The sequence below is a fragment of the Nomascus leucogenys genome, chromosome 6, assembly GCF_006542625.1.
Source record: "Nomascus leucogenys isolate Asia chromosome 6, Asia_NLE_v1, whole genome shotgun sequence".
Lineage (NCBI taxonomy): Eukaryota > Metazoa > Chordata > Mammalia > Primates > Hylobatidae > Nomascus > Nomascus leucogenys.
This window is the reverse complement of record NC_044386.1, coordinates 114,701,179-114,845,357: the sequence shown is the minus strand read 5'-3', so window position 1 is coordinate 114,845,357 and position 144,179 is coordinate 114,701,179.

The following is a 144,179-nucleotide window of genomic DNA, read 5'->3' as shown; positions in this document are numbered from 1 at the left end:
GGTGGGGCAGGTATTCATATCAAAATCAAGCAAGTTTCATTTTTCAGGATCCAAGATCTTCCTGCCTTCCTTTCCTGGTAGGACTCATGGGATTCTTCCTGGGCTCATAGACACTAGGTGTGAAACCATGTGTAAGGACAGGAAATGGGTGTCGCTGTTCCTTATTGGGGAGATTTTGGAATTATTTTTACCGGAGTTGATTGGAGAATAAAATATGGTAGTCAAGATCAGACCTCTCCTCTCAGGCTCTTTTCCTTCTAAGACAGGAGAATCTTCAGAGAGGTCCCCATAGAAGAGAACCCTCATGCTGCAAGTATCCAGGATACACATTCTGATTTGTGCTGAGTTCTAAGAAAATCTTTATTTTGGGACATTTGAGGCTTGTCATCAAAGATCTCTAACTTTCTATCTTCCATCTGTCTGTCTATCTATCTATCTATCTATCTACCTATCTATTTTCTATCTATTTTCTATATATATATTTCTATTCCATATATTTCTATTTTCTATATAATATATATGTGAGACATATATTACAGAGAAATATATTCTTTTCTTTATATATATATGTGGGAAAGTGTTTTGTAAATGATGAAGAACCACTGTTGTTATAATCCCATTTCTGTCCAATGGAGATGCTGATTTTTATCTTGCTTGATAATTGTTTTCAGGTGAGATTATATCATCTGATAAATACTTTTTAAACTTCTTTTTCTTCTGTTTCCTTTCTGTTTGTTTTCTTTTTGCTTTTGTTTCTTCAGTTTTCTGGTGAAAAATGATTCCATTGGAAATTTTATATCAGAACAAGTGTTTTCAGAAAAGAAAGGGATTCTCAGATTTAAAGGAAAAACTTTCCCTAAAAGTCAGAGCAGCTAGAGCTACTAGGAAACCCCTTTATCTAATCAATCAAGTCTTAACTATAACACACTCAACCGATGCTTGGGTAGAATATAAATTCCAAGTCACATGAGGTCTTATCAGTTATAATACTGAGAAAGAGTTAGCCACTCTGTTTTGGTAAGATGATAGCTGTGGGCTAATTCATTTTTTCTTGAAATATTTGGGGGATTTGAAAGCTTAAGAAGTAAACAGGTTGTTTTGTTCAGGGAACCTTCTCTGAAAGAGTTACCAGGGTTCATCTGATGACATTAGCTTTGCCAGTAATTTCCATGATGTCAAGGGCACACGGGAGATTAAAGAGGGATTAAGACCTGCTTGCACAGTCAAAGCATCACAGTAAATTGACTTGACTTGGCAGGCTGCACTTCAGGTTGGCACCTTTTCACCACCTAATCATATACAATCCAGGTTTGTGGTGTTAGCTAGGCTACTTTCACAGAGGCCAAGAAATGTGAAGCAGGCAAGGTAGGAGGTGAAAGTTGCCGGGAAGGGGTGGATGGACTTCCAGGAGAATGCTCAAGGCCAGGCTGCCACCAAGAGCTGCTCAGGAGGATTAAAACATTAAGGAAAATGTTTGTTGTTGTCGTTGTTATTTTTTCCTCAGAATCTTTCAAAAATGAATTTCATTTTCTATTTACCCTCCTTCCACTCGCTCCCAAGTTTTCCAGATATGCGTTCCTCTTAAAACCTTTTAAATCCCTCAGGTTATTATCGACTCTTCTGCAAAAGGAGTCAGGTTTGCCCAGGAACTTCACTGAATAAAGATGAGTTTATATCTTAAAAAGGAAACAGCTGGATGGCAAAAGCCAGGGAGGGAGGCAGCTCTTGTTTCATTAGCGAAGGGAAACTCGAGGGCCCGGAGAGAACAACTGGGCTGGCAGCCACGGCGGGGAGAAGAAAAGGAAACACATGATCATAAAGAACCAATCATGAAAAATGGAAAGTGAGAAAGAGCCAAGAACAACAAGCAATAAATAGATTTGGAAGGGGGAAAAAGATGAGGAGGAATGAAAAGCTATGCTCAGGAAAGAAGCAACAAGAGCATGTGCGTTTCATTTGAAAAAAATTAATAATGCTGAAAATCATTAAAAAGTCTTAAGGAAAATGTTTTAAGATAACTTTTCAGACCCAGGTTTTATTTCTGTGTGTTGTTTCAGAGTCTATTCCAGTGCATGAAAAAAAATCAGATGGAAGTAGCGAGAGAAACTTAACATAAAATGTGCCTGACCGATTGGTTTCCCTCTGCTTTTTTTTTTTTTTTTTTTAATAATTTCTGCCTGATGGTGGGGAATAGAAGCAATTAGTTTGGCTATGTAGGATCACTGATAAATCAGGGGATCTAAGATTAACTCGTACAATTCTAGCCATAATTAGAAATATCAAATACATTTTCACCTGTGCAGTAATCACATAATGTTCATTTGTTTGTCATGAGGGGGTGATAATTCAGCACTCACAAGTATATCTTTAAATATTTTCAGATGAAATGAGCATGGATTTAAGGAGGAACTAAGAGGAAAACCGGATCCTAGTCTGTCCTTCATCTTGAAAGAGGACTATTAGTCATGTTCGTATATTTTTATCATGTTGAATCTGTTCATCCAAACATAGCCAATAGTCCAGGCAAAACTAGAGAGAAGATATATATATATACACACTATGTGAAGTTTCACATCAGTTACAGATAATACTTTATAAATGAAATGTTGCCAGTCTTTTATTTGGTGGATGCCTTATTAGCTTTTAAAAAATTAGTTTTTAATAGCAGCATTTGTTTAAGACGGAAGAAAAAATGCTTGGTGGTACCTTCTGGAATGTACATTAATCTTGTTAATGACACTACAGTTCATGGTTGGCAAAACAGGACTTTTGAATCAACCTGTATTGTGTGTGTGTGTGAGTGTGTATGTGCTTGAGAAAGAAGGCCAGGGCACTAAAGATACATGAGAAGTACATGAAGACAGGATGCAGGATTTCCTATGATTTTATGTTGTTCTTAATTAGGAAGCATATTGGCAGCAAATGCTAACATGTGTTAGGATGTTTAGCTGAAGCCAAATAAATGTTTTCTATTACAACTCTGAATTCCATGCCTGGTCGGAACCCGTGCTGTTCTGCTGATGGCTTACAAAATCCCGTTAAAAGTCATCTCAAGGGCCAATTTTCTGTTGGCTCACAGAGCAAAACGACTTTCACCACATGTTTTCCTGAAGGGTTATCTACAACTCCGGGTGGAAGTCAAAGATTGGAAGAGGATGACCTCTGATCCTGGAACTGCATTGCTTGGTGGTCAGGAGGGGTTCTTAGTAAGCAAACTCAGTTTAATCCCAGAGTCGGAAGTGGGTTTCAACGAGCCAAAGCGGCATCCTTTCAGCTCTGCTACTTTTTTGTCTTGGTGGAGAAATAGCCAACGGAAGAAGGCGGAGAGTCTGGACAAAAAAAAGATGAGGTAAAGTAGCTACACTTGTGTACATAAGGAACCATGTAAAAGTATGCCATTTATTTATTTATTGTTTTGAGACAGGGTCCTGCTTTGCCCCCCCGGGCTGGAGTGCAGGGCCAGGATCTCGGCTCACTGCAACCTTCACCTCCCGGGTTCAGATGACCCTCTCACTTCAGCTTCCTAAGTAGCTGGGACTGCAGGATCGCCCCACCATGCCTGGCTAATTTTTGTATTTTTAGTGGAGACAGGTTGCCATGTTGCCCATGATGGTTTCGAACTTCTGAGTTCAAGTGATCCTTCCGCCTTGGCTGTCCAAAGTGCTGGGATTAGAGGTGGGAGCCACCGGGCCCGGCCATTTTTTTCTATCCATGTCTTTTTCACTGCTGTGTCTGAGAAATTTTACACGCCCTTATATATGTAGCTGAAATGATGCAGGAGTTCCCCGGGACCAGCCGCTTGGTACTCTCATTTATTAATATCAATAAATCAATGAAGCCAGGTTGCAAGGCATTCTTAGGTATTCATTCACCATGCTAGCACCGCATTGCCTGGAGCTCTTCAGCAGTTTTTCACCGCAAGGCCTTCACACAAGCTAGTCCCTCTTTCTGGAACATTCCTCTCCAGGTTTTGCACGGCCTATTCCCTCACCTGGTTCAGATCTCTTCCCAATTGTCCTCTCTCCTCCAGCTTTCCTTGATCCCTTCATCATTCTTTCCTCTATTTGCATTTATTTATTTTTGTTCATTGTTTGCTCCCCTCCTCTAGAATGCCCATTTCAAGAAGGAAGGGAATTTATTTTGTTTTCCCTGCTGTGCCTCAATGCCTAGGATAGTGTGAGGAACATAGAAGGTGCACAACTAATAATTTATTCTCTGAATTAACAGGTCCAGGGTGTTTTTGTTACTTGTTACAGATGTAACATTTTCAAAGCCTTGGAAGTTATTAAATCACTTTCCTGCATTTTATATGCAAGACTCCTATTATTCTTAATAAGAGTCAGCTGTACATCTAGACGGCATTAAAAAAACAAAACAAAACTACATTTTCCTTTGCCTTGTAAACAATCCCACATGGTATATGGGCCAAAAAAGGAAAATTAACAAAAAAGGGTGAATGTACCAAACCATATTCAGTTAGTAAAAGGGGATGCTTTTCCATATTCTTAAATGAAGATCTTTTACCCAATATATCCAGTCTTCCATAAACCACGAAATGAAGTGACTGGCTATCAGAACTAATTTTGAGAAGAAAAACTGTCATCTTTAAAGCAGTAAAATCTTCATAAAACTGTGTAAACTAATTACTGGGTTAAGTAAAATCACTGAAATATATCAGGACCTTCAAATGTCTCCAGGGCAGACATAATACAGTAATTCTCTAATAGTCACTCTGGGGAGATACTGTAATGGGCGGGATGAAGTCATTGTGATATTCTCATTTAGTTTTGTTCCTGAGACTTATAAAGAGAATACTGGTGGCAGATTGCACATACGGAAGAGACGCCTATTCATTTCACATGATAGTAGCTGGCCTTTCCAGGCTGTGGATCATGAGCTCAGGGGAGGCCAATGGAGATGGGCATACTCATTTATTCTGCAGAGAAGATATGCCTTTAAGTCTATTTGAATATTTCTTCTCATCCTTCCTCATCAAATAAAGTGGAAAATATTTTGTGTACAGTATTTTTTGCTTTAGGTTATTTAGATGCCCTCATGTATATTAGATTTTTGCATGTGAGCAAATAACTAAAAACAAGAGCAAGACCTACCAGAAGCTTCAACAGAACAGATGGACCCTAGAAGACCTCATGTTCTTTTGAATTAGTGAAAAGCTATATAGTTTAAGTAGGTATCTTGGTAATCTAGGATAAATCACAAGGATTGGGTAAACTCAATGGAATACTGAAGGTTTATTTTATTAGGTAATTTTATATACATTTAGGCCACATGCAGTGGCTCACACCTGTCATCCCAGCACTTTGGGAGGCCAAGGCGAGTGGATCACTTGAGGTCAGGAGTTTAAGACCAGCCTGGTCCAACATGGTGAAACGCCATCTCTATTAAAACTACAAAATTTAACTGGGCATGATGGCACGTGCCTGTAGTCCCAGCTACTCTGGAAGCTGAGGTAGGAGAATTGCTTGAACCCGGGAGGCGGAGGTTGCAGTGAGCCAAGATCACACTGCTTCCCTCCAGCCTGGGCTACTGAGCGAGACAGCATCTCTCTCTCTCTCTCTCTCTCTCTCTCTCTCTCTCTCTCTCTCTCTATATATATATATATATATATATATATATATATCTGTAACGTGACATTGTTTTCTCAAACCTCAGACTAATCTTATACTCAATATGGAAGATAATCATAACTCATCACTCTGGATTTTAACTGCTTACATATGTCTTTCTTATGAGATAATGCACCTTGAAGATAAGGACTTCACTTTATTTGCTTCATTCTCCAGTGTCCTGTTTGTGGAATGAATGAATAACCCTTAACAGAAACCTGACTGTGATTCCCTTCACTATTAACTTTTCCTAGAGTTTTGAATTCCACTTAGAAATTTGTTCAGAAAACCACTTGTCCTTAGGAATATAATTTCACAAGACACACAAGTTGATTTCCTCACAGTCTGTCATGGTGATTTCTACCCTGACTCAAGGCTGTGATTCATGAAGAAGAGTGATAGGAACCAGACTTCTTTTTTTTTTTTTTTTTCTTTTGAGACGGAGTCTCGCTGTGTCTCCCAGGCTGGAGTGCAGTGGCGCGATCTCGGCTCACTGCAAGCTCCGCCTCCTGGGTTCACGCCATTCTCCTGCCTCAGCCTCCCGAGTAGCTGGGACTACAGGCACCCGCCACCATGCCCGGCTAATTTTTTTGTATTTTTTTTAGTAGAGATGGGGTTTCACCATGTTAGCCAGGATGGTCTCGATCTCCTGACCTTGTGATCTGCCTGCCTTGGCCTCCCAGGAAACAGACTTCTTAAAAGTGGTGAGCATCAGGCCACAGTCTCAGAGGACAGTGTATGAGGAGTAAAAATGGGGAGACACATTCACATTTACCCACATGGCTTGCACATTAGAGGCTGTACACCCTCTCTGACTCCAATTAACTCAGAGGGAAATCTTTGTGCTGGTTCGGTTCTCTCCAATGTGTCTGAGCCTGCAGTTGCCTGGCTGGCCCCTGTGTCCCTTTGGAATTGATAATGAGGTTCGAGAGAGGAATAGTCCTCACTAAGCATGTCACCCCTATGTAGCACCTTTTCCAGGATGGCAGCCACTATTGTTTTATTATGTCTCTGATCAGCTCTCACTATTCATAAAGTAATCACTGCCATTAACACATCACGCCTGAAGCCATCTGCTGCAGCATGGCACACACAGAGCTGTTGGTTGCAAGCAAAGCAGGTGTCACCTAAAAATGACAGTACCACAGTAAAGGTGGGAGGTCATCATGGTGAAAGAGGATATGTCATGTCAGATAACTCTATTTTTTGATGTATTATTGTGCAATGAGCAATAGTATTTCTTGCTCAATTTGCAGAAGGCTAAAATTAAAACTTCTTATTTGAGATACTTTTTTCAATATTGGTAAGTTATGGAGACAAAAAATGTCATTGAAGTTCTTAAAACAATAGCATCTAGATTGTGAATGGACTCTTGCATTAAATTTGCAGTCAAGTTTAAAGCATTCTTGAAGAGATCTGATCCATCAAACCTTTATTTGACAAGTGTTTATTGAGCACATACTAAGTGACAATGACATGTGGCTGGCCCACTCGAAGTATACAGTTGCTACTTAAAAACAAAAATCACACGTAATGTGTACAGTGGAGATTCCTTATCCCAGCTGCATTTTTGACCCTTGTTCTGTCCCTAACACTTATCTTGATTTTGGATAATTTTTTGGATAGTTTTCAGTTTTAATAGGATCCATATTGATTGGATTTTATGTGGATGTATTGGAAAATAAGCTTGCATTGGAAAAATACAATGAGTTCATATAGTCTATTAAGAGGGACAATATCTTTATAGGACAATTAGTTCTCTTGACCACCTTCATTGTAAAGGGGCTTTATATTTACACAACTGAGAGAGGAGACAGGAATTTAACTGAAGATCTTAAATGTTGATAGAAAGTGAGACAAGGGATCACAATTGGGTTCAACTATCTTTCTGGCCCCTTCCCCTCCTGCATATACACTGGAATTGCATCCTGAGCTTAACTTCAGAAAATTCATGTATTTGCCCTTGGCAAATATACACACTAATACATCTATATGTATATGTAAAAAATTAACTAGGGTAGTTAATAATTCTACCCTCCATTTTATTGCATGAGTTGCTGCTCTTTTCCTGGGAGTGAGAAGTATTGGATGAGGGTTTGGATCTTCTAGCCCATGAGTTACTCTTAGCAGCATCGCCCATCCTTCCCTACTGGTGATGAGAGCATCTTGCTGCAGGGGTGGTGGTTCTCAGGTGGATACAACAAGTACTCTTCTCCATGATGCACATGTCCACACATCCTATATGCTACTGCTGGTTTAAGGGATTTTCAAGGGTCAATTCAATAGTACATTTAGAATTTAACTTCTGTGAAGCATGCTACTCAATCACAAACCAACTGAGGAATGCTACATGACCCCAAAGTCTATAGAAAGCAAAGATATCCATTTTCTATATCAGGATCTCTCAACTACTTTTGAATCCAATTTTCTTTTGAGAAACAAAAATCTCAAGCTCTCTCCCTATCCCTGAAGATTTGTAGAATCATCTGTTGTAACCAAAAAAATAAAATCAGCTTGAATTTTTGTGCATTCAGAAAAATTTTTTTTTTTTTTTTCAAATTATTTAATGATCTATATGCTTTTCAAAATGGGTCCCCTTTTTCCCTGGGGATTATGATATGCCCAAGCATAAGGGACATCTTAACTTTAAGGATGATATTTGTGAATCTGGGATGCACGCTTTTCAAGATACCAGTGAAGCATCAGAGAATGAGCAAGCACATGTCTCCTGATGACTGATGGCCCTTCCTTTTTTGAGATGGAGTCCCAGCTCTGTCACCCAGGCTGGAGTGCAGTTGTGCAATCTCAGCTAACTGCAACCTCTGCCTCCCAGGCTCAAGTGATTCTTCCACCTCAGCCTCCTGAGTAGCTGGGATTACAGGTGCCCACCATCACGCCCAGCTTATTTTTGTATTTTTAGTAGAGACGAGGTTTCACCATGTTGGCCAGACTGGTCTCGAACTCCTGACCTCAAGTGATCTGCCTGCCTCGGCCTCCCCAAGTGCTGGGATTACAGGCATGAGCCACCACACCCGGCCTGACCGATGGCCCTTTCTAAGGAGACTGAGGTGGTACATTTGTGATTACCAGATACGATAGAGTTGATATTGACCGTTGCACTAGTGACTTACAGTTTTTATAAAAAGCCCCAAAATTGTTTGGTATTTCATTTGCATCAAAATGTTGTAGCTCAAATGGTTTTATCAGATTGGCTCCTTAAAATATCATGTGCCCTTGTTCTAGGCTCAGAAGGGACACAGAGACAAAGACAAATGGTTCTTGGGTCCTGCCCTCAAGGCACTTACAGTCCAGTTTCAGTTTTAGAAGTTCAACCAAGAGCATGGCTAATGGCTGGTACAGATTGTGCTGACTATTATACCACTTCTCCTAAAAGATTATTTTGGTTGAAATAATAAAATGTAGATTCAAAACAAAATAAAGTAATATTTTCCTGCATTTTTCTGTGAAAAAAATGAGGGAATCTTGGGATTTCAAGATAATGCAACAAGCTGAGTAGGGCTGGCCATAGGTTTGGAACTCATGGAGATCACAGTGGAAACCCAGGAAAATGTTCTCCTGAGGCCTGCATCTCCATTAGTGTTTTCTGTCTAGGGAATGTGCTTGCTCTGGCTCTATGGGCAAACAGGAGGGTGAAGAGGAGGCTGACTGAGTTAAAGACATCAGCAGGTTGGGAACTATTAACACTGAGGATTATCTTTCTGTTTTTATTTTCCAGACAGGGTCTCACTCTGACTCCTAGGCTGGAGTGCATCATGGGGCTCTGCAGCCTCAACCTCCCAGGACCAAGCGGTTCTCCCACCTCACCCCTTTGAGTAGCTGGGACCACAAATATGCATCACCACGCCTGGCTAACTTTTTTATTTTTATTTTTTGTAGAGACGAGATCTCCTTATGTTGCCTAGGTGAGTCTTGAACTCTTAGGCTGCAGTGATCCTCTGGCCTTGGGCTCCCAAAGTGCTGAGATTACAGGTGTGAGCCACTGTACCTGGCAGTTGAAGATTATATGCAGATCACCTAGGTCAGGAGTTGGAGACCAGCCTGACCAATATGGTGAAACCCTGGGGGCTCTACTAAAAATACAAAAAAAAAAAAAAATAGCTGGGCGTGGTGGTGGGCACCTGTAATCCCCCCTTCTCAGGGGTCTGAGGCAGGAGAATCACTTGAACCTGGGAGGCGGAGGTTGCAGTGAGCCAAGATCACACCACTGCACTCAAGAGCGAGACTGTCTCAAAACAAAACAAAACAGAAAAAAAAAAAAAAAGACAGTGGTCCCATTAGGTTATAATGGGACCATATTTTTACCGTACCTTTTATATGTTTAGATACACAAATACCATGGTGTGACCATTGCCTACATCATTCAGTACAGAAATATTTGTGAAGATTTGTACACAAATCTGTACAAATATTAGCCTATACAGATTTGTAGCCTAGATGCAGTAAGCCATACCATGTAGCCTAGGTGTATTGTAGGCTATGCCATCTAGGTTTGTATAACTACAGTTTTTTTTTTTTTTTGAGACGGAGTTTTGCTCTTGTTGCCCAGGCTGGAGTGCAATGGCGCGATCTCGGCTCACCACAACCTTCGCCTCCCAGGTTCAAGCAATTCTCCTGCCTCAGCCTCCCGAGTAGCTGGGATGACAGGCATGCACCACCACGCCTGGCTAATTTTGTACTTTTAGTAGAGACGGGGTTTCTCCATGTTGAGGCTGGTCTTGAACTCCTGACCTCAGGTGATCCACCTGCCTTGGCCTCCCAAAGTGCTAGGATTACAGGCATGAGCCACCACGCCCGGCTGTGTAACTACACTTTTTGATGTTCACACAATGACAACAAAATCACTTAACATTGCATGTCTCGGAATGTTTCCCAATCATTAAGTGCCTCATGATTGCACTTAATCTCTCTCGTCTATAAAATAAAGACAACCAGAAGACCTACTCCAAAGGGTCGTTGGGTTGATAATCTAGTACTTAATACTATAAAATAACATAATACAAAATATTTATGATATTTATAAATACAGATGTAAAATTATAGTTTTACTTATGATAATACTTCTTTTTTTAGTTTTTTGAGACGGAGTCTTGCTCTGTTACCCTGGCTGGAGTGCAGAGGAGTGATCTCGGCTCACTGTAACCTCTGCCTCTTGGGCTCAAGCAATTCTCCTGCCTCAGCCTGCTGAGTAGCTGGGATTACAGGAGCCCACCACCATGCCCAGCTAATAGTTTTTGTATTTTTAGTAGAGATGGGTTTTCACCTTGTGGCCAGGCTGGTCTTGAACTCCTGACCTCAAGTGATCCTCCCACCTTGGCCTCCCCAAGTGCTGGTATTACCGGCATGAGCCACTGTGCCTGGTCTACTTATTATAATACTTCTAAGCGTGATAAAACACTTATATGTCTAGCACACGATAAATCCTCAATAAATGTAATGTACGAATGTGGCAGATTAAGAGAAAAAGCCAATGAAATAAAGCTGCAATATTTGCATTTAGAAAATACTATAAGAATAGGACAGAAGGCTTGGCTGACTGAAATGAGGAATATATTACAGGAAATGTCTTAAGAGTAGGTGACATTTGAATTGGCTAGTGAAAGAGAGAGAGAATAGCTTGTTAGGGGAAGAAGTATCAAGAGCAACGTTCTGGACCATGAAGGGGAAGGAACCAACTGCTTGCTTCCTTCATTCCTCCCACTGAAGTGTTTTTCTCGGTTTGCCTTAAATCTCATTTTATGGGTTCTTCAAACAATTTGCCCAGTTTTGTGTTTACCTGAGCATAAGATCTGTCATGTAGATTTTCTTTATGGAGACTCACACATTTAAGAAAGACTCTCATAAACATCATTGTTTATTAATTAGTATTAGTATAGTTGATAATTTTATACCTTAGGCTTACCAGATAATGATTTTAAGGTTTTACTCATCCAAAATCAACTTTTCCAGCCTCCCTTACTATTAACTCACTCTTTGTATTTAATTTATTATTGTTTCTATTTCTTTGGACTGAGTGGGCATGGGAAATAGAATGGGAGAGGAAGCACGTAATTATAAAATATCGTACAAAACTGCTGGCTATTTTATGTAGAAAATGAAACTTGAGACCTCAGGATGCAAAATTAATGTGTAAGAATTTCATCACTTTGTTAGAAGATGCAATCGGAGTCCATCCAGCTTGCTGTCAGAGACTTGGTGGATATTTGTCAATTTTTTTTTTATTCAGGAGGAATACCTGGATTTTCTCTGAGGAGTCATCCCTGCTTGGTCTCCGTCTATGTGGTTTATGTGGTGCTTTGCCAAGTCCACTCCCCATCCACCTCCCAGTCTGAAGCAGGGGAAATAGCTCAAGCTCAGCCACTCAGGCTTTCCCTTCTGGGAAGCTGAATTCCGAGTGGTGAGACACAAAAGTGGGAATATGCTTGGAACAGATTCTTCCTGTGAGCAGAACCTTGAAGAGGCTGTTTATTCATTCCTGCTACCTGGAGCCCTGAAGCTATCTGGTTCCCATCTTTGTTCTGTCATGATCTTTGTGTCCAGCTTTTGGTTTCTCTGAGCCGCTCCATATCCTTCCAATCATTTTCCTCTTTTCTTTTGGTTCATTTAGTCAGTTTAACTGATAGTCTAAGTGATAGAATAAAAATGTGAACACAGAAAAAAATATCACTAGATGACAGCTCTGATTACTAGACAGCATTTTCTCACTGGGCATGTATTTTAAAAGCACATACCAGCACCAGGCACTGTTCTAGGCACTTGAGTCAGTGACAAACAAAACAAAATATTGAGAATAGATGTGGCTGGGCACGGATTACAGGCTCATGCCTGTAATCGCAGCACGTTGGGAGGCCAAGGCAGGGGGATCACTTGAGCCCAGGAGTTTGAGAACAATAGATGTTCTAACAGATATTTGTTGTTGGGCTTTCAGGAGCTAAATGAATGGTCTAATGACATTTGTTCAACCTTAAGATAATTTTTATATGACCCTCTGTGAGAGGTTCTAATAATTTTTTTTTTACAAAAGAATAAGAATATTAACAACAATCTAGGTAAATATTTCAAAAGAGTTCTTCCTTTGGAAAAGCAAGCTGAGTGTTGATTTAAATTTCTCAATGATCAAAGTGTTAAAGTAATATGTTTTGAATAGAGCCATCTATAAAACATACCCGTATAAACAACAAAACTTGTAAATGTGTAATGGGCAAAAGTAATAAAACTATTGAAATAATGCATTTTCCTCATACCAACTCTATCCATTAATTTTTTACAGTTTTCTACCATGTAACATTACCCTTCATAAAAATGATATTTTAAAATGAGATGGGGTTGGTAAAAGAAACAAGGGGTAATAATGGAAGAAGGATTGCAAAGCTGTGCTCTGCTGGATGAGGGAGAAGGGAAAATAGAATTCATTTGGGTTTTCTGTGAGCCAGAGGCCATGGTCTGTAGCCTTTAAAGGGGTGAGCAATGCTCAGAGCCAAGGATTTTTATACCTTTATTTTGATTATTTGTTTCTTTTCTCTAAAGAAATCAAGCACAAGCTATTTAAAATAATGAAATTCCCTTCAATATAATACTTTATAAGCAAAGTTGTGAATCTCTCATGTATTAAACTTTTAAAAATTCTTCATGCATTCTTGGATGGGTTGTATAAAATCTAAATGTAGTATGATGGTATTCTTGCATGAGGCAACTTGGTGCAGTCAGAGGGACATAGATTTTGATTCAGATGGATCTGAGTTCTAATCCTGACTCTGCTATATTCAAGTTATTTGACCTCTATGTAACTATATTTCTTTACCTGAAAAGTAGAGATTATAACTCCTAGCAAGTAGTGGGTACTCAAGATAAGATGGTTTTCTGGCCAGGTGTGGTGGCTCACGCTTGTAATCCCAACACTTTGGGAGGCCGAGGTGGGTGGATCACCTGAGGTCAAGAGTTCAAGACCGGCCTGGCCAACATGGTGAAAGCCCATCTCTACTAGAAATACAAAATTAGCTAGGTATGGTGGCAGGCACCTGTAATCTCAGCTACTCGGGAGGCTGAGACAGGAGAATTGCTTGAACCCGGGACGTGGAGGTTGCAGTGAGCCAAGCTCATCACGCCATTGCACTCCAGTCTGGGTGACAGAGCAAGACTCCGTTAAAACAAAAAAAAAAGCTGGTTTTCTTCCACTGCCTTCATCCTTCGTTCTGATAATACTTCAAATTAGGAAAGATTAGCTTATTTGCAACTAGAGGCCATTACAGTATTATTAAGAGACCCGCTCAAAATGTTTAATATCCTTTGATATTATGTGTCACTAAGTAAAAATGTACATGCTTGCAATTCCTAAAAATAAAAGAAATAAAAGGTTGAAATTTTTACACTTATATGAAAATGAGAATCCATACTGTAGCATAATTTTGGAAAATGGAATTATCTGGGATATGAATTCTTTATTTCTCCATTTATTCAACAAACCTTGAGCACCTATTAAACACTTGGCCCCATGATAGGCATTTAGAATACAAAGATAAATAAAACGTGATTCTGAATTTCAAAGAGTTACTTCACCTTCTTCCATGGTGAAGATCACATGCAGAGAATTAAACGCAGAAATGTAGGATGGAGTGCCTTATGGGAACAATGGGGAGGGTCACCTCACTGGTGAGTGTGGGGTGTCAGGGGACATGGGAAGTTTTCCAGCAGAGGTGGTGGTGATGGTTTGTATGTCAAGCCTTAGGGAATGAGTTGAAGTTATCTAGGTGGATTAGGTGGGGGGACTAGAGTAAGAGGGCATTCCAGGCAGTGAGGCAGGAAAATCAGAGGGAGATGAACCTGCCGGGTGTGTGTACCTGTGTGGGGTGTGTGTGTGTGTGGGTGTGTGGGTGTGTGTGGGTGGGGGGTAAGAAAGTCCCAGCAATCAATGTTATGCTGCATAGAGCTAGAGGTAGAGGGTAATGAGAGTGACGCCGTTGCAGAGGCAGGCAGGGGCCAGGTCGTGGGTGTTTTCTTTCCCAGGACAAATTGCTTAAGCTGTATGCAGGACAAATGATGGCTTGGGCACAGCTGAAATACCTCTGCTCAAACCTGTGTGAAGAATAACAATTAGGGTGGTAAAGCCCGTTAGGAGATGGTTAATGTGGTCTGTGGTCCAGGACCAGGCTGTAAGGGCTTGAAGGAGGTCAGGTTCACTGGGACACAGAACAGTGGGAGGGCTGGGTGGTTGGTATCAGAGAGGGGTGAGCTCACGTGCAGAAGGAAGAGAGAGAATCCAGGCTGACTGTCAGCTCTGGAGTGTGGTACCTGACGTGATGCCACCATTCAAGATAGGGAATATATGGACATGAATGAGGATTATGGTCCAAGTTTAGGCATTCAGTGAGTATCTTAAGAACTGGGCTGACTGTGGGTTTTTGAATACCTTGGTGAAATTTTCTTAAAAGGAGCTGCATTGACCACTTCTCCTGGTGCATGCAGAAGGCCTACCATGAAGTGACCATGGAGATGATAAGACAAAAATAAGCTTTCACTCTGGAAAGTAGCTCTGGGATAGTGGGCAAGTCACTTTAGCACTCCAGATTTCCTGTCCCTCATTGAGAGAGTAAGTAGGTTTGACAAATAATCTCTAGTTAAACAACTAGTCTTATTTGAGTCACTAAAACCATGTAATGTGGTTCTCCTTCCCCATTTGTTGGTTAACAGTAAACACCCCCCACCCCCCGACATACTGTGCAAAAGTTTCCCTCTCCCAAATTTATGAGGCATTTGATATTTGATGTCATAAACGGGTTTTTCTTAACTCTTATGAATATTCTTAGCTCCCTCGTCAGGAATTGCTTGCAGCTCTTAGATGATGTGAATCACCTCCAAAGCATTTATTTTCCAACATTCAAATACATTTTTTGAAAACGAACATCAGCTGTTAACCAGAGCTTTCCCAGGTGCAGCTGAAACCCTCTTCCACAAGGCTTTACCTCCCTTCCCTACTCAGTAAACTGCCCAATCCAAACAGGGGGCCACTTCTAGGGCAGTAGCTTCGACATGAAAGAATGCATTCAAGTAAAACAATGTCGTTTTCAAATTAGAACACATACCAAAAAAATATGTATTTACTTAGTACACCTTAATGGCTTTCGAAGAGCCATTAGGCTCAACTGAGTGAATATTCTGTGTATTACCAAAATCCACACAATGTATCCCCAAACAGCCATTTGACTTGTAAATATAACAGGACAAGCTCATTTCTCTTTGAATTTTCCTTTGCTCCTAAGTGATTTTCTTAGTTCATGTGAGAGCAAAGGGAGACATTTTTTCAAGGTTTGGGTGTTTGCTTGCTTCATTCCAAAGTTCAGGGAATAACTGAGAAGTGTGCTCATCTACTGTTGAGAGGCCTAAACGAGGGAGCATTCTATCTGGTTAAGACCTGCTAAAGTTTCCCTATTAACAGAGACACCAGCAAAGAGTAAGTAGCCTAAGGAGATTAATGTAAAATGTCTGCAGGATAGAAAAATTGCTTTAGAAACAAAATAATATACCCTCTACCCCCATGAATTAGTACTTGAGGCACTTTAATTGGACAAACTCAGTGTTTAGATCAGGAGTCTGTCCAATTGCTATCTGTGACCAGAGGAAGCAGAAGCAAAGGGGTTAATAGTTGCTGACAATTTTTTTAACAAGCAGTTTTATTGCAGAAATGGGAGTTGAACCAGAACATTCACAATCAGAATGAAAGGGCAGGCAGGCAGGCAGATCTGGAAAACTCACCATTGTACGTGAAAAGGAAAGTTTTCATGGATTTTAGAAAGGCCAAAGAAAAGGGCTTATTTTATATTTGAGAACATATTTTAATTTAGATTTTAAGGACCAGTCACCCAACATTCGAAATCCATGTATAATTCTCTGGAGAAATGCAACAATGCCTCCATTTGATCATGGTAAGGAAAGCATTCATATCTGACAATACCTTATGCAATGCTTATAAGACATATGTCTCTAGGTGGTTTCACGAGAAGTATGTGCAATTTACTGTGTTGACTTTTATTTCTAAAGAATTGTGTTGTTTACCTGCTATCTTAGAGATTATTATTCCACCTTGAACAGTGAAGGTGAAAGGGTGCCAACCAGCCAGTGTGTGTCTTCTGACAATTTTCAGATTTTTATCTAGAGACAGCCAGCAGCAGAGAATTACTCATGGGTGGCATGTTATAGTAAAAAGAACACTGCACCTGGGAGTCAGAAGATAGAATTCAAAGTCTCAGCTGGTATCTGTAATCCCAGCTACTTGGGAGGCTGAGGCACGAGAATCACTTGAACTTGGGAGGTGGAGGTTGCAGTAAGCCGAGATCGCGTCACTGCACTCCAGCCTGGGAGACAGAGCAAGACTCTGTCTCAAAAAAACAAAAACAAACAAACAAACAAACAAAAATTACATGGCCACGGGGAAACAGTTTCTTCCAATAGTTCCCAAAAATTACTGTACAACAAAACCATCTGTTGAGCGTTATATATGCACATATACACCTGGACCATCCTCCTGAAATTCTAGCTCGGCAGGTCAGAGATCGGTCTCTATATTGCTTAAAAGCAGCGAGGGTCGATAACTGTTCATGAATCCAACACACTTGAGTGTCCTCATTTGTAAAATAGAAACAACATTTTCTATTCAGCTCAGAGGATTGTTGCGAAGACTAAATACAATGATACATTTAAGACACCAGTGCAATGCTTAGAAGAGGGTCACTTGTTTTTCTTCCAATGGGCCATGGTTGTTCTAGTTCAGAGCTCCTCAAAGTGAATTCTAAGGAGCAATAACCCCACGAGATGGTCTATGGAAAAACTGTGCACCATCAATCATATTTGGCAGCTGCACATTACACTCCCTTCCAGACTGTTAATGGGACCATTAGCACCTTAAAGTTTCTGAAAGAACCTGACAAAAAGGAACTGGCTAAGTTGGTTGAACTCAGTGTTTCTCAAAGTTATTTAACTACCCAATTCTTTCTTCAAGTGGCAATTATTTATTGATGTTCGATGGAACATGCTTTAGTGAACACTCCTCTTTACGGTCTCTAACTAATGTCCTACCTTTCTATAACCTCCCTCAAGGAATTTGCTGCTTGTTTTTGGTCTGACTGAGACCCAGCCTTTCTGATCATCTTGAAGGATATCTGCTCTTTTCTTGAACTGCTAGTTTAAATGGACTCTCATATTGAACATGATTCTATTTAAATACTGCAGTTTTTACTTTAACTGAGATAGTTATGAGGGTAGAACACAAATGATCTAGAAAAAATTAAACCATTAATTTAGCAATAAAATTAATACCTAAATAGTAGAAATTCACAAGTCCATGGCTGTTAAATAAAGGGAAGACAATTACATTTTGAGAGCTCCTACTTTACCCTTGAAACCAGCGGAATGGGATAAAATTTAGAAATGCAAATTATGCCTCGAGCTATATTAATCTAATAATCAAAAATAGGTGGTAGAAATGGATATAGATGCAGTAAAAAATTTGAGGAGTCTTGAGGACAGCACTATTTCTGTTAAGTCAACGATTTAAGAGCTTTTGGGAAGTTTGAATATAATCACGTAGACTTTTTGGTGACCTCATTTGCCTGGTCTGTACTCTTAAAGAAAGTAGAATAAATGGCTTCTAATGTGTCCTGGGAATGAAAAGCAAAACAGCAAAGTGTACCTCTCATTGAGGTGTATTTGTAAAAGAATCACCTAGTCATTCAAGCAGAAGAGGACACAGGCATGGACACATGGTCTTGGGATGGATGAATAGACATCATGGGTAGGGATGGAGAGATGTGATGTGGAAAAGTCAGGCTTGGCAGAGTTCACAGTAAGAATTTGCTTCAGATAACTACTCAGAGGAAAAAAATATATATATTTTTGCAAGTATCTTGCTTTTACAGGTTTCTGAGATAAAAATCTCAGAAGAACAGCTTTGCTCGTGAGCTTTCCGATATTTCCACTGTGGTACTGGCCAGAAACACTGTGAGAACACCCTTTCATTTGGTATTTGAGCCCTTCTGCCTCTGTTCCTGGCTGCAGACCAAAGGGAACAAACGCAACTGAACATTTCAGAACCTCAAAATAGTAAACCAAAAATGGTTTGCTCTGCTTTTGGTTCTAAATATGATCGACCCCAAAGCCTTGTTCCAAATGATCTGGTGGATCCATCTCTAATATGGATTACTGGATTTTAGAAACCTTTGGAGGATGGTGTTTTTAAAATAGATAAGTAAGAACAAAGAAAACAATCAATCCAAATGATTGTAGTACAGGTGTCTGACCACCAGAGCAGAGACTAGACTTAATAAACAAATTTTACGTTCTAGTCTAAAGTAATTAGAAGAAGGGGATTAGAGTTTGGAGTGGGATATCTGGGCTTGAATGTTGACTTGGTTCATGACTAGCTGAATGTCTAGGGCATATTTCTGAGTCTCAGTTGTTACCTGTGAGTAAAATTAATAATACAAATGAAAAATAATTATACCCATTTTAATTGGCTCATTATGAGGAGCAAAATTATAAAAATACTTCTAAAGTTGGAGTGTCCATGATAATATGAAAGTCAGTAAATCCCAGTGATTAGAAATTGGAACTTTACAATGCAACACACCCGGGTTCATATTTCTGCCCCTCTGCTTTCTAGCTCTGTGGCCCTATATGGGTCACTAAAAATCTTTGACAATCAATTTTATCATCTGTGAAATGGGGTTAGTGTTGTTGGGAGAATGAAATCAAATAATTTGTATAAAATATTTGGCACACAGTTAATGCTAGAAAAATTGCTGGCTATTAATACATGTATAAATGATGATCATGGTGATTTTATATACTCATAACTCTGGGTGCCAGTCCAAATACAGACATATGAGAATGTGGATAGATCCTCGAGTTCTCTCTGAACCTTCCTTCCATGAAGTTACATGCTCTATAGAATCAGTGGGTGAGTTGATTTAGGAGAGGTGCCAGTATGAGCCTGGAGTAGCTTACTTGGTCAGATACAAAATATGGGTTTGGCTTAATATAAGGATCTAGGGGAGAAGGTGGAAAACGCTTGCTGGGCCAATGCCAAGTATGAAGCAATGCTGACCTTGGCAATTTTTAGCATCCAATTTTCACCCGTTAAGAGAGGAAGGTTAAAAGGTATAAATAAATGCAAAGGCCATAATAAAATCATTGTGGAATTAAAACATTAAGCCCATGGGCTCTTAATTATAAAATAGCAATATATTGCTTACAAACATTCTTCTATTAGGGACTTAGGGATTTCACAGGATGCTTTGTTGCTTTTCTTTTCTTTTCAGGGACAGCATCACTTTTGCTCTGCTGCTCAGGCTGGAGTGCAGCAGCATGACCTTGGCTCACTGCAGCCTCCACCTCCTGGGCTCAAGCAATTATCCCACCTCAGCCTTCTGAATAGCTGGGACCACAGGCGTATACCATCACACCTGGCTAATTTTAATTTTTTTAAATAAAAACAGGGTCTCAATATGTTGCCCAGGCTGGTCTCAAACTCCCACCTTCACTGATCCTCCCACCTCAGCCTTCCAAAGTGTTGGGATTACAGGCACAAGCCCCTGTGTCTGGCCAGGATACTTGTCTTAAAACAAAGATTTACTACCAGCAACCTGGCTGGCCTGAAATGTGACTGGTAGCTTATTTTATATTCCCCATACACATTAAATGTAGAAAATTAGTAACTATTAGATTTGATTAAATATTAAAATGTCATATTGTTCAGCCAATGAAAAAATTGTTTTCAAGCTGCTCTGGGGGGAATGACTAGCTGCTACCTTTTTATGGTATTAGTCATATGGAATTTTCTCTTCCTCCCTTCATAGTAAAAATCCTTGAAGGCTTACTCTCCTTGAGAACACTTCCTCATGGGTTTTGAGTCTGCAGCTCTTTCCACTGCCAGGTACTGAAACCATATTTTTCACAGGCCCCTTTACCTGCCCAAGGGTCAACTTGATTCTTCTCCTTTGCCATTTTGCACCATTGACCATGTTGAAAATCCTTGCACTTGCTGTCTCCTGCACTCTTGTTGTATTTTGTTTTCTTCTGAATTCTGATGAATACTGTTCTGTTGCTTTATGGTGCATGCTCAGGGTTCTGTTCATTATCATCTTCTCTTTGCCTGATCCTTTATCTTTAAGCAAACCCATCCGTTCTTGCTACTCCAGTTATCTCCTCTATCCAACGAGCTGGGCCACCATGATTTTTCTCCTAAGCTTGTTATCTTCACCTGGATTTCCTCAAGCTCAGTATATAAGGCCAAAACTCTTCAATTGTCTCTGTAAACCAGCTTTCCTATCCCTTCCCCCTTTGTCTCAGCCATTTTGTTTGTATATGGAAATAAACCTCCTGGTGTTAAAACCTCGAAACTTCAGCATTATCTTTGTCTCTACACTCTTGTTTGACCTCTAGATCCAGGAAATACCCCAGTTTCATTGTAAGGCCTGTCAATTTTATCTCACAATGTTTTTCACACTTATAAGCTAGATAGACCGAAGCAAGGGTCTGTGTGCTCATTCTCTGTGATGCTCATTCTTATGTTCTCAAGATAGTTGCTGGAACTCTAGCTGCAGCTTCTGCATTTCAGGTAGAAAGGAAGAGGATGATCACAGAATCAAAGGGCATCTGCCAACTGAATCTGCCACCCTTTAAGGGGAGCATTCCTGAAAGCAACATGTAATAATCTTTGCTGACATTGAATTGAGCAGAGTAGTGTCGCATGACCACCCTGATCTACAAGGGAGGCAGAGAAATAGAGGTCAAAAGATCGGGACACAGTGCTGTTTCAATAAATGGGAGTTACATTGGAAAGGAAGAAAGTGCAAAATGTTTTGGGGTGGGCAATTGACAGTCTCTATACACCTTCTTTCTTAACTTTCTTATGTTTACTTGAAATAAATTTCCACTGACTTTGAATAAAACACTCCTTGTTTCCCACCATCATCATCTAACTTGACATCTTCACTGTCCTTTTGCTTAGATTTTTACAAAGCCAAGTGGACTCTGTGTGCCTCTACTTCACTGCTACTGAGAGGTGAAGCCAGCTGGGCTTCTGGGTGGGGTGGAGACTTGGAGAACTTTTCTGTCTCGCTGGAGGATTATAAACGCACCAATCAGCACTCTGTAGAAATGCACCAATCAGTGCTCTGTGTCTAGCTAAAGGTTTGTAAACGTATCAATCAGCACTCTGTAAAACAGACCAATCAGCACTCTGTAAAATGGACCAATCAGTGATCTGTAAAATGGACCAATCAGCAGGACATGGGCGGGGCCAAATAAGAGAATAAAAGCTGGCCACCCGAGCCAGCAGCAGCAACCGTCTCAGGTCTCCTTCTACCCTGCAGAGCTTTGTTCTTTCACTCTTCACAATAAATCTTGCTGCTGCTCACTCTTTGGGTCCACACTGCCTTTATGAGCTGTAACACTCACTGTGAGGGTCTGTGGCTTCATTCTGGAAGTCACAGAGACCATGAATCCACCGGAAGGAAGAAACAACTCCAGATGCCACACCTTTAAGAGCTGTAACACTCACTGCGAAGGTCTGCGGCTTCACTCCTGAAGTCAGCGAGACCACGAACCCACCGGAAGGAAGAAACTCTGGACACATCTGAAGAAACAAACTCCAGGCACACCATGTCTAAGAGCTGTAACACCGTGAAGGTCCGTGAGTTCGTTCTTGAAGGCAGTGAGACCAAGAACCCACTGGAAGGAATAAATTCCAGACCCACTACTACTGTCCCTGTTCACTAATCTATTTATGTGGCAAGAAAGTATTGCTAATGGGCACTGTCCTGTGTGCTGGAGATGGACAGAATCATGAGTTGGTTTCACAGCCTCACAGTTCAGTTGGAGAGAGCAACATGGCACCAGTTGATTCCAGGGCAACACAATTAGTGACATAACAGAGACAGATGAAAGGGATTGCAGAAGCAGAGAAAACATCCTGACTAATTCAATCTGCGAATGGTGAAGACGACGTTCCAGGGGTGATGCTGTGAGCTGAATTGTGTATTAGTAGGAATTTCTCTGTTCAACACACAGAGAAATAACAAGTTTTCTGTTGTTGTTAAACTATTCCTTACTAATTAAAAACAAAGTGGTTGTATTCTTGACCTCACTCTGAATTTAATTTTTTAAGAATGTAATCATAAGTGAAAGCAATTTTAAATATAGCATTACAGGGCACAGTATTCATAAATGAGAGGAAAACTTTTTCTTAAAGAGTGTACCACTCACATACCATGCCCTGAAATTAACTGAGAACTCATTTGTCAAGAGAGCACCTACCCTATAGAGAATTCTTCCAATTAACATCAAAAGCGATCATTCTTAACCTCTCATGCATTAAGAAAATCTTGTCTGCACCCAATGTTCTGTTATAGTCAATGAAGCCCCTTATGTATGTTATTCCAAATTTATCAACCTGTATATTACTAAAATGGATGAATTAATAAATGAATCTGCTGTAGGTCCAGAAGCCAGATGTATTTTTTGTCTCTTGGTTCTCATGGGATTTTCCTTTGGTCTCCAAGACACTTCACTCTGCACTTTCTCATAGTTTGAGATATTTATTGATAGTTACTGACAGCATGAGTTGGTACTCATAGACTCACCATGGCTATATCAGAAAAGTGGTTTTGAGGGGGATTAGTTAAATTCTAAAAATGTCAGCCAAGTCACTCTCAGGCTATGCTAAAAAGGCAGTGCAAGTGTTGTGCTATATCAGTTCTAACAGTATCATATTGCTATAAAAAGCTTACATCAAGATAATTAAATGATGCTTAACACTGGTGAGGTCATGGTAAGCTTGACACATTCATAAATATTAGTTAGAGAGTAAAATAGTGCAACATGCCTGGGGGCCAATCTCATGATATGAAATTAGAATAGATTAGGATATATTCTTAGGATCTGAGCCTTCCTTCCACCTGTAAGGATCTACCTGTGGAGATGACTACAGATGTAGAATTGTAGGCAAGGGTGGGTGTAGAAGGATGGCCGTTGAAGTATTAAATAAACTGCAGAACACCCATGAGCTAGAACACTATGTACTAATCAAAATTGGTGCTTTCTGATAATTTTGATTACATGAAAAAGTGCCCACTGTGTTCAACGAATAAGAAGAAAAACAGTTGTATCAAAGTCTGATCCACATGTAGGGATACATATATCATATATGCATACACATCTTTCAGATGATTTGCATCAGAATGCTAACAATAGTCTAAGTGATTTCTATTATCATCTTTAAAGTGCTCTAAATTTTATAAATTTCTAATCAAGATGCATGAGTTTCACAATTAGAAATAAATCACTTTTTTTTTTTTTTTTTGGAATGCAGTGGTGCGATTAGAGCTCACTGCAGCCTCTACCTCCTGGGCCCAAGTGATACTCCCGCCTCAGTCCCCTGAGTAGCTGGGACCACAGGTGATATGGTTTGGCTGTGTCCCCACTCAAAATCTCATCTTGAATTGTAGCTCATGTAATTCACACTTACTGTGGGAGGTACCTGGTAGGAGGTAGTTGAATCATAGGGGTGGGTATTTCCCATGGTGTTTTCATGATAGTGAATAAGTCTCATGAGATCTGATGGTTTTATAAAGGGGAGTTCCCATGCACATGCTCTCTCTTGTCTGCCACCATGTAAGATGTGACTTTGCTCCTCTTTTGCCTTCTGCCATGATTGTGAGGCCTCCCCAATCATGTGGAACTGTGAGCCAATTAAACCACTTTTCTTTATAAATTACCTAGCCTTGGGTATATCTTTGTTAGCAGCATGAGAACTAATACAACAAGTACGTGCCACCACACCTTGCTAATTTTTTATTTTTGTAGAGACGGAGTTTTGCCATGTTGGAGCCCAGGCTGATCTCGAACTCCTGGGCTCAAGCGATCCTCCCACCTTAGACCCCAAAAGTTCTGGGATCACAGGTGTGAGACACTTTGCCTGGCCAGAAATTAATCACTCTTAAAAGGAAAGCTAAAAAGGACCACGTAGTAGAAGATGAAGAGATTATTTATAGGTATTTTTTATATGTATGCATTCTACATGGCTAATTCTTAGACTCACATACAGTGTGAGGTCGATTTCACTAAGGGGCTCAGCACAGACTCTGGCCAGGGAGGGTGCTCCAGGCTTTGAGCCCAACTGCCTGCCATCACTCTCTCCCCTCCCATCCCATTCTCCAGGCTGCCATCAGATTTCTCTTTCCAAAGCATAACTATTGTCCTGTTATTCTCTCTCTGGAAACATTGTTAAAACCTGTTATCCTCTCTGGAAACACTGTTAAAACCTTCCCAGTTGTACACAGAATACATTCTCCCCCTCCCCTTGGCTCCAGTTCATGTCCTCAGTCTGATATCCCTCACATCTCTCAATCCTCCTGCACTCCAGCACAATAGAGCTACCTTCATGGCACTCTTCACCTCCCCCTGCCCACCACTTTACCCTCGTTTTTGCTTGTCCTACCCGTTCTTTCAAGCCCTGCTCAAATTCCCAGAGTGACCACTCTGAATTAATCTTTCCCTCCATTATTTCCTCTCCGCACTTTATTGATCTCTTTTATTGCATTAATCAGAATTTTACTTGTCTTATGGTTCCTTGTGTCTTTCTGTTCTTGTATTGATTTTTAGCCACCCAAATCATATCTTCATTCATAATCTTTATGGAGTGGTTCTCAAACATTAGCACATATCACAACCATCTGAGGGTTCATTAAAACAGATTGCTGGGCCCCATCCCTGGTGTTTCTAATTCACTACATCTGGGGTGGGGCATGAGAACTGGCATTTCTAATAAATCCCCAGGTGCTGCTGCTGCTGCCCCAGTATGGTGACCGCACTTCGAGCACCACTGCTTTTCAAAAATGGGAAACAATGAACTAACATAAATGAACTTGATATAGTACGTAGGGAATGGAAGTTCACAGGGCAGGATTTAGAATCAGAGGCTTGGGTTTGAATTCCAGTTCTGCCACTTAATGCTTCAACAAGTTATTTAATCCCTCTGAATCTTCATTTTCTTGCCGCAAAAACTGGGATATTATTACAGTAAGTCCTCAATGTCACCCATAGGTTCTTGGAAACTGTGAATTTAAGCAAAATGATGCATAAAAAAACCAATCTTACCATGGGCTAATTCACATACTCAAGAGTTAAGGGCCTAGGAAGTACTTCTGGCCACAAAAACATCACCAAACTTCTAAATAAAAACTAAAACACGGCCAGGTGTGGTGGCTCACACCTGTAATTCCAGCACTTTGGGAGGCCGAGGTGAGGAGATTGCCCGAGCTCAGTAGTTCGAGACCAGCCTAGGCAACACAGTGAAACCCTGTCTCTACTAAAATACAAAAAAAAAAAAAAATTAGCCAGGTGTGGTGGCGTGCACCTGTAGTCCCAGCTACTCGGGAGGCTGAGGCAGGAGAATCACTTGAACCCGGGAGGCAGAGGTTGCAGTGAGCCGAGATTGTGCCATTGCACTCCAGCCTGGGTGACAGAGCGAGACTCCAGCTCAAAAACAAAACAAAAAACAAAAAACAAAACCCTAAAACACTTCTAATATAAAACATTGAAATAAATGCGATCACACATATATTTAAGAAAGATTAATAAACACAAATAAGCTCATTATTTAAACACTTTTTCCAATTCAGGGTTAGGAGTGATCAGAGCCCATCCCAGCAGCTCAGGACATAAGGTTGGAACCAGCCCTGGGCAGGATGTCATCCAATTGCAGGGGGCACTCATACCCACCCATGCTTACACTCACTCACACTGGTGAGAGGTGAAGCCAGCTGGGCTTCTGGGTTGGGTGGGGGCTTGGAGGAAGTTTCTGTCTAGCTAAAGGATTGTAAACACACCAATCAGCACTCTGTGTCTAGCTAAAGGTTTGTAAATGCACCAATCAGCACTCTGTAAAAATGCACCAATCAGCGCTCTGTGTCTAGCTAAAGGTTTGTAAGGACACCAGTCAGCCCGCTGTAAAAATGGACCAATCAGCACTCTGTAAAAGGGACCAATCAGTGCTCTGTAAAATTGACCAATCAGCAGGATGTGGGCGGGGCCAAATAAGGAAATAAAAGCTGGCCACCCACCAGCCAGCAGCGGTAACCAGTTTGGGTCCCCTTCCATGCTTTGGAAGCTTTATTCTTTCCCTCTTGGCAATAAATCTTGGTGCTGCACACTTTTTGGGTCTGCACTACCTTTATGAGTTGTAACACTCAAGGGGAAGGTCTACAGTTTCACTCCTGAAGCCAGCAAGACCACGAACCCAACGGGAGGAATGAACAACTCCAGACGCACCACCTTTAAGAGCTGTAACACTCACTGCGAAGGTCTGTGGCTTCACCCCTGAAGTCAGCAGGACCACGAAGCAAGACCACGAACCCACCAAAAGGGAGAAACACGGGTCACATCTGAACATCTGAAGGAACAAACTCCGGACACTCCATCTTTAAGAACTGTAACACTCACCGCGAGGGTCCGCGGCTTCATTTTTGAAGTCAGCGTGACGAAGAACCCACTGGAAGGAACCAGTTCCGGACATACTGGGACCGTGTGGATACATCGGTTAACCCGACACGCACATCTTTAGGGGATACCTGAAGAAAACCCACGCAGATTGTGGGTTTATCCCCAGCTGTGGATAGATTTTTTTCCCATCAATATTGTAAAGAAAACTGAATGAAATATTGATTCAAGATCCAGTTGTATCTCTTACAGAGGGTTGTCCCAAGTGTTGTATGAGATCATGTTTGTAAAGTGTCCAGTAAGCAGTGGCTACTATTATTACTAGTTTATTCTGTGCAATAACTTTACAAAATTTTGCCATCATTTTATAGACGAAGACTGAGGCAAATGGAGGTCTCATAATTCGCCAGAAGTCCCCTACCTTATGAGAGACAAGACTCGGATTGTAATTTAAGTCATTTTGACACATTCTACTGTCCCCACCACAGCATATTAAATGTAATGCACACTCAAAAATATTGGATGTCTGTATTTTTTTTTTTTTTTTTTTTTTGAGACAGAGTTTCGCACTTGTTGCCCATGCTGGAGTTCAATGGCGTGATCTTGACTCACAATTACCTCCACCTCTTGGGTTCAAATGATTCTCCTGCCTCAGCCCCCTGAGTAGCTGGGATTACAGGCATGCGCCACCACACCCGGCTAATTTTGTATTTTCAGTAGAGATGAGGTTTCTCCCTGTTGGTCAGGCTGGTCTCGAACTCCCGACCTCAGGTTATCCTCCCACCTAGGCCTCCCAGAGTGTTGGGATTATAGGTATGAGTCACTGCGCCTGGTCTGGATTTCTCTGTTTATGTGAAATCCTCTGTTGTCATTACCCTCTCTCAAAACATTTTCCTGGACTTTTAACTAAAGATTATTTCCACTGTGATGGGCACAAGTGCAATTTCCCTTTCATTTTAAGAGACTGTGAGAAGTAACAAATCAGGTAAGTAAAATTATTAAAGGAGGAACTAGCACTTAAAAAATATAATTTATAAAACCAAGTTGCCTAAGAGAAGCATCACCTTACCAGACTTTGTTACTTCATGGCACTAACAGTTTCGGGAACATTGTAATACATAGTTTAATTTTCTTTGGTGTTTGTCGTGTTTGGGGGGTGGAGGTATTTTTTTATTATAGATTTTATGATAAATAACTTGGTTTTAATAGCACTTTTGAATTTGCTAGACACTAAAACAATAAAGACCATTTTATAAATTGAAAATTCACTTGTGTGAACACTAAATGCTGGGATTTGTTTTTTTGTTTCTATAGAAACAAAAGAAAATTGAGATTAAAATAAGCTAAAATGGAATTACATTTTATGAAACAGTAAAGAAGCTTATTTTACTTGTTTCCATTGTCGTGTGGTGAAATAAAATTTTTATTTAAAACCCAAGCTGTCTGTGGGCCCTTCTGCCTTCTGAGAAAAAGTTCCCTTGGAACAGGGAGTGGCAAGATTTATATATTGAAAAAAAAAAAAAAAAACCCAATCTCTTTGCTGTTTCGTTCCAATTTGAGAAATCGCTGGTGATGGTTTGGAGGGGATAGGGGAAGATGAAGAGTGTTTTCAATGTGAAAACTTAAGCCAGTGCTCTCTATATTGTTCAAATAGTGAGAGCAGGTTTAGCAGAGGCAGTAATGTTAATGTCTTTGGGTCGGTATTAACAGCCCAGTAGGGTAATAGGTCAGAGAACCGACATTCTCTGTGATAACGGGAAGGAAGGAGATCCAGACCATATTGACTAACATGGTGAAACCCCGTCTCCACTAAAAATACAAAAATTAGCCTGGCGTGGTGGCATGCACCTGTAATCCCAGCTACTTGGGAGGCTGAGGCAGGAGAATCCTTTGAACCTGGGAGGCGGAGGTTGCAGTGAGCCGAGGTTGTGTCATTGCACTCTAGCCTGGGCAACAAGAGCAAAACAGCGTCTCAAAAAAACAAAAAACAAAAAACAAAAAAAACACAACTAGGCATGAAGACAGTTGCAAAGGTGAGGGCTGGAAAGAGGGTCTCATGAGCATTCTTGGGTCCATTTGTTTCTGAGGCCCAATTGCTTTCCTGTAGTTGGAGAACTACTTTGAGAACGAAGAAAAAGTCTTTCCAATCCATTCCCATTTTGTCAATTCAGTTCAAGATAGGGTTGTTCCTATTTTGAGAGAATTGTCCTTCACTGTGCCACATGTAATCCTTTACCTGGAGTGGCATTCCCTCTCTAGACTTCTTACTGCTCCGTGATCCCGTGCAGGGAGGGCACAGCATGTATTCTCATGCTTGCATTTACATGGGCTCTGATTTTTTTTCTTTTGTTCTACATATGTGGCATGGATAATTTGAATCTGATAGAGAATCTAATTTTTTTTTTTTTTTTTTTTGAGACAGAGTCTTGCTCTGTCACCCAGGCTGGAGTGCAGTGGCGCAATCTCGGCTCACGGCAAGCTTCGCCTCCCGGGTTCATGCCATTCTCCTGCCTCAGCCTCTCCGAGTAGCGACTACAGGCGCCCGCCACCACGCCCAGCTAATTTTTTGTATTTTTAGTAGAGACGGGGTTTCACCGTGGTCTCCATCTCCTGACCTCGTGATCCACCCGCCTCGGCCTCCCAAAGTGCTGGGATTACAAGCGTGAGCCACCGCGCCCGGCCGAGAATCTTTTTTACGATAAGATAATACTCAATCTATCTTTAATCTGAATCTTTGCTCAATAAGAACATATAGGAGTTGCAAAAAAAAATGTTAAAAAAGATGGAAGACCTAAATCTACCTTGAAGCATAAACAGTGATGTTACTTTAAGAAATGCACGTGCCAGCCCTAATAATGTCTTTAGTAGTATAGAAAAGCATCTCCACCCCTCATTCTTTTAGACAATATGGTCCAGTGGGAAAAGTTTTGGCTCTAAAGAATACTATTCTCTAGCTTCATGATATATTTATTCCACCGTTCTTGATCTCAATTGGAGGATCTGCATAATGGAATTCATAATTTTGTTCTATCAAACCTGCAAAACAGTACCAGCAACTATAGATAGCATGTTGTAGAAAATGGCATGAATATGTATAAAAATGGAAATGGATCCTAACCATCTGACCTTACTTGCTCCTAGAGAAGTCCAACAGGTGAGTTGGAATAATTTATTTTTTCTTCCCCAGTCATGCAGGCCTAGTTACAATGGATACACTTTTCTGTTTTGTCCAATAGTAAAGTCTGAAATGTAACTTAAAATACAGTTTTCCTATAAATTATAAAAAGTTCTGAGAAAAACTCATTTATCTAATGGTCACTGGATATCCAACACTGTGCTGTTGAGAGCTTCCTTAGCAAGAGGTGATCAAATCAGGAAGACAAATGAGGAAGATCAAATGAGGAAGTCGTGATCAAATCAGGAAGACAAACCAAGCAGAAGTGAAACCACTTTTGACCAAAACATGTGTCTAACTGTATTATAAGATGTTGATCAGGATGTGTTTGGCAGCCAATAGAAATGTTAATTCAGCTGGTTTATCTAAGATAATAATGTTTGGAGGTAGGGTGGTATCTCTGAGTGTGGCTTCTTCAGCAGTTCAATGGCATAATCCAAAATCGAAGGCTTTTTTTTCTGCTCTGTTATTCTCAAGGTGATGGTCTTGTTTTCCCAAGTCGCTACAGAGCTTCTGCAGCTCCAAGCATGACCACTATATTTGGCTGCTTAAAAGCATGACAAGGGCAGAAATCATAAAGCCTTTGCCCAGAGGGCCTTGATCGTCCTTGCCTTCTTGTCCTTTGGTGAGAACTTCATTGGTGGTGGCTCCAAAAATCAGTAGACTTTCTGTGATGAATTCACCATAAGAACTGTGGGACCCGGCCTCCCTTGAAGGACATAAGTACCCAATATCTGAAGAAAATTGAGGTTTTTGTTTTGCTTTTTTGTTTGTTTTTTGAGACGGAGTCTTGCTCTGTCGCCCAGGCTGGAGTGCAGTGGCGTGATCTCGGCTCACTGCAACCTCTGTCTCCCAAGTTCAAGCGATTCTCCAGTCTCAGCCTCCCGAGTAGCTGGGACTACAGGCATGTGCTACCATGCGCAGCTAATTTTTATTTTTAGTAGAGATGGGGGTTTCGCCATGTTGGCCAGGCTGGTCTTGAACTCCTGATTTCAGGTGATTCACCCACCTCGGCCTCCCAAAGTGCTGGGATTACGGGCATGAGCCACCATGCCCAGCCCCTCCTGGCTTTTGTATAATTGCATTTGGTTCAGCTACAGGTTCTTGTATGATATTGTTTATACAGGTCGACTGCTTGGTTCCATTTTTCTTTTCTGTTCTCCATTTGGTTGGTTTTATAATCTACAAGTGCACATCCAGAGTATATATATTTTTTCATCTAGTAAATGGATAAACTTATTGTGAGATTTTGTTATACTTTTTTGAAACTTCCAAAAATTTTAAATTGCATTTACTGCTTAAAGGAATAATTTGAGATATAACTCAAATCAGGAAGTACTCTATTTAAGAGAGGTTCATATTAAATATTTTTGGTAATACTTCATAAGGGAAATGTAAAATTCTACTTGATTTAAATAGTATTTGTTACCTTTCACTTTTCTCAGCTGCACTTTCTCCGTTTACACTCTAATCTCCTTTTACCTGGACAATTCCAGTCGCTTCCTAACTGTGCAATGTACACATCCTGTTGCTGACCATGGGAACTCTCTAAAGCACAAATATGATGCTCTCTTCCTGTTTGAACTTTCAATCAAGGTTACTTGCAAAATCAGCTTCACAGTTCTTGGTCTAATGCCTGAGACCCTGGCTGACCTTGCAACTACCTTCCTTTACAGCTTCAAAAGTTGCTACCTCAAAAAAACCTTCCAGGTTTTGGAAAAGTACTTTAAGGATTAACCTATTGTAGGCATGAGGAGTTGTCTGTGGTTCCCCAAACATCCCATGTTCTTTCAAGTTTCCATGCATTTGCACATTCTGATACTACTGTCTGGATTATTATTTTCTACCTATGCTGCCTTATAGGAGAATTTATTTATTTCTCAAAATGCAAATGTTCTCTCCTCAATGAAGACGTGCTAAAACTCATCTTTAGCCCATTTCCAAGTAGCCAGCAGTTAATACTTCTGTAACATTGTGTATGTATTTCTAGTACAGGATCTAGATCTGTACATTGCATGTACATTTAATATAAACTCTAACCCCCACATTAGATGAGATTTCATTGTCCAGGCCTAAGGCATGAGAAAGAGAACTGGTTAGCAGGCTCTCAATAGGAAATAGAAAGCTAAGCAGGGTAGTTCTTCTTTGTGACTTTTGAAGACACTGGATAAGTAAATCTGATGAAGATAGACTTGGGTTCAAACCACGGATTGAGCGTCATGCATTTCACTCATATTATCACATTTACAAAATGCCCATTTCATATGATGGGTATTTCACTCATATATCTCAGAAAAATCTATTCTATGGTTTGTGGAGGTAATAACTGTTTTAGAAGCAGAATTTTAATGCAAAATTGATAATTGTTGTATGCAAATGGTAATATTTAAAGAATTTCCACCATTCTCCACACATTACTGGGACTGGATAATTATCTGACAGGCAGATTCTGGTTTTGAAGGTCTAGACAACTGCATAGGAGACTGTCTTTTTAGTGCTTACTTTGATTATCATTGGCTATCTAACATTAATGTAAATAAGAATTATAAATAACTAGAAAACATGTTTGTTTTATTATAGGGGTAACTGAAAGTATCTTTTGAAAGGGCAGTTTAAATATTCCCAACCCTTATATTATTAAAATACACTGTGGTGTCTTTCTCTTTATACTCAGCTTGTTGGTGGCAAACTCATTTATCTTTGTTGTCTTCCTAACCTATAGTATACGGGCTTGCATTTATTATCCTTCTGATGTGAGTGTTTCTGGATCCCACAAAAACATAGGTTGAGGTAGTTTCGGGAGACAGTTAAGCAAATGAAGCACATGTCTTCTGCTGGGCTGCAGTTGGATGATTCCAGCTCATGCATTTGGGGAGCTGGTGTAGTGATACAAATTTTAGAGCCAGAATGCAGTGTTTGAATTCCAGCTCCGTTACTTACCAGTATGTGCTACCAGGAAAGTCATGTAACCTCTTTTTGCCCTGATTTTGTCTACTGTTAAGTAGGGATAATACCAATTACTATCTCTAAGAATCTTGAGAAGATTACATATGTTAATACATGTAAGGTGCTTGGAACAATGTCTGACACATCATAAATATCATCGAAGTGTCAGCTCTCGCTTTATTGGTTTCAAGTCTTCACAATCAGCCTCCTTTCTCTCTGTCCTAAGGTCATGCTACATTTTGTATAAATGTTTCTTATGGGACAAAATGCTCCTGTCTGTTTAGGAGTGTGGGTGTGAGTATTTAAAGACACTATTGACTTTTGCCCTATAATGGAAATTCTCTGCACCAAAAGAGCCAGAAGACTGCATTATACATTTATAAATTCTCATCAAGTAAAAACGGAGAGGGAGATGGATCCCAAAGGACATACTATCAGAATCGGGCTCCAGATGGAGAATTTATGTGACTTGATAGAAGTTTAAATATAGAGTTGTTTTACTCCAAAGCTTAAGAGGAGAGGAAGGAATCGTTGTGGTCATTGCTAGTTATATTAATGGAAGGAGTCTTCCCCATTTTTAAAACTTGAGTGATGGTAACTATTGGCAGAATTTGTCATTCATCTCAACCAGGTTTCTAACTCTTACTCTTAAATTCCCTCTTTTAATATTTATTTTTTAAAGTTTCCATTATGCATAAAATCTATTTTTTAATAAGTTGAAAAGAATTGGAGTGGGAGGAAATCAGAGCTGTCATGGGAACTGGAGAAAATGGGTGTGGGGAGGGGAATCTGTAGAGCACAGGTGCCAGGTGTCCTGTGGGTCTCAGCCACAGCCACCCCCACATCACCTCTCCTGTATTGTTTCTGAGTAATGGAGCAACCCATTCACTTTTTTTTTAATCAAATGAGAAAAAGGATGCATGGAAATTCCACAATCAGTGTCAATGAGGTCAGACGATAAGCAACTTTAAGTTTAATGAGAAACTTCTACATCAGTGGCTTTATTTAATTTGTTTTATTTTGTCTTACTGTGGCTTCAGAATTTCACCCAAGAAATGTATGGAAGGTTTAACAATACCATGTTAAATCAGTAGATCTACATGGTCTTTTCAGTGGAATAGAAGAAATATGATCAGGACTTGGTGGCCCTAAATTAACTTGTTTAAAAACAGGATTCTCAATTTGGTTATGAATTTTCTTACCTCCAGTGATGTGCTGGGAAACGTTTAACAACTGGCACTTTGGAATAAAGCCCTGAATTATGCTGTTGGCTTATTTCCTTTTGGTGATATTCCCACCATAGCCAATTCTGACCTACCAGTGCAATGATACCAAATGAAGAGTTAAAAGAGAGGTGCAAAGTGGGCTCTTGAGAGCCTGTTGAATCCGGCAACTACACAACTCTGTTTACATCTCGGAAAAGATTTGAGACAGGCCAACAAAAGAGATTGTCCTGAGAACTGGCATATAGAAAAAGCTCTATGGCTTGCATAGGCAATGATGAGGCATAGCATTCAAACAGGGAAGCTGATCAATCAACGTTGCTTGGCCACACAGCATTAGATAGCCCAGCCAATATTCACTGTTGCACAATGTTTTTTTTTTTTTTTTAACTAAATTAGTGAAGTATACAGACATTCTTGTAGACGTCCACCTGGATATGTGAAAGAAAATACCCAAAAACTGTGCTTCTGTTTTTTTTTTTGAGACAGTCTCTCTCTGTTGCCCAGGCTGGAGTGCGGTGACATGATCTTGGCTCACTGCAACCTCCGACTCCCAGTTCAAGTGATTCTCCTACCTCAGCCTCCCAAGTAGCTGGGATTACAGGTGCCCACCACCATGCTCTGCTAATTTTTTGTATTTTTAGTAGAGACGAGGTTTTACCATGTTGGCCAGGCTGGTTTTGAACTCCTGATCTGAAGTGTTGTGCCGGCCTTGGCCTCCCAACGTGCTGGGATTTACAGGTGTGAGCCACTGCACCTGGCAAAAACTGTGCTTTCTTATGGTATATTTTTCTTTCCCTTTCTTCTAAAACATTTTTAGATTGTTATCTCATTTTATTTCATTTTACATCAGAAGGTTTTCACATAGGAGTCCCTATTCTTAGGTTTTGTACGCTTTGGAGGAGTTCACTCTGTATTAATTCCCTCTGAGGTCCTATATGATGCCTGTTTCCAAGGGAGGAAGTGAAGTCAAGAAACAAGATATCCTCAAGCTACTCTTAGGATCAGTGTCTGCATAGATCTGGTGCACAGAAATGCAAGGAAACGATTCGTGCAAAGCATTAAAAAAAAGGGGGGACACTGAGAGTATAACAAGTGCTTCTGAGAGAGGACAGACGGAGAGGACGCATGGGCAGGGATGGCCGCCCTGAGCGGCTAATGTTCGAGCTAAGATCTGAAAGGTGAGCTGGGGCCACAGACTTACTGAGTTGGGGGTGAAATGGGCCACAATCTGGGGCGCAGGAGACAGCTTATGCCTAGCCGAAGGAACACAGTGCATTCAAGCTGCTGAAGGAGTGCCAAGCTGGAGCTCAGGGGAGCCTCCTACAGGATGAGATGGGATGGGGTGTGCGGGGTGGGGGCAAGACCCAGGGGATGAGATTCTGTGCTTGGGTCCTGGGATGGGAAATGGGGAGGCAGAAAAATGGATGGTGAGATGAAGTCTTATCACCAAAGAAGAGGGAAATATTCATGAAGTGTTTACATCAGGGATTTTTATTAAATTTAGCGAGCGGTATTGATCTGGGACTCGGTGATCTGGAGCCGAGAAAAGGAGACTTGCCCCATATCTGGGCAGCATGCAGAGTGATCAAACAGCCACATAATCATGACTAAAAGAGTGACATATCTCAAGGGTTTGACAAGTCTGGGAAGCCCTGGAGGGGAACCCCCAGAGAGGGAGGAGTCCTGCTTTTGAGGGGAAGGGGTGTTTGCCATAGGGTGAAGTGTCTCCTGCGAGTGACTTTTAGGCAGCTGGCTGTCATGCAGAGTTGTGTAGTTTGCATACTTGGCACAGGTACTCAACACAGGCGGCAGTGGGAGCTTCCATCCAGCCTTCTCTCAGCTCTTCAAATCTGCACCATGGCAAGGGACACAGAGATGGGTTTTTTTGACATGCTCACTGAGCCTTTAAGCCAGCGAGACCCTAGAGACCCTATTCAGGAATAACTTGGGGAGAGGGGCATTTGTTGAGGGGGGTGGGGCGGGAAAAGGTTATGAGGTTCTTTGCCAGCTAGGAAGGGGGTTTGATCCTGAAAAAACTAAAGTTAATATATTTTATTTATGCCTAATGTTGGTTGGGCAGGAATTGCTGAATTATATACTGCATATGTGTATATATCCACCCACACATGCATATGAGTACTGTGAGTGTACATATGCATACATGCATATGTAATGGCGATGTAATGCTTCTTGAATATATTCATGTCCTTCCTTTTCTCACTTTTCAGGGGCATGATTTCCCACTTACCTCCCGCAACCATTACCACTCACATTGTCCAAAGTATTCAGCTGTTTCCAGGAGGATCACAATTATTCTAATGGGACTGCAAAAAGAGTGAAGGACACAGCTTTTAATATGAGGTAGAGAGTTTTGTTGAGTCTGTAGTAAGTCAGCCTTTGGAAAATACTTTTCAAAATTTCTATACATTCGGGTTAACTCATTAGAAGTCAGGCCTGGAAGATGAGATCATCTGTTTCTTCAAGAGGAGGACCTCTGCTTCTGTCAAAACAGCTGAGTCAACAGGGCGTGGTGTCTCATGCCTGCAATCCCAGCACTTTGGGAGGCTGAGCTGGGAGGATCACTTGAGCTCAGGAGTTTGAGACCAGCATGGGCAACGTAGTGAGACTTTGTCTCTACCCCAAATTTTAAAAATTATCTGGGTTTAGTGGTGTGTACCTGTAGTCCCAGTTACCTGGAAGGCAAGGTGGGAGGCGAGGCGGAAGATTGCCTGGGCCGGGCAAATTGAGGCTGCAGTGAGCCATGATCACATATCTGCACTCCAGCCTGGGTGAGCATGAGACCTTGTTCCCCGCAACAACAATGAAAAAAAAGAAAAGAAAAGCTGAGCCAGGGGACTCAATAATGAGATAGCATCTCTGCAAGTCAGAAAGACAAAGAGGAAACTCCACTTCAACTCAGGTAGAATATGGGAGAGAGAAAGGAGACAGATGTGGCAGGATTAGGCTTGATGCCGAGTGACTGGAAGTCTAAGCAGTGGTTGAAACAGGATAGAATGTGTTTCTCTCCTTTCTGGTTGCCTGGGGAAGGCAGTTCAAGGCTGGGATGGCACTCTTCAGTGTAAGAGACTTAAGCTTCACCTTTTTTATTTTTTACTCTGCCATGATCCTTATTCCAAGGTTGCCTCATGGTGCAAGATAGCTGCTGTAGCTCTGTCCACCTCATCTGCATCTCACCCAGTAAAGAAAAAAAAAAAAGTAAAGAAGGCCCCACTTCCACATTTGATCATGTTGCTAATATCCCTTAGCAGAGGTCAGTCATTTGACCACCCAGAGGCAAAGGAAGATGGAGAATATAATTGGTATTCAGAGAAGCCATGTGGAGAGCTAAAATTCTGGGGTCCTTATAGCTAGAGGAAAAATTGAGAGAACCAGTGAGGACAAATGAGGGAAGCATTACTGGGAGAAAAGAGTAGGGTGAACAGATGTGGAGGTGTGTTAGAAATGACCAGATAGATTTAGGGGAGTCAAGGACGTGAGGGCTTGCCTGTTCCCATGGAACAGTCTGGGGAACCACTGTGACAGGCCTTGTTGGTGCTGCAGCCACAGGATGGCATCTGGGCCTGATGGATGTGCTTGAGACTGCACTACTTCTGTGCTCAGCACAAGGTCTCAGCAGTTCCTACAGTCCTCCATGATGAGGTGTGTTGGGTTGAGGCCGTGCACTAGCAGAAGGCCAGCATGAGAGTCAAGATGCAGTGGCAGCTGGGACCTCTGAGACTAGAAGCCTGAGATGTCAGCAGGTGAGACAGGACCTCCTGCCTGTGCGGGCACCAGCCAGACCAGCCAACCCTCGTTAGACACCAGATGTATCCAGAGTTCCCTGTGACTCTGATCCCTGCTCTTGCTGCTGTCCCAAAGACACAGAGAGCTTCTTCATAGACCGTCACCATCTTAGGGAGGAGCAGGGAGTAACTTTTTTTTCTCTTCCCATACATAGGGGGAGCTAAATGGGGGATGGAAGGTTCTTGAGAAGATTTAGATAAAGAAGCCAATTTTTAAGTTAGGCATCTGAGTATAATGTGAGTGCATTTTCTATCCTATAAATGTACATAGAATTAAACTTGTAATGCTAAATCATTGACTTTTGAGTTCATCCTCCTGAGAGTGCAAAATGAACACAAATTAAAATTGAGATTGCAGATTTTGATTTAGGGTGGACATGTGGCATTTAGTGGTATATCAAGCTAAAGACATCACTCCAAGATAATGCTATTTACACAGAAGGTCTCCTTAGCTAGAGATGTTTTTTTAAAAACTGAAACTAGTAAAGAAAAAGTTGATTTGTCAAGAGAATTGACTCCCACAGATCGGGTGTTTTCCAGGTATTCAGGCATGCAACATTCACACAGATGCTCTCAGATCCTCTTACAAAGTACTGGATTTAAAAAGTATGAGATGAGACATCAGATATTTCAGTGACAAAACCATCCCTCTTGATCAACCAAAATATTCAAATGCACTTCAGATATGCTGATTTCTGAAGTGACCTGAAGAACCTGTTTTCCCTTAACTCTAAGTTAAACCCAGACACAGTGACTCCAGACGGAGAGCAATTGTATGGGGATGTTGTATTGCTATTGCCTGCAATTTAGATAAAACAAAGGTGCACAAGGCATGCACCCATGTGTACACACACACACACACACACACACACATCCCTGCCCCCCTCACCACACACACACTGTGAGGTACTATATCAATGCCTGCATACTCCACAAATCTAGTCCAGTAACTTGCTTAAGCTTTTCATTGGAACAGACTGATAGTCTTCTCTCCTAAAACACAGTATCTTACCAAAAAAAAAAAGTTAATTTAGCAAAAAGTAGTGCCCAACTTTTTCAGGGACCCATGGAATTCAGGCTGTCTAGCTGACACCTCTGCAGTACTTTAAATATTTAAAGCAATTGCCTCTGAAATACGGATTACCATGTAGAGAAATGTACAAGGGAAGATTGCTTTCTCCAGTTTTGTTTGCTCCTTTTGATGTAAAATGTTCTGGAAAAAAAAAGAGCTGTGACCCTTAATTAGATAAGGATTTATCTATGTTGCTTTTCTTTTTGTGCCTGACCCCACTAGTTGGGCTAGTTGATCTGCATTGCCTAGTGTTGACACGAATGAGCAGCTTGAACCTTATACAGTTGTAAACACCTCTAAAATGTGGCCTTCCTTACATGGTCAGCGATGAGGCCTTGACAGCATGACACCCGTCATCTGATAAGCCTAGGGTCAGGAGTCACTCGAAGAGTCGCTTTTTCTTTGAACTTCTAAAAGCCAGAAACTTTTAATGTTTTTAATAAGTAAATTACCTAAACATGTCCAGTCCTTTTGCACATATTAACTCATTAGAGGCCCAAGTGACTCAGGGAGGGCTCCCTAAACAGTCAGGGGCTGTTTACCTGGTGTGTTGTAACTGCAAGACCACGTTTTGGTGAGAATCTGAGATGTATTTTGGAGAGCTTATGTGACACAGTGGTCACAAAGTGGCTCCTTAAGGACCCAGAGGGCATGACTTTAAGTAAATGGCTGGATGTTTTTTCCAGTGTTGGCCATGTCTGTACTCAAAGGCAGAAACTCATCAGTAGGACTTCGATGAAGGAAGAATATTTTTCTTAAACCAAGATACATTTTAGTGATAGAATTAGCCTTTTAGTTTATTCTCCCATGTATATACATCTACACACACATACTCATACATATATAATGCCTGTTTTATAATGTCTTGGAGATTTAGGTGATCAGGTTTTCTTCATGCCAGTATTTGGAATTCAGTGAGATCAGGTGGCTAGGCAAAAGAACAGTAAATTATAAACAAGAGCTTCCTTTATAGTCACCATGAAGAAGATGACTTATTCACTGAGTCATAAACCAAAACGTCTTGGTAAAGAAAAATTTTAATTGATACTGATACATGTTTATTCTCTTCCAGGTCTATCTTATTCACTGAGGATGGGATAGGGGATAGTGTGTGTAAAAAATATGTCAATCCTTTGGATAAGGTGCTGTGGGAACACAGAGGGACTAGTGTCCCTGGGATGTAGGAGGTTTTCCTGTGTTGGCCTCCTGCCATCTCTCCTTGTGCTTCAATCAGTGTATGAGAGTAGGTGGCGGAAGCACCAGCTTGGACATTTCTAGGGCTTTTAAGAATATTTACAACCTTAAAATTTTGCGCTCAAAATAGGTCACTGAGAGCCTGTAATCCTGCAAGATTTCAGAGCTGTTCATTGCACTTTCCGTAGCAATTCTTTCATCAATCTGATCATGCTCTTAATTCCAAATTTGGTGTTGCAGGTAGTCAAAATGCTAGTGAGGACTCTGTTAATGCAACTCGAAAGCCACATTTCTCGTTCCAATCACAGATTCAAATCCTACAATTTGGAATCCATGGGCACTACTAGATTGGGTCTTGCAGAGATTTTTTACAACAGAAAGAATGGAAAGGCAAAAGAAAACATTGAGTAGTAACCAACCCAAGCAAGTCCAGCCTCTTTCTGCAGAAGGCAAGTAGTTCTAAATGAATTGAATATTTGGCAATTTTTTTCCATCCACACTGTTTGACTCCATTCTGGGCCAAAATGATTTGTGACTAAACACAGGCAAAAACAAAGTTTATTTTTAATCTGTCTAGCACTGAGGGTATTGGCTCATCATCCAGAGATGTGAATTCTTATCCTTTATCTAATCTTTAACACCCTGTCTCATACTGGGGAGTGGTGATGGCGCAATTTCTAGCACTGATTTCCTATTGAAACCATGGTTTCCTTCATTGTTTATCAAATTCTCTTCCGTCTTACCCTCAACTCCAACCAACCCGGAGTTTTTCGTCAAAGCCGCTCTACTTGACATACATATGAGCTTGACAATAAAATCCCTTGGATATACATTGTGGAAGATGGGTGCATTTTCCATATTTTACATCATATTCTTGTTTCTGGATCACCAAAATATGATGTGTTATAATTTAGAAATTCATTTCCACAAATAATTTAACTAACTATAGCTCTAGACTCATGAAACTTGGATATAGGCCAGACAAGTGGCTCATGATTGTAATCCCCGTACTTTGGGAGTCTTGAGGCCGGCAGATCGCTTGAGCCCAGGAGTTGGAGATCAGCCTCGGTAACATGGTGAAATCTCATCTCTACAAAAAATACAAAAATTAGCAGGGCCTTTTGGCATATGCCTGTAGTCTCAGCTACTTGGGAGGCTAAAGTGGGAGGATCGCTTGAGCCCAGGAGGTCAAGACTGCAGTGAGCCAAGGTCACAGCACTGTACTTCAGTCTGGGTAACAAAGCGAGACCCTGTCTCACAGGAAAAAAAAAAAACAAAAAAGGAATTTGGGTATAATTGTAAGATGGAGCAACAAATCTGGGGTTTTACCTGAGCCTCCTATACCATGTGACCTTTCAAAGTTGGCCTTGCACAAATCATACTGAAAAGGTATGTTTCAGAACTTTTTCCCTAGTCTTACTCATCAAATATATTTTCCCCACAGGAATATCTAGTACCATCGAAGTGGATAATTAACATGCAAGGTGCTGAGACCATGTCTACATGATGAAAAGTGTTTGGGAAAAGAATAAATGAGTGCATTACTAATGAAAGATTTTTTTTTCCTTTACGAAAAGTCACTGAATTATGCTATCCAGGCAGCCCACTGTCTGATGCATTGATAAATGGAGGAAAAGACAATCACAGTAAGAACATCAGAACATCATTTGCAATTCTTAAAGTTGGTATTCAGAATCAACAAGCAGGGAGCTTTCTCTTAAAATTAGAGGTAATAACCCACCCAATTGAGTGGCAGCAATGTGGTCAATTGAAGATAGAAAAACAAGACGTATTTTCCACATTACGAGCCTTTAGTGCAAGGAAGTGTTTTTCAAATGATGTTGGCTGAGACCCCGAGTAATAAATATATTTTACACTGCAACACAAATGCAAATGAATGTTGAAACATCCATATATAATTGAAACAAAAGTTTCCAAAGTAATGCTTACTCTACTGTCTGCAATGCACACGTATTTTCTATTGTGTTCTATTTCACTTTAAAAATAAATGCTAGTTGCAAACTATAAAATTTATACCCCTAATGGGGGGGCTGTGGTCCGCAGTTTGCAAAAACAGTTATTTAGCAATTATAGTCATCTATACTTTTGAAAAATGTAGCAGATGGACTAAGAAACTTCCACAAATATATGTATTCATAAGCTGAGTGAACCAAAGACCACTTTAAGGATACAGTGTGACATATGATATGGGCTCAATATAAATTTGGAGAAATAATTAAAAGAATATAGTAGAAAAGGCCAGGCGTGGTGGCTCATGCTTGTAATCCCAGCATTTTGAAGGCTGAGGAAGGTGGATCATCTGAGGTCAGGAGTTCAACAGCAGCCTGGGCAGCATGCTGAAACCCGATCTCCACTAAAACTATGAAAAGTAGCCGGGCGTGGTGACACATGCCTGTAATCCCAGCTACTCGGGAAGCTGAGGCAGGGGAATCGCTTGATCATGGAAAGGCGGAGGTTGCAGTGAGCAGAGATTGTGCCACTGCATTCCAACCTGAATGACAGAGCGAGACGCCATTTCAAACAGCAACAACATAGCAGAAAAGAAGAAAAGAAGAAGATACTGTGGGGAAGCCATAACAGCAAGTGAGCAGATAAGGCAGCTGAAATGAGCCTCAAGCAACTTAGAGGTGGCCTAGTTTGGGCAAAGATTTTAGGCTGTTTATAAAGCAAAATAACAACTGGTATGACTTTAAGTGCTAAATGTTTTTGTAAAAAAAAAAATAGTGAGGCCAGAACGGTGGTTCACACCTGTAATCCCAGCACTTTGGGACGCCAAGGCAGGCAGGTTATCTGAGGTCAGGAGTTCGAGACCAGTCTGGCCAACATGGTGAAACCCCTTCTCTACTAAAAATAACAAAAATTAGCAGGGCGTGGTGGCCCATGCCTGTAATCCCAGCTACTCGGGAGGCTGAGGCAGGAGAATTGCTTGAGCCCGGGAGGCAGAGGTTGCAGTGAGCCGAGATCGGGCCACTGCACTCCAGCCTGGCTGACAGAGCAAGACTCTGTCTCAAAAAAAAAAAAAAATAGTGACCAGTTGAGGAAAGTTTAAAGCCCTTTGTGACGAATGGATATGGCTTTGAATCCCAGATTTTCCGGTGACCAGCTTTGTCAATGTGGACACTTTTTCCACCACATCTTGTGTGGTCTTTAATATTGGGGTGATGATATCTAGCTAACCAGGTTAGGATGATAATTTATAATAATAACACATGGAAGGAACATTATAGGGCCTAATAGGTAGCAAACGCTCAGGAAATAAATCAAGAAATATTATTTTGTGTGTTAGATGTTGGTTGTTTTTCCGTTTTACCCAACCTCTGGCTTTAGCTTTCTTTTGTGCTAGATGAATCTGCCCTTCAAAATGTTGCATCAGACACTAACATACCTTCTCTGCCCAAATTGTTAACTAGCAGATAATCAGGATGACTCCACCTTTGTACCCGACTGAGGAACTTAGTGAACCCTGAAGAAATGATGATTAAAGAGACAATGAAGAGGCCGGGCGTGGTGTCTCACGCCTGTAATCCCAGAACTTTGGGAGGCCGAGGCAGGTGGATCATGAGGTCAGGAGATCGAGACCATCCTGGTTAACATGGTGAAACTCTATCTCTACTAAAAATACAAAAAATTAGCTGGGTGTGGTGGCATGTGCCTGTAATCCCAGCTACTCGGGAGGCTGAGGCAGGAGAATCGCTTGAACCCGGGAGGGGGAGGTTGCAGAGAGCTGAAGTCACGCCATTGCACTCCAGTCTGGGTGACAGAGTAAGACTCTGTCTCAAAAAAAAAAAAAAAGACAATGAAGACAGGAGACATTGGGCTGTGCTCTTCTAGATATGACAGGGAGCAAATAAGCCAACTCCAGGTCAGCGTAAAATCCTAGGCGATCATTAAAATCACTGAAAAAAGACATGTTTTGGGAGCTATGTGTTCAGGCAAACAGAGGAGAAAACAATTAGGACTCTACGAGGTGCCAGGTTTGAAGCTGTGTGGATGTGACTGATGTCAGGTTTTCATGAGCCCAGTGGGAAATTTAGAGGCAGTCAACTCTGGGCATCAAGATCTCCAAATTGTGTGGCCGCACCTGTGTTCCCAGCCTCTCAGGAGGCTGAGGTGGGAGGATAGCTGGAGCCTGGGAGATTGAGGCTGCAGTGAGCTGTGATGGTGCTACTGTACTCCAGCCTGGGTGGCAGAGCGAGACTTGTCTCAAAAAAAAAAAAAAAAAAAAAATCTCCAAACTGGACCCTCTCTCACTAGGGGTTTGTCTTTTTCTCCTCTCCTTCTCTTCCTTCCTAATCATCTCCTTTTCTTTATTCACAATATATATATCCTCAACTATGAATAAGTGTGCTTATACTCAGCTATATTTTTTGTTTTTCCAGCTATATTGATGCGTAATTGACAAATAAAAATTAGATATTGTTAAGGTGTACAACAACATAGTGCTTCATAGATATATACATTGTGAAATAATTACCACAACCGAGCAAGCTAGTTAACATATCCATCACCTCATGTAGTTACTTTTGTTTTTTTTTGGTGTGGTGAGAACACTGAAAATCAACTCTCTTAGCAAATTTCAAGTATTCAGTGAAGTATACTTGAATAATACTGTATACAAATTCAAGTATAAATTCAAGTATACAGTGCTATTAGCTATAGTCATTCTGCTATATGTTAGTTTTCCAGAACCTACTCATCATATAAGTTAATGTTTGTACCCTTTGCCCAAGACCGTCCCACTTCCTCCTCCCACCGGCTGCTGGTAACAACCATTCTACTCTCTGTTTCTATGAGTTTGACTTTTTTAGGTTTTGCATAGAAGTGACATCATGCAGTATTTATCTTTCTGTGTCTGGCTTATTTCATTTAGCATAACGTCTTGCAGGTTCATTTGTGTTGTCGCAAATGGCAGGATTTCCTCATTTTTAAAGGCTGAATATTCCATTGTGTGTGAAAATATACGATATCAACTGTATTTTCATATATGTGTCTAACTGGATGGCCTCTTAATAAACTTTAAAGGATTAAAGATTGTCATTAGAGAATTCTAAATAAGATGGTTTTAGATTCATATTATCCAATACATGTAATGTGCATGCATTATTTTGACTCTTATTAAATTTTAAGTCCTACTCGATAGTGTTGAGGGCATTAATGCACCCAAGAATTTTGTTTTTTTATGTAACTTAGTGAGAAAATATAACTTAATATATAGAAATTCACTTAGATTGATATAGAAGTATATAACACCATATTCTTATTAATAGATTTCTATATATTTGCAATGACTAATAACCAAAAATGTAAAAAATAAGGAAGTTACATTATAGGCTTCCAAAAAATATGCCTTTCCACCTGTGGGATTTCAAGAAAAAAATATAAGCACAAAAGTATGTATTATAATGCTTGGAATAGTCAACCAAAATTTCACACAATATAAACAAGACAAATCGGTACAATTAATAATAGAGCGCTGGATGTTTCTGCTGTAAATTTTTGATACACATTAAGAATTTCTCAATTTTTGGTACATATTAAATTTCCTCAGGGTGTTTGTTAGTAATATGGATTTTGGGAACCACCGTGAGAGATTCTGACCCAGAAGGTTTGAGGTGGAGCTGAGGTGTTGTTCGCAAGCATTGCAGTCCATTCTTTTTTTTTTTTTTTTTTTGAGACGGCGTTTCCCTCTGTCGCCCAGGCTGGAGGTGCAGTGGCGCAATCTCTGCTCACTGCAACCTCCATCTTCCGGGTTTGAGTGATTCTCCTGACTCAGCCTCCCGAGTAGCTGGGACTACAAGCACATACCAGCTAATTTTTTGTATTTTTAATTAGAGACGGGGTTCCACCATGTTGGCCTGGTTGGTCTTGAACTCCTGACCTCAAGTGATTCACTCCTCTCGGCCTCCCAAAATGCTGGGATTACAGGTGTGAACTTCTAACTACACCTTGAGAAACTGGTCTAGGATAATTCAGATGAATTTTTTTTTTATTTTTTGCTTTCCCATATTTTAGATGTAACCAAAGTGGTGCACTCAATATTTACTCTAAGTACAAAGAAGAATGAATAGGTAGAAATTTGAGGCAGCTTTTCAACCTGTTTTTGTCACTTTTGTTTTCCATCTTTGTTGTATGCCTTAAACAAATACACCAATTGTCTTAACTGAGCCTTCCAGAGCATATCCGCATTCCATGTGTGCCCATCAATCTGTGGCCACATGCACACATAAATGGTTTGGAGTTCCATTTCTTAGAAAAAATGAAGATTGACCCCGATTCTTTAAGTGCTGGGAGTATTACCATAATAAATCATATCACTACATGATAAGAGCAAATGTGTGATTGCAGTCAACATATTTTCTACATGACTAATGAGAGACTAGCAGCTTGGATACACAGCAATGTCTAGAGTCAGTGGTTAAGCCGTGGTAGGGTTCTATGAAGTGGGGAAATATTTCTGACCAACCCCAGGGAGATGTTTGCAATGTGTAGTGCAAGCTGCCCTGCCATAGTTTAGCACTGCAAACACTCTCCCTTATATATGCAATTTGCATATTCCTTTATATACTAAAAGGCCACCTGAACATAGGTGGTCAAAAGACCTTTTTTCTACCTTCCTTCTTCTGTTCTTTCCATTGGACCTTTGATTCTGAGAAGTCTGCCCCATAGAAAGGAGGAGGCTTAACTCTAGGAATGCTTCCTGTTCTCCTTCTCTTTCGTCTTTCTTCTCACTCCCAGCCCCAAAGGCATCACAGAAGCATCAGTGATGCTTTTTTCTCCTCCACTCCAGTCTGCTCCGTAGTACCCCATGTCCTCAGATAAAATGCCACCAAAAAATCTGAAGGTGCTTTGCAATGGAAATGGATTATTGAAGACAGAAAGACCTGTAGTAAATTTTACAGTTTATACTTCTGTGATGTTGTTGTTCTTAAAATTGACAAGAAAAACCAGGAAATTTACATAATTCCTGTGAGTTTCTAGGACAAACGAGTTTATGACTATAAAATACCTTATAATCTAATCTACATAACTGTAGGTAAATATAATTGGGCATTATTATTGTTGTTGTCATCATCTTTCTTGTGAAGAGTTATAATCCTAAGAAAATCAAAAGTTAGCTGTGTGCCAAGTTCAAGTTGAAAGAGCAAGAGAAAGACAGCTGGGCAGCTGCAGTCCACTTTATGGTGGGCCGCAGGAAGCTGAGGCATCTGGTCACCCAGCTGCTGAGCGGCTGAGTTAGGAATCAGACTCCTAGCTTTTGTTACAGAATCAAGACATGCCCCTTGAGGCTCAGCTATAAGAGCTTCGCTTTGATCCTCAGAGCCCTGCTCTTTGCCTGGATGGTTCACCTTTGTGGACACTCTCTCATCCAGCCTCTTCCCATTGTTCCTTCCCTAGACCCTGCCCTGCCCTGATTGGTGAAGTTGCTGCCAGGGACCAGGAGGCCACTATCCCAAGTGTTTATTATAAACGGGGGGAGAAAAGTGGGGAAGGAAAAGTGCCAGAGGAGAATCTCATATCTAGCTGCCCAAGCCAATCCACTGAACACCCATTACATATGCTGGCTAAGCTTCTATTGGTCTTTCCCATTAGAACAGTGATAGTCTCCAAGTATATATGGGTTACAGGTTTTGGAACACAGCGACAGTGGATAATGGTTTTTATGGGAAAATGCATCCTGAGATGGAGATCACCAACTTAGTAACAAACATTTAGGACTTAATGCTGTCCATAAATTGAGGACTACCTTTCATTTATGCAGCAGTTACAATTCCATAGCCAGAAGTGCTGACATTCCATTAAAGAAGGGCAAGAAGCAATGGGGAAAACACCCTGAAAACTACAATAATCTTTAATGCCAAGACAGAGGAGCAGCAAACATTATCAGAACAACATACAACAAGCTTTGCCAATAATGGGGAGTTCCTCACATGTGAAGCTTGCTTCCTGAGAAACAACAGATCCACTTAAAGACTACTGTTAGGGATATTTTCTTTGGCTTTGTCAAAAATTTTGGACTTTTCTGCAACCATGTCCCAATAAATGTACCTCATTAAGAATATAAAACTAGCTGGGCACAGTGGCTCATGCCTGTAATCCCAGCACTTTGGCATGCTGAAGTGAGAGGATCCCATGAGCCCAGGAGTTTAAGACCAGCCTGGGCAACACACAGAAATCCAGCCCCTACCAAAAAAAAAGCAAAAAACAAAAAACAAATAAAAGGCGAGGCGTGTTGGCTCATGGCAAATGCCTATGGTTGCAGCTACTCAGGAGGAAAAAAATACATATTTTTTGAACTATGTATTCAAATGATACGTATTGCTTTATTATTGTTATGTAGTAATACATAATCAGTGAAGAAATAATTAAAACAATAAAATGATTAAAAAGAAAACGTAGGCCAGGTGCAGTGGCTCATGTGTGCAATCCAAGCACATTGGAAGGCTGAGACGGGAAGCTCAGTTGAGCATCAGAGTTTGAGACCAGCCTGGGCAACAAAGTGAGACCCTGTCTCAAAAAGAAAAAAAAAAGAAGAAAAAGAAATAAAAAAAAGAAAAATTAGCCAGGCACGGTATGGTGGCACACACTTGTAGACTCATAGTTCTCCCAACTACTGGGAAGGCTGAGGTGGGAGGATGGCTTGAGCCCGGGAGTCTGAGGATGCAGTGAGCTATGGTCATGCTACTGCACTCCAGCCTGGGTGACAGAGTGAGACTCACTCTCCAAGAGGAAAAAAAAAGACAAGAGAAGAAAAGAAAAGGAAATATGGCCTAAATAAATTTAATGACCTCTTTTAACCTTTTAGAGATCATGTATAAACACACCACACATATATTTTAATGAAATATTGAGTCATATTGAAATATGGTAGTACAGTCTGCTTTTTAACTTAAATATAGTACAGATCTTTTTCCATGTCATCTATGGTATAACAATTAAGGTGAATATGTTTAGTATTTCATTTTATGGCTGGCTATATTTTATTTCACTAATCCATATCTGACAATCAGATTATTGTAATATTTTCACAACTTTATATTCTCATAATTCAATTGTTGTACTAAGGCATATTTATCTCTTTTGTATATGAAATTTATCAGATACTTAAATTGTTTTAAGCAAGCTTTATGAGATTACTTTTCTAGGTCTACTGGTTGTCTGTGGTTTCTAAGACCATGTTGCCTGTATTTCTAGACAAATCAGATAATGTAATTTCAGAACACTGGATTATTTCAGTCAATTGAAAGAAGCAACTGGTCAACCCAGTGCATAATATTATCTTTTTTTTTTCCCTCATAAGTAAGAAGACACATAAAATTCTTAGGATAATTTACAATCTCATACTAGTTTATGTGAGACAGAAAGTGCTAAATGACAGAAGACCTAGGTTGACAGCAAGCTTTCATTTGTCAGATGCCTTATGAAAAGAATCCCTTATGTTAATTTTCTCAGTTAAGTCCTACAGTTCTCTGTTAATTTCTCAATGAAATCCAGAGGACTAAGTTAACTGACCCTTAAGCTATCCCCGGTAATGAATCATTAGCTACAATGTTAATAGAGACAGAAGGAAATATGATATTGCCTATAGTACATGAGAAATAAAAACTTTGTTAATGGCATTGAAAACAAATTGTATTTCAGGACCTATTCTATTTTATAGAATCCTTCTTCAGCAAGAGCAAACTAAGGGAACTGCATATTAGAACTACTGGTCACTATTAATTTAGGTAAATTAGCATCCAAATGTGCTAAAATGTTCACTCTTCAGCCATCTGGGCCATCATTTTCAAGATAGATTGATATGGTAAAGAAATGGTGAATGGGGATTAGGAAAGGTGAAGTGAAAAAGTTATTATAATCCAAGATTGTGAATAAATGTTTATAGGTGATGAGAAGGACAGTTTGACATAGACCTCATCTGATTAGATGTGAATCTATATATAGCACAGATCTGTTTATATTCACATGAAGGAAGAAAAAAAAGCTGGCATAGCACCAGCTGTTTAATTTGTAGCCATCATTATTTTCACATTAACACCTGTTGAATCAGAGATACTGGCACCTGTTGATTTTGCCTATGCATCTATTTAGTGCTATGTTCTTAAATGTGAACACAGTCGGGTAAGAGCCATATTAATGAATCATGATATATATATAAAATAATTAAAAGTTATCCCTCTAGAGGTTTCCAATAAATAAATAAGTAAAACAACTTGAGGACCTCTGTGTTCTTAAATGTGAACACAATAGGGTAAGAGGCATATTAACGGATCATGATATATATAAAATAATGAAAATTTGTCCCTCTAGAGGGTTCTAATAAATAATAAAACAACATGAGGACCTAAGATGAATGTTTTGGGAAGTTCTGATCAAACCAAGCAGCAGTGCCTGCGCACATTCTGACTTCTGGACCCTGGGGTCTGTATCCAGCACGATGGATACTGAGCTTCTGGGTGTGATTTCCTGGCCATGTAGGCTATTGTAAAGAGAAAGTATTTCATTCAAAAAGATCTGTATGGTGTTTTTGTATTTAAAGTGCAAAAATTTTAGATAACTTAGCTCGATTTTTGGCTTTGATAGGGGTTTGTGGGGGCTGTCATTATTGAAATCTGTACTTAAGAATTTAGGACATTCTATTTATTATGTGTTTCCAAAGCTAACAAGTTTATTATTTGAGATGATTACTCACAGTACTTACAAAACAATAAAAATCAGAATACCATCAAATACAGGTTACTTTTGAATAAAGAACTTGGAAGTAATGACGTTTCTATTTAAAAAATCATTTCCTGCACTTCGTTTTCTCATTAAAAATATTAATATGAAACTTCAGATGAAAATGCTTTGGACTATCTCTGACTTAAGGAGAGATGCAAAGAAAGAAACTTTAGTTTTCAAATAGTTACTTCTTCCCCCTTTCAGGCACTATCAGAACGTTTGATAACCACATTAATTTTAGGAGACAGAAAACATAATGGCCATATAGTCTTTTGACAATCAAAAGTATTTTATCTGAGGTGGTTTGTAAAATACTTCTAAGTAATTATGAAAGATTTCCTAGTTATAGGACAAGAAATGAAACCTGTTTCATCCGTCTTGAGATAATCGGCTTCATACTAAGAGGTTTTCTCCTTGCCTCCTCTTCCCTGTTTGCTTCCGATGCATCCCAGCAGCTTCAGTAAGCTTTGCAGCATTGGTGTAACAGACGCTTATGAAAACACAGGTTGCTGGTTCCAGTCCTAGAATCTGAACCGGCAGGTTTGGGGTGGCCTGAGAATCTCCATTTCTAACTAGTGCTCAGGTGATACTGATGCTGACAGTCCTGGGACCACACTTTGAGAACCACTGCTGTAGGGTCAGTTATATATATTTTTATTAAATGCTTTATTTCATTGAAAGCTATATGTAGCAACCTCATAGTTTTAAGATTAAGTTGATAGAGCAGAAAGAAGAAATGATGGTTGCTCACTTTGGTGCCCATTTTACTAGTGAAGTTGCAAATCTCCAATCTATGTCACTCCTGATAAGTGATTTTATACAAATTGGGCCATTCCCTTGAGTGCCTCACTTGGAAAAATGTCATGTGTGACAATAAAGCTTCGAAAAACATCGGGGGGAGGAGGTCCGGTTTAAGAAATTACAGGACAGATACATAATAAGTACCTAATGATTTGCTGAATGAGTACATAAAAGAATCAATTATATCCTTTTAAGTTTGTATATTATAGTTACTTACCATTTTCAACACCAAGTTCATTTTGGGAAGAAAATGATTTTATGCACGTAATTCTCTCCGTTACCTATCATGTTATATCTTATTCTTATCTAAGATCTCTGTGGGTCTTTTTATCCTTAAGAAGCTTTGGAAGCAAGGAAGAGCACAAATCACTCTCCCCATTGGATAGATGAAGCAAGGAGCCTCAGAGAAGAGATTCAGAGGTTCTCCTAAGGCCACTAACTAATAAATGATGACATGAGAGTGGACTGAAGCCTTGCAGTGCCAGGGTTGGTGTGGTCCTCCCTGACAGGGGCCTTGACCTGTGAGGCCAAGGACAGCAAAGGAACAGCTGTCTCCTTGCCATGGAACTGGCCCAGTAACCAGAAGGACTCAACTGTCAGGGCTGCAAGAACTTCCCAAGGCCCCAGCTCTCTGCTAGAGCTGCAATCAAGAAATTGAAACACCTGTGGAGCCCCGCCTCGCTGAAAAACCAGCACACCTGTCAACCACTGTCTTTCCACCTGCAGATCCAGGAAGAAAACCAAAGCAAGGAGTAGGGAGAGGCTGTCCCAGTGCGTCCGGAATTGGTGGGTTCTTGGTCTCACTGACTTCAAGAATGAAGCCTCGGACCTCGCGGTGAGTGTTACAGCTCTTAAGGTGGCGCGTCTGGAGTTGTTCGTTCCTTCTGATGTTCGGATGTGTTGGGAGTTTCTTCCTTCTGGTGGGTTCGTGGTCTCGCTGGCTCGGGAGTGAAGCTGCAACCTTCGCAGTGAGTGTTACAGTTCTTAAGGTGGCGCGTCTGGAGTTGTTCGTTCCTCCCGGTGGGCTCGTGGTCTCCCTGGCTTCAGGAGTGAAGCTGCAGACCTTCGCCGTGAGTGTTACAGCTCATAAAAGCAGTGTGGACCCAAAGAGTGAGCAGTAGCAAGATTTACTGCAAAGAGCAAAAGAACAAAGCTTCCACACTGTGGAAGGGGACCCAAGCGGGTTGCCACTGCCGGCTCGGGCAGCCTGCTTTTATTCTCTTATCTGGCCCCACACACATCCTGCTGACTGGAAGAGCCGAGTGGTCTGTTTTGACAGGGTGCTGATTGGTGCATTTACAATCCCTGAGCTAGACACAAAGGTTCTCCACGTCCCCACCAGAGTAGCTAGATACAGAGTGTGGACACAAAGGTTCTCCAAGGCCCCACCAGAGTAGCTAGATACAGAGTGTTGATTGGTGCATTCACAGACCCTAAGCTAGACACAGGGTGCTGATTGGTGTGTTTACAACCCTTGAGCTAGACACAGGGTGCCGATTGGTGTATTTACAATCCCTGAGCTAGACATAAAGGTTCTCCACGTCTCCACCAGACTCAGGAGCCCAGCTGGCTTCACCCAGTGGATCCTGCACTGGGGTTGCAGGTGGAGCTGCCTGCCAGTCCCGTGCCGTGCGCTCGTACTTCTCAGCCCTTGGGTGGTCGATGGGGCTGGGTGCCGTGGAGGAGGGGGTGGCGCTCGTTGGGGAGGCTCGGGCCGCACAGGAGCCCATGGAGGGGGTGGGAGGCTCAGGCATGGCGGGCTGCCGGTCCCGAGCCCTGCCCCACGGGAAGGCAGCTAAGGCCCAGCGAGAAATCCAGTGCAGCGCCAGTGGGCTGACACTGCTGGGGGACCCAGCACACCCTCTGCAGCTGCTGGCCTGGGTGCTAAGACCCTCATTGCCCGGGGCTGACAGGGCCAGCCGGCTGCTCCGAGTGCAGGGCCTGCCAAGCCCACGCCCACTCGGAACTCCAGCCGGCCCGCAAGCACCGCATGCAGCCCCGGTTCCTACTCGCGCCTCTCCCTCCATACCTCCCTGCAAGCTGAGGGAGCCGGCTGCGGCCTTGGCCAGCCCAGAAAGGGGCTCCCACAGTGCAGCAGTGGGCTGAAGGGCTCCTCAAGTGCCGCCAAAGTGGGAGCCCAGGCAGAGGAGGCACTGAGAGCGAGCGAGGGCTATGAGGACTGCCAGCATGCTGTCACCTCTCACTAGGAGAGGCTGTTCTAGGACTGTGCTGCTCCCCTGGGTGCGCAGCCCCTGTGTCTCCCTTCCTCCTTGTGTTACCACTTTCCCTGCCCATGAACTGAAGGCTCTCTCCTCCCTCTCCCTCTCTGCGTCTTAAAGCTGAGCCCACTAACATAAAGCCTGGACAACTTGATCTGCAGTGAAATCTTGAAGACAGAGTCTGGCCTCCTCATTAGAATCCACATGTTATTGAGCCTTACCCACTGGTGCTGGCCCTGGCACACAGAAGGCAACTTAATACACACTTGTAGAATGAATGAATATTGTCTGGAAGACACACCACGTCAAGGGTTGTTTGACATCTAATGTTCAAAAACTATTTTGTACACCTACCATTCAGTGGGTACTATCCTATTTATTTAGGACATGCTTGTGAAGCAAACTGATTCATTCCCTGCCCTTGATATATTTTAGCAGGGGATACAGACAAGTAGTTGCCATGCATGTGATGGTATGAGATCCAACAGATGAAAAGCTCTTGCCACCTCCAGGCTCTGTCTTGCACAGAAGCACAGCCTACGCTAGAGCCTTCATGTCCAGCTGACTTTGCAATCTGGACTTTCCAATGTCTAGCGTGAGCTAAGATTTGGCTGCCTTTCCCCACTTCCTGCCCCATGTAGCAGGCCTCTTTTGGCCCTGGGTATGGAGTACCCCTACCTGTTGGCATAATTCCAGTCCTATGTAGTGACACCTGCATCGGTGAGTGGCTGTAGCAACTGTCTAGGACTGTCTAGAAATTAAAGCTATAACTCTAAACTTTGAAAGTCGGGGAAGCAACAGCAGCCCTTCCCTTTCAGGCACCTACCAGCCATCCTGCTGAAGATAACCTGGATTTGCATCTTGTGAATGGGATAGAAGCTGTGACTGATACTGAGCCACCTAGGGCAGCAGTCCCCAACATTTTTGACACCAGGAACTGGTTTCATGCGAGACAATTTTTCCAGGGACTTGGGGTGAGGGAGATGGTTTCAGGATGATTCAAGCACATTACATTTATTGTGCACTTTATTCTATTATTATTACATTGTAATATATAATGAAATACTTATTCAACTCACCATAACATAGAATCACTGAATCAGTAGGAGCCCTAAGCTTGTTCTCCTGCAACCAGACAGTCCCATCTGGGGGTGATGGGAGACACTGACAGATCATCAGGCATTAGATTCTCATGAGGCGTGCGCAACCTAGATCTCTCACATGCACAGTTCTCGATAGAGTTCGTGCTCCTGTGAGAATCTAATGCTGCTGCTGATGCGACAGGAGGTGGAACTCAGGCGATAATACGAGCAATGGGGAACAGCTGTAAATACAGATGAAGCTTCACTCACTCACCTACCACTTGCCTCCTGCTGTGAAGCCCAGTTTGTAACAGGCCACAGCCATGGACTAACTAAAATTGCGCCTAAGTGGAGGTGAGGATTTCAAAGGCCAATACAATGTGTTGAATGCGGAAGCACTGCAGGGTCTGGATGCTCAAATAATTGTTCTTTTTCTCAATTTTGGAAAGAAAGTTGTCAATCTAAAAAGAGCAGTGTTGAAAAACCTGCTAATTAGATTAGCCATGCTTGGCTAAAGGGGAATGTTATAGTACTTTTTTTTTTTTTTTTTTTCTTGAGTAAAATCACACTCTGGAAATGGCTGAGTTGCAGAAACATCTGGGGGCGCTTTATGGTGTTAATAAGAAGTTTGGCCCTTGATGCAAAGTTAATTTATTTGGGATGAAACCATAGCTAGTTCAACTTCCTATCATGCTCTCCAGAAAAACCCATGGCCTGGAATCCCCCAGGCAAAGCTCATTTACATTTTTTATCTCCCTATAGTCAATTCTGAAATTCCAGTGGTCATGTTCAGACATAACTTACTAGAAGAGTCATTTCACTCAGAAACGTCTTAATTTTAAATGACATCTTGAGTCTCCAAATCTGTGCTATGGAGACTTCTTTATTTTGACGTGCTCTTTCTGGTTGAGTACATTTAGTGCTTAAGAAAGCAATTCAAAAGTTAAAAACTATTTTTTTTTTCATTGATTCCCCCTGTCTGGACAAGGAGGACTCCTTCTAATACCATTTCTGGTGCTGCAGGCTTTCAATTTCTACTTATAGTGTTTATGGATGGCAATGGAAAATGTATTTCCTGCTGAGCCTGAACTGGAAATAAAATTTTTGAGAACTTTGGGAAAAACTGGCAAAATTCCACCAAGGTGCACATCCAAGGGGGCTGAAAGAGTTGCAGATATCCCCTTGGGATGGGGGTGAGTTGCATGGTAGGAGGAGCTCCACTTGGGGAGCTGATGGACCTGTGTTTAGAGTCCCACTCCACCACTAATTCATTGTGTGATTAGTGCCTCCACAAAAAAGGGGGGATTATATGGTGTTCCTGCTTGTTGAGTGAAGATTAGAGTCTTTGAAGGGCTTAGCACAGAGCCTGGCCCATCGCAAAGACTGGATACCTGGAAGTGCTTATTGTTACCATTCTCTGTAGGCAAACTCCAGAGTAGACTTGATCTGATTCACCTGGGGTGATTCTAATTTCTGTATTGAGGAATGAGGTGCCCTGCAGAACTCATGGTTGAAGTAAGTGCTTACACTATATTGACCGGCTCACAGTGCTAGATCACTGGGTGAAATGCACTTGGAAAATCAAGTGCTCCCTAGAATTCTAAATGGTTGGGGGAGGTTTGGGGAGGAACTAACTAGAAAGCGAGATCTCACAAGTAACAAAATACCCCAGAGAGGTAAAGGCTAGATCTAAAGTCAAAGATACATTCTTTCATTCAGTAAATATTTAATTACTTAACATGTGGTGGACCCTGTGGGGGATATGTAGATAGTAGATGCAAAAGCTACTGTCTTTACTAACACTATTCTTTCCTTATCTGCAACTGAGCTCAGTTAATTTAGAATCTCCCATTTCTTTTCAGTAGCTAGAACGTGGGTATGATGGTCAATTTTTGAAACCCATTTAATGTTGTGCTAGAGCGAACTCAGCTCCGTCTGCTTTATTCGGGCATGTCTAATTCACTTTCTGTGTGCAGGGGATGCCTTGGGCACACTGTGCAGATGCATGGGGCTGGACACCACAGAAGTCTTGCTTCACCTAATCTTTGAGTGAAAGTGTCGGTCCTTATTGCATGTATCCCAGAAGTGTCTCTGGGGTAAAGAATTCTCCTTCCAGCACTGTTAATGCACAGTTAAGACACTGACCCTGAAATCTGGCTGTGAGCTTATTCACTCCCCAACTTGGAAAGTCAAAGCATCATCTTGAACTTGGTATGTAGGAAATATTTGTTGTTGCTAATAAATATGGAGAACACTATAATGGATTTGAGATGTCCATGAGATATTTAGGTGTGCATGCCTGACAGCCTTCTAAAATGTGGGCCTGTAGCTCTAGAGAAAAGCTAGAGATGAGAGATGAACAGGTGGGAAGTCATCTGTTTAGTGGTAGTATCTAAAGCCACGAGACTAGGAGAGATCACCAATGGAGTGTCAGGTGGCTAGCGGATGGGGTGATGACCAGCCAGCCTCCACAGTAGAGACTTAGCTCCCATCTGTAGGGTTACCCCTCCCCTGAATCTGCAATTCTATCTCCTGTCAAGGAGGAATGGGAGCAATTTTCTGTGTACTGCCTTTTTGCCTCCTCTTGTTCTTGGTGAAGTAGTTTGCTGGAGTTCCAGTAATTAATTCCCATTCTTGTCTACTCGTGTCTGACATTCTTCTCCACATGGAGTGGCAGGTGACTGGGGACGTGCTCAGTAGTGCCCTGGGAACTTGAGTGACCCCACAACACAGTATCTTTGGTGCCGGAGAGCACATACTAGTCTAGTATCTAAATGAGGCTTTGGAGTCAGATATAGATGAACAGTTCAGCTTCAATATCCAAGTCTATACAAGACAAGATGGTGGAAGAAGAGCAAAGTGCAAACCCAAGGGGGTCCAGAACTGTGGAACTTGTAGTTGAGAGGTTGAGCTCAGGGGAGAAGTGAGCTCCGTGGAGATGGTTCTTCATGTACATTCCTTGTCTGATTGCTTGGAATCACCCTGAGACAGATGTTCTTGCTGAAGTTCTAGCCAAATTCTCAACCCAATCCCCTACTTCTTTAACTTCCCCACCGTATCTCAGTTTCCTGCAGAGATTATGATTGTAAAACTCTGGTCCCCATGGCGATTTTCTGCCCCTTACTTTCCAGACCTTCCTGGAAATTACTGCCTGCCAGTTTAGGCTTTGACCTTGGTCTGTGCTCCCAGCTCGTGGACCCTGCTTAGATTCATCTGTTGCATTTCCATTTTCAAGGCCTTGCCCAGGCCTAGTCTCTGTTTCTGGGACATCCTCTGGAATGGCAATCCTGGCGCTATGAGTATATCGCATCTTCTGGTGCTTGCTGTATGACTTTAAACTCCATCTTCCACTTCGTGTTTGGAGGTCCCTGTCAGCCAAGGGCTCTTATCTTTGTTGAGAACTGCTGTGTGTGTGCTCAATGTCTCAAATGCCTGCAAAGTAGAATTGTAGTTCTTATTTTGTAGGCTACAAAACAAGGCTCAGAGAAGTTCAGGAGCTTGCACAAAGTCACAGAACAGGAAGTGGTGGGTGCTAGGATTAACTGTCAGATTGGTTTGGTTCCAAAGCCCATTCTCTTTCCATAACTATGGGTGGCTTTCAAGGAGGTACGAGGAAGTAAGAAAGGTAAGAAAGACAGTGGCCAGGAAGAGTAGACCAGGAGTCTAGGATCTTTACAGTGACACAGTTTGTGAGTAAGTAACTTCAGGGAGGTGGGCTTGTTAATACAAAGAGTGGAGAAAATGGTCACAAGTACAGAAGGGAGTCGAGGGACTCCCTTCTGTCAGCATGAAGCTTATCATAATTAACAAACTCTGCTCTTCCAGATTTAAAATCAAGATGAAATTAATGTTTCCCTTAGAAATGGGTGCTGTGGTCCAGGCGCAGTGGCTCATGCCTGCAATCCCAGCACTTTGGGAGGCTTGACCACAACCTCCAGGAAGTATGAACTTAACATCTGTGAGAAAAGCACAAATGTTGCTTCTCTGAGTAGCTATGACTAGTAATGGCTCCACTTGGCTAGAAGTTCCTGATGTAACACATCTTAATCCAAAATACGGCTCCCCACTACCCCCAGTATATGGAGAATAGCTAACATGCTTCCTTTTCCTCTTAGAAGGTGGATTAGTACCACCTGTCTCAGCTAACGTTCATGGGATTCAGCAGGAAAAACAGTATTATGAGGGGAAAGCTCCTTTGAATGCAGTATTTTAGGATTATTTCTTTGGTTGCTAAACTGCTACCTTTGTATTCAAAGGTGGTGAGACATTTTCTGGCTGAGAGACAGAGACATCCTAGAAAGGTGTCAAGTTAAAAGAGGGCCGATGAAAAGATTTGAGCCACAGCTATAGGAGGAGGGTAAGCGATTGATTACAGGCATTGCTTACATTTTCTTCCCACTGCTACAGTTGAGGGAAGGATTGTGGTCATCACCTTGCTGCCCCATCCCACCCCTTCTTCTGTGGAAGGTATTACCATGGGCCATCATTCCCACTGGATCATTGCCATCCACCCAGGCTGCTCAATGATTTTCTCTGTATAGGGAAAAGGTGGAAGTTACAGTGCCTCAAGGTTCAAAGAGCTGCCTCCTTTGAGCTAGGAGTATCCTTTGAGCCAGAGTCCTGCAACTCGCTCTTGGCTTTGGCATTCAACAGGGATGGTATCATGGGCTGGGCATTTAACCTTTTGCTGTCTGCATTTCCCCCTTTTTTAAAATGGAGGTAATTTAGTTCTCTTGCAGGAGAGTTGGGAAGATTAATGAGTCAATGTTTGGTGAAGTGCTTTGAGATTCTGAGATGAAAGGTGCTACATAATAATTACAATAACACTTTGTTCTTACATAGTGCCTTTCTTCTAGGGAGCTCAAACTGCTTTATAAAATTATTTCATTAATCCTCGCAGCATCCCTCTATGGCAGGTAGTAATTATATCCCCCCATTCTCATATCAGCAATCTGGGGCACAGAGAGGTAAACTGACCTGGCCAAGGTTATGCAGTAGGTCACTGATAAAATCATCAGTTGAATTCAGATCTGATTCATTCATTTGTTCCCTCATCCACCAATATTTACCCATGATTATATGTCTGACACTTGAGCTATTGGATAGAAGAGGATGTGATGCAAAGTTAAATGAAATACATTCTCTTTGAAGAGACTGAGTTAGTCCAGTTGAACAAGTGCATAAATCATTATAATAAAATATAGCAATCATATAATACAATGGATTGATAGAAACAAACATGCATCTAAAGTAGGCAAAAAGAAAGAAGAAATCTCAGTTTTACTAAAGAGATATCATATGAGTGAGCTTTCTCTTGAGCAATGAGTTCCTAAATAGAGAAAAAGAAGTTGAAGAAACATGCCTCTGATAAGAGAAGGAAGGACCATGATAAATGCAGGGAGTGAGATCCACTTGGCATGGTGGGAGCAAAGGGTTTTTTTAGACAGGGGAGTAGGCTGAGAAATTTGAACTTTATGCACAAGGCGATTGAGAAGCATTGGAGCTTGTTCAAGTAGAAGGAATGAGGTCAGCTTTATATTTAGAACATTAGCTCTGGTAGCTGAATACTAGCAGGTTTGAATGTGGAAGAGACATGAGACCAGAAGCCAGGAACACAGTTCTCTGACTCAAAGTCCAGACCAGTCACTGGGTGATTCTTCTCAACAGTTTTATGAGCTGGAGCTTCAGTGTTGTTTTGAAATTCTGCATGTGGCACTTCATGAAAACAGTGACAACAGTGGTCTTTCATGGATAGTCCTTTTTCTCAATTCAAGAAGCATACAAATTAAAAAAATTATCTATAATTCAGCTTTTCAGTGATGATACAGTGAGCAATTGTCATTCTTCTGCCCTGAAATCCATCAGGCAAAATGGTTGAGTCTACATCAATTACTTATTGTAATAGAAAGTAAGCCTTTGTTATATTATTTGTTAAATATCTCTCCACATTAGATACGTGAGAATGATCTTCAATGCAAAAGTATTCATTTTTATTTCACGTGATAAACTAGTCTGTGATTAGACATATTTATTTTTATTTTTTACCCATGATTGTAACTATGGAGTCCATTTTAAGAATGATTTCTTGATCACTTGTATTTTTTTTCTTGTCAAAATCTCTATTGACTGTCTGACAGAGAAAATATTCAAATCACTTTGCCTACATTAGAGGTTCTCAAAATGTTTTTCAGGTATGGATGGCTGCAAGCCCACAGGCTACCTGTTGAAGAGGTAGGTGCACTTGGTCCTCAGAATGACAGATACTCAGTACCAGATCTCTCTATCTTCATTATTCATGGATAATAATGAGCTGGGAAAAGTCACAATATTCTATGAAATAAATCCTGACACATGGCTGGTTAAGCTATTCTGCACCTTGTGGACATACAGTAAATGCATCTTGACTACCTGGCAATGAACTCATTTAGCCTTCTTTTTTTTTTTTTTTTGCCACAGTTGCTTTATAAAAAGTACATTATCTTTGTCATTGAGTTTGCTGAGTGGATCAGTTAGGATGGGCAAGGTTGTGCTACAGTAATAAACATCCCTAAGCATCAGTGACTTTAACAAGAAAGGTCTTATTCTGGCTCATGCAAATTCATTGTAGATCTGAGTGTCTCTCCAGCATGCTATCTTCTAGGTGGTTGATCTGAAATTCACCTGCCTGTCAATATGCACTTTAGTGATTGCCAAAGCTGTAAAAGAGGGAATTCAAACAATGGCAGTTAAAAGCTTCTAAGAAGTTCCACTCCTCATTTCTACACACATTTCATTGACCAAAGCAAGTCATTTTTTTGTTATTATTATTTTTAAAATTGAGTCTCGATCTGTCATGCAGGCTGGAGAGCAGTGGTGTGATCTCAGCTCACTACGATCTCCCCCTCCTCGGTTCAAGTGATTCTCCTGCCTCAGCCTCCCAAGTAGCTGGGACTACAGGTGTGTGCCACCATGCCTGGCGAATTTTTTTGTATTTTTAGTAGAAATTGGGTTTCACCATGTTGGCCAGGCTGGTCTTGAACTCTTGACCTCAGTTGATCTGCCCGCCTCAGCCTCCCAAAGTGCTGGGATTTACAGGCATGAGCCACTGTGCCCAGCTGCAAGTCACGTTATCATGCCTAATTTCAAGGAGACAAGGAATTACAATCCTCCCATGTGTCCTCAAGAGGGGAACAATATATTTGCCACGAGTCTTTTCTGCTGCTCTTTGAAAGTTACTATTTTGTTCTTTGAAAAACATCACATATTTCCATTTACAAAACTTGTATTTTAATATTTGAAAATCAAGTAATTTATTCTTGATGGCGTTCCTGGAAGATGTACTGGTATTATTAATCCTATTGCTTAAACATAGCCTACAATATGAAACTGTTTATTGGTTAGTATCTCTCACCTAATAGCAAGCTTTTTAATGGTGAGAAGGGGTAGGAAATAGGACTGATTTTTTTTCTGCATTCCCACCACCTAGAAGAAGGGCTGACACAGAGCAGGCACTAAACATTTTCCCATATATTGTGGCATTAGCAATTTTTACTTCATATACATTTGGAAGAAGACATAGACAGGTAAGCTGAACTGACTTTCCTCTAAGGAGAAAAAATTCTATTTTATCGCAGGAGAAAATATTTCAGAATAATTTCTATAGTTGGACTTCTGATGTGTTTTCTAATTGTACCTTAAGAAAAGCTAAAGTATCTAAGAAAACAAAATAACTTCTGGAAACATTTTCCTAACTTTGGAAAGAGTTTTGCTTGGGGTAGAGTGGAGTTCACTGGGCCTGACATGGTGGGGAGATTACATGGAAATCCTACCTTGTAAATGAACTCGGGTAACCAACTAAAGGGAATGCTAGACTTCCTGTGGGGAAGTGTATTCTAACTCAGTTTCTTAGGGATCGTTAATAGAGCTGTTTTTCAGTATGTACTTAGGCATCTTAAGTCCATAAAAAAGTTATACTATAGGCCGGGGGCAGTGGCTCACGCCTGTAATCCCAGCACTCTGGGAGAGGCCAAGGCGGGCGGATCACGAGGTCAGGAATTCGAGACCAGCCTGGCCAACATAGTGAAACCCCATCTCTACTAAAAATGCAGAAAAAAAAAAAAATTAGCCAGGCATGGTAGCGCAGCTGAGGCAGGAGAATCGTTTGAACCTGGGAGGTGGAGGTTGTGGTAAGCCGAGATTGTGCCACTGCACTCCAGCCTGGACAACAGAGCGAGACTCTGTCTCAAAAAAAAAAAAAAAAAAAAAAAAAAAAAAAGCTATACCATAAGACAATTCTTTAGTTTTAGCCCACTTGTCTTCTCCTGGAATTTTATTTGCATATTTCTAGTAATTCCTTCTAGTATACTTCAAATACTTCTTCCTCATTGGCAAAAGCATCCTTTGTAGGTTTCCAGGATGTTCATCCCTATTAGTTGCTATCCTTACTTGAGGTCTATAATCTTTCCTTTGTGTCCTTTGTGTGCCATGACCTTCTGGTCACCCACTGGTATATTCGAATCATTCTGACACAGAAAGCATTAACTCCACAGTTGTGTGGTGTTGGTTTGAGGTTCTTTGTGTAAAGCATGACTAAAGTTGATTTTTCTACTACTTTAGAACATCAATATCATAGATTCATTGGATCTACTTGTATCTGCATTTTAGATGGTCTGCTACTAAAGTCTCGCTGTTTAAAAGGAGCTACTGTTGGCTGGGTGTGGTGCCTCATGCCTGTAATCCCAGCACTTTGGGAGGCCGAGGTGGGTGGATCAGCAGGTCAGGAGTTTGAGACCAGCCCAGCCAACATGGTGAAACCCCGTCTCTACTAAAAATATAAAAATTAGCCGGGCGTGGTGGCAGGTGCCTGTAATCCCAGCTACTCCGGAAGCTGAGGCAGGAGAATCATTTGAACCCGGGAGGTGGAGGTTGCAGTGAGCCAAGGTCACACCATTGCACTTCAGCCTGAGTGACAGAGCAAGACTCCATCAAAAAAAAAAAAAAGATGGTTTTCTTCCATTGACTTCATCCTTCATTCTGATAATACTTTAAATTAGGAAAGAATAGATTATTTGCAACTAGAGGCGGTTTTTTTTTTCTTAAAAAAAAAAAAAAAAAAAGGAGCTACTGTGGTGGGTTCCATGGTAGGTCAACAGGTTCCTTCTTGGTCTATCTGGGACTTTAGGGAATTTTCATTCTTTACTTATTTTCCTGGACCCTGAAAGGAGGTAAGGGGTCATGGCAGGAATTAGAAGACAAGTGAAAGCCACTTTTTATTAGCTAGGCACTAAAGATAGAGAGGTGAAATCCAAGATTCCAGGGATGCTATGCTTACACCCCAGGTCTGCCGTTCCAGCCCCGTGCTTTGTGTATGTCATAGTGTGTAGTTCAATGAAGACCAGTCCTTTGAAGAACTCAAAGGGTAAAAGGCAGGAGCTCTAAAATGCAAGGTGTTTTCTTGTTTAAAGTTTCTTGTCAATATGCCTGAATATCTAAGGGATGGCCAAGGGTGTTGGCATGGGAGTAGAAGTGGAGGTGGGAAAAGAAAACGGAATGGTTTCAAGAAGTTATAGGCAGTCAGGGGACTCCTACCTGAATCCCAGAAGGTTGTCAGATGTTGCCTTAAGGGCCTTTTATTTTAGTTACAGGTTTGGAAGAGTCATTTTAGAGTTGTTTCCACTTTTCTGGGGGGTGTGAGGAATAGGGAGACATGGGGATATAGAGAAAGCTAAGGAGTCAGGGCTTCACTGTTTTTTCTTTTTCTTTTTTTTAAAGACGCATTTTTCTCTTTTTCCAAATTAATGTATATTTGAAAACTATGGCTTCTGGGTGGCTCCCTCTGGATCCTGTCTAATGAGCATCCATGTATTTGAAGTGGTATCAGCATGCACACACCTTATGCTCTGCCTTTTGTTCTACTGCATGCTAGTTCATATATTCTGCCTGTCAGTATTGTTCAGTACTAGTCATTTTTAATAGCTGTCTGTGTTGTGTCTACTTAAGCTACTACATGTGAGTTGGCCTGTGCCTAAATTTTTACAGCTGATGATCTTTCTGATTTTAAAGATTGCATAAACTTACATAATGTAATGTAAAGTGTTTGCGTTGGTGTCCAAATTAGATGCTGGCTAAGGGTTGCCCTCTTTTCTTTCCTTTTGGTTCCCAATTGGATGCAGCCCCCAAACTTTGAGATTTCTGACTCCCAGTGCTCATCTCCAAACTATCAATCCCAAGAAGGTGATTTTCATATAATAATTTTCTGCTCATAGTTTTAACCTCTTTTGGTGCGTTTCTATTATTTCTTTGTCCTTACTGGTGGTTACACCAGCTCCCAGTTTAATATCATTTGCACATTTCATTAATATGTGGCTTACTCCCTCTTCGAGATCCTTAATAAAGATGTTAAATTAGATTGTATCTGACATTGACCCCTGGGGCACTGCAATACTTTAACGATATCCCGTTTTCCTGTCTACAGTCTATAGAGTTCTTGCAGAATGTGCAAGGAGCAGCTTCAACCTGGGATAAATCTTCAATTTTAATTCTAAAGCAGAAGTCAAGTCATGTGGTTTGGGATAACTTGACATTGCCAGAACATACTTGTAGCTGCTAGGAAGTCATATTTTAGCAATTAAGTACGGGTTTGCCAGAATTCTATGTCAGATTGCCAATCTGCTGAAAATTACAAGAGATAGTCTCTCTGTCCTGCTTACTGCATTTCAGTCAAACTGAGAAGGGTCTTGTTTAAAAAAAAAAAAAGAAACTAGGCTTTTTTATTTCAAGGCTTGCAATCACCTTTCACCAGGTTTTAAACAGCAAGCTTCTTCTGTGTTTCAAAGCAGATTTGTTAAAGGAACGGCTGTACCAATTCACCAACGTAGGCAGAATTCAGGGAAGCGCACCAAGTGCCCCACTGAGAGTCCAGACGTGAAAACCACTTTCAAATTTCAAGAATTTACAGCAAGTTCTTCTTTCAAATTGGAAACATTTATTTTTTTTCTAAATAGCAAAGCTATAATACCCTATGATATTTTTGGCGTGGAATTTAACTCTCTCATCATATTTGATTTAATCAGAGAAATCTATATATTTATATCAGATGCAAAATTTTTTCAAGTAAATTGTAGAATAATATCTTAAAAAATTAGGTTGCATTATCAAGTAAACTACAATGTCTATGAAATGCAATTGACTATGGTTAAATGAAATATATTCTTTAATAATATACCTGTAAAGTCTCCTAAGTCCCTCCAAATTATCAACTATCTTAAACGTCACATGTTAGACGTTCTCATCAATTTCTCTTGTGCCACCTTAAAGTAAACTTCCTTAGCTTTGCAAAGATTTTGATCTCCTCTTGGACGTACATATTAAGACAATTCCTTAGATTTTAACAGAAAGGGAATGATTAAAAGAACACACATAACCAGAACTTGAAATTGGCCCAGTAAATACAATTTTTTTTTTTGGAACTGTAAGCATGACTAAAAGTGCATTTTGGCATCAAATGCAGAAGGCTGTGTACGTTCTACAAGGTGATGGAGGAAAGACACGCATGTGGGGGTCCTCCCTTCCAAAGGGTTTTTTTCACATGTGTGTGATTCATTGTGTCTTGGAAAATACAGTTTCACCCAACTGGTTCATTGTATTTGGGAACCCGAATTCTGAAGCACCCCAGTGAAATTCTCAGTGTCACCTCTACTCTCTCATTGTCCTACCCAACTCCATGAAGAATGACTGACCCCACCCACTTTAAGAAATAAACAATGATTTGGGCAGTTCAGCCAAGAAACCAAAACAGATTAATCTCTGTGTGTAATGAAATATTTAAATTAGTGGTGTTCGATTGGGCTGAGATTTGGTGGTAGAATTTAGATAGTTCCCTCAATTCCTGGCTTCTATTTTGGGTGAACAATAGGATATCAGAACATTATGTTATACTCTCCTGACCTCAAGGATCTAACAGTTTAACTGGCAAGATAAGGGGTGTGTAAGGAGGAGTTAGAATCAGATGAGATGATGCAGAGTTTGATGCAAAAGCAAAACAGAGAAGGAGGCAATCAGTGTGAGAGGAGTTACTATTTCCGGGGCCTGGCCTTTGGCACTCGAGTCACCTCCTCTTACACCCGTTTGCTGCTTCCAAATCTGTTTATTTGTCTAGCGTCTTTTCCCTTGAGCTTTGTGTTCTTTTATCCAACTGCCTACTAAACAATGCCACCTTAAAACCCAGGAAACCCACAGGGCCAACCTGGTGGTGGATCTTTCTCTTTTACTCTGTGCTGTGCTTAACACACTTCCCGGAGTAATCCAGCTTCAGTATGGTATACCAGTCATCCTACAAATGTAGCTGTAGATGTTCTGGCTTCCGTATGCTGCTGAATCTTTAGCCAACTAATTTTGCCAAAGCACTTTTGATGAAGTTTGTAATACAAGGTAGACATTGACAGCTGTTCTAGAACCACTCCAAGCATCATCATGCTCTGTTGATCTTCTCAGTCATTCCGCCTCACAAAAATGAGATGTTCCTGCTGTAACCTCTTCATTCTTCCTTCTCTGCAAGAGCAAATGCCGGGCCCAAATGTTTCCTTCTTGTTTCTAGAGGTGGACAAACACTTTGTACACCAAGTCCTGGGGAAGCAATGCCTAGATCTAGCCTCTTACCCAGCTTATGGGTCAGAGAGTGGGAAGAACCAAAGCGAGAGCAGCAGAGAGAAGCCTTCTTCTATTTTCCTATAAACCATGGCTGACTTTCTTCATTCAAGTGGTGTTTGCTCACTTGTCATAACTGAGCAGACTATCATCAGCCGTATTTTTCTCAGATCTCCTGTTTATACTACCTCAGTGCTAGCAAAGGTACTTGTAGTTAAGGTTTGGTATATAATAAGTTATTTTATGTGGGGAGTATCATGTGGTTCTAATAGTCTATTTAGCCTGCTTTTTAGAATGGATAGTGTTGCTACTATTTAAATGTTATTCTAGTCCTTGGGCCAAAATGCTTATTAAAGCATGCAAAAATAACTTATCCAGAGAATTCCTTAGACAACCAATAGGCACACATTGAAGAGAAAAACATTGTTAAATTACTATTTTCTTAAGTTTTTTGGTTCCCAACGTACCTAACTAACATCTTCCAGCTTGGAATTAGTATGAAATGCAAAGCGTGGCATAGATTTTGAATGCGTACTGTAGCGGACAGAGACCCATGATAGAAATAGAACAGAATTCTGCACACACACATGAACACACCCCAGGCATATGGGCATGTGGATGTATCAACCACTCTCCTGCACGTATCCTTTGGCCAGGAACCAGATCTTGGCATCTTAGTTTCTACACTTGTTCAATGGGCTTTATTGCAATTAATTTGTCTACCTCATAGAGTTTCTTTGTTAATCATCTATAAAAAATGCAAGTCAGGCTGGGCCGGTGGCTCACGCCTGTAATCCCAGCACATTGGGTGGCTGAGGAGAGTGGATCACCTGAGATCGGCAGTTTGAGACCAGTCTGACCAACATGGAGAAACCCCGTCTCCACTAAAAATACATAAAAATTAGCGGGGCTTGGTGGCACATGCCTGTAATCCCAGCTACTCAGGAGGCTGAGGCAGGAGAATCGCTTGAACCCAGGAGGTCGAGATTGCAGTGAGCCGAGATCGTGCCAATGCGCTCCAGCCTGGGCAACAAGAGTGAAACTCCGTCTCAAAAAAAAAAAAAAAAAAAAAAAAATACAAGTCAGGTTGTGTCACTCTCCTTTGTTGAAGCTTTCCCTGAATCTTTTTTGTGGCTTTCTGTGAGTCTTTGAACAAACAAACATATCCTTACGATGACTTCAGGGCAGCACATGATCTAGCCCTGTTTCTCTCACTAGCCTCCTCCTTAATAACTCCTCTTGGTAATGACTTCTTTTTAGCCCCCACTGGCTTTCTTTGAAAACCTTGAATTCACCTTAGCATACCTTTCTGAGAGAGGCCTTCTGACACCTGACATCCGGAGCTAGGTTCCAATCCTCTGTCGTGCTGGGTCCACACACCTACCATTCTGCACTAGGTTTGGTCTTGCCTGACATATGCTTGAAGAGCCCCCGAATGCCTCCTTCACAGACTCATCTCAGTCGTGAGCAACTTAATTCTTTATCTGATTAGATGGTATTAGATTAAGACTGATCTTTTCTCCAGACTCTCATCGCCATCAGGGAAGTGCTGAGCTCTGACTTGTTGACACAGCCCTCCAGAACCCAGTAGACTACCAGACATGGAACATTTCTTAGGTGAATGAAGGAAGAGAATAAGATGATGCCGGCGATACCCAGTGTAAAACGGCAAACGCCACTTACATGTAAAATATTAATTTCATGTGTTTGAACTGTTCAATCACAGAAGCAAACACATATATGCCATTTTTGTAAACATTTTTACAAGTAGAGATTAACCCATGGGCCAGCAGGAAGACTCTCTCAGGCAAGAGGTTAAGGAATTGTAGCACAATTCCCCATGGTTTGGAAATTGATGTCTTTTTAACATCAGTGCCTCAGTGTTCTATTTCCAAGGAAACTCATCAATCATAAGTGCCAGAAATGAAAGATTTATTAACAAAAAAGAAATTCAGGTAATATATATATTTGCTATTACAGTCGTCGTGTTTCTTATTTCGAGGACAAATGCCTTCTCCAACTCTGTATTAACATTTTAAAATAATATTCATTTGCATTTTACTTCTTGATAGCACTTAACGTCTGAAGGATTAGGAAGGACTTGTTCTAGCTGATAAGTATTAAATTAAACTTGGAGAAACATTTTTTATCTGATGACCTTCATCATGGTGAATCTGTTTAGGTTTTAGTGCAAATCAAATTTTTCAAAGTACTCTAGAGAGAGGTAAGAAGATGGGGTTTTTATCTCTGTAATAAATTTTGGATTTTAAAGACTCGTTTAAAACTTATTTGGCATAAATCAGTTTAAAACTCAGTCTTTAAATTTTCTTTAAAAATGAATATTCAGTAAACCATTATGATTCTGAAGCAGAATAAAATTTGTTTAAATTCATAGATGAAAGTTGGTTTTATAAGACTGTAGTTTTCTTTCTGAAAACTTCCATTATAGGGCTATCTCACTGGAAAATTGAATTAAAAACAACCTTTCCCATTATATCTAAACATACACATAAAGTTGTTTGTTTGCACAGCATGACAATGGAAAAATAAAATGAAGCATTCTGAGCTAAATGTTTGGAGGTGATATCACTCCTTGAGAATTTACAGCTCAAGTTTAGGGCTGTTCTACAGGAAAGCCATATGTTTTACAGACAAGACCATTTTTTTCCTTAATAGGTGGTCAGTTTCTGCAACAAGTAAACCAGAACGATTTTAGAGGTAAACAGAGAAGATAAGAAAGAGGGTGTCCATGTATTTTTTTTTCCTTCCGTAAAGTTCAGATCATGCATCATCCCTAATGAGCTTGATAAAGCACAGCAAGGCAAATGTGCCATAATTCATCATGTTTTCCATTTCAAAAGTGACAGGCAACCTACAGGAAAAAAAGTCTTTATTCTGTAACAATAAAAAAAGGAGGTGAGATAATAACATTTAAAATAATATCTGCAAAGGAACTCTTAAAATCCACATCGAATATGAAAAATTGTCTTATATTGGGGTTTGTTTGGTTGATATGATGCCAAAAATTACCATGAGTGCCTGTAAGCAAAACGTTTGCTTTTAATATTTAATCCAAATCTAGTAGAAAAAATTTGAAAATCTTTAAAAATTTTGACAGAGAATGTGCTCTTATTGTGAGAAATGGCAATACTTGTACTTGTTAGAAAGGTTCCATTAGCTTTCACTCAATGCTGTTAAATATTACAGCACAAAATGTCAAAAGTTTTAGATCAAGTTTACTCTGCAAAAAACCATAATGTGCTTATAGTAATTTTCTGAATGTTTGCCTGTTTCTAAAAATGGTTCAACAAAATAGCATCTCAAAAATGCATCTCTTTTTGGTCCAACCACTTTCTTTGGAAATCAATCACATTTTCTTATACCATGGACCTGAGTATCTTAGACCTCCCACAGAGACAAGAAGAGTTGGGAACCAACTAAATATATAGGGTATAATCACATCTTTAATGCCTCAAGTCATTCTGCCTTATCTGCAAGTAAGTGAGGGAGGATGGAACATGGTTTGGTCACTGTAAGAAAAATAAAAGCTACTATCAAAAAGAAACGTTAATTTTTTGCAGTGTCTCAGAACTACAAACACGCATTTAATCACAAAATATGTCACTTTTTATAATAACTCAAGAAGTCAATTTGTCTTTACTAAGAATTTTAAGGATCATGTTTATTTAAAGTTCTAATCTGTGAAGTAATGAAGAAATTACAGGAATGGTATGTGGGATAGTAACTTTTTCTGTTTAGAATATAAGAAGTGTATTTACACAAAGATTTAAAATATAGAAACACATTTGGTTCTAAATAACTACAATTAATGAAGACCCTGAATCTTCATGTTGAGGTACCGGGGTCAAAGGCTCTGGGGTTAAGATGGAAGCTGTTCTTTATAACTTTCTTTGCACATTAGAACACATAATATTTGGTAGATTTAGAGAAAAACGTCTGGTGGGACTTAGAATCACTGAGTTTATATAGTATGACTAGATGTATACTTGCAGAGCAAATTCCATCGTTGTTATATCCTTATGTATAAAACAATATCTTTTATATATAACAATATATTTTATTTTATACCTATGAATATTAAATATTCTGTTTAATAACATTCCAGTTATAACAGCTCAATTTACTTGCCACTGAGTTATTAATAGGCCACGGCATAACAAACTTTTTTTTCCTTTGGGTACTCAAGAGCTTTTTTTTATTATTGTCTTTGAGCTTTTTAACAGAAGAGAAAGAAACAATATGATTATTGGCCAGATGCAGTGGCTCACACCTGTAATCCCAGCACTTTGGGAGGCCAAGGCGGGTGGATCACTTGAGCCCAGGAGTTGGAGACCAGCTGGGGAAACATGGTGAAACTCCATCTCTGCAAAATATACAAATATTAGCCAAGTGTGGTGGGGCGCGTTTGAGTCCCAGCTACTCGGGAGGCCGAGGTGGGAGAATTGCTTGAGCCCCAGAGGCAGAGGTTGCAGTGAGTCGAGATCACACCACTGCACCTCAGCCTGGGCAAAAGAGCAAGACCCTGTCTCAAAAAAAAAGGGAAAATATGATTATTTAAATTCATCTAGTCAACCCAAACTTTTTATATATAATGAAACAGCAAATTGAATTTTCCTCTCAAAAGTTTATTCATTTTTGTTATTGCCCCAAATAGCATTCCTTTAAGGACGAAGGCATTTGCTTCCTTCTTCCCTGCTCTCTCAAATAGAGGTGGTTGAAAGTCTTTCCAGAATTCCCTTTCCTGTTTCTCCTACTACTTCAGGATCACCACAGAGGATGAAGATAGAAAAGCTTCTCTAAAACATGGGCTTATTGTTGAAAATGATAGGTTTTACCCAAGGGGACTATCAGTAATATGCCAGCCTCATATCAGGGACTGGGGACAGTTTCTATCATTGCAGACTCTCTGCATGATAAGTTTTTCATTTCTCAATTCAAGGGAAGACCTTTGGTTGACTGCAGTGCATATGCTTGACTGTGTTATATTTCAGCTGTTTCTCCTTTTCCTTCTGACCCCCTTTCCTTCCCAAAGACCATAATGTTCTTTCTTAGATTAGGAAAAGAGACACTTGAAAATTTGATCCAGGGCTCATACTTAAATTATTAACTCTTTCTTCTGATGGCCCTAAATACTTACATTTCTTGATGTCCACACCTTTTCACAAATGCTTATCTTATTATTCCTTCTTACTTACTCTTCCGTGAATAAAGTCTGATGGATTTATCTTTTACCATTTTTAATGAATAAATGATTTCAACCATTACTTTTCCTTACTATTTTTATGAATAAATGATTCCAACCATTACTCTTCCTTACTTTTATATTTATTGTCAAAGACCACTAAATTATGTGGAACTGCAAAAAGGTTTTTGATATGATCTCTAGACTCTCATAGGATTTGAACTAAAATTCACAATCCAGGGTTTTAAAAAGAAGAGGAAAACAGTAGTCTTAGTTTTTGACTCTTTTAAATAATACTCAGTTCAGAATTAAGTTTAACATGGCAGAATCAAATATCTAATGAAAAAGATCCACTGGAGTACGTGATGAAAATTTTTCTGGAGACAGTAGGCTGAAAGTGGTTGGCATTTTATACACATCTTTGTTGATGGAGCTGGGTTGACAAGGTGACAGTTTCGCCACAATTTCCAGAAAGACAAATCATCATTTTTATGGGGAGGGAAATAGGGTTGGGAAGGCACATTTCACAATGATACAATCCATTATTTGAAGATGTTAGTATCTGGCCTCTCCCCCATTTAATCAGAGGCATTGGGTCTTTCTTCAACGTTTCTGTATTTTTTTTGGGGGGGTGGTTGGGGGGATTAACCATTTCCCAGCCAGATCTGCCAAAGGGTTATTGTTAGCCAGTCAAAGGAAGCTGGCATCGCAATACACTGGCAAGAGCTTGCCCATGGCTCTTTTTCTCTGCCTGTTAACTTCATCACTCTCCAGGTGTGGTGTGAATGGAGAACGTGTGGCCCAGCAGTTGCCAGAGGGCACGTTTTCTAAGCTCAAAGTCAGAGGCCATTGGGCTGAGACTGCCAAGCTTTGGAACATCAACTGGGATTTAGTTGGAAAGGAGTCTATATAGACGATATGGCTAGTGCTTGCTAATCTCTGAATTGTTCTTAAGTGGAGCCTTTAGGAGGGATGCCCCGCTACCCTTTCCATGCTTTGATAACAGCAGTAGTAAAGGCAGAGTGCAGATAGATCATCATGGTTTAGTCTGTAATGTCGTATCCAAAAAGAAACAGAAAAAAAGATATCACCAAGCTCTATTTCTGGCCTCAGGATTTGGGGAATTACCAAATATTTGAGCTTCTACTAATTCAGGCAGCGAAACTAATAATCCAGCAAGTATCTGGTTTGTTTTGCAAAAGGCAAATGCTCTGGCTGGGATATCCTATCGGACTGTACCATTCCCAAAACAGGCAACAGACAGCCTTTAAATGATCTTGGGAAGAAGTAGAGGCTGGCCAAGGTGTTGTAAGATTAAAAGAAAATAAAATAAAAAAATAAAAAAGTTAAAAAATTTCCTTTTGTGTTAAAAAAAAAAAAAGCATGTTAAAGCTAATTTTATTTAATGTTCTGAGAGGAAGCACAGAAAAACCAAAGGTGTTGGCCTTCCGGGGTAGAACTGTGGGAGTGACGGTCAAGCAGCTTTGTTTAAAGATGCTTACGAGAGGTATTTATTTCAATCGGGGCATAAACTTCCTTGAAAGTGTCTTTTACCCCTTGCTTCCGCTGCTGAATGTTCTCCTACCCAGATGGATATCAGAAAGTGAGGTTCAGGTTTTGGCCTGCTGAGCCAGGGGAATACTTGGTCTAACCATTTACAACAACTGGATTTTTGCTATTCCAGTGTAGGAAACCTAATTACACCCTGGTAAATTCTCTTCAGTCTACCAAACACAGAAAAAAACAGTGACAGAAACTGAAAGGCCAGAAAAGAGAAAAGAGTCCCTAAGACCTAATGAATCCAAACTAAACACCTCTCCACAGAAATGTCAAACATTTCTCTTAGCACAAAACAAGGCTTAAAGAATTCCCTGCTTTTGTCTCTGGCCTAATTCCTTAAGCAGAGAGGGGGATTTTCCTCTGGGAGTGTTATTTCACAAAGAACGAAACAGCAAATAAACAAAAGACTCTCAAAGAGAGAGAGAGTATAAATAAAATTCATGACTCCTTAAAGAGTTTACACTGAAAGAATGTGGAGGATTATTTACAATTAAAGCAGAGCCTCTAGAATACAGTTGTTATATATATAGAGAGAGATTTATATATAAAGACTGAGAGTTCATTTCATTTTCTTCACAAGAAAACTGCACCTAGATACCCTTGTTTGTAAAAAATCGTGAAAACTTCATTTTATTAAGATCTTTTTGTTGTAGTTTTTGTCACATATACATATATTTTGATTTTTTTATATTTAAAACTTCTTACACATGTAGCCTAGCAATACCTAATTAATTTATATCTTTTTCTAAAAAGGCTACAGGTGATGCATGTTGCAATTTGATTAAAAAAATAAATCAGCCTAAAAGACAAAGTTCCAAGAAAATGTTTTTTTTTTTTTTTTTTTTTTTTGGCATGTGTGTGTTTCAAAGTAATTTCCTACATTTAACAAACACCTTTAAAATGAGTGTTTTCAGTGTTGAAAATATTCTTTTGGTTAAACAAAAGAAAAGTTGTAATCTATTGAGAAAAGAAGTTTGAGTTAACAGAAAAGGAGGAGAAAGGACAAATTTAGAACTGTCTAGTTTCCTGGAAAAATCATATCATAATACAATGGGTAGTTAATAACAGAAATGAGGTTAGAGAAGGGGGAAGGTGAATATGAAACAAATGCAAGATTTCAGTATTAATGTAATAGGCAGACAGAAATAAATGGTTATTAAGATAAAGCAGCAGAGGCTAAGGAAGTTAGTTGATTGTAAATTATAGAGCAATTAGTCCTCTTTTCAGGTGTGTGTGTGTGTGTGTGTGTGTGTGTGTTTACCAGGCATTTGAATTCTACTTTGAGTGTGACTTAAAACAATGTAGATAATAACTTTAAAAGCCATGGTACAAGGGCCATATAGGCAAGAGGAGTTTGAAGGTAGAATCCTAGTAAAAGCATGGTCTTCTAGAGGGCTTAAGTCATGGGCCTGGGAGATGGGGCCAGGATTTAGTGCTTGCAAAGTTTACAGCAGAGTTTAGATTGAGTCTTATCCTGACATGCCTGTCTCAGTGAAATATCTGAAACATTTGGCCCCATGAGATTAAAAGAACAGTGCTTATATTTAGCATCTGCTGCCCCCAACTCCAACTTTGCTACTAATAAAATTCAGCTCTATGGAAAAGAATTTGAATTCCAGCTGGGCAGTTTTCAAAATAAGATGAAAAGTTAAGCAGGCAATTGGTGTGTATTTAGGGCTCAAAACACCTTGCCCCCTAAGAAGACTTGAAGGAGTTAATCCCTTCTCAAGATAATCCACTAAAGAGCATCCTTCATTATGATGTTAAAAGCAAGGATCAGTGCGGAGGAGTGTAACAATAGGACGGGGCTTTTCAGTCCCAACCACATTCTTCCCAGGTTAGAAACAGAAACTGCTGTGATTTCAGCTGAAAAACAGAGTAGGACTTTTCTCTTATGTTAAATATTCAGATGGAAGGAAGGGGGAGAAATCTACCACATTAACTACATTCCTCATTGGAGAGTTTTTTCTTGGCAACTATCTTTTTTATGTTTTAAGAAATGATTGCACTGTCATGAGAGGAATCATTCTATAACCCAACAGTTACACAGTTTGTAATCACTTTTGATTTCATAGAAAATCGGATTTTTGATTAAATTGTGTTCAATTACCCCTCCCCCTGTAATATTCAATGAACGTAAAACTCACCATAAACTTTTACTAAAGCTGCACCCTAACATTGTTATTTGGTAAAAATTTATCCTTTAAGATATATTTTATATTTTTGGTCAGATCTTTATTTCTCAAAGATTCTTAATCATCTTCTGTAAGTAACAAGACAAAGCATTTAGTGTTTGTAAGCAAATGAATATTAAAAAAACTTGATTTTAAAATCTAGTCTTTACTATATTTTAGTACATTTTTAAGTATTGTATTTAAGTAAATACAATTTACTATTTAAAAAGGTCTAAACGTTGTTGCTTTCAAAATATTTTATGAGAAATTTTTTAAATTAAAAGGATGTCTGTAAGCATCTCTTAGGTAAATCAGATGGAAAAGTTGGGCTGTTCCACGCTAAAGGAAATGTGTCTTTAAAAAATTTCCTTTTTATTCAAAGTATAAACACGTTTTCGAAAGACATGTTTGTTTTTAAGGAACTTTATTCTGACCAAATTGGATCAAGACAGGGAAAGGTTTTTTTAAGAAGTGTTTTTCAAGGGGAATCAACTGCATGCATAAACGTATGTTGTCATTGCCTCCCATGAGCTCTGCTGTGTGCCTGTAATGTTCCAGGCAGCTGGCCTCTGAAGACCTGGGAGCTGAGGCTGCAGCCCTGAAGGAGCTGGAGGTGGACAAGCCCATTTTGGGGAATTCAGCTGGGCATGTGTTGGGGTGACAGTGAATCACTGGAAAGAGTAGGACTATTTAAAAGAGGAAGAGGCAAAGACTGCTGTGATTTGGATTTGGTGGGCTCAAAGAGTCATCTGGAAACCCTAGTAAGACAAAGAATGTGAAAGAGAGAAGTGTATCTGTAATACATAAATAGAAGTCTTTGGGACATGGGTGAAGACTTCCTATATGGATATATAGCCCACCGCTGGTAAGCCATCACGAAGCTGGTGATATAGCAAAGGCAGAATTTTGAGCAGAATTTTATGAATGTTTTATTTTCATGAGAAATGTCATGGAAGGGGAAAGATTTTGGGGGTAAGATTTGTTTGCTTATATGTATTATGTGGGAATAACTACACTTGAACTACAGGCTAGTATGAAGATTCCTAGAGCGCCTATCAAAGCCCGTTATCTCAGTACACCCATAATAAAGAACAGAGGTCTGAAGTTTTCGCAGACCCTTTGTGTCCTCATTATGTGACTTTAGGCAAGTCCCCTTGTCTTCCTAAGTCACAGTTTGTTGTCATCTGTCAAGTGAGAATGGTATCAGCTCACAGAGTTGCTGAGAATATAAAATAATATGGTCCATAAATAACCCAGTGCTTGGCTCATGTAAGACCTCAATTAATTCTTGCTTTTGCCAAAACAACAATTAAAATATACATACTGCAAAATGTCAGGCATATAGCAAATGTGCATGAAAAATCTGATTCTCTTTCTTGTAAATATATGCTTCCTTTTTTCTTTCCTTTTCTTTTTTTCTTTTCTTTTTTTGAGACGGAATCTCACTGTGTCCCCCAGGCTGGAGTGCAGTGGCGCCATCTCGGCTCACTGCAACCTCTGCCTCCCGGGTTCAAGTGATTCTCCTGTCTCAGCCTCCCAAGTAGCTGGGATTACAGGTGTGAGCCACCATGCACGGCTAATTTTTGTATTTTTAGTAGAGATGGGATTTCACCATATTGGTCAGGCTGGTCTCAAACTCCTGACCTCAGGTGATCCACCTGCCTTGGCCTGGGATTACAGGCGTGAGCCATTGCACCCGGCCTGTGCTTTCTATTTTAAAGGAAAGTAATATGTGTAAGGTTAATTCAAGGCATACAAGTGTCACTAAAGATTTTGATCTTGGAATCAAAGCATTTCTCTTAGCCCATATACCTGCAGCTGAATTTTACTGAAAATATTTTGAAAATTAATTCATTCATTAATGCCAACTCATCATCTCCCTATCCTCTCCCTCTATCCTTATACTACTGGGGAAAGCAAGTCATTGGACACTCAAGGCAAATAGTCATTTTCTAGAATTTTGGATCCTGAGAGCTGTGATTGTTACAGTCAAGTGGCTCATATTTGATCTCCTTCCTCCTTCCTCAAGGTTTAGGCAGAATCCAGCCTCTTTATCTTTTACTCTGGGATTCCTATTTTAAGTCATTTAACAGAGAACTATTGCTAACTCAGGGACAACACTTCCCTCTGACATGAATTTCATTTATTTATCATACATTCATTGAGCTGCATATATCATAAAACAAAACAGGATTTGCATACAATTTGCTTTTTATTGTCACCTCATCTTATCCTTTCAACTTTCATGTAAAATATTATTCCTGGTTTTATTTTAATAGAGGAAAAAAAACAGATTTAAAATGTGCCCATGGACGTCAAGCTGGTGCGTTCAGTGGCAAATCTGGAATTCAAACCTCAGGGCTCCTGCTCTGGGCTTCTTCTCCATGAAACTTGGAGGTAAGATGGAGGTCTTCTTCCACTTGGTTCTCCAAGCTCCTGACATCCTGGAAGTCTAAGGGGTTGCTGGTGGGCTTGGACTCTTTTTTTTTTTTTTTTGAGACAGAGTCTCGCTCTGTCGCCCAGGCTGGAGTGCAGTGGCGCCATCTAGGTTCACTGCAACCTCCGCCTCCCAGGTTCACATCATTCTCCTGCCTCAGCCTCCGGAGTAGCTGGGACTACAGGCACCCGCCACCATGCCTGGCTGATTTTTTGTATTTTTAGTAGAGACGGGGTTTCACCGTGTTAGCCAGAATGGTCTCGATCTCCTGACCTCGTGATCTGCCTGCCTTGGCCTCCCAAAGTGCTGGGATTACAGGCGTGAGCCACTGCGCCTGGTCGGCCTTGGACTCTTAGCTATATTAGCTGCTTTATGAGTAGGGACTTCTGGCTTCCACCACTGTTCTGAGTGACTCTGCTGTCAGGTCTGGAAATTATAGTTACTCCTTAACAGCCACTCCCCTGAGTGGGCTGAGGAATTGGGCTACAGGCCTAAACATACGGCTTGTGCACCTGCCATAGGACACAATGTCCTGTAAGCGAATGACTTAGACTTCTGCCTTGAGGAGAGAGGGTAGGTGGGGTTGGGAGAGTACCTTGACATTGCTTCGAGAGGCTGTATTCCCTAACAAACAGGTCAAAGATTGAATCTGAATATTTTTCACCTTCCTAGAGTATCATGCATTGAATAAGTGTTCAATAGCTACTAATTGAATTGAATTCATTTGACAAAATAAAAGAAAAAAGTATGGGTCAAGAAATTTTCTTAGGTTAAGAAGCAATCTAGAATTCACAGCTTAATCAATAATGATTTGCAGATTCATTATTCCCCAACTCTCAGTCTGTACTTCTGGCTGCTTAGTTATTTTTAAACCTTTACTAGGTACATAAATACTTCCCTCTTTAATGAGAGTGAAGCTGGGAAGCCTGTGCTTTAAGTTCCATTTTATTCACAAATGTTTCAGTTTCTGGATCGCCCTTTAAAAAGTCATTAATTTATCACCACTTTTCTTATCTTCTTTAAAAAAAAGGAAAAGAAAAAGGAAGACACTCTTACTGGTCAGAGGAGAGAACACAATTCCTTCAGTGGAATTAGTAATTCAAGCTACTGCTTATGCCAATTAAAGGCCAATTTGGGGAAAGGTGGGTGCCCTGGGCTCCATCTGCCATTCAACCACTGATTACGGCCTTGTACGGATGGACTTTCAGCAGCAGGAACCCAAAATCATTGGTGAAATAGGAAAACTATTGTATAGATATTAGAAAAATGGGACCTTCACAGTCATCAGAAAAGTTATCACTTAATGTCATGTGTCATCAGTCCTTTCTTGTGATTGATTATATGTTTGTATACGTGCACTTGACACGTGTTTTTAAAAGAGTATTATAAGAGATATTTTTCCAGTAAGTACAAAACGTATTCAATAATAGAACAAATAGAACATTGATATTTCATTGGTCATATCAATATTATGAGGCAAAATTAAAGTTGAAATGCAATAAGAGCCATATTTTATCATAATAGATCTTTTTCACTTTCTGAAATAATATAATAATAAAATAATGTGGTTGGTTAAAATATGTACACACAGGCTATCAATTAAGATGTTTTAAATTTAATTAAATATTAAATAATAAAAGCCACAAGGGGAAGTAAGGGAAGTAGGGCAATTCTTTCTTTAACATATAACACATTTAAATGTTTTCTGACAATTATAGAAATATTGAAATCAGATCAATCTTCATACCTCAGAAAATTAAATGATTAAATACTGGGGACTATTAAAACAAATAAAACTTTATTCCACAACTTTGCACAGCTAAAAAAAAATCTATCATGTCTAGAAACACGTTTCTGACATATGCACACCTCACCAGTATATCTCAGGTTATTAGACACCTCTAACCACAGCCTCATGGTGGCAGGCAGCCAGTAAGATCAACCCCAGTGATCCTTGCCTCCTGGTATTCACAGTCTGGGGTAATCTCCTTCCCTTGCGTGTGAGCCTGTGACTTACTTCTAACCAATAAGATTACAGCAAAAGCAATAGGATGTCACTTCTGTGATTGTGTAAAATTGTAACTTTCATCTTGCAAGCCAACTATCTTCTTTGCTGGCTTTCATGACGCAATATACCGTGTTGGAGAGGCTCGCGTGGCAAAGAACTGAGAGGCCTGTAGGAATGAAGTCCAATAGCCAGGCAGGAAGGAGTCCCTCAGTCCCACAACCCAAGGAAACTGAATTCTGTCAACCAACAAGCATGTAAGTGAGCTTGGAAGTGAATTCTTCCCCAAGTGAGTCTTCAGATGAGGTCCTAGCCAACTTTTTGATTGCAGCTTATGAAAGACCCTGAAGCAAAGGACTCAGCTAAGTTGTGTCCTAATTCCTCTACTGTGAGAAAATAAATGTGTGTTTTTTAAAATGCTAAATTTGTGGTAATTTGTTATTCAGTAATAGATAGCTAATGCATGCATGCACATACAAACACACACACGCACCCAGTATTTGGCCTTCACACTGAGGAGAACACAGTGAGTAGGCCCATTTCATGTGGCTTTTAAGGTAGCACAATTACTTTTCTTCTTCTGTGATCCAACTTTGTGTTCTTCAGGTTCTTTTTCAGGCCTTTGCCCTGAGTGTGTGGGGGACCAAAGGGATGTCATGCTATATGGATGGTTTTGCATATTCATATCCTTGGATCTGAAAGTAGTCCTAGAATATATCCTAAGGAGATAATCTACCAAGATTAGAGAATTTCCTTCATGATGTTGTTTATCGTGGCAAAACTAGGAACAACCTGAATACCACTCCCTCCAAGAAGCTATTGAATAGTATTGGTATCCCTGTTCAGGAAAAATGCAAACAAACCACTAAAAAGAATAAAATAATCTTTATTGATATGAAACGATATTTAATGTTTACTATTACATTTTTAAAAGAAGTTAAAAATCTCCTTAAAAACTAGTTTAAACTCCACTCTTATTCCATACTTGTATTATAGATAATATATATGTAGTTTTTTTTAAAGTAGAAAAATTTCTGGAAAAATACTTATTAAAATGCTCTTTGTTTTCTATGGATAGAGTAAAACCAGATAAGTGAAATAAAATACCCGTGTTTTCTATATTTTCTACGATGCATATTCCTGAATAGACGTTTCAAGGCTTTCATTATGTTCACAGATTGATTGAAGTGAATGGAAACTGTTTCTTAGACAACCTAAAATATATCCCAATTCCAACTTCCAGGTCTCTCTTCATTGCTTCAAGTGCAGTTGTGTGAAATACTTCTCAGTGAGGCCAAATTTCTTAGTAATGATTAATTCCAGTTTCATTTTTCACCCTCTTCATTCCATTTGAGAAGAGTAGTGGAAAGGAATATGGTACCATACCCCCACACTTTAGACCTATGGCCTTGTAGAACTTCTTGGGATCTACTTTAATAAAAATGTAATTTTCTGGTTACATCAGATGATGTCACACAGTTAATGAGCATTCCCTCCTATGCTATACCTTCTCTGTTCTACTAATATAGCTGTGGTCAATTTTTCTATCATGTAGAAGAATTGAATCTGTGGATAACTCCTAGTATTTTTCTGGGAGTACAAATTTAACTGTTACGTTGTAGAAAATTCAAATATATATGATTCCTTTGTATAAACTATGTACACATATGATTAATCCATTGATTAAGACCTGTTTTCAGTAATGTTAATGCCATCTTGATCATAACATTTAATTAAAAGGCGACAAATGTTAGTTAAGTAAGCTGGCTACTGTACTCAATAAATATATATATACTTTTAGAAACATTAAAACACATGCTGTCACCAAACCACATAAGTAGTGCCCTTTGAAAACTAAATTACCAACTGGTAGTCATTGCTTTTTTTCTAAGACCTATTGTTCAAAAAAGATCTAGAAAACACACACACACACACACACACACACACACACACATACTTGTATGACTTTAAAAAAATCCCAATCTTCACTTTGTTTTCTAGAAGAGTCACATGTGACCAGTGCCAAATTGAGGTTTATTGTTAAGCCGTTCCTCATTTTTACTTGGCAGAAACAAACAAATATGTTGCCAACACAGTAGTATGTTCACTCCTTTATAAAGCTGAAAGACTCACATGTAACAGACATAATTAGAAATTTAATCATTAAGTATCTGCTAAAACAAGGCTCACTTGATGAACCTAATCTTTTTTCTGTGATAGAGAATATTCCATTCAACTCATGATGTAGATGAAATGGCCTATGTTTCTTTACTTGATCGTGCCGTCCTCCCACCCAGCAATGAATCTCACTTGCCTCCAGCCCTTCAGATTTCTTTCTTAGTCCCATGGGACAGGGTTTGCATACCTGGGCACAAACAGTAGAGAATGTCCCATGTGCCTCCTAGAAGAACCACTTGTATGAGGCCACCAGTCACATTCCTGGCCGTGCACTGAATATTTTACCAAGGACAAACATTCAGAACACCGTGCCTTCAGATTGAAGGCTTTCCTCAACTGCTTCAGAAATAAGCAACAAGAATTTTATTAGTCAAGGAGATATCTACTGAAGAAACGCAACAGTGATTTTATTGCTGCCTAAGTGGGAAGCTTTACTGTTTATATATGTTTGTTTGTTAATCATTCCACAGTACTCAAATGGATGATATAAAAATGTAAAGATACATTTATTTTTAAAGGCTTAAATGATTGTATGAAAACATTAAAAAAATAAGTTTTATTGGTTATGTTGGCCATCTTGAGAAGCTTGGAGATAGCACAAAAGATTTGATTATTAATAATTAATACTAATCATTAGTAATTATATTTTTAAATCTCGAGGGTAAAACAAAACCCTGGCATTCATCATAAACAATTGCCTTCGATCTTTTGAGCATTTATACAGAATATGCATCATGGATCTTGAAGGTTGTCTTGTTCTAGGTGAATATGTCATATAATGGCATTTTTGAAGAAAGTCATAGAAACTTCTTTTCTTCAGAATCTCATTGCACAACACACTCAGTCTTTTCTTTTCATATATTGTCTGAAATGACCAATTTCTTCCTTTCTCCAAAATTCACAATGCTTGTTAATCAACAACTTTTGAGTCATCTCATTTTATACCAATTATCTCTAAGTCTTAACAGTGTCTCTTTGGTACCCAGCATACGTATCATTTCAAGTTTCAGTTCTCAAGTCTGATAAAACTAATAAACCCACACTGCCAGAGGTGGCACATTAAGCGGTAAAATGGTTTTCATCTTAATTGGATATGAGCACTGTTATCGCTAATAACCCCAGGATACTTCTAATTGGAGTCTCTCTCTCTCTTTTTTATTTTTGAAACACTAATCTCATTGACCAGCCTTAATTCCTCCATCCCCCATTCCTCCAACCTAAACCTTGAAATGCAGTATAGAAATATTCCAATTTCAGAGGGTTATTGCAGTACTATTCCCTTATACTAAACCAAAAAAGGGTAAATGATTTTGTAAAAATAAATGCTCCCTTTTAAAGTTTTTAGAAAAAGAAAGTGTAGTAAGACTATGGTATTAACATTGCAATAATGTCTCAAATGCAGTTAAGTTAGCTTCCAGCTTTACCTAAGGACACTAAATTCTCAACTTCGAGACATTTTTAAAAGACAGTAATCTGATTTGTTTAATTTTTTATTATAATTTTAGGGCAAGTTGTATATCAGAAGGAAACACTATATAAAATGATCACATGCATAATTACTAGATTTTTGTATTTGAGATGAAATACATTATTTGAATTTACAAATATTGGTGACTGTATATGAAAATTATAGAAACTTGGTTGTTGACATTACAGTTAAGACATGACAAGATGTGACAGGTTTCTTTCCATAGATAGCTGCAGTTTTCTTGCAGAGAAAGACACTCTGGCAAACACACAAGAAGATTAACACTTGAATCAGCCATTCCACAATATCGATTTTAAACTAAATTTCAACGTGGAAAATCAACTCCAATTTTTCTTTATACTGTTTTTTTTAGAGTTGGTGGGCACAGACTTGACACCAAAAGAATAAGATAATAAGTAAAAGTTTTAGGAGGATTTAAACAAAAAGAAAGAACGGAAAAAATAATTTTCTGATTCCACAAACCAGGAGTTTTTTCCCCAGTAAAAGGTAAAAACTGAAAACTGCATGTTTTAATTGTTAAAAAATGACATATGAGCCATTCTGTGGCAGAAATGATTCATTTTTAATAGACATAATATATTTTTCTGGAACAATATATATTTTATCAGCTGACTGCGGGCCTTTATAATTATTATTACTATTCCCATATAATTAAAAGCCTTTATGTAGATATCATTAAATAATTATGGATGTGCAGAAAAAATGCTTTACCCATTTCTACAATCCATAAAATGGCGATTGAAAAAACTACTCATTAATTTATATTTACATTATGGCAATTAAACTAGGAATACCTGGAGCACAGATGAAGGTGGATCAAAGGGCTTTTATAGACAGAATGTTTTATATTATCAAAGCTGTAGTGACATCACATATGCCTTTTACACTGACTTAGAAAATTCTGTATTGTTGTGACTCTGAAAGACAGCCAGACTTTCAGTCATTTGTTCATTGTTTTTGGTGTATGTATATAGTATAGGATATATATAAATACACAGGATATACATAAATACACACAAAGTAAAACACACATATATATATTTGTGTGTATATATGAATACAGGATATATATAAAGGGATGTATGTATTATATAAAACATACATATATATACTTGCACTCACACATATACATATATAATGATGGTGAAAATGATGATGATAGTGATGATGATGATGATTTTATAACTAGCAAGCATTTTAGTTCTTTTGGGTCATATTCTTGGTTTCTTTCTCTTTGAAACACCAAAATTACGTGATTTCCTCATGAGATTTTTAAAACAGAGAAGCATTTCCCAATCTCAACATAAGAAAGAGCACTCTTCTCCCCTTTTCTTTTTTTTTTTTTTTTTTTTTGAGATGGAGTCTCACCCTGTCACCCACGCTGGAGTGCAATGGCGCGATTTTGGCTCACTGCAAACTCTGCCTCCTGGGTTCAAGTGATTCTCCTGCCTCAGCCTCCTGAGTAGCTGGGAATACAGGTGCCTGCCACCATGTTCAGCTAATTTTTGTATTTTTAGTAGAGACGGGGTTTCACTATGTTTGCCAGGCTGGTCTCAAACCCCTGACCTCAGGCGATCCACCCCCCTCGGCCTCCCAAAGTGGTGGGATTATCGGCGTGAGCCACTGCGCCTGGCCTCTTCTCCCCTCTTCTTGAAGGAAGGAGAAAGGGAACAAACTCACCATCCCCATTTCTCCCTCTTGTAGCGTGGGCAATGTCAGACTTGCTTCCTTCTGTTTTCAGGCAGTTGAAACTCATCTAGCCCCGTGGTCAGAACAGACTGTAAGGCACACTGCTGGTCACTATGGAGACATGGACCCTACCCTTAATAAATGCATAGTTTGGTTGTAGAAATGTAATCTATCCACACAGTTTTAAAAAGGTGATGAAACTGTAAGGTGAAATATGGAGCTACATGGGTCATTAAAAGCAGTTATGTCTAAAACTCTGACCAAATATTTTTATCAGTAAGAAGAAAAGCCACACGTGTAGTCTTGCTTTATGTATATGCATTTATGTGTTACACAAATGTTACATAATAAGACATTTTGTGCATAAAACAGACAAAATAGTCATTGAAATAAGATGAAAAACAATATTAATAGCAGTTCTAATATTCCTTCTGCACATCCTGTGAGGTCCTTTGCCTCCTCTCAGAACCACGGATATAGACAATACATGTCATGTCTTTTGGTGCTTGTTGTAGAGTGAGACATCGTGTTCTACTTCACAGATGTGATGGGCAAGGGGGTATTCCATACTAAGGGAAGTAAGAGGGATACAGAAAGCATTTCTAAATGTCAAGTGGTACATCCCTCTTACATCATAACTGCAAGTTTCTACCATTTCTTAAGCTGTAGTGACTTTTATCTTCACATCTTTCCCAACTCCTGTATAACAGTTTTACTCCCAAGATATTGAACTCTATGCTCCCCCTCCTCAACATTTCCCTCTTCCAAAACCCCAGTTCTTTATCTTCTACCTCTGTTATTTCTTCTACTTGAAGAGTTGCTTTACAATGTCATCAAAAGTACTGTATTCAGCTTTCTTCGTAAATTTTGCATTCAAGGTCAGGATTAGTTAAATAATTTGCCTAAGGTCAAGCAGGCTGTGATGAATGGGATAAGAGCTTATGTTTTCTCTGCCATTGGCACCATCTTCAGATTAGGGCCAGTATGATGGTCATATGCAGATTATTCATTCAACAGGTAACTTATGGGTCACCTGTTGTAGGACAGACATTGTCCTGGGCTGTGGGGCACACTGATAAATACTATACACTAAGCTACTCTAAAATGGAAAGTTAATACTCTAAAAGGGAGTGATGTGAAATAAAAAAGCATACACAAATAAAAGAGCAAGGTAATCTTAGAGAGTGGTAAGAGTTTTGGCAATTAAAAATATATATATTTGTGTGTGTGTGTGTGTGTGTGTGTTATTTAGGTGGCCAGGAATATCTCTCTGTGAATCTGGAATCTGAGCTGAAACCTGAGTTATATAAAAAAGCTGGTGTGAAAGTAAGGGAATAGAGAATTTCAGGTAGAATTTAACAGCAGGTTTTAGAACCCTAAGATACAAATAAACTTTCTATGTTTGGAGAACATAGAAACAACTCTGGTAACTGGGTCATGGTGAGAAGAGCAGAGCAAGATGAGATTAGTTAAGCAGGGGCTAGATCATGTAGGACCAGGACAAAGAGTTTGGATTTCCTGGCAAATGCATTAGGAAGTTGAGGGAGATTTTAAAGCTGGGGAGTGACATGGTCTTATTTGTATGGTTTAAAGACCACTGTGGCTGTCATGTGGGGCAGGGCTTTGGGAATAACAAAAATGGCAGCAGGGAGACTAGCTAGGAAGCTAATTCAGGAGTCCAGGCAAGAGATAGAGGTTCAGTGGATGAAGGTTGTAGCAGTAGAGGCAGAGAGAAGGATTTGATGTTGGCAGTGTGGGAAAGAGAAGAATCAGACTCTTCTAGGTTTTTGGCTACAGTCATAAACTAAATATACTGAGTACACCGTCTTACACTAACGTGGGGGAGAGTGGAAGTTTCATGAGTTCTGATTTGGCCAGTTAAGTTCAAGGATATATATTTGGGATTTAGGTAAAGATGTCCAGTAGGCAGTTGGATACATGAGTCTAGAGCTCAGTGGAAAGGCAAAGCCTAGAGATAAACTTTGGGAGTGAGAAGTAGATGAATGGTGCTTAGAACCAAGGAACTGAATGAGACCACCTAGGGTGAACATATAGTCAGAGAAGACTATATATTCTCTGACATACAGGGCCAGGGTTATTGCGACAATTACAGTTGAATCAGGGCAAGAGGATCCATCAGATCAAGAGGATCTCAGCTCAAAAGAGCTGAGAAGGAACATGCATGGCATGCCTGTGTGCTGTCTAAAAGAAAGGACCCAAAGTCTCCCAAATTGTATTTGCAAAAACACAGAAAACATCTAATCAAGCACATATTATGGGATTGCACTAGGTTTAGAAATATAAAATAATCAAGACTTCCCAGCCAGGCCCGGTGGCTCATGCCTGTAATCCCAGCACTTTGGGAGGCCAAGGCGGGTGGATCACAAGGTCAGGAGTTCAAGACCAGCCTGGCCAAGATGGTGAAACCCCGTCTCTACTAAAAATACAGAAAAATTAGTCAGGCCTGGTGGTGGGCACCTGTAATCCCAGCTACTTGAGAGGCTGAGTCAGAGAATTACTTGAACCCGGGAGGCAGAGGTTGCAGTGGGCCGAGATAGCGCCACTGCACTCCAGCCTGGGCAACAGAGCAAGACTCTGTCTCAAAAAAAAAATAAAATAAAAATAAATAAATAAATAAATAATAATTAAGACTTCCCATCTACTGAGAAAGCAAGGCAGAAACTATAAAGTTTACAGTGCAATTTAGTATCATGATTTCCCTTTCTCTGCTGAACCTATAATACCGTATCCTGTTGCCTGATGTCTCAGCAGACAACTCAGACTGAGGGACTGATTTCCTGGTCCTGCAGCTGCTGTCCCGCTGGGTTTCACCATGATGTGATACTGCATTCAGCTAAAGGCAGTGGGATGAGTAACTTGAGAGCTTGTAGAAGTCAATGCCCATAACCAATGTGTCTCAGTTTGGGAAAGGAAGAAGCTGCAGCTGATCAAGCCCCTGGGTGGTGGCAAGGTGACAGTGCTTGGAGTGGGGGTGTCAGGGACACAGATGCTTAAGAGGATGTAAAACTCAAGGGGAGCCCAACTTGAGTTTCCTTTCTAGTTTCCCAGAAAGAAGTTGCTACTCCTTTCCACTTCCTTGCCATTCACCGTGTCACCTGCACCCAGCTCTCAACTCCGCCTCTCTTTCCCAGAGCTTCCAGTAGGATTTCTGTAAGGAATTTACCACTGTTTGAGAGAAAACGAAGAAAATTCACTTTACATTTGGTCTTCAATCAGACAGCCCATTACTGAATCTTCTTTGTTTAAGGAACAAATAATCTTTGAGGACCTGCAAAGGATCACCCATTCCTGGTTTTGTGTTTTTAATGCCTGACTTCTCTACATTTAATAAATACTGAATATATTTATATGTGTAGAAACAAACATATACATGTACATTTAACTTACAAGTTATACATATTTTACTGCTTCACTTGGGGAGTTTTAGAAAATAGCTATATGTGGAGATAGTCTTAATAGTTATGTGTTTAGTTTTCTTTCAGATTTTTTGTTGTGTGTGTGTTTTTTTTTTTTTTTTCCGGGATAAGGTCTTGTTCTGTCACCCAGGCTAGAGTGCAGTGGTGCAATCATGGCTCACTGCAGCCTCAAACTCTGGGACTCAAGCGATCCTCCCACCTCAGCCTCCTGAACAGCTAGGACTCCAGGCACACACCATTTTACCTGGCTAATTTTTACATTTTTTTATAGAGGTGGGGGTCACGCTATGTTTCCCAGGCTGGTCTTAAACTCCTGGCCTCAAACCATCCTCTTGCCTTAGCCTCCTAAAGTGCTGGGATTATAGGCGAGATTCATTTTTTATCTTCTTGCCTGTATCTAAAAAGTATTGGAGTTGGCTGACTATGTATAAGCAGGGTGCTAGCCCCTTCTTTGCATGGCTTTCCTGCTGAGATAATGCCTTTTGGTCACTGTGTGGCTTCCTGGTGGGTTGGATACATTTTTAGCCTTAATTATTCAGTTTGGCCATTCCTGCTGCCGGGCCCTTGCACCTAATTGCACTCTTTCACTGTGGCCATGCCTTCCATGTCTCCCCTTGCACCATGCCCTCTACTGTTTGGGCATCTTGTTGAGCATTTCCATTCCACCCAGGCCTGGGCTAAGCTCTTGAAAGCTCTGGCAGTAAACACAGCTGCTGGACTCGCCTCTAGCACACATTCTAAGACAATGTCAGTGGCTCCCATGTAATTTCCATCCTCCATATTTTTCTTGCATGAAATCTCAGGAAGTGATTTAAAAATACAGTCACTAATTTCTCCTCTAAAAGTTCACGTATGTTCTATTTTCCTAGACTGAAAAATTGTTTGGCTAAACATACTCATACCATATGTAGTGTATGCCATGTGAGCGATGTAAATTCTCAAGTGGTTCTTTAAAGGACTCTGGTTAGGCAAATAAATAAATGGTAATAGCTACCATTTATTGCACACCTACTATGTACTAGGTGCATTTACATTCAGGATTACATCTAGAATTTCATTTAATCCTCACAAAAGCAACTAGCATACCTGCCTTGATGAGGTAAAACTGAGTGTTTGTATATTGGAAAGAGTAGCCATGCCGCTGTCTGCTGTTTCCATTGGGAAATCAGGGCCTTGACTTCGTAGATTATCTGTAATTTTTAAATATAGTGTAGGTGTATATCTACATATAATATATATACTTATTTTATGTACCAATGGTTCCTGAAATAGGGTTCAACTTTTGAATTTTCAACTTTCCGATGATGTGAATGTGATATGCATTCAGTAGACACTGCACTTTGAATTTTGAATTTTGATCTTTTCCTGGGCTAGTGAAATGTAGTGTGATGCTCTCTTGTGATGCTGGGCAGCGGCCGTGAGCACAGCCCCCCATCAGCCACACAGTCAGGAGGGTGAACAACCCATACTGTACTCTACAGTGTACCGTATTCAGTAAATTAAAAGAGATCTTCAACACTGTATTATAAAATGAACAGTTGGGTTTTGCCCAACTGTAGGCTAACGTAAGTGTTCTGAGCATGTTTAATGTAGATTAAGCTAAGCCATGATGTTTGGTGGGTTTAGTGTATTGAATGCATTTTTAATTTATAATATTGTCAACTTACAGTGGGGTTATCAGAACATAATCGCATTGTAATCTAATGTGTATTTTTACACATAATATTATGTTATACTATATTACATTATATTATGTTATGTTGTACTGTATTATATTATAATTATACTATATGTGAACCATGGCGAGAGCCAGACAAAAGACATTTGTGGGCTCTTTGCATCCTCTGGGCTCCGTAGGCAACTTCTAAAGTCTACAGTCAATTCGGGGTTGGTGAGAAGAGCCCAGAGTTTGGGGAGCTGTGATGTGATAGGGCACCTGGTCTTTGTTTCATTGTCTCATAACATCCTATGTTGAGATAGAAGCTAGTGGTCCACTGCCTGCTAAGAATGTTCCTCGGGGCTTCATCTATGGATCCTTAGGGTTGATTAGGGGTTCAGCTGATGCCGTTAAAGCCCAACAGGAGCTGGGCCCGCTGTCAGGGAAATGGGGGCCACACAATTCTCATCTTACTTCTATACCCCACTGGAACATCTGACCCAGCTCAAGAACTAATTATTTATGTAATATCTACAAGCTTCCTTATCTATACCTTTATTCCCATTAGGTAGAAATGCTTGATAAGAATGTAAATGGATATCCTTGAAAGGAATATTTTCATTTTGATCAAGATCAGTGTCTTTCAGTGGCTTTTAAAATGCATCCCCTGAGCCTCAGGATGCTGTGAGACAGACAGCAAGGATGTATCCTCCTTCCACCCGCCATCGCTCCACCAGCCTCCCTAGCTGTTTAATTTTGCCATCTACTGAGTCTCTGAAAAATACATCTTTGGAAAAAGTGTTTCTTTGGCAATGAGAAAAGGTATCTGGAAAACTAAATTCTAACAGTCAAGTTTTAAGCATCAATAATTGTTATTGCAATTTCCTCAATAAAGTTTTTTTTTCTACTTATAAATAAATCCTAGAAAAATAAAAAAAAGATGGGAAGAATTGGAGTAGCTATATATATTTTTCCACACATGGAGCTATATGATCCAAACTTCTCAGCTGGAATTCTGGGATGGTAAGCCACCCCCTAAACTATGAACACGGTGCACATACTGTTTTCCTGGCAGGATGATTTCGTGCCCATCTGCTCGGGTGCACCATGCCAATGGAATGTGGGACTTTCTGGAGAGCCGGTGGCACTGGGTGTCAGCTTTAAGATCTCTCCTGTGCCAAGCAATCCCTGAGTCAGAGCACATGCTGATTACAGGAGATCACGTTTGTTGATACTGTAGATAAAGAACCATCAGCAAACATCCAGATCATGTGCCGCATTTCCCAATTCGCCTTCCTTCTGGGAATCAGCACATTGCTTCTGTGGAACTGGCCAACCTGGACTGTGTAGGGCTTCCCTATCTGTGTATATCCTTTATTGAAGAAGAACAACTGATTTTCTTTTCTTTCCCATTTACAGTGGGAAACCATTTCCTCCAGCCCCATACTAAATCTCATTACTTGGCAATTAAGTTTCAGTGTTTTATCAGGTTAGTGGGGAGTCAGGTGTCATAAAGCTAAAGAGAAGCAAGTGCCTGAATAATTCTTAGACCTTCTTTATTTTTCTTTCTCCTTTTTCTCCCCTTCCCTTTCCATTTATTTCTGTTGAGGTCCTTTTATGGAAATCTGAGAGTCAATGGCCTTAGTCAAACATATGCAGATATTTATCTTGAAGGGTGTGGCTGCAGCCACACAGACCTAAGTTGGCGCATGCGTGTGTGTGTGCACGCGCATGCACATACATACACACACACACACACACACATCCAACCCGTGTAGCCATGTCAAATATGTGTGTGGGAGCACATGTTCCCTGTAGCCATTCAGAGCATGTTGTATGCTCTGGTGCAAGTGTTCCTGACTTTTTATTTTTCAAATCAAGAGCCTCTTTAATTATCTGCCTCTGACTTCCCATGAATATCACTAATTGAAGAATACCCCCCTGCATGTATTAAGTACACCGTGTGGCTTAATTGATGGTAAATCTGGGGCTTCTTAGGCTTTTTGAAATGTGGGAGTTAGGCCAGGCGCAGTGGCTCATGCCTGTAATCCCAACACTTTGGGAGGCCAAGGCGGGTGTATCACAAGATCAGGAGTTTGAGACCAGCCTGGCCAAGATGGTGAAACCCCATCTCTACTAAAAATACAAAAATTAGCCAGGCGCGGTGGCAGGTGCCCGTAATCCCAGCTACTCGGGAGGCTGAGGCAGGAGAATCGGAGAATTGCTTGACCATGGGAAGCAGAGGTTGCAGTGAGCCGAGATCACACCACTGCACTCTAGCCTGGGTGACAGAGCAAGACGTCCTCTCAGAAAAAAAAAAAAAAAAGAAAGAAAGAAATGTGGGAATTAGTTGTAGGGCTTCCATGGCCCCCTTTGGGAATTCTTACGAGCTCTGAAGATCTGGATCTGCTGGATGCTGTTATGAATGATGTTGTGCTGGACGGGAAACCCAGGGAACCAAACTCTGGTGAAGCCACAGCAGGAAGCCTGTTCTCACAGCCTGTATTTCCTCACCTGTAAAGTGAAGACAGAAGCAACTGCAGTCCAGGGCTATTTCTGGACTCGTGGTTCTGTCTCTTCTGGATCTGGGTCCCAGTGGGCAGGTGGGCAGACATCCATCTGGTGACTTTCTCCAGTTTCCTGTCCTCCCAGCGCTTCCTCTCTAACGTGGAGTGTGCATCCCTGTCCTCCCCTTTCTATATGTGCAGACCAGAAGAGCCCTGGAAAATTTCCAAAGAGATTCTACAAGTATGTAGGAGGAAATCCGCAGCCAGAAATAAGTAAGATCTGCTTGGGAAAAATAAATCCATTTTATTTAGACTTGAGTAGGCCCAATAAGCTCTGCCCACATGGAGAAGCCATGAGAAGCATTCATGACCGGCAACTCCCATTTCTGCCTAGTAGAGCTCTTAATGATTAGATGGCTTTTAAAATGGCTACATCAAAGACAAACAAATCAGGGTGTGAGTCGATGTTGTGGGTCCTGATACCTGTTAGCACCACTTAAGTATTTCTTCAAACATGGTATTGAGTCCAAGAGTCTACGTGATTATTATTAAACTAAAAACATGTTACATTCCAAAGATATTTTGGAAACAATAGATTTTGAAATTCACTGGTGGCTTCCATCATTTCAACAAACTTGTATTTAGGGAGCAGGTGTTGTCTGCAAGCCTAAACTACAAAACTGGTGTTTAGTGGTGAGGCTGATAATTCTCCCACTTGTTTACAAGATTGCACTGAGGGGAAAGATTTCACCTGAGCATGTCTCATGCCAGAAGCCAGGGAAATGCACAAACTTGAAAGATTTTGTGACATGCATGCAATATGCCTAATGTGTTATGTCTTTTTTTTTTTTTTTTTTTTTTGGTCTGGGGTAGAAATAAACAGCTACTGAATGACCATGTGTATGGAGAAAATTGTAAATTTGTAGTTTAAGAATAATGTTGGTTATGGTAGATATAATCCGATTTAAACCTAGTAGAAAAAATGTCTCGTAAAAAGAATTATAAATTCTTTTTTTTTGAGATGGAGTTTCGCTCTTGTTGCTCAGGCTGGAGCGCAATGACGCAATGTCACCTTACCACAACCTCCGCCTCCCAGGTTCAAGCAATTCTCCTGCCTCAGCCACCCAAGTAGCTGGGATTACAGGCATGTGCCACCACACCCGGCTCATTTGTATTTTTAGTAGAGATGGGGGTTTCTCCATGTTGGTCAGGCTGGTCTTGAACTCCCGACCTCCTGTGATCCACCCGCCTCGGCCTCCCAAAGTGCTGGGATTTCAGGCGTGAGCCACCGTGCCCAGCCAAGAATGATAAATTCTTAACTAGTTGGATCACTTCTACCTTCTACTGGCATTGATGGAATGAATCTAATAGCCCCTTTTCAAGAACTCTAAACCCTGTGATTTTGCAGAGACCAAATTAAGAGAAGGTTAAATTGGATATGAATGAGTGGTACAGTCTTTGTTAGGAGTGAATCAGTTTTGGCCTTAAGATACAACATTTCATGTTTAATTCATGTCTGGAAGAAGAAGTTCTAATTCTAACAACTAGAAATGAAATAATGACTACAGTCTCACAGGTGTATCTGGTTGCAAAGAGAGATGTATATGAATGGCATCACATATCTAACGCTGTTCTGGAAGGATGTGAGCAAGGTAGGCTACAGCCTGGCAACACTTAGCCTTTGATAGTATCTTAGTCTGTTTGTGTTGTTATAAAGGAATACATGAGGCTGTGTAATTTATAAAGAAAAGAAGCTCATTTGGCTCGCCCTTTTCCAGCTGTACAAGAAGCAAGCCTTCAGCATCTGCATCTGGTGAGGGCTTTAGTCTGCTTCCACTCATGGTGGAAGGTGAAGGGGAGGTGGCCTGCAGAGATCACAGGGCAGGAGGTGAGAATTAGGAGAGCGGTGCCAGGCTCTTTTTAACAACTGGCTCTTGACGGAACTCTCAAGAACTCATCCGTTACTACAAGGATGGCACCAAGCCATTCATGCATGAAGGATCTGCCTCCATGACCCAAACACCTCCCACCAGGCCCCACCTCCAACACTGAGATCAAATTCCTACATGAAATTTGATGGGGCCAAACACAAGCCATATCTGAACCACAGCAGATGTGAGGTCGGGTGGAAAGGCAGCCTGAGGCTTTGCTGCAGGACACACTCCCCAGCCCTGATCGTAAGCCTTCCTGGCATCATCAGCACAGCACAGTGTTTAAGGTTAGAGGCACACATCCGGGGTTCAACCCTCCATCACCTCTGTGTAATTGCAACACGTTATTCTGTCTCTCTAGATCGCAGTTCCTTCTTTTGTAAGTGGTTGATTAAAACAGCTATTCTGGGAGGATTAAATGTGATGATATGTGTAAAATGTCTGACATGTAACAGTAAGAAATATTTGCTATTATTAATATTATTATCATAATCATCAACAACTATTTATTTTACTTACCTTGAAACAAAATGAGAAGTTATTTGAGCACTCTATAAAAAATTCCTGCATGAATTCAAAGTATCACTGGTGATGAATTATTTTTCTTTCTCAAATTAAAACTTTTTCAAACACCAGTGAGAAGGTAGACAATCTCTAAAAGCTTGAAATCTTAAGTTTTATTTTTGACATGTCTCAGGCCTATTTATTTTTCTGTTTTTGTGCATATGACCATTAGAGTATTGGAAAAAGGATTAGATAGCCTAAAAATAATAGAGGCTTTATAAATCCACTTTGCCAGAGAATTACTTTCTGAGGCAACTGGCCTTTCCAAAATAAATTTGCAAACTGTATCCTTATTTAAAAAAACAAAAACTTGTCAAGGCAAAAGAATTTAGGCCATATCAGCTATGTCATTCTAAATTTTAAAATATTTAGTCTTTCTGTAAGATAAATAGGAATAATTGAATTTAAGCAACCAAGAAAAATAAACATACAACTCCTTGAAAACATACAAATAACTAGATGGTTTTAAAAAATGTTATCAGAAAAATGTCTTTACTACTAACAAGCTCTAAATTGAACAGTGGCCATAGATTATGTTTGTGTCTGTGCAATGGTTGCACTGCCAGGGGACTGGCCAGTCTCGGGGTAGATGAGGCTTAGCATTTGAAGGCATTTTGGAGTGGAAGATGGAGGAATCCCAGCTGTCTGCTAACAAAAACCTGGTAGGTCTTGGTCTAAGTAGTCAAGAGTATGTGCTTTGGGGACCATCAGGAAGGCTCTGAAAGAAGGTAAGATTTGAACTGAGCCTTAAAGGATGTTTGGATGAGATCATACTATCTGTTATCTAGGTGCAGTAATTTTCTTTTCTTCCTCCTCTCCACCCCTGGCATGGCACTAGTTTCCACCTGTTTAGAGGCACACAGTTAGCAAACCATGGAAAATTATAGGAGACTGAGGATCATAGAAAAAATTACTTTATGAACAGCATTGATGGGAGCGAGTAGCGCAAAACCAGTACTGAGTGGGAGACTGAGACCAATAATGATTTCATGAGGTGACCTTGTCTTTTCCAGGTTGCCTAATGGGCTAGTGATTAAGTATGCAGCTTTGGGGTGAGATGTGAATTCCAATCCCTCCACGGTCACATGCTACCTATGGCACTAGGGCCACCTGCGTGCTGCTGTTTGAAAGCATCTTTTACATTTGTAAAATAAGCACATGATTTGATTGTTATGAGATCAGGTGATATAATTATAATCATTATTATATTTTAGTTTGTACTTTGCCAAGTACAAACAGGTAACTTTGTTTATGTGCTAATATTTACTTTGCATCTAGTTTCCCAGTGAACTCAGCTAAAATCACAGGTGCCACAGAACTGTGTCCTATGACAGCCTATTAAATCTAGGACATTTTTTCAAGTCAGGAATATTAAAAAAAATCTCAGTAACCTCTAATACCAGAACTTATTTGGGTAATCACTTTAAGGAATATCTGGAGTTGGCTTGCTTATAAATAATGGGTTGCTTTTAAGGACATATTTCTTTTAAGTTTGAATCAACTTCCCATTATCCAGTTTTTTCATATTCAGATTTATTCCCCATAAAAGCATTAGTAAGTGCATATGAAAACCATAGTGTAATGATTTAAATGATTGTTATGAAAGGATATTTGTGATAACAAACATTTTTTTAAAACTCCAGTTTCTAATAATTTCCTGTTGTCTTAAAACTCATAATATTTTTGAGTTGCGACAATAAATCCCAAATCTTTGTTCTCATCACAAGTAATGACATCAAGTAGGAATCATCATATACAAAACAAAAATGTTTAAAACTTTGGGGTACAATCAGAGTGGCAAAAATTAATATTCAAAAATAAAAATCTCACTCCCTTGGCTGTTTTGAATTATATTTTTCCCACCGATTATATAAATATGAAAGAGCTGAGTGGATGTTTCTGATATCCTACAAACATAATTAGTTAACTTAAGATCTGCTTCCCTTAGATCTGTAGATATCCCGATTTAGAAATCAGAACTTAATTCAAAATAAGAAGACCAAGACAATGGTTTATTGCCTCTTTTTTTTTTTTTTTAACGTCTAAGGTTGTTGTTGTTGTACTTGCTGTTATTTTCATTGACAAACATGAAATTCTTCTGGTAAATGGTTCAGTTCTCTGACCTCGAAGCTGAGCCCATGACACAGGTGGGGCCAATCATATTACCTCATTCCCTGAGCCACAGTGATGTGTGCAGAGACGAGTATGCGGCCCAAGCTGGGCCAATCAGAATTGTTCCCTGGAGTTTGTTACACTGCAAGTATTAGGGAAAACAACCCTTCCTTCCTGGGTTAGTAAGGATGTGACCTCAGTCTCCAGGGTGTGCAGTAAAGGATTAACTTTGCCCTGAAGAGTTTTGGCCCTTTTGCCCCCAGCTGCAAGGCTGTAATTTCTAAGCCCTTGGAATGTTCTGCCTGTAGGAGTGTCTTTGTTTACTGGAGGCCTTGAGCAATGCCAGATAGTCTGTGCTAACAATGTAACTTTTGGTGGGGGGCCTTGGGACATGTGGTACCACTCAAGCTCTAGAGGGATTAGAGACTAAGGGTAGTCACATGGGTGAACAGAATATCCGAATGGCCAACTCCCAGTAAAAACTCTGGACAACAAAGCAACAAAGCTTGGGGGAGTTTCCCTGGTTGGTAATATTCTGTGTGCTTTGCTATATATTGTTGCTGGGAGAAATATATCATGTTTGCATTATCTGCTGAGAGAGAACTGAAACTCTATGCCTGGTGTGTCCTAGACCCGGCCCTATGCACCTCCTCTCTTTGCTGATTCTAATCTGTATCCTTTCACTGCGATAAATCGTAACCATGAGTGTAATGGCTTTTCTGAGTTCTGTGAGTCCTACTAATAAATTATTAAACCTGAGGGTGGATTTGGGGACTTCCTGAGCATTTTGTAGAGCATCTATTTTCTTTTTAATTTTACTTTGACTTCCGGGATACATGTGCAGAACGTGCAGGTTTGTTACATAGGGATATGTGTGCCATGGTGGTTTGCTGCACCTATCAACCCATCACCTAGGTTTTAAGCCCCGCATGCGTTAGCTATTTATCCTGAGAGCGTCTATTTTCTGCACTACTAGAGAAAGGCTGCGAGAGTGGAGCAAAGATGAGAGATAGTAGGATAGATGAATGGAAGGAGAAAGAGAGAGAGGAAGAGAGAGAGAGAGGGAGAAAGAAAGAGAAAGAGTAACATCATGCATCTGGTTCTAATCCTTGAGCCTCCTGAGGGTGCATTATTTTCTTAGCTATTGCTTTGAATCCTTCCATTTCCTGAATATACTTCCAATAATTCTCTCTCACTCCTTCAGATAGTTTACATTTCTGAAAGGCCTTTAATTGTATCGTTTTAAAATTTCAGTTATATTTAGTTAAAACATATCATATTTTACCCTTAGAGAAGTGAGTGTGATTAAAGTAAAATCAGGATAAAATAAAGCCTTGTAAATATTTTTGGAACTCTCAATAAAGTTATTGAAAAATATATTCATGTGAAGTGAATTAATCTAGAAATGTGGATGTCAACCTGACAGGCCATTTTAACCCCCGAGTTATTTCTGAAATGCTGTTAGAATAAGAGATTTGGAAACAGAAGTTAGTATAGGTCTGCTGGATTTATAATTTTTATAAGAATTTTCTAATATATAATTTTCTATATCTTGAGCTCTCAGAATAATATTACTTTTGTTAGGCAAGAGATAGAACTCCATTACTCTAAAGGACTAAAGCTAAACTCTTGCAACGCTGCTCAAAGAGATTATTTAAGCCCAAAGAGATTGTTTTATAGAAAATTTTACATTATTCTACTACTAAATCCCAAATATTAGCCCACAGAAGAAAGTTAGCAAGAATATCCTCTGTAAACTCTGTAAACATTTAGGCAATTGCATTATCAACATTTATCCTTCTATCGATGGAAAATGGACCACACTTATTACATGCCTGATGCCAGCCTGGGAATTGCAACTGGATTTCCATTACTGTATCGGAATTCCTTGGGCTTTTTGGAAACAAAGAGGAACTTTCTTAATTTGATAAAGTATCTACAATTATTTAAAACAAAAAATCATTTTTGATACTGATGTGTCAGGAACATTTCCTATAAAGTGAAGAATAAGACAATGAATTCCATTCCCTTATTACTGTTTCTAGGTTCTAGACAGTGCAATACACAAAAAAAGAAATATGAACTATAATTATTGGAATGAAGAAACTGTCATGATTACAGGTAGTATAATTTTTTAATACAAATTTTCAATGAATCTTGGAAATGTGATAGATATAAGGTTGAGATATAAGTACCAATACATGTACTTGATTGTGTCCCTAAATGTCAGCGTGGCCAATTAGAAAATGTATTCTTTAAAGGATTCTATGCCCAATAAGCACCAGGTGTCAATGAGTAAATGTAAGAGATGGATGCCCCGTATGAAGAATATCGTACAACAGTGTCAAAGGACACAAAACGACATATACATGGATATTTTATTTTATTTTGTTTTTGAGATGGAGTCCCATTCTGTCACCCAGGCTGGAGTGCAGTGGGGCAGCCTCAGCTCAGTGCAACCTCCACTTCCTGGGTTCAAGTGATTCTCCTGCCTCAGCCTCCCGAGTCGCTGGGATTACAGGCACACACCACCATGCTCGGCTAATTTTTTTGTATTTTTAGTAGAGACGGGGTATTGCCATGTTGACGAGGCTGATCTCGAACTCCTGACCTCAGGTAATCTGCCCACCTTGGCCTCCCAAAGAGCTGGGATTACAGCCAAGAGCCACTGCACCTGGCCTTAGATATTTTATATATGGGAAGATTTATTTTCCTAAATAGATCAATTATCCCAAAAGTAATCTTCTACAACTTTAATTAAAACTCCAACAGAGTTTTTTCTTCACAGACCTAGTCAGTTCATGTGGAACTAGTTAATTCATCTGGAAGAATCAAGAACCCCAAATAGCTCAAAATAGTGATTTTGAAGAGGAAGAGTAAAGAAAAAGCACATGCACAGTTAGAGACTGAATGATGTTAAAGTGATCATATTCAAGACAGTGTGCAGGTGGTACACTGGTAGAGAAATAAAGATCCCAGGAACAGACCTACATACATATGAGAATGGATAAGAAATAGTCTTATCAACCAGTGGGGGGAAAATGGGCTTTCCATACAAAAAAAGTAGATATAGATATCATATATATATATATATGTTGATATATATATGTTTTTATATATTTTATATATGTATGTTTATATATATTTTTTATATATATATAAAATAAACTTCAGATACTAACATTTGGAAGCAAATCTTTAACAGTCTTAGACAGAAAAGGAAGAGAATATGTTTATGGCATTCTGATAGGAAATAATTTTTAAACATATAAAATGCAAATCATGAGCCAATTAATTAATTTGATTAAATCAGATTCAATCTATTCTATTAAAATTCTTTTCTTTGGTTGCATATACCCTAAAATATTTTTAAAATCCTACATCCCAGATAACATATTTTAATACTTACAAAAGAGTTCATATTATAACATAGAAGTTCTACATGTTTATCAAAGACAAATAGTCAAACAGAAAAATGAGCAGAGGTTAGGAAAGACCAGTCACAAAAGGGGAAACTTGAATCAACAATAACTGTTTGAAAAAAAATTCATCCCTTTCCCATACTTTGACATTAGGGAAGTACAAATTAAAATGATGAAGACAGAGTGTTTCTAACCCATCAGAATGGCAAAAAAAAAAAAAGCAAGCAACAACAACAAAAAACTCTGATAACACCAAATAACACCAAATATTGGGGAAAATGTGAGCAAAATGGAGCTTCATATACTACTGTACGAGCTGTAAGTTAGAACAAACACTCTGGAGAATGACTGTGACTCCACAATATGTGACATAACTGGAGATGTTCATCCGCTATAACCAGCAATTGTACTTCCTTATTGTATTAGTCTGTTTTCACGCTGCTGATAAAGACATACCAGGGACTGGGAAGAAAAAGATGTTTAATTGAACTTAACAGTTTCACGTGGCTGGGGAGGCCTCAGAATCATGGCGGGAGGCAAAAGGCACATCTTACATGGCAGCAGCAAGAGAAAATGAGGAAGATGCAAAAGTGAACACCCCTTACAAAACCATCAGATCTCGTGAGACTTATTTGCTACCACCTGAACAGCATGAGCGTGGGGGACACCACATACTGATTAAAATTATTTCCCACCGCATCCCTCCGACAACACAGGGGAATTATGGAAGTACAGTTCAAGATGAGATTTGGGTGGGGACACAGAGCCAAACCATATCACTTATATATACAGTAGAGAAAACTATCCCATCACAGCTTATGAGTGAATAACTGGAAACAACCTAAATGTATGTCAATAGAGGAATTAACAAATATTGTATATTCCTGCAAGTAATACTGCAGGAATGCAAGTAATGCAGCAGTTAGAATTCTAACTGCAAGTAATGCAGCAGTTAGAATTAATAAGATATGTCTCTCAGTAATTCATTGGCCTGCTATAGTCTCCATTCGCGCCTCCATCCTTTTACTATTAGTACATTGGCATCCTTTGGAGAATTTGCACTTGTGCTTCCCTCTCCCAGGAAGATTCTTTCCCCAGAGATTGTTCTGGCTCATTTCTGTGCTTTGTTTTGTTTTCTGTTCTCATGTCATCTCCTTGGAGAGCCCTTGTGTGAAAATACTATAGAACATTGCACCTCCCCCATTCTTATCATCCCCTGACCTCCTAAATTTGTTCCCAGGTCTTCTTTCTGCCCCGCAAGATTAAAGCTGCACGGGGGACCGCACTTTGTTTTGTCCAGTAAAGCATCTGAGTGATGCTGGATGTATTTGTTGAAGTGATACATAGACACCTGCACACATTTGAAAGCTTATGTGCTCCCTTCACCTGCTCCTGGTACTCCCCCTCACTCAGACTACCTTGTAGAAATGGACCCAGCAGATCCTTCTTCCTACTGCACATCTTCTCACAGTACTAGAAAAGCAAGAGGAAAGAAGAGCACAAGGGCGCAGCCTGTGAAAGTCTCCAACCTCCTTGCTTCCTCACAGCAAGCTCTCCTGGACCCTTCCACGAGGCTCCAGTGGATGTGGATGAGTGTTCTACCCAGGACAAGGATTGTGTCTAGCTGGGGAGCACTGGAGGTTCCCTTCTTTCTGAGATGCCTGGCAAATGATACAGCAGCACCGCAAAATAAAAAGCCTGTGCTCAGATCCCAGTGAATTTATCTGCCTCCTCTTGCACTTTTTGCAGTATCATCTATGTTGGAAAAGATGATTTAAAGCCACCATCTAGCTTAATGTTTACCTCCCAAGGGTTGGAAATGGATGGTTGTTAAGTCCTCCAGACAAGGTGATGTTCAACTGCTGCTCTTCTGGGAGGCGATGTCCTTTAGTGGACTGCAGAGTGCTGATGTAAACTGCATCCTGGGAGCCCAAAAGCCTTCAGTACCTCTCTACTGACCTGGGGTTTACCTTGTCTTCTCTGGGATAGGCTGGAAGTTTGATCTCCTCACTTCCTTAAATTATATAGCTAAATTTTTCTCGAATTACTTGTGTTAGTGGAAAGACTACAGGCTTTGGAATCAGGTAGAACTGGGTTTGAATCACAGCCACATTACTTCGTAGCCACTTGACCTTGGACAGGTTATTTAATTTCCCTTGATCCTCTCTTTCTTCCACTAAGTTAGAGGGGTTATAATATGTCTTCTCTCTCTGGGTTTTGGTGTTGATACAATGAAATAGTAGATGAAAAGCACCATACTGCTCTAATGCAGATAGACAAAAAGCATATATTCTGGCCTGGCTTAAATCCTACCTCTCTCTGTGGAGGTATTAATAATTTTTCTTGTTGTTTTTGAGACAGAGTCTCGCTCTGTTGCCCAGGCTGGAATGCAGTGGCACAATCATGGCTCACTGCAGCCTTGACCTCCCAGGCTCAAGTGATCCTCCTGCCTCAGACTCCTAAATAACAAGGACTATAGGCATGCACCACCATGCAAGGCTAATTTTTTATTATTTTGTAGAGACTGGGATCTCCCTATGGCACCCAGGCTGGTCTTGAACTCCTGGGCTAAAGTGATCCTCTGGCCTCAGCCTCCCAAAATTCTGAGATTACAGGCCTGAGCCGCCTTGACCAGCAATAATTATTTTTGGTACAAATCACACATGACTACATTTTACTGAATTTCTTTTTTTCCCACTAGCCCGGCACTGTGAGTACTTTGTCTTTCCCCGTTTAGCTTATGGGGCAAAGAAAGTAACAAGTGATGGTAATAATTGATACTGCTCATGCCTTCATGGAAATCTCCTTGTAACCAAATAACTTCCTTCCAGCCGCATGTGTGAGCTAAATTTACTGAGTAAAAGAAGAACTAAGAATGAAACAAGATGGGAGGAGATTGTGCCTTTGGATATTGAATATCCGAACCCGGAAGAGTCTGAAACAAAAATTAAGCATTTAACTCTTCATTTGGAGAGAATTGACCCTGGTTGGCCTTCAGAATTATATTGATACACTTCTACTAAACATCAACACATCTGGAGACCCCTAATCCAAAATGATCACCTAATAGTAAATGAAAGACACCAGACAAAGCTTATTTCATTTTGATAAATAAGGACACCCTCAGTCACTAAAGGTTAATTTGAAATAAAAAAAGAAAAGCCTTAACCCACCTCCCTGTGTTTCAGAGTCTGTATGAAGAATGATCATGTTTACTGTGTTCTTAAACTGATTGTGTTCTCTTTTTACGTGAAATCTTCTCAGCTTGCTCTTCTGCCAGCCAGTGCAGTGAGGCAAGGGAAACACACACAGGCTTAGGGAGCTGGACCTGGGTTCAAGTCATGACCCTGACACTTAATAGATGTGTGACACCACCTACCTTCACTCATGTCGCAGCTTGGGAAACTGAAGCCCAGAGAAGTTAATACTGGTCTTGGGAAAGTCTTCAAGGGATGGCCGGGTGCGGTGGCTCATGCCTGTAATCCCAGCACTTTGGAAGGCCGAGGTGGGCAGATCACGTGGTCAGGAGTTCAAGACCAGCTGGACCAACATGGTGAAACCCCGCCTCTACTAAAAATACAAAAATTAGCTGGGAGTGGTGGCTGGCGCCAGTAATCTCAGCTACTCAGGAGGCTGAGGCAGGAGAATTGCTTGAGCAGGAGGTGGAGGTTGTGGTGAGTGTTGTGAGCCAAGATTGCGCCACTGCATTCCAGCCTGGGCAACAGAGCGAGACTCCGTCTCAAAGAAAAAAAAAAAAAGTCTTCAGGGGATTAAACCAGATAATAGATAATGTCTATAAAAGGTCTTGGTTGTAAGAGACTCCAAATAAATAGCCGCTGCTATTATTATTACTGCTCTTATCTACTCTTCTTCTTTCAGAAAACAATTGCGAGGGCATCACTCTCTGCCTCTCTAAATATTAAGAAGCTAAGCAATGCAAACAGTCTAATTCTAATACACTATGCCAAGAACTGTGGATGCGCCAGAAATTAGAGATTTTAGTAATTTATTATTTTTAAGTGTTCTTGCAGGGTACGTCAACATAGCTTTAGCTCGGTAAACAGGTTGGTTAACTTGTTTAACTCCCCAATCTTTATTCGTGGTTACTGCCATCCCTTGGACTTCTGACTTCAACTTGCTGTTTTCCACTTCCATACTTTTATATAGAAAATGTTCTCCTTTTGACCGGAAACGGTGGCTCATGCCTGTAATCCCAGCGCTTTGGGAGGCCAAGGCAGGCAAATCACCTGAGGTCGGGAGATCGAGACCAGCCTGACTAACATGGAGAAACCCCGTCTCTACTAAAAATACAAAATGAGCCAGGCGTGGTGGCGCATGCCTGTAATCCCAGCTACTAGGGAGGCTGAGGCAGGCTAATCGCTTGAATCTGGGAGGCAGAGGTTGCAGTGAGCCAAGATAGCGCCATTGCACTCCAGCCTGGGCAATAAGAGTGAAACTCCATCTCAAAAAAAAAAAAAAAAAAAAAAAAAGAAAATGTCCTCCTTTTTCAGGCAGTTCAGGTTCTTTATCTACAGATACTGAAATCTAATCTTCTGAAGATAGTTTTCCATGACGTAATCATCATTCCTGTACAGTGGTTATCAACTGGGGGTGGTTTTGCCTTGTAGGGGACATTTTTGGTTGTCACAAAGGAGAGAGGGCATTGCTTATGGCATCTCATGGGTGGAGGCTAGAGAAACTGCCAAGCTTCCTGCAGTGCATAGGACAGCCCCCATAACAAATAATTATCCATCTTCAAACTTTAGTAGTGTGGAGGTCGAGAAGTCCCCAGCTAGAGTGACCCCAGACTTTTTCAAGCAACCTCAGACATTTTGGGGAATGAAAAAAATCACTCTTAACAATTAAGCGGAGAAAGCGAGTGTAAACTGGGACTATTACTGGCACACAGGGATCTATGGCCCCTATCTTGAGTTCCTTTTCTTTTGCACTGCTGAGGTATTGCCCCAAAGCATATTATTAATTTGCCTTCTTGACTTGCTTATAGCTGTTCTCATCAATTAGACTCTTACGTAGCCCAAACCAGGCGGTGTGGCTTCTGCAACCTCCCCTTCTCCTTCTAGTGCTGTATACAGAGCGCCTACTTGATAAATCTTCTTGATTGACTGTGCTTATTTATAATCTCTGTTCACAATTGGGTCCTTGACAAAACCTACTATAAACTTTTCAACCATCAATTATATGATACATCAAAAAATGTGGGTGAAATGATGGAGAAGAATTCAACAAGTACCATTGCTCATGATGTAGAGAAGATTCCACCTCTTATGATGTATAATTTGATGAAATATACTAAGCAAGGTACAATCCCCTTAATTGGTACTCATTTAAATTACTCATGTTTACTGTAAATGTTCTTAGTGCACAAGATGTGTTTCTATTGAATTAGATAAAATTTTATTGTTGAAAGAGTGGTTTATACATGTGAAATCAACAAAAATATATCAAGTTCTCCAAATTCTGCCCAGGATATGATAGATGCACAATACGTATTAGTTCCTTTTGCCTTCCCATTACACAGGACACTGTAAACATAATTTTAAGACATTTAATTTGGTTTCATATGTTTTTGAAATATTGATCTGAAGGGATATTAAAGTTACTGAGTGGCTAAAATTGGTTGGTATGCTAGGGTTCTCACATAACGAAGTACCACAGCCTGGATGGCTTCAACAACATAAATTTATTGTTTTACAGTTCTGGAGGATATAAGTCAACATTTAAGGTGTAGGCGGGGTTGGTTCCTTCTGATGGCTGTGAGGAAGGGATCCTCTCCAGACCACTCTCCTTGACTTGAAGATGGTGGCTTTCTCCCTACATCTCTTTATATCATCAATGCATGCATATCTCTGTTTCTAAATTTCCCCTTTTTATGAAAACAGCAATCATATTGGATTAGGGTCCATGTTGGTGAACTTATTTTAAATTTATTACCTCTGCCAAGATCCTATCCAAATAAGCTCTCATAACTGGGGGGTTAGAAATTCAACATATGAATTTTGGGGGAACACAGTTCAACCCATAACAATTGGTAGTTAACAAATTGCCATAAACAGATTATAAGCTGAATTAAAATTTTATAGAGAGAATAATTCTACCATACCTTATTATATATAAAGAGAAAGTTGTGGAGTCACTACCATGTGAAATATAAACGATGAACTTGTGTTATTGTAAGCCACTGGAAAGTACATCATAGTCGTTGATCTTTAAAAACATTATAAAGAACTTTCCAGAGAAAATTACATGGATCAAAAATGTCAACATCTTTCTTCTGAGCATGTGAACTCAAAATACTTTGTCTGCCATTTAATTTATTTTTTCCCTCCCCAAATCTCTTGAGATGAATAAAGGACACGCTTTAGGTGACAAAACAGAGGTGCAAAAAATTGCAAGATCATTTGTTTCACACCATCTTCATTTTCCATGGGCAGAAAAACATTTGTCCTCTGTGCTTGCTTTATTGGAGGCATGTCTGGCTGACTGGTTAGAGCATGAATAAGATTATGGGATTCCACGTTTGTTGATCTTTAAGTGAATTGTATTCATGAAATAATCGGGGCGGAGGTGGGTCTTGAGGGAAGCCCAAGCATCTACCAGTCTGGGAGTTGAGCCAAGTGAGAGATTTGGCTTTTTTTCAGTATGAAAGAGACTAGATAGCTGCCGCCGTCTGCCTGCTATCTCAGGATGGGAGGCGGAAATTTAAAAAAATATATATAAATTTATATTTGTATGCATTATATGAAATGTAAAGTATTTCATATCTATTTGTCTGTCTGAAAAGAACTTTGGACAGGGAACTGGGTTCCAGTCCCCATCCTGCCACGAAACTTACTAAATGATTTTAGGCAGGTCCCTTCACCTACTGGAACTGCTTTCTCAGCTGCACATTCAAAGTTTTAGCCTGGGTGCCCGGCAAGGTCCCCAAAACCTGAGAATTTCATGAGGGAGAGTGTTCCAAGTGTTCAAAGTGATTTTCATGTGGTTAACGCTAAGGATACATTGGCCCTCAAAGAACCTTCATTCTGTAACCTTGTCCCTAACATACTTCGTTATCTCTGTAAGACTTGTTTGGGGTGAGGCCGGGGGAGGTCAGGGAAGTGTCAGTGTTTTTAAAACAAAAGGAAGAGTTCTCCTCAGGCCTCCTGCAGACCTCCTCACCTTGCAGACCAGCTGCCTTTTCTGCCTCCCACCCCCAACCCTGAGTTTCCACTCCTGGAATAGGCATCAGCTCTGCAGAGTTTTTATGCTGTGAACTCAAAATTTCCTGGGCAAAAATCTCTGCACCCAGGATTTGCCCCTTCTGAACAGTTTCACCCATTCTTAAAGGGAGGGAAGTCAAAAAGAGTGGGGTCGAGGCCCGGAGTATTTAAACAGAGGCCTCCTTATCTTCTGCCTCCCTACTACCGCAGGGCAGCCTCCGAAAGTTATCAGAGTGTCATTAACAGGGACAGCTGCTGGTAAACAAGGAGGATGTCGACACCAGCGCCTCCGTCAACAGGAATTTAACTTTAATCTGTCCCTTACTTAAAGAAACACTCCTCTCATTCTCTCTCTCTCCCTCCCTCCACGGTGCATCATTTATTTATCTCCGTCAACTTCCAGATAGAAGACTGGCATTAACTCCAGAAAGCCCACTGGGATAGAAAATTAATAAGGTGCTAGGGACATCCACCTTAGGTCAATTCGAGGGGACGCGGAGAGAAAGGGAACTTGCTGCGAAGTTCCCTGCTTAGCTGGAAACTGAGCCTACATATTTATAAAGGTGAAACTGGAGGGCTGCCAAGCGCCTGCATTTAAGTGATTAACAAATGTTTCTCTTTAAGTGGACACCTCTTGTTCTAAATATATTTGACAAGAATGCAAAGAGTCATCTGGAGGGCAGAGAGGGCGAGCCCGGGCCTCCTCTCGCGAGGCGGACAGGCTGGCAGGCCCGGCTCCCTGCTCGGTGCCAGCCCGGTTCACCGTCGCCGGTGGGCAGGCTGCCAGCGCCAGCGGCTCCCCGCTGTTTAACGACAATGGATTTACTGCTTCTCTGCATATTGGTGTTATTTTGTATAAACAAGGTTAACACTCCTTTTAAATTAAATGCACCACCTGGTGACTGAGTGGGTGACCTTGCCAGCTCTCTTCACCTGGCTCGGGGAAGCCCAGGCTTTCGCTCCGATTTCAACCTGTGGCTCTCCTTGGAATCTCTTTTGCTTCTCTTTTAAACAGAGCTCCTGGAGGAGGTTGGCCGGTGCCTTGCCCTCTGACCCCGCCGTGGGGGACGAGACCCGATGGAGGTACTAGGGGCCCCTGCGGCTGAGCCCGTGTCCAGGCACCTTCCACGTGGCGCAGGGCGGATCAAGGCTTGCCCGGGGCCAGCGCGGGGCTGCCGCCAGCACGAGAGCCTCGGGGACCGCCCTCCTCCGGCAGCCAGTGTCACCGGAGAGAGTGACAGACGGTCTGGTGGGCCCTGCCAAGGCAGCCCCTAAATAGAGATCTCCAGAGGGGGCAACACCATAAAAATGGTTCTTTGTGTTTCACTCTAGCGTGGTATTGCTCTAATATAGAGCTCGGCACTTTCCCCACCCTCTAGGAATTCGAACACCTGGAAAAATTCTCCTGGCTTTACATTGGAGGAAATTTAATGGTGTAAACAAACTGCAGGGAGCCCCCTTTGATTTGAGAAGGCAGTGATCTGCCGTGCAGTGCTGAGCCGAAGGGGCTTGCAAACGACTTTGCCTGAGAATGTCCATTCCGCAAACACTTTGAGGATGGCTTGGAGTTGTTCAGAAAAATTTAGGTAGACAGCACCGTCTTGGAAGCATCTAGAAACTTCGAGAGAAATAAACTTCAGTTGCTCGTTTAATTACAGGCATCAGCTTGCCAGTTCCCTGCTAACTGTCCATTTCAGAATAGGGAAGAATTTTTCAGGGGTCTTTGCTGTGCTACTATAGCTTAATGAATTGTAGACCGGTTTGTCAGCCTTATTTGAGCTCGGCAAATAAGGAAATCAGACCTGGGAAGGTGAAATGACTTCCCCAAGGTCACCTGACCCAGAAGCCAAGACTCCAGGCTTGTAAGTTCCATGATGTTGATGCCCTTACTGTTTCCCTGTGGAGTCCTGCTACCCAGAAAGTAAGCTCTGAGCTGTAAGTATAGAGTTACTCTTAGAAGCATAGAAATAGCTGGGTCAATAGCTTCTGCTTAAATAGTTTCTTAGTAGCTCAAATTGGAATAATGGAAATGTCTCTTTAAATAGGCAAAGTCATTCCAGTAAGTGATATAATTTTACTTGCTAGAATCCTAATAACTTTATTAAAAATAAGATATGGAATATAGATTTATTAATACCTTTCAACATTCGAGGTAAAATGTGTCCTTCTTTCCCAAAATCTATCTAATGAGTACATTTTCTGTGTGTGGTGGGGGGAAGAAACTGAAAACAACCTAACATGAATAAGATGCATTGTCTATGCACAATAAGTGTTGTAGCCTGTTTCTAAAGACATTCAATATTTAGTGTGGACATCGGGGTGCTAGGTTTTGAGGACACAAAGATAAGACACAATCAGGAACTAGATTAATTAAGGTCCGAGGAAATAAGTGTGTACATAAAGAACCACTGTGGGTACAGAAAGTTCAGTGCAGGAGGCATCTTACTCCAGGTGTCCAAGCTAACTTTGCAGAGCAAATAGTGCTGTACCCTAGGCAATTCCATTTGTGTTATTGTGGAACGAGTCACAACAGACATTCAACTTGGCTTATACAGTGATTCCTGTTTGCTAGGCATTGTCCTAAATGCCTGGCATAATCCTCATAACAACCTTCTGAATTCAGCAAGAAATGTTATCAGCTCTACTTTACAAATGGGGAAACTGAGGTATGGAGCAATTAGGTAACCTGGTCAAGTCATCACAAGGAGGAAATTCACATCCAAGCAGGCTGCTGCCCCTCTGTGGTTCCGTGTTCATTGTCTTGGTATTACCATACACAGGCATTACTTTCCTCCCTTCAAACACCCTGCCTTCTAGGTACTAACTATCCCAATAGAAGATAAACTTTTAACTTTTAAAAATTCTCTATTGCCAGACATTGTTACCGACTTTACATACAATGATCTTACTATCTTCTTCCCCCCAACCCTGAGAAGAGATAGATATTATTTCCTCATGTTATAGATAATAAGACTGCCACATAGCTCAGCAGCTGCAGCAGCAACTTTCTTTTTATCTTACTAAATAACTTCATTGAAACTAAATTCTTGAAGGTATCTGATTTTCTAGGGTGGCAATTATTTCAAATATTCTTTTGTACTGTACAACCAAATTCCCATGGTTTTTGTTTGGAAGTAGAAGGCACAGAGGCTGTCGTGGAAAACACACAGCAAACAAGACAGCTCCATAAAAAAATGAACACCTTTACCCAAGGGGGTTTTGCAGAAATTGCAACAGGGATCAATTATTGAGAACTGAGGTTGTCAGGAATGCAAGAGGTAATTTCTAGCTCATCTAACGCTGCAGTAGGATTTCCTTAGAGCAAATAGGTTTCTTTTACCTTTGGAAGGTAATATAATATTATAGTAACATAGTATTCTATATTATTATATGTTAATATAATTATATATTATATAATGCTAAAGAAGATTGGGAAAACTATGAAGAAGGGAATAAAAAATTATCGAAAATTTCATTACTGCAAGTATTTTTGACATTATTCCTTCCAGCCTTTTTTATTAATACACATAAATTTTGTTAAGGAAAAAAGTGTGCATAAATACACACATGATTAGGATAACTGTCATGCAGACTTGAATGCTACTCTTGATAAACATTTTTTCATTCTCAAATATTCTTTAAATGTTTCATTTATTGTGATTACATAATTTTATTATAAGTATTTATTATAGTTTTCCATAACCCAGATTAATACTTCCCCTATTCCTGGACCTATAGGTGATTTTCAATTGCTGCTATTATAAATAATCTTGCATATATATTTTGGCTGCCTCATTGGTTTTCCCCTGCCTCAGTGGAATCCTTAGAAGTAGAGTTATTGGATCAGAAAGGATTCATTTTTGTTGTTTCATCAGAAATGTGAACATACATGGCATGAGTGGGTTTGGAGGAGATAGGATAGGAATGGAAAGTTGAAGTATTTAGAAATTTTGTTGGTCTGTTGTTTCACTTCTGTAAAAAATAACATACAATACAGGTAGATTTATATGCCTGCATATTTACTTTTTTTGACAAAAACAGACAATTATGTTACATTATCTTCTGTATTCCACTCTGAGACTTCCATTGTATTTTATGTTGCTGCCTCTAGGGCTGGATTTCTGCTCGTTGGGTGTTAACAGGCAAAACAAACAAACAAACAAAAAATACATGGTGGGGATCCTGGAATTTATCATACCTACCATGGTTTGGAATTACCCTGAGGGAGTCTAGAAATTCCAGTTTGTCAAGTATCCAGTCTTGTTTTTTAAGAACACAGACTAGGAAAAGCAGAAGATTACTGTACAAAACTTTTACAAGAGTTTGTAAAGTCTGGAGTAGTAAGAGCAAATGTATAAGGGTACGTGCTTCCCTTAGGACCAAAAAGAGGTGTGAATTTGTAAGGCATCTAACTTTCTCTTGCTTGAATGAATTTGCGTCACTATCTTAAACTGAAGTATTGTTTAACCGTGTTCAATTCAACTTCTTCCAGAGGGAGAGGAAAAGCCCCACCACCTGCTTGTCAGGGCCCCTGGATCATGCGCCCTGCTGCCTGCTGACCTATACTGGACTCAAGCCGTTCTTCTGGCATGCTCACCTGTTAACCCACCTATCAGCCCACACCTCAGACTGCTGGCTGCTCCCCATCGAGCCTGAAATACTGTGCTATCTGCCTGTGCCCTTTTGCATGAGCTGGGGTTGGGTTATCTCAGATTTCCACTTGGGCCTGGTCAAGATTGCCACATACCTCACCTCTTCTGTTCTGGTCCTCATCCTGTGTTCCTGGACAAAAATAACATTTGAGTAGAAAGCTTTTCTACTTGTTGACATAGTTGAACAGATTTTGCTTTAATGAGATGAAATGGTGCCTAAATTTATCTGGAAATGTGTGGAATCAGTAGAGAGAAGTAAACACAACTTGAGGAAAGCGGGAAACCCCTGTGTACAATTCAGCTTTTTCACTCCCAAGGAGTTGGGCATGATTGTAAAGAATGAGGTTTTCAAGGCTGCCAGTAACAGAACACGTCTGTATCCATTGCGGATGGGCTTCTGTTGAGAAAGCTGAGGCTCTTTTTCCTTTTCGCCCAAGTAGAGAAGCTCTTCACTGCCCTAAGATCTGCTTTCCTACTCCCATGTCAGAGCAGGCAAAGGTGAATATTTTTCACACAGAATAGCCTCATCCACTCCTATGGGGAGTGAGATGGTTCCTGTAGGGTGCCAGTGATGGCGTAAAATTACAGCTCACAAGAGAAACAGTTGCAAGTAAAGAAATATATACATTTCCTCTAGTTGTCTTTCCTGTCTGTGTTGTCTAAGTTGCAAACAACAGACTCCACTTTGGCGAGGTTAAAGGGACAAGAGATTTAATAAAGAAAGTTAAATAGCTTATAGAATCACTGGGGAACTAGAGAAACAGATGTAAGGCTAAGCTTCCAGAAACATATATCCCAAAACGTGCCCCCAAACCGTGACACTGACATGAAGAGACAGTTGTCATTGCTGCTTTACTGAACAGAGGACTGAGAATTTTTCTACAATCACTGCTGTTCTCTGCACTGATGGAAGCCAAGCCTGCCTGGAGAACTCAACTCTGCAACCCAAAGCTGGTGGCTTACGTGGCTATCCCTATCAACAAAATGGAAACTCCACCAGGGGTCTGAATCCAGTTCTCATGGTGTGTATCCTGCAGGTGGCATGTTGGGAAGATGCAAGGGAGGCTGGGAATTTGAGTCCTGATTTCCAGATTGTGACTGTCGGTCACAGTGAAGATTAGCTTTGCTTTCAAGCATACACATCAATCCAGCAGGAAGGTGTCTTCCCAATTCTAGACATGAACTTGCAACCTGGTAAAGTGGTCAAGAATATGAGCTTCAGAATTAATCAGTCATGGATTTATGTTTCCTCTGAGTGATTGTGAGCTGGTCACTTTCCCTCTCTTTCTTTCTCATCTGAGCCTCAGCTTCCTTCTCTGTAAAATACAGATAATATTTCCGTAGAGGTGGTATGTGACACAAATTTAAACAAGCATATATGGAAAATCCTCAGCATAGTATTTTTATAATGTAGTGAGCATTCAGTGTATGGTGGATCTCATTCCAGTTACTAGTAATAGGAGCTGAAAGTTTATGGTCTGAAAGAGAAAAAAAAATACTTATGACCAAAACTCATAATGCTAATAATAATAAGAAGAATCCTACTAATAACAAACCAGCCTTGAACCAAGCCACCCAAGTTCATCTTAACATTTCTTATAAGAAATTTCAGTTCATACAAGGGATTATATGGCAATAGCTGAACAATGGGAAAGTTTGAGGTCAATGCTTCCTCAACTGTTTCCAAAATAAACAGTTACAGGAAGCTCACTACCCTGTGCATTAAAGCGCAGGGGGAATAAGGAGGGGGCTCTGTTACTTTACGCTCACTACAGGAGACGTGGGAGCAGATCAATATGTGGTTAAGTGTTTTAGCTGCACTTTTATTATGTTTGACAGCGATGACAACATAGTGTGCGCTGAATAAAATGACTGAGGCACACACTTCTCCCGCATGCAGACTGCTTCTATTTTTCGAACCTCCTGAGTGAAAGGCAGTCATACAAAAAGCATGCGGAGTGGGAGTTCCAAGTGGCTAGGGCCAGAATTGCCCACGGATTCCAGATTTCCAGAGTCACAGAGGGGAACCTGACTACCCGAAGCAGAAAGAACAAAAAGGGCTGCATGGTCAGTAGTTAACAGTCAGATGAACTGAGAAAGGCATGCTTAGGTACGTAGCTACACTTCTTTATCATCAAGCCCTATCTCTTTCCCATAATGTGGGTGGTGCTGATGAGTGAAAAAATAAACAAGCACATCTAAGTACACTGTAGATTTACACAGTACAGGGCTGAACTTAAAAACAACAACAACAAAATGCTGTTATTTGAGCAACTTTTCAAAATCCTATGTAGATGCCACCCGTTTCTACCTTTTCATTGACACCCAGATGTTTTCACTTGGATTTGAGGCCCCAGCAGGCAGCATCCAGATGTTTTGAGGGGGCAGAGGAAGTTCTTTCATTTGTGGCAAATTTGAGAAGTGAAGATTCATTGACTCATGTAATATTAATCTTCCTACATAAGGAAATTGGAGCCAAGCTGTTTGCCCACTTTCCCAGTTATGTGTGGGGTCACTGAACTGGGGTGGGGCAGTGGGGAACCCCTTTGGCTGGGATTTTGTGCAGATGGCACTGAATTCCAAAATACTTACCACAGTTTCTCATTAGCCCTATGCAATTCTTTTTATTCACTTAAGACCATTTAGTGGAGAAGGAAGAAACTGCAGGCCTTTTGGAGGTATTTCCTTGTGATTCTGGTCCAATCCACCACCACTATCTCACACTTAGAACCCTGCAATCCTTCCTAAGCATTTGTTCTGGAATCCTGTTGCTCTGTTACTAAAACCCCTCCTATTTCTCACCTTGCTCAAGCTTCTCATCTCACTTAGAAAAAGGAATTTTTACAAGCAAATCTTTCCATTAGCATCATAACGTTTTTCACGCTTGGCTCTGACTCAGTTTCCTTTCACTTTCTGGGAGCCTTTCCTTCCCCTCCTACCTCGCTCCCTCTGCTGTGGCCCTACCACCTTTATGTTACTCGAACTCGCTCTTCACCCTCCTGCTTGGATGAATGAGCCGAGTCATTGCCTGTAGTGTCCCCTTTGTCCAAAATGTGCTTCCCTGGATGTTCGCTGGGCCTGCCACATTCCACGCAGGTCTCTGTCCAAGGCTTAACTCTTTATTTATTTTATTTTTTTTATTTTGAGACGGAGTCTCGCTCTGTCGCCCAGGCTGGAGTGCAGTGGCGCAATCTCCACTCACTGCAAGCTCCGCCTCCCGGGTTCACGCCATTCTCCTGCCTCAGCCTCCCGAGTAGCTGGGACTGCAGGCGCCCGCTACCACGCCCGGCTAATTTTTTGCATTTTTTAAATAGAGACGGGGTTTCACCGTGTTAGCCAGGATGGTCTTGATCTCCTGACTTCGTGAGCCGCCCACCTCGGCCTCCCAAAGTGCTGGGATTACAGGTTAGAGCCACCGCGCCCGGCCGCCAAGGCTTAACTCTTGAGCCCAGACCCACACCTAGCACAAGCTGGGCACTGAATCAGCAAAGACTTGGAACGCGTGAACACAGTTCTTATTGTTCTTTGTGTTTTCATGTGGTGGTTGAAAGATTTGCTCATATGAAAATCACTGAGTTTTTTTTTTTTCTCAAATATCTGTTTTCTTGAAGATTTAGGTGAGGAGTAAAGTGAGCAAGCTATTTCTAAAAGTTTTCAGAGCAAACATTCCATGATCAGAACAGGATCAAGGATTTTGCCTTTTTGTGGCTTCTTTGGAAGGAATAAGTGTAGGTCCTCAAGCCACCTCATTAAAAAAGATTAATAGACACACTACATCTCTGTTGTCTGAAGTGATACTTTAGTGTACTTTGATTTGTTTAAGAGCTGAGCTTACAAGGAGGTATGAGACCATTTCTGTTCCTACCCTCCCAGCTCCAATTATCTGCCTTTCTGTGTTTGGGGTGACATTAGATGCATAGGGCTCTACCCTGGAAATTTCCTATTAAAAGATTGTTTTTTTAAACCCATAGGTATAATTTGACCTCTTTTGGATGTTTAAATTGAAAATATGTGAAGAACTTAGTCCCTTTATTTTTACCCTCTTCTGTTATTGGAGTCTTCTGCTGTTTGTACTTTATGATTCTACTTTATGTCTTCTTCTAGGCCAGTTCCCCATTGCTCTGCTTCACTGGGGTGACCGAGACCTTAAAATAAGTTCTCAATCAACATGTGTAAACCAAATGAATGATGATTTGGACCCCAATTCTATAGCATAATAGTCTAAACTTGCTAACTTGGAGGTCAAGGTGGGCGGATCACTTGAGGTCAGGAGTTCAAGACCAGCCTGGCCATTGGAGACAAGGTGAAAACTGTCTCTACTAAAAATACAATAATAATAATAATTATCTGGGTGTGGTGGCGCATGCCTGTAATCCCAGCTACTCAGGAGGTTGAGACAGGAGAATTGCCTGAACCTGGGAGGCAGAGGTTGCAGTGAGCAGAGATTGTGCCATTGCACTCCAGCCTGGGTGACAGAGCAAGACTTCGTCTAAAATAAAATAAAATAAACTTGCTAACTTCCAGACCTAAATCTATAGAACAGGAATGCATTGCTTTAATATTATTTAGAATTTCTTAAAAGTTGCTAGGGCATGTTTTAGAAGAAAGTGATTGTTTTCATATGTGATGAGATAACAAAGGTGATAGAGTGAAGATATTTCCAAAAATGAACGTTTATTTCCAATTTTCCAATTCTGTTTGTCAAAATGGTTTCTCTCTCAACAAGATTATTATTTCCATGTAGAAAAAAGAGCAGGGGTCTGTTAACAACTGTATGTAATACTCTAAACAACCTCGGGGTAACCAAGTATTAGTTGCGGATAAACTTACTCATCATGGCACAAGTGTTGACCTAAATCACCTCTGATTATATTAAAGCCGAAGGAGGGCATTTTGGAAGTGCAATTGGGTCTGCAGTTCTTGACACAGAAACACACTGACTCAACACCTTCTGACGCTGGAGACTTACAGTTGACAATTGCCCTTCAAGGATAAGAAAAATCCCAGCAAGTCACTGTCTTTGGTTTCAATGATGCCCAGAGAAAAGAAAAAGAATGTCAATCTGATTTCTTTTCCACTGAAGCAGTTTTAATGCTTCCAGTGAAACAGAGAAAATAAAGATTTGCAATTCGGAGTTCAAGGCCATCCATAGCTTCTGTCCTGAGCTTCATCTCTATATGAAGATTTCTTGAGTTCTAGCATTCCGATGGTACCATGTTTACATCTTTTTATTTTGGGATCTTGATGGGATAAATGGAGGTATGTAGTCTACTAGAGTATGACAGATAATGGACAGCTCGTCATTTACAATTAAAACAATCTTTTTTGCTGCTAATAATTCTACTAGAATTTTAAATATGCAACCTCTTCCACCAGATGGCCTTGAATGATGCTTCCATCTACTTAATTGTGCTTTTTGTAAATCAGTTGCATAAAATCTTTTGATGCAGTTTCAAAGATCCCTTTTGTAGAAGCACGGAGATCATGTAATTGGCTGAGAACAACTATCCAGTCTGAGAGGATGACCTTTTACCCTCTACCCAAAAAGAGCACTCCAGAGAGAAAGGTGCCGTAATCTGGGTTTAAGGCTTCTTACCATCATGTGGAGAGCCTGTTTCCTGTGCCACACACAAACAGTGGCAAGAAAGCTCAGTTTCAACATTAATTTAGAACTTCCCATGTTGCTCTTGAGAAAATCCACTCCTTAAAGAGGAAGAAAGGACCTCACCCCATGCCTCCCTCCCTCGGTGGAGATGCCCACACATGGACACTCGGAACCAGTTGCAGGCAACTGTGAATTGGGAGGAAGGAAAGAAGAGATTAGGACTGAAAGAGGCGAGCATGTTCAAGTCTGTTTCTAGTGTAGAGATAGCGAGATGGTCACCCGTTAATTCATTTGCAAGGCTGAGAGCAATGCTGAATCCCGGCTTAGGACACCAGTAGATGACTTCCCAACAAACAAGTGGACAAAAAGATGACACCACCACCCGAAGGAACTTTTAAAGCAATGAATGAAGCACCTTGAAAAGTTAGATTTTGGTTAAGAGACACGTCCCCAAAGTTAAATGAAAAGGTAGAACCTGGCTTTGCAAAACTGATGAAAAATGGCAATGTATGCTACAAAGTAAGACCCTTTTTTTGACATTTTTTTTTTCCATGAGAGTCAACAGGGGTAAGTTTGGCTAATGTTTTCTATCAGTAAATACTTAAAAATAACTGGAAACATTCCCATAGGCTTTGTTTGTTTGTTTTTGAGAGGCTTGTTTCTCGTTTTTCCATGCAAATTAAAATTCCTAGTGTGGATTCTATAAATTTGAACTTTTGAAAACTTTCCCTTAGCATTTGGCTCAAAGTGTAGCTGGCACTTCCGTGTGACAACAGAGAAATTTCAGTTCTGCTTTTCTTCAGAGCTGTGTGTTACGGGTTAGATAAGTAAACTTGGCTTTCTCTGTTCTAATGACAGTGTGTCCAGGGAAGCTGGAAGAAGAATGGCTCCAGGGTTCCGGTCGATGCCAGATTTCACCAGCGCTACCCTGCTTTTATCAGTTTTCCATAAAGAGCTTTCATAAAGGTTTTCTTTTTCTGTTTTTTAAATTGTGGCAAAATACATATAACATAAAATTTACCATTCATGGCACTAACTGCATTTACCATGCTGTGATGCAACCATCACCACTAGAACATTTTCACCACCCCAAAAGGAAACCCCAAACCCATTAAGCAGTTACTCTTCATTTTCCCTCTTCCAGCAGCCCATGGCAACCACTAATCTGCTTTCTGCCTGTATGGATTTGCCAACTCTGCTTTTTTATATTTCATATAAATGGACTTCGATTGAAAACATTTATTGTAAGTAGAAGCAGTGAGACATAGAAGGTTATGCCATATACATAACCTTCTATGTCTCACTGCTTCTACTTACAATAAATGTTTTCATTCGAAGTTCATTCACCTTGTAGCATGTATCAAAATTTCATCCCTTTCTATGGTTGAATAGTATTCTATTCCATGAATATGTCACATACTAAAAAATTCCTTCATGATGAACATTTGAGTTGTTTTCATTATTTTGCTACTGTGAATAGTGCTAATGTGAGCATTTTTGTGAATATTTTTATTTGAACACCGGTTTCCAGTTCCTTGGGGAGTATACCCAGGAGTGGAGTTCTTAGGTCATATGGAAATTCTCTATTGAGCTCAATGAGGAGCCATCAAATTACTTTCCATGGTGGCTGGACCATTTCACATTCCTGCTAGCAATTTCCTAGGGTTCCAATTTCTCCACATCCTTTCCAACACTTGCTATTGTCCGTTATTTTGGTAGCTATCTAAGTGTGTGTGAAGTATCTCATTGTGGTTTTGATTTGCATTTCCCTAATGGTTAATGGTATTAAGCATCTCTTCATGTGCTTCTTGGCCATTTGTATGATCTATGTTAAAGTTTTCTTTTTGAGAAAGTGTTTTTCAGTTTCAAAAACATAGATTGTAAATTACATTTAGAATGTGCCCATTTTTCTAGCCCAGTTTGGTCCCTTTGAGAGGTTGCTCTTGGTCCTGAAACAAACAGCACAATCCTGCCAGGTGCCAGTGTCCATGGAGTGAGCTCCTGAGCTGCCTGGTTCTACCTGCTAGTGCCTTGCTGTCTCTTGACTTATGTAGCTGAAATTTCTGCATTATCTCTTCTTGCATCTGCCCAATCAGTATTATACCTACTAGATCACAGGCTTGATTTGTAGTTCTGCTCCTTATCTTTATCCTGCCACAGAAGCTAGCAGCATGTGCTCCAGAGTTGGACTGTGATGATTTGAATCACAGCATCAACTTCACTTTCCAGTTGTGAGACCTTGGAGAAGCCAGTATCTCAGTTTTCTCAGCTCTAAAGTGGCTGTCTGCATAGTGCTTGCTGTGTGGATGTGTTGTATTAAATTAGGCGATGCATATACATCATTTGGCCTGGTGTTTTTGAGGTGTACACTCAATAAGAAGTACTTTAAAAACATCTTGCCTCTCCCTTTGCATGCTAGTCTCCTTGGACTGACAACCTGGTGATCCCACCTGGGTCCCCTGATAAGACCTAGATAATATGACTCTCTCGTGTTCTTCAGATACTGTTCCTAAAACCCCATCTTTATTTATTTATTTCAACTTTTATTTTAAGTTCAGGGGCACATGTGCAGGTTTGTTATATAGGTAAATTTGTGTCATGGGGGTTTGTCATACAGGTTATTTTGTCGCCCCGGCATTAAGCGTAGTACTCATTAGTTATTTTTCCTGATTCTCTTTCTCCTTCCACCCTCCACCCTCCGAGAGGCCCCAGTGTCTGTTGTTCCCCTGTTTGTACAGGACCATCTTTAAAGGCATTGGGACTCAATACACAATTTCTAAATATCATGGGAATTAGCAAATTAATTTGTAAGTTGTTTTTTTTTTTTTTTTTTTTTTTTTTTTGAAACGGAGTCTTTCTCTGTCCCCCAGGCTGGAGTGCAGTGGTGCTATCTCGGCTCACTGCAAGCTCCGCCTCCTGGGTTCACGCCATTCTCCTGCCTCAGCCTCCCTAATAGCTGGGACTACAGGCGCCTGCCAACACGCCCGGCTAATTTTTTGTATTTTTAGTAGAGACGGGGTTTCACCGTGTTAGCCAAGATGATCTCGATCTCCTGACCCTGTGATCCACCCGCCTCTGCCTCCCAAAGTGCTGGGATTACAGGCTTGAGCCACCGCGCCCGGCCCTATAAGTTTTTATACAGCAGTTTAATTCTGAGAATGTAATACCGTTTTTTCTGAACAGGAAATTTAATATCATCTACTTTTTACTGAGTGCCTAACATGTTCCAGCCACTTACTGTAGGTGCTTATTATATTATTTCTAATTCTAGTAATAACCCTGAAAGTTGATACTATTGTTTCTGTTCAATAGTTGAGGCATAATTGAAGTCAAATGGGAGTAAGTAACAGACCCCAGGTCTTAAGCAGATTCACTAAGTAGCAAGGTTAAAATTTAACACTCGGTCCCCATGATCCCCCAGTTTTTTGCTCCTTCTTAATCACCATACAACTGATATTAGAGTGAGTTGCTTTAGGTATTTACTAGAATGTTTGATATTTAAAGAAAAAATTCTGAAGGTGCATGGACCAATAAATATTGTGAATATCCATGTGAAGTTTGTCACTCTCGAAACATTTTATTCCTCTTCCCATCCTTTCCTCTTCCCTGCTGCTCGTGCTCTCTCTTTTTCTACCAGATGACAGATGACTAAACCAAATAATAAAATGTGAAGCAAGTTCTGTTTTGTCCCTGGAGGTGGAAAGTGAGTGTGTATGATCTGCTGGAAGAATTTGGAGAAGATTCTCTAAGAATTAGGAAATCGTTACCTGACTGGATAGAGCATGGAGAATTATGATTGTTATGCAGATGTATATCTTGTTCCTGACAAACTATAATATAAAGCAAATGTTCTGAAAATATGTTAATGAGAAGAAGAAAGTTACACAGGATAAGAAATTCACTTTTGCAATGCTTAACGTAAAGCGGATTATAATATCGAAGTCAAAATTAATTCAGTCTTAAGTCATTCAGATAATTGAATAAATGTAATTTATATTTAATCAGATTTAATTAGCATGTTTTTATATATCAATTTCAACAGAAGAAAGAAAAGTACTGCCCACTTTATTTTCCTATGGATCTGGGGTGGCAAAATACATTTTCATCTCATGTGTCTGCTACAGTCTCCCAAATGATTAGTTATTTATTCCTTGTCTGAATTTGCTGACAAGGTCACCCTCGGACCTTTGCAGGTAGCAGTTGAGAGAACTTCCTAGTCACCTGACCTACTTCCAAGCTGTACCATCTACATGATGCCCAGACACATTCGACTTCCCTTTTGACTTTCTCACTTGTTCTCCTTGCCTGTTTATTCTAATTTCCATGTTATCTTGGTGTATTAGAGCTATAACTCATGTTAACTCTTTTTGAGAACATCATAGGGTAAAATAAAAATATAATGTAATAGGCACTGTAATAGGTTTCCTGCAGATTACTTGAGCCTGGAACGTCCCTGGTATGGCAAGGTTTCCGGTAGTAAAGAGCTAGATAAGACTTTAGTCCCATCCAACAGGGGTGATTGATTCTAATCACCTCATTTCTCTAACATCTTATGCAATGGTATAAGTCATGTAACCAAGCAAGTATTGGAGAATGTTTATATGTTCCAGATGCATCTATTTGTAGCTACTCCTATTTAAAATGGCCAGTTGGGCCCAAGGTCAGAGAAACAATTATCATTATTTCCAAAATATATGCAATGTCAATATACTTTGAACAATAAGTAATAATAATAATACAGATTTCAAATGTAATATTCTTCAAAGTAAGCAAAATAGACAATTTGACCATGCCTGTCAGGTTCTGGGGAAGAAAGTGCCCTGTACAACCATCTTGTTTTGCTTCTTTCAAACAATGTCAGAAGTTTAGGTGATAGCAGCATCAGTAGAACCTTTCTTTCAAAGCTTAGTGTGAGTTTATTTGATCTTGAGGGGCCCATCTGGATATTCACCAGAGAAGTCTGCCTGTCTGCAAATGAACGTAATTTTGTGTGTGGGCTGGCACAGGATGGGCCACCATGAGCGTGGGGACCGCAGCAACCTTTGGCTCGGGTGCATGTGAAGCAGGTGCTGGGCGGCAGGGAGGAGGTAAAACATCGCTTGGAATGTTCCAGCGAGGTATCATCATGTATGGGCTTAATAAGACGCCATGACAGCAGAGGATTCTTACTCTGTGGGAGCTGACTCTAGGCCCCTGTTAGGAGATGACAGGAGCAGCTATTCACACATACTTGTGAAATAAAACTAAGTTACACCCACACAGAGCTGTAGTGACTACAAAGGCAGTGTACACAGCTAGACACTTTTAACTGAAAACACAAATTTTAACAGGATGTTGGTAAAGACATGGAAAATGTAGTTTCTGCATTTCTTGTAAACATGGTTTCAGCTCTCACATCTATCCTATCCTGTATCTGTCTACATAATGCCTGTCACATGTCCACCTCGAAACCCACAGGGTATTGGGGGTGGATCTGAGAACTGCTAGAGAAAATTCTGAGATGGAATCACAATGGCATGATGACTCATTTTTCATTATGTGTATCTGTCTTCAATTTCTTTTTCTCATGGCAGAGTTTTAAGGGGTTACTGGTACCAGGTCCTGAATTCATTTGCTAAAGGTAGCTACGGGATTTGAGAAAAAGCAGTTATTAAAAATAGTTGGACATTACCAAGAGAAACATCACTCAGGTCTCCAGTGGTTGTGGTTCTGCAAAAGTGTGAAGCTGTGTTTGATTTAAAATAACCAAATCTTTTTCTGGAAGTGTGTGCAAAGTTAGAAGGTAAGCTTGTAGAGAAGAAGGTATATTTTTGTATATTTTTGGGCAATGCAGTACCGAGTTATGGTATTGGAGTGGTCACGTTTACTAACTGCTGAGAATGAATTTCTCTTCCTAAGCTACACGTGACTTGGTGTATTGCTGAATTAGGGGACTGGAGTCCAGGGACCACGGACTTGATTTTCTTTGCACTATATCACTACACCCTCTATTGCTAGCTACAGGGGCATGTGTGCTGTTGGTGGGCACTAAATACTCATGGCATTAAAAATACTGACAAAGCTAAGGGTGGAAAGAACAGAAAAAGATATTCACATTTTTAAAAGTGTAGAAGAATTAAACTTCTCTGTAATATTTTTCTAGCAACTGCACATAAAGAATTAGAAAGACAAGCAACCAGACACTTTAAATTAGAATACACGTTTGTTTTCCCCCTCAGGGAAATGAAGTTAGGGGGTGCTACATACCTTCTCTATTCTGAAATGGACACATTTATTTCTCAGATAAAATTAAGTTAAATAACTTTTTTTGGGGTAAAATTACATTGGCCACTGTAGAATTCAATGCTTTCCCTCTGCGTATTTTTTTTCAAAAGATTAATATTTTCTCTGCCAACCTTTGAATTCAAATGGGTGTTCTCATGGCTTTGGAGCTTTTGTTTGCATCATTAGAAATCCTTTTAAAAATGGGTGAATTAATTTGGTGGAATTAGGTTAACAAGTCATATCTGAAGCGCACTGGTTTACGTCGTGGTTTGTGGTGAGTTTAAAGGCGGTTTCGTGAGAAAACTCCAAGTGCTGAAAGCAAACCTTTCTCAGCCCACAGTGTCTTGATGTACTAAGCACAGAATTTCCTTTTGTGGTCTAGGGTGACCTGGCATTGGATAATAAATATCTGTAAAAAGATTTCCTGAGGTTGACTGGAAGCATCATTGACACTTGAAGTGGTTGATTTCACAGCATTACACAGTGAAACCGGAAGACTTTTCTTTTTAATATATTGAAGTCACATCTCTTTGTAATTATCTCCTAATAGAGAATAATCATTTAATCCCCTATTAACTCGAATACTCACACCTCTTTTTGTTGTGTGGTCCAAGAAGTTATGCATAGTAACTTGTCTTGCATTTCTTTGTTTAGTCTTTTCTTGTTTGTCCAACATTTGGACAAGAAAAAACAAAAACGAAACAAACTAATGACTCCCCAGTTATCAAAAAAAGTCTTGTTAGAAGTTTGAGAAAGAAACACTGACACACACACACACACACACACACACACACACACACGCCCCACACGGAAAGCCACAGCATGCTCACATTAACTGTGGAAACTGTTTTCCATTAATGTGTAATCAAGAAGCAGGCAGACCATTTACTTTGAAAAATAAAATAAGAAACCAGTTGCCCTCCCCTCCATGCCCTTCCAGATTAGACTAAGCCCCCACATTCGACAACCTGTTTGTCAAACTTAGCCTCTCAAAGAATAAATTCCCTTTTTTGTCGCAGAACCAGTAACAAATCAGGAGGGGTGGATTTTTTGTAATGAGTTAAAATATTCCAAAAGCTTAAGGCTTCCATTGCAGTTGACCTTTAAGGCATGTTGCAGCAAAAAAGTTAATTCACTTTGCACATGTTGCAGAGCAACAGGTGGTAGACAACCATGGGGCCTGTGTGCATTCCTCCGTTTTCAAACCCCTGGCCCCTGGTATTCTGGGATTTACACTACCTCCCCCAGGCCCTGACTGACAAGCTAATCGGTGTGCTGGGAAGCGCTGAGCTATTGATTCCACTGTAACAGAACACCACCCTGTCAATGAAACTGCAATGAAATGCTTCAGCAACGAAGAAAGGGAGGCATTCGACTGTTGAGTAACTGGGAGAAACGTGCGTGTAGGTAGTGCGGCAGAAATGAAAAAGCTCTCCAGAGCAGGGCCTTGAAAAGCCAGGTTATTAAAAAAGCCACAAAGCTGGAGTCTGGCTGAGTGGAGAAAAACAGTTATGGTTCAGTTAGGCGTATCTAAGAGAAGAAGGGAGGAGGGGGTGCAGCTTTCAAAATTGCGTTAATCCCTCGAGTACTTAATTTCTTTTCTTTTATGGCAGCTTGTAGTATAGCAACAAGTATTCAAGCAGTTAATAATTTTAAACAGTTTAGCTTACCTTAGGCAATATATCTTTAGCCTTAATTAAAATTTTATTTTAGTAGGAAAAATATTAAGATGACATTAAGATCTATCCTCTATGATGGGAAATATATGATAATATGAATATTTTATTAGACAAACTATTATTAAACAGTGGCTGGCGTTTTCTCTCCTGAGTTTCACTTTAGTTGTCTGAAACACCGTCACCATTTCTTAATAATGTCTTGATAGCTTCCTTCTGAAATCTTTGAAAGTGCCACATTAATTGGAAACAGAAGCCAAATGCACATCCCATTTTTAATACATTGATGAGAGATCCATAAACCACACCTAGGTACTGGAAATTCATTGAGAGGGGTAGTCTTCTTGCAGAAACAGTATTTGTGTAACCCCAAGTATTCATTACAAGCCACCAATCAAATTGATCTTGGTCATCCTGGTTAAATATTTTACGCTGAAAAAAAAACCACTTCTTTTACAGTCACAATGCTAAAGAAGAAATATAGAAGCTAAAATTGCTATATTTGCAACTTTCATAAGCTTTATCTACCTATTATGTAGTCACGTGTGTGCCTGTGTGTTTGTGTGTGTGTGTGGGCGTGCATGTGCATTCCCAAGTTTCTCTGGAAGTGCTTAAAGAGTTAAGCAGTTGGGTCTCATCAGTGTAAGGAATCTTAACGACAAAACAAATCTTTGAAAATTACCTCCAACCTGAAACTACACAGAAAATAACCATCAATTTTCATCTGTATTTCCATCTTTCATCTCTGCATCTAGTACTGATGACTATGGCATTGAAGTGCTCCTTCAAACTAATTAGATTAATTTCAATTTCCACTGTGTGTGAGAAGGACACACTTATCATCTCCCTCCCTGCTGAACCCAATAATTGATTGGATGGCGGCAGGTTGGTAAGATCCTCCTCCCGCCAAGACGAAGGAAAGTCTGGATCAGGGGGTTATTGAGGATTCATTTTTTTTGAAGTCGGAGTTGTTGATTGTACTTGTGACTTTGAGGTTGGAGTCTTCCAGTCTGTGGCATCTTTGCTCTGTGAAGAGTTGGCCGTGCTGTGCCTTCTAAATATAGTTTGTGCATATGCATGCTTCAGTGGGCCATGAGGCACATGGGAAACAGGAGCAGGGCAGAGGTGTGTCTGTTGGCAAGAGTGGATGGGGCTCCAAGGGGAAGGGGCACTTAACTTGGAGTGAGGAGGTGTGGGTTTCTGTGCCAATTCTGTTCCTAACCAGCTGATGTCTTGAGGCATTTACTTATCCTCAAAGGACTCAATTTTTTAAATCTATAAAATGGAGGAGGACTTATTCAATAAATATTTATGGAACCTAGCCACCGTACAGCGTGAACTGTGATAGGTTTTGAGGATTCAAAAGTGAGCAAAAAAGAGGGAGTGCTATGTCTCGAGCTGAGATGTGATAATGTCCAGGCAGAGCCAAGGGAACGAGCAGGGGAGGCAGGTGAGAGAGTGCACAGGTCTGGAGGGTGTACAAGGGAGGAGCAAGGGCAACTTGCAGTGAGAGAAGGCTGCAGAGGGAGGCGTATGGTAAGGGGATGGGGCGTGATCAGATTTGGGTTGGCAAAAGATTTGTCAAGAACTTGGTGGAAGAGACCAAGAGTGGAAATGGGTGAAGCAGGGGGCAGCTATGATAGTAAAGCAGTCAAGAGAGGATGGGCATTTCCTGCCTGAGAGCCTGGTGGGGAGGATGAGCAGAAGTAGGTGAGCAGAATGAAGAGATGCTTAAGAGTCACTCTTGACAGCATATGGTCATGAGTCAGGTTTAAGATTCTAGAACATGTCCCTCAGTTTCTGGCTGGAATTACCCAGTGGATGGTGATGTCACTCACAGACTGGGGACACTGGACTGGGACCAGATTTGTCATGCTCACAAATTTGGTTCAGGACATGAGTTTGAGAACAATTTGATTCACCAAAGAGGATGATGAGATGACCCCTAAACTCTCCAACACCTTTAAAATTCTATGATTCGCTCAGATGAATTTGTTGTAGGGAAGTGTATCCTGGTCACATTTGGAAGGTGGCATCAGGTAGTGGAAATATATCAGCTTTTATCACAGATAGGGCCCTAACCCTAATTTGGCTGTTTTCTGGGGCTGAGTGATATTGGTCTAGTTAATTTATCTCAATGCCAATTTCCTATTACGAATTAGGGCAATGCCACCCCCTTTCATGGTTAACATGAGCATCAGAGATAAAGTATACATTTTCTGCATGTCCCCAGACACAAGGAAGAGTTAGAATTTTTTTAAAGAACTCGTTCGTTCCAAAGTTTGTTGTGATGAGATATTCATCCATACTGTCATGTGTCAAAATAAACAATATATTATTCCAGAGCATGGGGGTGGAATAATATATAAAATAAAATCTACTTAATAAATGATTGTTTGCAGATATAACAGTGACTATACTATTTAACAACCCGGCTACCAGTTTGTTCAAGGGTCTTCTGTTCTATGTGCGGGGCTCAATGGAGTCAAGTTACAATACAATATTCTCCAGAGAAAATTCTTGAGTCTCTCTGATGAGGTTTCTTTTCGGCAGTAGTGGATAAGTAAGTTATATTCTCCCATGGGTGCTTAGGAAGGGTAGTTCCTGGAAGATGGCTGTGGTGCCACACACATACATCCCTCTCATAGAAGAACACATGTCCTCATACAACCAAGACAGAATGATGGTGCTATAGGAAGAGGCTTCTTTCAGTTCTTGTATGTGTGTGTGATCATTCAAAACCTTGGCATTTAACTACTTTTATTAAAATATTGCCCAGTCTACCTCGCAGCAGATCAACATTCACCATTTAGTTACCAAATGAAACTTCTTGTGGCCATCCGTGACTGTCAGGAGACACGAGGGCGAGAGGTGATCTATCATAGAAGTGTGAAGTTAGATCAAGATCTCACTTTTAAACTTTCCTTTGGAAAAATGCAAAGGAATTTTGAAAGGATTGAGGATTCTGAGAAATTTATTTCCTTATTTCTCCATGAAGATGGAATGATTATTTCAGTGTGTCTTAAGGCTTTTCAAGTGAACAGCTTCTAATATGTAAAAATGTCTTGTACCTTGTAAATTCATTTATGCCCTCAAACATTGTAAACTACCTGCATTTCAATCCTAATTTGTTATTTCATTTAAATACCATATAGGCTTTGCTCATTTAAAAAGAAACTCTATTTAAAAAGTAACTCTGTTTGCTTCCAGGCACTTAAAAACTTATTACCTATCATCTCCCTCCCCTCTCTCCAAGTTTACTTACTTGTTAGCAAATTGGATCAGCTTCATCAGCTAAAAGAGCTGTGGTCATGAACATAAAGCTAACCATTGTTATAAATACTTGCTTAACACTGCAAAAATTCTAAGGTTTCCAGAAAAAGTTTTTTTTTTAAATAGGTAGGAATTAATTTGGATGATGCATTTCTACATGTGCTTACAGTGCTTGAAATCTAATTTTGAGGTATCCACCTTTGGAAATGTTAGCATTTAAAAATACTTTTAAAATGTTGGGAAGATATAAAGTAGTGGCAGTTTGGTGAAATGAGGAACATTAGTATTTGCCTTTCAATTTAGCAGCTGCTTGTTGAGCACTTAAATGATCAATATCTTGGATCTATTAAGATGACCCAATCCTGCCTTCAGAGAGTTTTGCATTTTTTTCTTCTTTAAAGTGCAGTAAGAATGTGCTGATATGAATAATTGGCAGTTGAAAATATGCCAGCTTCATTCAATGTGGAAAAATTAAATTTGGCATTGAATCCAAGCTATTTAATGCATACAAATATGGTTTTCTATATATTTTGAATGATGTTGTCAAGTCTATTAGAGCCAACTCATGATTTTCTGTATTACTGGAAAATAAGGAAAGAGTGAATAAATAATTTTGTTAGCCAATCCTTTCGATATCTTGCCCTGCCAAGTTTTGAAGGGTCTGACCAATTTCCTGTCTCTACCTTGATCTGCCGGAAGGGTTGTTAATAAAGTTGTGGCCATGATCAGCGATGTGGAAGGCAATAGGGGATAGAGGGAAATAAGCACCTACTAGATAGCTATTTCCTGAATAATACTGGGACATGCAGACATTGGCTGAGAAAGAGATGGAATCTGGCTGGCAAACCGATAGAGCCTTTTGCGGATTTTGCTTTGATGGAGAATGAGGGCATCTGTCAACATTTGGAATTCTGCACTATTTGGGGAATAACTCCTCTCTTCAGGTCCTATACATGTGTTCTATCAGCACCAAAAAGAAAAAGAAACACTCAAGTTTATATGGTTATCAACTTTTCCATTGGAATCTTCCTTTACTTTCTTGCTAGAGTTACCAATTTCTTGACTTTTGAAAACACAACTTCTGCTGGGTCTCTTTGCTTCCTGGTTTATCTCATTTTCTTTACAGTTCTTTGCTAACCTTGAATACTTTTCTGTTTTCCTGTGTGCCTTCCCATTATCTTTCTAGAATTATTAACCTCCCTACCCACTATTCATAAGCTCGTGACGTCCCAAACCGTGGCTAGTCTACAGCGTTGCTCAGCCAAGAATCTCTTCTTACTAGAAACGCAAACAAACAAAAGCTTACTCTACAAAAAGGAAGAAACAGGAGAAGGAGAAAAATGTAGACAGAGATGATAGAACTTGGGATGAGAGACTGATGCAGGAAGTAGCAAAGAGGGCAGGAGCCAAGGCAGCCTCTTTCTCTCTTTCATTGGCTCACATAATTGCTCAAACTGAAAACTGCTTCTCTGAGGATTGATTTCATTTTCACATCTCTGGGTATTCTTCTTGCTAGTAACAAGCTTCTTCTGTTTCTATGAGTTTTTTACAACTTTTGAGTTTACCCATCCTCAGTTGAAGCCAGCCACAGAGATTAACTTGAATTGCTAGTCCCAAATCTAAACCCTTAGATGACTCAATTAACTGTGGCCAGTGGAACAGCTTCATTTATATTACAGACACATCCGATAGGGAGGCCTTCCTTATGGTAGAAGAAATTTCTGACTTTAACATCCATCCCCAAATCGTCCCTCCCGCCTATGCTCTAGGTCTAAAATATTATATCCATCAAGAGTGGAATTCACCATCCTCATATCTTCAAGCAGAGAATCCTGTCTCCCTTTCCCATTTCTACCAAAAGAAAAATAAAATGGGCCAACACCATAATTCCCTCCATTCTTAGGTCCAAGATCTCAGTTAATTGTAACCTATCTTAACTCAGAATTCCTTGTTCTTAGTTAATCACTACATCCCATAGTCCTTTTAAAATGTCACATCGATTTATACTTTCTCCCATCTGCATATGTTACCCTAGCTCATGGTTTTGTTGTTTTTTGGGTTTTTTTTATCTGCATTACTGGATTTACTTCCCAGCTACCATGTCCTGTTTCCATCTTCTCCTTCATGTAAGCCGTTCTTTCAAATGATCGGCCAAAAATTCTGTTACCTCCATGATATGGGACATTTAGGAATTCACCTTGGGGTTCCGTTCCATCAAATCCACCTTTCCTCACTCAGGCTTCCAAGTTCATCTTTCATTGCTTGGCTTTCTGATCCCACTCCTGTGAACTGGACTTCCTCTTTGCCTGGAGGCCTGGCCTCCCCACATCCCTCGCCCCCAGAGATGTCTAGGTTTTGCTAAGTTGCATCAATAAAAATGTTCCCTATCATTATGGGCCTTAAATTTATGGTATTAATAAAAATGTTTTCGTTTTTAGTAAAATAGTATCTTTGTCTCCGTTTTACTGTATTTTCCATTAAAATGAAAATCTTCAGTTGTATTGATTGTCCAACTATTACCTTGCTTAAAAATGATTACATTCTAGCTCTTCTCTCTAGAAGCCCACCGTGAGGTTGTGTCTCTGAAATCGGTCACATCATCAGTATTCCCCTTTGGAAGCAACAAGTCTTTCATGATTATGTGTGAGAAACTAAAGGAGGGTGGAACTTAAATAGACCAGAACCCCTGAAATATCCCAGAAAGATACCAGAGGCCCTGCACTAAATCAAGTTGTCTGCAAACCGTGGAGAAAAGTGAAGACATTAGGTTTTGGATGAAAATTAATTTTAATGTATTTAAAACCACATTCAACAACAATTATTTTCCACTAACGGTGAAATGCTAAATGGACTACTTCTTATTTATTACAAACGATTTGAGGTTTCATTTGAATAGGGCCTATGGGTCCGTGGCTTACTGTAAGCTTTAGATTAGCTGTGATATCAGAGCTGGCATGACCCATAGCAGCTGCTAATGCAACACATGCCTATCATTTGCTGTTGACAGGCATTAATAAAAACCTAATTTGAGGAAATTATGAAAAACCTACTCATTATGCAATCTGGTTTATGTTTTGGCATGTGGCAATCATTGGCTTGATAGCCGAGAAACCTTCATTTCCAGAATTTTATGGCCTATGTTTCAATTGCAGAGCCAGCCAGAGCCCCCTCACCTCTCCCACGTGTTTGATCTTCTAATTGCCTCAAGACATATACACAGGTTTGCTTTATGATGCCGCAGGCTCAGGCTGAGCCCTGGTCTGATGTGCAGCGGAATCCAGTGTTGCCGTCAGAAATGGGTACTTGGCTATTACAAGAAACTTAATTCTGACCTGTCTATCAAGAGCATTCACCTGTAATCCTCCTCCCCCTCCTTTAACTTGTTCCTTATGGCCTCTTTGGACTTGCTAGTGGCTCTAGTAGAAAATATCCCCCAGTCTAGGAGAACAATTCCTGCTAGTATACTACATATATATATATATATATATATACTACATATATATACAGCACAGACTACATATGTGACTTGTAGGTACCGTGTGCCTTGACTATAGCTAAGAAGTAACATTTAAGCCATTCCATTTCTGTTTTATTAAAAGAGACTTTTCTATAAATGGTATCCTCTCAAATTTTGACAAGGTAGAGAAAGGCAGGTTGGAAAGGGTTAGGAAAACCTTAAAATCATCTGACTTTATAGGATCTGTGCTTCCTGCTCTTTGATGCTGTCTTTTTAAACATTAAACTTAAGAAAAGAAGTTGGCAACTTTGCATCTCATAGAAGAACTGGTTCTTCTCATTGGCCTCTGGCTGATGCCTCATAAAAGTTCCCAGATAAACAACTATGGCTAATTGTAACCTCAAGCTAATCAAACAGGATCGTTCTAGAAAAAGGTCCTCTTTCTGTTTGATCTGCCTTATCTTTTTTGACTTGTCAAAGGCCTCCCTCCCTTCCTCCCTCCCTTCTTCTCTCCCTTCCTTCCTTCCTTCCTTCTTTCCCCTCCTTCCCTCCCTCCTTCCCTCCCTCCCTCTATTCTTCTCTCCCTCCCTCCTCCCTCCCTTGCTTCCTCGCTCCCTGCCTTCCTGGATCCTTTCCTCAATCTTCCTTCTTTATTTCCTTAGTATCTGATTCCAGTTCTTCTTTCTCTGTCACGTGCATTTACTTTTATTTCAATTCAAAGTTTAACAATCTCAAAGCAGCTAAGTTGGACACAGAAAGCAGGTCTGTCTTTGCTAATGCTACAAAGTGAGAATGATTTGCTGGCCCCTTCGATTCAGAGGTAGAAAGTTGAACTTAATTAGAAATCACAGAATAAATGGAAGATCAGTGGCTAGGCTCTCCTTGTATTGGCCAGTGAGTGCGCCCCTGTTGTTAGGATGTTAGCTGCCCAAAAAAGAAAGCATTTCTGCTCTTCTATTCTCACAAGTTCCACCACTGGACATTTGTTCACTTGACTCAAGACTGTTTTTGTTTTTGTTTGTTTTGTTTTGTTTTAAGAGATAGGGTCTTGTTGCCCAGGCTGGAGTGCAGTGGTGTCATCATAGCTCACTGTAACCTCAAACTCATGGGCTCAAGTGATCTTCCCACCTCAGCCTCCTGAGCAGCTGGAACTATAGGCATGCACCACTATGCCTGGCTGATTACATTTTTTTTTTTGTAGAGACTGCATCTTGCTATGTTGCCCAGGCTGGTCTTGGACTCCTGGCCTCAAGCACTTCACCAGCCTCAGCCTCCTGAAGTTCTGGGATTACAGGCATGAACCACCAAGCCCAGAAAAGAAAGTCTGTTTCTTCTAAAAATGGAGGGGGATTTATTGAATATATATCATAGCATATCAAGACAGCTAAGATCATCTTAATAGACTCATTTTTAGAAAAATCACCTTTATATAGGTATAATTTACATATAAAATGTATTCATTTTAAGTGTATGTTTTGATGCATTGTAATTAATGTAAACAATCAAAATATATAACATTTCAATCGTCTCCAATACTTCTTTTATGGACCTTCCTGGAATTTGCTATAAGTTCTTTTGTGTCTGGTATCTTGGCTCCACATAATGGTATTGAGATTCATCCATGTTTTTGCATCTGTCAGTGGTCTATTTCTTTTAACTGCTGAGCAGTAGTCCATTGTATGGTTGAAGTATGTTCTGTTCATCCATTCACTTGTTGATGGACATTTGGGTTATTTAGAGCTACCATGAACATTCCTATGCAAGTCTTTTTGTGCATATATATTTTCATTTCTTTTGGGTAAATACCTGAGATTGGAATTGCTATAATTGGAGGGTTATATGGAGAATATATGCGTAACTTTCTAAGTTATTGCCATCTCTTTTCCAAGTGCTTTTTTCATTTTACACACCAATTCCATTTGTACCACATCCTTGCAAACACTCGTTGTTGTCAGTGTTTTAGAATTTTGACTGTTCTAGTGTATGAGTAGTGGTAGCTCATTATGGTTTTAATTTGTACTTTCTGGATGACTACCGATACTGACTATCATTTTACGTGCTTCTATGAAATATCTGTTGAAATCTTTCATCCACTTTTAAACTGGGTTGCCTTTTTATTATTGAATCATAAGAGTTTTTTTAAACATAAATTTTGGATACATATTTTTTGTCATATACATGTACAACAAAAATGTTCTCCAAGTATTTAATAGCACGAGTCATCATCATCATTTTCAAAAATTTCTCAGTTGTTTTTAACTCTTTATTTCTTCAGATGTGTTCTATAATGATTTTGTTAAGCTTAGAAAAACATTATAGTGGAGCTTTAACTAGAAATGATTGAATTTATCAATGAACTTGTGAAAAGCTAGACAGGTTGAGGATATCGTCATCCCTTCTTGTTGATTCATATAACTTTCCATTTATTAAGCACTTAGCCTTTAAGTGAAGTTTTATGTTTTTAATGTAGTTGTGAATATTTTTGTTAATGCTCAAATATTTAAGATTTATTATAACTACCTGAGATTTTTTCCACTGTGTTATCTATTATTTGAAAAGTCATTCATTTTTTAATATTTGTTGCATTATTTGAGATGGATTATTTTTCAGTAACAATCCCACATCATAGTGGTTTAACATAATAAGCATCTATGTCTTCATCATGTAAAGCCCTCTGCAGGTCCGGACAACCCTCTGGGGAAGTTACTCGCTACATGTTAGCTCAGTGACCTAGGTTGCATCTACCTTGGTTACCTTTATATCAGCAAATGTTTTCACAGTTGCCTTAGCCAGGGAAGGCAGATTGGAGAACTGAGCATTAGCAAGTAAAATACTTTGGCCTAAAAACAGGCTGGGCGCAGTGGCTCACACCTGTAATCCCAGCACTTTGAGAGGCAGATCACTTGAGGCCAGGAGTTCGAGAACAGTGTGGCCAACATAGTGAAACCCTGTCTCTACTAAAAAACCCTCTCTCGACTGCAGAAGTTAGCTGGGCTTGGTGGTTTGCCCTGTAATCCCAGCTACTCGGGAGGCTGAGGCGGGAGAATTGCTTGAACCTGGGAGGTGGAGGTTACAGTGAGCCAAGATCACACCATTGAACTCCCGCCTGGGCAACAGAACGAGACTCTGTCTCAAACAAACAAACAAACAAGCAAACAAAAATACTTTGGCCTAAAAACATATATGAGTCACTTCTCAAATTCATGACCAGCACTAGTCACATGGCCAGGATAAACATTAAGAGAGACAGGAAGCAATGCACCAAGAAGTAGAGGAGAATGGGATATTTGTGAACAATGGTCATGCCCTCCATATTGATTCTGTTGACTCATCTCTCATGTTAGGTATAAGAATATTTCATTTTATTTTTTGGGGGTGCTAGGTAGTTGTTCATATTATCTTCATATAATGTTATTGCCTACTTTTAAAATAATGTGGAACTGCCGAAATCTTTTAAAATAATGTAAAGTAATAGTAGTGATATGAGACATTCCAATCTGTTACTTGAACTTAAAGTACATGCTTCAAACTAATGTATGTGAGCTTTGCTGTGAGTTGACAGAAAATAATAAATGGAAGGAAAATTTGAAACATAATAAAAATAACTTGCATTAATAAAAAACTATATTGAATTTTGCAAGTTTCAAAATCCATCACAATGATCACCTGATTTTTCTTCCTCGGCCAACTGGTGTTATGAATGAATAATATCAGTAAACTGTTTTATATTAAACCATCCTTATATTTATAATCTAAATCGTTATTGATTATTTTGTTTTTCAATGTTATGGTGTACTTTATTTAATTGGATTTTATGTAATAATGCTTTTTATTAATATTGACAATTGAGATGCACTGGAATTTTCTCTTTTTAGTGTTATCTCTTTTAGATTTTAACGTACTGAATTTATTGTCTTTAAAAATGAATTGAGAAGCTTTCTATCTTTTTCATGCTTTCCCATTTATTATGGGAAAAATTAAAAAGAAATGCATTTATAAAATCATCTGGCCATCTTACTTGGACTTTAATCATTGTATTTTTATTTCTGCCTTTATCTTTTGTCTGTTCACATGCATGCATACATACATATATGCTTTTGAAATGATTTTGATGATTTAAACATTCTCAGAAAAATTCTAATCTTTTTGTATTTTCAAAATATCAAAAAATTCTTACATATTATTTTATATTTTTATGTAAAATCTTTTATATTGACTCCACAGTTTCCTCATAAGTCAATTCTTATATTTATTTTTCAATTCTACTTTGTTTCTTTATTTTAATTAATCGATACCTTCCCTTAGTTTTATGATTATTTTTCACCCTCTTTCCTTGGTCTTTATTTTATGATTCCTTTTCTAACTTCTGATTTGACTTCATCATTTTCCCTCCTTGTTTAATAATATGAATGTTTGCATCTACAAATTTCCTTCTGAAAGCATCTTTGACTGCATTCATTACCTCGTGTTATGTAATGACTCAATAGATACTATTTTCTGACGAACTCGTTATTTTATTCCGCTTTCCTCTTTGAGATAATTTAGTGGGTAGGATACATAAATTTTTCAGTTACTGGTTTCTTATGATGTAATACTTTATTATAGTATCTAGCTTAATTGTGTGGGTCAGAAAATATAACACGTACAGTTTCTATTTATTAAGTTTATAAAAGTCTAACACTTGCACAATTATTATAAACCAGGGACTCTCATATTTTAGGGTACATGAGAATCCCTGAGGTGTTGAAATGCATATGTTTAGTTCCTCTCTGGAAATTATAATTCAATAGGGGTGGGAAAATGCATTTTCACCAGTACTCAGTTAATCCTGATATAGCTACACTCTGAGAAATGTAACCATAAATAATGAAGGGATGCTTGAATAAAATCTATATTCTCCATTTGTAGGGACAAAGTTCCATATTCCAGAATGAATTTTTATTATATTATTTAAATTTTTAGAAATAACTCTAGACTTTCGAAGGAGAATGGGATTTAATACAGAAAATTAGGCATTTGCAAAGGCATTGGAGGAGCCAAAAGAGTGGGACGTAGGCTGACCTTTGAGGGAAGCGCCCAGGATCCCAAAGGGTGGGCCTGGCAGGGAAGCTGCTCTTCCTGAGGCCATGGTTGCAGCTGCAGCTGCCTCTAGATGCCCAGGAAACTGTGGAGAATGGCCACTAGAATGCTGCTGCTGTCAAAGCTCAGTTTCCACAGTCCTGTTTGCGGAAATAGCCAAAACAGGAGTCAGGGATCCTATGCGCGTAATGACTTCCTCGCTTTCCAAACCCTATGTAAATGCTTCGAAGTCAGAACTAATCCACATCCAGAATTGCAAAGGAGTCTGGAGGTTATAGCTTTTAGTTTTCCAGTCTCTCCCTCTAGAAGTATGATGGATGGAATTGGAAAGCATCAATATACAGGTAGAAACTTCTATCAGAGGTGTGGCTGTGGTCATGAAGTGCAAAGAAAGAATACATGAGACACTTATAAGATATCTTCGCTATATTAACAGGTGGTTTATGATGGAGAAGGATAAGTTAATGATGGTTTCACAATTTTGATCATGCATGACTACAGGATTGGGGATATTCTTGAGCAAGATACATAATCCAAGGAGCAGTAGTGTGTGTGTGTGTTTGTAATTACTTTTGCACCAACCTAATATATGTTTGTTTAAAGGCATCTAACTTGCGGAGGCAGGTAATAAATATTATTTTATAAATTCTGAGTTCAAGTTAACATTAAACTATTCAGAAAACATCTAGAATCTAATGGAATATCTGAGCTTACTAGAAAGAAAAAATAACTATAAAAATGGAAGAGAGAAGCCATCTATACATTTAATATATATGAAGAATCATATCCTATATTGAGGATATCAGAAAAAGTATAATGTAAATTAAGTACAGTATTTTAAGCTGAAGGAAATAGGAATGTATAAAAACTATTTTAGGGCCAAGCGTGGTGGCTCACACCTGTAATCCTAGCACTTTGGGAGGCCGAGGTGGATGGATTACCTGAGCTCAGGAGTTTGAAACCAGCCTGGGCAATACGGTGAAACTTCATCTCTACTAAAAATACAAAAAATTAGTTGGGCATGGTATGGGTGCCTGTAATCCCAGCTACTTGGGAAGCTGAGACAGGACAATCGCTTGAACCCAGGAGGCAGAGGTTGCAGTGAGCTGAGATCGTGCCATTGCACTCCAGCCTGGGTGACAGAGTGAGACTCTGTCTCAAAACAACAACAACGAAAACTACTTTAGAAAGATACATATATTGGGAAAAATGCTCATTTTATTTGGACACAGAATACATGAATTGAAGTTTTAATTCTGTTTTTATATGGCATGTTACATGGGCAAGTAATTTGAGCTTCTGTGAATTCAATTTTTCTACAAATAACATGTATAAGTTAGCTACTGCTGTGTAACAAAACCCACCCCAAGACTCATCAGCTTGAAAGAGTAACCATTTATTATTTCTCATGACTGTAGGTCAGCTAGGTGGTTTCTCTGGACAAGACAGGTCATTCTTGTGTCTGTAGTCATTTGTGGTTTGGGGAGGCAGCTCTTTGGCTATGGCTAGCCTCCTTACCTGTGTGGGAGTTGGCTAGCTGCTGGCTAGTCTAGGGTGGCTTTGTTTAGGACAACTGGTTTATCTTTGATGTGGTCTCTAAGGCTTGAGCTTGTTTATTTCACAAAGAAAAGTTTCAAGAGAAAGAGTAGAAGTGTGCAACGCTTTTTGAGGACTAGGTTGGGAACTTGACCCTCGTCATTTATCAGTATGAATCTCGTGACTCACAAAGTTGACTGAGATTCAAGGAGTGGGGTGAAAAACCTGAAAACATAGATAACAAACTACAAATGGTAACTTTTTGGGAGTGAGGATATTATAGGTAATTTTCACTTTTCCTTTTTGCTAGTATTAATTGTATACATTTTTGTACTTTAAACTTTACTGTTATAATCAGAAAAATTGTACTTTACAATATATTCATTCCTTGGGATATATACCTATTAATATAAAATAATGTACTAATTCATTTGTAGCCTGAATATCAGCTGAGGTAACCCCTCTGGTTTGAGAGTTTAGCAAAAACTGACTTGAACCTTCTTTCTTAATGTTACGCATGAAATTTGCATAAATAAACCCTTCTTAAGATTTCTGTGACTTTCCAGGAGATTAGTTGTTTTCCATTCTGTCTCCTGTCCCTGTCCAATTGTTTTGCTTTTTTCACAAACAGCATGAACAGCAAGCTTTTGGGAATGCACAGGTGTTATTGAGGGCTTGGGGTGATTAATTTGCCACTAATCATTTAAGTTTTAATCATTTAAATGATTAGGAGTAAATTAAAATTTAAATGATTAGGGGTAAATTAATCACTCTCAAGTGTCCAGAAGAACCACCTAGCTGATGTACAGTCATGAGAAATAATAAATGGTTACTGTTTCAAGCCAATAAGTCCTGGGGTGGGTTTTGTTACACAGCAAGAGCAAGCCTATACATGTTAATTGTAGACAAATTGAGTTAAGGCCAGGTACAGTGGCTCAGGCCTGTAATCCCAGCACTTTGGGAGGATCACCCGAGGTGGGCGGACCACCTGAGGTTGGAAGTTCGAGACTGGCCTGACCATCATGGAGAAACCCTGTCTCTACTAAAAATACAAAATTAGCCAGGCATGGTGGCGAGTGCCTGTCATCTCAGTTACTCGGGAGGCTGAGGCAGGAGAATAGCTTGAACACGGGAGGCAGAGGTTGCGGTGAACAGAGATCATGCCATTGCAGTCCAGCCTGGGCGACAAGAGCGAACTCCCTCTCAAGAACAAAACAAAACAAAAAAATTGAGTTCAAAAAAGCTTAAATTAATTGCTCATGTAACATGCCATATAAAAACAGAATAAAAACTTCCATTCATGTCTTCTGCACCCAAATACAGATTTTAATTGTTAGATTCATTTGTAACTCAGCTTCCTTCCACCTCCCTGCCCTGCCCTGTCCTGACCAGTGTTCCCACAAGCGCCTGCCCCACAACCAGGATGCATGACCTCTCCACCTTCTCAAGTCTCCTTCTCATCTTGGCCCTTCCTATGCTGCTTTTAACCCCAAAAGTGTTTTTTTTTTTTTTTTCTCTTCTAGACCAGTTTGGTCAATGTTCTATTTTGCTGGCTCCTTCTTAATATGCCTTTAGGTAGAGTTCACCCTTTTAGCCCAAAGGATATCAATGAAATACTTCACTTTAAATATCCAGATTGATTTTAGAAAGAAGCATGTGAAATTATTCCCGAAGGATAGAAATAGCTGCAGTCGGCCGGGCGTGGTGGCTCACGCTTGTAATCCCAGCACTTTGGGAGGCTGAGGTGGGCGGATCACAAGGTCAGGAGATCGAGACCACGGTGAAACCCCGTCTCTACTAAAAAATACAAAAAATTAGCCGGGTGTGGTGGCGGGCGCCTGTAGTCCCAGCTACTCGGAGAGGCTGAGGCAGGAGAATGGCGTGAACCCGGGAGGCGGAGCTTGCAGTGAGCCGAGATTGAGCCACTGCACTCCAGCCTGGGTGAAAAAGCAAGACTCCATCTCAAAAAAAAAATAAATAAAAAAAAAAGAATAAAAATAAAAATAAATAAATAAATAGCTGCAGTCATTGTAGTATAAAAATCATATAAAATCCTCTATACATGCATTTATTCAGCAAATTTTTTAAAGCACCTACTATCTTGTAGGCACTATGCTCAGAATATGCTGGAATTTGAAAGTGAGTGTATTCCTGTCCTTATGAAGCTCATCTGCTAATACTGTCTCATTTTCCAAAGGTATTTGGAGAATAAAGTATTGCTGTAAATACCTGACTTATAGAGAATCTTTCATCAAAGTTTTAATATTTGTCAAAAAGTCTATACACCAATCTTTATGAGACATAATAGTAGTAGAAGTTGAAATTGAGATGAACAAACAACAGTGACAAATGTTTGCAGAGCTGTCAGGGAAGAAAATGATTAATTCACTAAGTAACAATTCCTAGCTGCACTCTTAGTACTGAGCAGAAACCTCTCAGAGGCCCTGATGAAATAAGAGGAGCCTATACATACTTCCTTCACCTCTAACATCTCCCTGCCAACCAGAGAAGACAGAATGTATCTGCAGCAAGAAATCAGGGAACATTTAGATACACATACTTGATTATGACTATAACTTCAATAGCCATGTTGATGGAAAGACGTCCATGTTGGCGAAATGTCCCAAAGAAACTTTGCAAAAGAAACAGTACTGACTTACTTGAGACATGTCAAAAGCGTTCTGGTCTACTCCATAGGGGGCTTAAAATTGGGTCAACTTGTGGATGAATAAGCTAGATCACATTTATGTCTGAAAACTAGTCTACCATTCATAAATCATATGAAAATTGTTTATTTTCTTCCTTCTTTTTGGCATGTACCAGTCTCTTGCATTTTTATCCCTGTTGAATGCTATTATCTTCATACGCCTAAGAAAAAACCCAATTGCAATCCATTACAAAGATTTTAACAAGTTAATAAAAAAAATCTACAAATTCCTTTATGGGAGACAGTCCACCTTCAAGAAGGAAAGAGGTTGGGGGTGATAGTGGAATTCAATAGTCCATTCAGCGTTGAAATGTGAACAGTAAGGCTAG